The 144,179-nt window shown below is 40.6% G+C and overlaps 2 protein-coding genes across 5 annotated transcripts; one reads left to right on the top strand and one right to left on the bottom strand.

The window, feature by feature from the left end:
* Positions 1-490: 490 nt before the first annotated feature.
* On the bottom strand, positions 491-12,062 carry METTL18 (methyltransferase 18, RPL3 N3(tau)-histidine). 2 transcript variants are annotated; one of them, XM_089669993.1, is made up of 3 exons: positions 12,018-12,062; positions 8,967-9,256; positions 491-1,666 (listed from the first exon to the last, which is right to left on the bottom strand). In XM_089669993.1, the coding sequence occupies exon 3, from the start codon at positions 1,595-1,597 to the stop codon at positions 515-517; it is 1,083 nt and encodes a 360-aa protein (XP_089526119.1). In that variant the 5' UTR covers positions 1,598-1,666; positions 8,967-9,256; positions 12,018-12,062; the 3' UTR covers positions 491-514. The 2 variants fall into 2 exon arrangements, with proteins under 2 accessions (XP_089526119.1, XP_089526118.1); XM_089669992.1 differs by lacking the exon at positions 8,967-9,256 and having other exon boundaries at positions 12,018-12,056.
* Positions 12,063-32,306: 20,244 nt separating this feature from the next.
* Positions 32,307-134,681, top strand: UBA6 (ubiquitin like modifier activating enzyme 6). 3 transcript variants are annotated; one of them, XM_089669989.1, is made up of 33 exons: positions 32,307-32,414; positions 42,272-42,334; positions 45,687-45,781; positions 48,008-48,036; positions 48,119-48,213; positions 48,472-48,583; positions 48,671-48,751; positions 50,824-50,946; positions 56,326-56,449; positions 59,100-59,203; positions 59,316-59,378; positions 62,425-62,501; positions 62,756-62,822; positions 64,113-64,256; positions 67,521-67,588; positions 68,797-68,875; positions 69,192-69,272; positions 70,515-70,592; positions 74,052-74,233; positions 86,354-86,459; positions 88,580-88,669; positions 89,323-89,403; positions 91,202-91,330; positions 92,109-92,160; positions 92,908-92,971; positions 93,191-93,260; positions 98,913-98,984; positions 99,314-99,431; positions 101,440-101,633; positions 107,887-108,014; positions 109,847-109,934; positions 120,451-120,545; positions 129,500-134,681. In XM_089669989.1, exons 2-33 carry the CDS (start codon positions 42,294-42,296, stop codon positions 129,633-129,635), a joined length of 3,066 nt encoding a protein of 1,021 aa, XP_089526115.1. In that variant the 5' UTR covers positions 32,307-32,414; positions 42,272-42,293; the 3' UTR covers positions 129,636-134,681. The 3 variants fall into 3 exon arrangements, with proteins under 3 accessions (XP_089526115.1, XP_089526116.1, XP_089526117.1); XM_089669990.1 differs by having other exon boundaries at positions 32,340-32,414; positions 42,277-42,334; XM_089669991.1 differs by having other exon boundaries at positions 32,362-32,409.
* The last annotated feature ends 9,498 nt before the right edge of the window (positions 134,682-144,179 follow it).

The raw sequence follows: 144,179 nt of genomic DNA, 5'->3' as shown, positions 1-144,179 counted from the left end.
ATGTAAAAGTGACCCTGAAGTTCTTCAGCTGTTTGGATTGCTCTTGCATTTTAAAGCATCTCTGTCTGAAAACATTGATACCTGGGTCAACCCGAGGGCATATGGATGCGTCCCATAGGCAGAAGGTGGTTAAACCAGTATCTCTAAACTGGAGCTGTCACTTTTAGGAGTGGTAGTAATATCACCACTAAAAGTTTCCTTTCTTTTTTTTCTATATTGTTAAACAGCAAGTAGCAACTAGACCACACAAATTTATTTTTTATGTTGGGGAATCGACTGTTCAGCTCTAGCTATACTCACATTTATATTTTCTGCACGGTTTCAGTTTCTCAGTGATTTTATGCTGCCTATACTTTTAATGAATCCCATCCTATTGCTTTCTCCTGAAAACAGTTTCCAGGGAGAACACAGACCTGTGCCTTTACAATACAAACTGCTAATTTACAAATTCTGTATAAAAAAAAAAGGCATTTTATCACAGAAAGCCAACTGAGGCATCAAAATAGACTTTTTATTAATGGTCTTTAAATGTCAAACTTAGAAGCATTCTTTGAAGTCCATCATCATTTGTCTTCAGTGTATTAATGTTGAAAAGGCTGCCCTTTTTAATAAAAGTCTCAAATGGTAGGACACCCCCTCCTACACCAAAATAATGAGACTTGCTTGCTAGGCATATATTCCCATCATCAGCCAATAGATTCTGAAAGAGATCATGCAGAGCTTCATAGTAATTAGGATTATATATGGTCTCTGATGTAAGAATAATATCATATTTTACCAATGGCGTTTGATTTTGCATTAATATTGTAAAATTTGACCAATCGCCAGAGAAGAAGCGGCACTTGGATAGGAGCCCTGCATGGGTTTCTGACTTTTTGAGTCTTTTTTTACTTGGTTCTTCTGTAACATTTCCAGTTTCATCGGTACTGTCACAGTTGACCAATGCATTAGGTATAGTGATCTCTTCTATCACTGTGTTGTTGTAGTCCTGAAAATGCACTTCTCTGGCTTTTCGCCTTAGAGCCTCGATTCCCAACAAACCAGCCCCACAGCCAAGATCCAAAACTATTTTTTCATTGAAGCTGACATCTTCATCTTCAAAATATCTGAGAAGATCAAATGTGCACTCCCAAATTTTCATGCCGCCTTCATATACCCCAGAAATCAAATCAGAGTTAGCTGTAACAGTTTTACTCACTATATTTTCACCATGCAAATCTTCATTTGACAATGTCATTTCCACTACAGACACGTTTACGAATTGCAGATCTGAGCTTTGTTCAACAATTTTATTTTCCAGCACTTTGTTAACATCTTGTGGAATTTTATGTTCGATGGCTGGTTTACAGCAAACTTTTTTTTCTCCAGCTTTGCAATCCTTGCTCATACTGCTGCCATTTAATACATCATTATTACAGGAGAAATTCAGTTCTATTTCCTTCTCTTTGTTTTTAGTGGATAATTGTATCTGTACTTCTTTGTTTTCTGATAGGTGCATATCATGCTCTGCTTTCTCCCCTTTAAGGTCTGAAAGACCAGTACATCCCACCTTACCATCTTCTGTTTCTTCAATACTGAAATTAAACTGAAATGACATTTTCCACTTAACCAGCTTTATTGTAGAAAAATATAAAGACCTCAGTTGGAAGAAAAGTCTTTTACAACCCTAAAAAAAAAGAAAATATGTTATATACCCATACATATATCGTATTATCCACAAATGCAAACAGAATATGATAGAACATTAACAATCTAAGGCCCAGAGAACAAAACATTATGATACCTACAGACTCCTGATAAAAACATCCAACGAAACCTTTACTCACTGCAAGTAAAAACTAATGAATGTATATCCAAATTGGATGTTTCCAAAAAGGGCGAAAAAGCCTACTTTAGAGCATTAAATGGAGGCTTCATCTTGGCCAGTGATGCTACCACCTAAGAGTGCCCTTGTATGGACCTTTTGGAGGTGTGGTGCCGGGACAAGTGCTCAGCCCCCATTGACAGTGAATAACCATTTGTTTACTCCACTGTCCTAGACATTAATTGGCTTTATGGACTCACCTGCACAGCAGAGTTTGACAGTTACACAAGAACAGGTGCAACGACCCAGATACAAAGGCTTAGCATCTGGCTCCATGTGCCCATCCCTGTGTATATATATAAAACCTGGCTGTGCAGATGAGTCCATACAGCCGAACAAGTTCATTCACTAATATGAGCTGCCTATACACAGCTCTGCACTAGGGCAGAAAAATAAACAAATGTATGAATTAATCTCATCTCACTCTGCTCAAACTGTAAGAAAACCTTTTTAAGTAAAGTTTATAGCTTTCATTTACAAACAATAAAAGAAAGCAAATGCTTGGCAGTAACATTTAATACTAGAGTGAACTGTAAATAGCTTCAACAGTACAACTAGACATGTAGAAGCCTTGCATTGCTTCTGCAGTTTATCTGGATCAATGCCGCAATGTAATAATGTACTCTGGACGCATCCTTTTCACATAACTACTACCAGTGTCCAGGTTCAGGGCAGTATCAGTGCTGTGTCTGACAGGCTTCACACAGTTTTCTTAGGATAAAAAGCTGTTGTTACTACATGTAAATATTCCATTGCATATGGCAGTCCAAAAATGCATTGGCATACAGTATATATTCCTATAGGAAGATCACGGGACTCAAAGCCTCAATAACACTTTTCTAACAGTAGATCTCTTTAAAACTACCTGCGATTAATTCAGGTAAACATACGAGTCACTTTCCGTAACATTCATTCACACTACCTCCATTTTGAGAACCTGCTGCTGTGACAGTGACAGATTCTTACTGAACTACTGCCAGTTAATAGAATAGAAAACTGATGGTAATTAATACCAGCTAGGAACTAATGTACAGAGGTATGCCAGTACTTGAGAGTGGGGCATGTATGTGCTGGGAAGTTGACATTAAAGGGTAACTCCACTTTCTTGAAAAAATAAAAAAAATTATATATATACAGTTGTGTTCAAAATAATAGCAGTCAGACATCATTAACCTGATCAATCACTGTTTTTGGTAGAAATGATATTTCTGCATGGCAAATAATTTACTAGCAGGTGTAGTAGAGTAATAGAAACCCAACAGACCCAACAGTCATGACATGCTTGCTGCTGATTCTGTGTAATTGAATCACTAATTGAAAGGGGCATGTTCAAAATAATAGCAGTGTGGAGTTCTATTAGTGAGGTCATTCATTCTTTGAAAAACAGGTGGAAATTATTGCCCTATTTAAGGAAGGAAGGCAGCAAATGTACATGCTGGTTACAGTGCATTTCTCTCTGAAATTCTGAGGAAAATGGGTCGTTCCAGACATTGTTCAGAAGAACAGCGTACCTTGATTAAAAAGTTGATTGGAGAGGGGAAAACATATAAAGAAGTGCAGAAAATGATAGGCTGCTCAGCTAAAATGATCGCAAATGCTTTAAAATAGCAACCAAAACCTGAAAGACGTGGAAGAAAGCGAAAAACTACCATTCGAATGGATAGAATAGCCAAAATGGCAAGGACTCAGCCAACAATCAGCTCCAGGAAGATCAAAGAAGGTCTAAAGTTCCCTGTGAGTACTGTTACAATTAGAAGACGCCTATGTGAAGCCAAGCTATCTGCAAGAAGCCCCCGCAAAGTCCCACTGTTGAGAAAAAGATTTGTGCTGAAGAGGTTACAATTTGCCAAAGAGCACATTGACTGGCCTAAAGAGAAATGGTGCAACATTTTGTGGACTGATGAAAGTAAGATTGTTCTTTTTGGGTCTAGTGGCCGGAGACAGTTTGTCAGACGACCCCCAAACACTGAATTCAAGCCACAGTACACTGTGAAGACAGTGAAGCGTGGTTGCGCAAGCATCACGATATGGGGATGTTTCTCATACTACGGTGTTGGGCCTATTTATCGCATACCAGGGATCATGGATCAGTTTGAATACATCAGAATACTTGAAGAGGTCATGCTGCCTTATGCTGAAGAGGAAATGCCCTTGAAACGGGTGTTCCAACAAGACAACGACCCCAAACACACCAGTAAACGTGCAAAATCTTGGTTCCAGACCAACAAGATTGATGTTATGGAGTGGCCAGCCCAATCCCCGAATCTTAATCCAATAGAAAACTTGTGGGGTGACATCAAAAATGCAGTTTCTGAGGCAAAACCAAGAAATAGAGAAGAACTGTGGAATGTAGTCCAATCATCCTGGGCTGGAATACCTGTTCACAGGTGCCAGAAGTTGGTTGACTCCATGCAACACAGATGTACAGCAGTTCTCAGAAACAGTGCTTATACAACTAAATATTAATTAAGTGATTCAAAGGAAAGCAAAATCTTCAAACATTTTTCAGTTTATATAGTGAATGTTTGAGTTTGTAAAGAAGAATACAAACACTGCTATTTTTTTTGAACAGTCTAATATTCACTTTTCTTCAATTTTTTTAGAGGAACAACACAAATTTGATATATTTTTCTTCATGTTTTGATTTGGAATAGAATGTGTAGTGTTCCCAATGCATTTGTGTGTATGGAAATAAAAGCTATTAGAAGGATTTTGAGCTTTATTCACTTTTTTCAACACACTGCTATTATTTTGAACACAACAGTATATCATATACAATTGCTACACAAGTCATATTGTAAGTGAATGTTACAATTACAATTACCTTTCCTTTTCAATCTGCTGTGCTGCAATTTTCTGGGAAAATTCAGTGCAATATGACTACCTGGAGGCATTCTGTACACAGGTGGTGCACAGAACTTTCCCAGAAATGTAATTTCCCACTTGTGTGCTCTGCTCTATCCCTGGTCCCAATCAGCTATCAGCTGGTCACTGGGTGGGTGACAGTATGGACTCTCTGACCTCAGTGCTGGGCTGTGACAGGTGCACAAATTGAGCACAAGCACCAACAATTTTGGTGTGGCAGCCAAAGGAATTCTAAAGGATATCAGCAACACCCTTTATGAATTCCTCTATAAATGCTGACAATAACTTTCACTGTATTTGTTAATTTAAGCACAAGAGAATCCATTTTGTATAATGTCCATTTTACAAAGACTAACATTTTCCTAGAATGTTCTCTCTCATCCCCTCCTTTCTCAACGTTTTAGTTTCACAAAACTGGATAGCTGTTGACATATAACAAGTGACATTATTCACACGTCACTACCTGAATGGAGTCTGCATGTTCTTCCTGTGCCTATGTGGGTTTCCTCCAGGTACTCATTTCCTCCCACACTCCAAAGACATGCTTGGAGGTAAATTGGCTCTAGTATGTGTATGAATGAGAGTTAGGGACCTTAGATCACACCTTTTTTATCTCATGTATAAAATAGAACGTAATAATAAACCTCTTCAGAACAGAAGCTTTGACAGAATCCAGTGTCTAGTCTGGTTTTTTTTTCTGTTCTTTGCAATTGCAAGGCCCTCTGATTCCTCCTGTATTGAACTGTATTGTAACTGTACTGTCTTGCCCTCATGTTGTAAAGCGCTGCGCAAACTGTTGGCACTAGATAAGACCTGTATTATGATAATAACAACTGTATATTTTTGCCATTTGTAGAGCCTTTTGCCTTTTTTTTCTGCCTCTAAACGCCCCTCGATGTTACTCTACGCATCCATGTACATACATGTTTGCAGGTGTTTAGAGGCAGAAAAAAAAAAACAGGGCCAGTGCATTCAGGAGAGGAGCATTCTAGCATCAAAACATGTTTGACATGTCTAAACGTGCTTTAGTGCTAGATGTGTCATGCACTTGGGTGTTCATTCACTCCAATGGACAAATTCATATTCTGCCCAAAGGAATGAGCAAATGTCCAAGCGATTGGCTCGCCTAACTGGGCTTGCAAAACGTAACTTAAGACTTTTTAATGCTGCTTTTTCCCTCCCCTTGCACACAGGCATCCAAGGGAAGAAAAAACAGGATTTTATGTTACTCACCATAAAATCCCTTTCTCTGAGTTCATTGACAGACATAGCTGCCTTTTCATTACCCATGACCAAACAGGGTTTTATAGCCCCACCTGCAAGAGAAGGACACTAGGCAGAAAAAGTTTCAGCACCTCCTATGGGCAGTCCTCTCTGGTCATAAAACCCCCTCTCTGCTATAGGCTTACAGTTCGTTCCGATCCCAGGACTTTGCCTCAGCCCAAACAGGCTGACATCCGCAGTGACCAGAGTCACCCGAAGAGCAAGGGAGAACCTTCTGTTTCGCACAGGAAGTGACCAAAGCCACATGAGAGAGGCCCTTGTCGACTACCCCTGGTAAATTTGAATGTCCAAGCTAGTCCATTTGGATAAGATTGCCTTCTGCAGTAATCTCATATGGAACTGGACACACGGAAGTACTCTGAAGGTAGCCACCATCAGGCCTAGACTGCACGGAAAAACGCAGGGAGAGTCGAGTCCTGTTTGACCGCTGACCAAAGTTTCTGTAGCCTGTCCAATGGGCATAACACCTTGGCCAGCTCTGATTCAAGGATTAGCCCCAGATACTACAAGCATTTGGATGGGATCAACACCGACTTCTGGAGGTTCAGGATCTGAAGCCTTGTAGGGAACACATGGTGATCTCCACACTGCCCAGCAAGTACGAGTTAATCTCCCCCCATAGGAGCAAGTCATCAAGATAGCAAAGCACAGCAAGCCCTTGTCATCTCAGCAAGGCCAGAACTGTTGGTAAATACCAGGGGAGCAGAGTACAGGCTGAAGGGCAACACTACAAATTGGTAATGCAACAGAAAAGCAAAGGAAACACAGACATCCCTTGCATATGGGAAATGTGCAGGTAAACATCCTTGATGTCTACAGATGCCAGAAAATCCCCCTGAACTTTTGAGCCTTTACGAAGCCATTCAAGTCCCTGAGGTCCAGGATCGGGCGAACCCTGTCTGTTTTGGGAACTGCGAACAAGTAAGAAATCCCTGAACCGCTCTGACTCAGGCACTGGAATAATCACTCCTGAAAGGAGCTCTGTACAGGGCCCGCAGATGGTCAGCAAGAGCAACAAATTAGAGGGAAAGAACCTGTCCGGTGGAAATGAATGAAATTCCATTTTGTAGCATGAAAGAATGCATTCATGGCCCACTTGGCAGGAAGTCCACGGGCCCGGAAACCAGCGGCAGCAACCCCCCACCCTAGAACCGGTTGGAGGCAACCTGCAAGCCGAGGAGGATATACCATAGGGCCTTTGTCATGGACCCAGGGGAACGAAAAATCCGCTTAGGTCAGTTTCATCCTGCCATGTGGGCCTTTTTCCTTCTTGGACTGAGACAGAAAGGTAACCTTGCCACCATAAAGTTCTTGACAATATCGTCCAGCATAGTTCCAAACAGCCAATCTCCCCAGAAGGACAAGTTCACCAAACATATTTGAAGATCTGGTCAGCCAACCAATGCTTGAGCCACAAAACCTGCTGCAGCACTAATGCCAAAACAGAATAAGGAGGAGTGGAGCTGTGGCAAGGGACGCATCACAAATGTACTTTAGTCCCTGGACCAAATGGTCCGCCAACTTTACATACACTTGAGGCAACTATATAGAAGTCAAGGATTGTAGAGGAACCTTGGCCCAATTTGTTCGATTCTGGGATACCAGGGCCAGGACTGGCTGGAATGCAGACCCGGCAATGGTGAACAGGGAGCGGGCCACCACCTCCACCTGCAATATGCAGGATCCTTAGGTGGAAGATTCCTCACCAGGATCTCCAGAGCCTTGTTCAGCCAAGATATAGGAGGGTCCACCACAGTAGGCCCTCTTCTTCAGGAAGTCTCATCAAAGAGTTAACATACTTCAGAGAGCTTGGGAAGAACATACTGGTGCTTTGGAGGACCCCAGTCCTTACTGCAACCATGAAAGCAATGACTAACGCTGATCCCTGTGCAAATACAGTGGCAGAGGACCCATCCTCTTCCTCCAAGGGAGTGGCATCAGGATCCATGGTTAACCGCTCTGGAGCCCACCTGATCATGGGGAGTCCCACCCCTTAAACGGATCTCCGACGTTCGACCACAGTATCTCAGCCCAGAGGAGGTATTGCTCGGTCCCCTAAAACGCCTTCCCATACCGCCGAATGTCATAGGGCACAGAAACAGGGGCAAGGACAAGCCACACCCACCTGACCTACAGGCAGAAGCAGGGAGAACCTGATACCAGGGATCCCTGTGTGAGGCCCCAAGCTCCAGCAGGAGCATAATCATGTGCAGAGGGAACCACAGGCCACGCAGTTATCTGTCATTGCTCAGCTGTCACGGTCCTTGCTAGAAGGAATATAAAAATCTCATACAGAGCTACTGCTGACAGGACACCTGGAAAATAGTGCCACACAAAGATGGCCACCAGCTGCCGACTCATCCCTAGAGGCAGAAGTGGAGGAGGAGTGCCCACGGCAACTGAGACCTGCCCCAGGTAGAGACAGCCTTCCATTAAACCAAGGCAAGGAATGCCCACGACCAAAATGGCGGGTGTCATAGCCCACCCAGCAAGCTGCAAAGGATTTCTGGACAGCAGGGCCACATGGAGCGCCCACCCATGGGTGGGCACAGCAGAACACCAGCGCCTAGCCCCAAGCCTGCGGAAGAGCCCTGAGTTGTCATGCCCAGTTCTGCTCTTGCTATAGCAGCCACATGCCCTGCCAAACAGTAGCCCAGACTTCCCCAGCTCGTGCCTGGGACACACACCCAGAGCACTGGATTGGGCCCCACACCTCACCACCAAGCATTCCTCCTGGACCAACCGAAAGGGGATTCAGATGGAAGCAGCACCATCCAAAAACTTCAGCATACTTCAAAGGATAGCCCAGGGTCTGAGAGCCAGTTAGGTCAGATTGCAGGCAGGCGAGCCCCCTGTGTAGGAGGAGAACCAGCTACCACCAAAGTTTGGAAGAAGAGGGGGTGGAGGGGAATCTGCATCTGGGAAGTGAAGAAAGGGGGGCATTTCAACTTACCAGTCCTTAGCATGCAAGTAAGGCTCCTGTGACAGATCCTCCTATCCACCGAAGTGGGGGGGGGGTGCGGGCTGTCGGTTTAGAGGAACACTGTGACACAGACTATAGCCGCCCGGTCATATGTGTCCCTGTGAGACATGTAACCGCTGGCCGCCCTGGTCCATGGGGCATTGTTGCGGCCGACCGAGTGTGGAGCTAATGGTCTGTGTGCGCTCGCTGGCCAGATTGGGGTAACCACTGGATCCAGATTAACCAGCCCATCGCCCAACCTGACTGTTGATAGAAGATATCTGCAGGAAAAAAATCCCAGGAAAAAAAATTAAAAGCTATATGACCATGAGCACCAGCATGAAAAATATGTCCATACTCCTGAAGACACTAGACAGAATGACTGGTGGCTTATAGCAGGTTTTATGCCCAGAGAGGACTACCCATAGGAGGTGCTGACGTGGTCATAATTAAAAAAAGAGGCTGTGTTCATCAATGAACACAAGAGAAAAGTCTGTGTGTATGGGGCATTAGTTTTGTTTTCAGTGTCTCAGCCAGAAAAATCCATAACAATGTCTTACTGCACTTTCTGCTCTATGAGTGAGCATGCATGAGAGCTGCAATCGGGACGTGCTAAAAGGAATGACAGGATGGAATGGCCAAAGACTTTAACAGGGCGGTAAAATACTCAGACAATAATGGAACAGAAGGGAATACCTACAGAGAATGGGAAACAAAATATAAACTCATTTGCAGGCAAATCTAACGGCCACATCAATTTCTCCTTTCCAACAGGTGTTCCCCAAGCAGAGTAGTAGATTGTAAAATTTAAATTATTTGGGATTATAACTGCTTTCTATGGAATGACAGATGAATGACACAAAGGAATGCCCATAGAGTATCATAAGAAGCAAGATGTGACCTAGAGTCAGAACCATTCAACATATCAAAAAAAAAAAAAAAAACTTAGCTGATGTACTCACCAAGAAAACAATAATAATTCCACCTAATCTCAATTTTAAAGGATAAATTCACCTTTGGAACATGTTACATGTTCCACCCGTCTTTAGGGTGGATCATGTAACATGTTCCCATAGCCACAGCCTTTACAGGCTCCTTTGGACAAAAATATTAAATGCTCATTTTTTTACCTGCAATAAAATGTGTATTTATTATTTTTGTCCAAAAAGTGAATTTATCCTTTAAACAACACCACTGACTTGGAGAGTATGTCTGCTAAGGATTTATGTAATATGTCTAATGGTTCAGACTCCAGGTCACATCTTGATTCCCATTATACTCTATGGGCATTTGTTTGTGACATTCATCTGTCATTCCATAGAAAACAGCTATAATCCCAAATATTTTCAGTTTTACAATCTGCTACTCTACTTGGGGAACACCTGTGGGAAAGGTGAAATCGCTGTGTTTATCAGATTTGCCTGCAGATGAGTTTATGAGCTAGAAAACATGTGATCGCAAAAGCTTGCCATTTAGATTTTTCAATACAAATATATTCATTTAAATATCTCATATTCTTCAGGTCTGTGTACAGCAGTGTGATGTATTGCATTTTCGGACAGTAACACGTGGTGCCATACTATATGGTGCAGTGCAGAAAAATGCAAATGTGACGTTTTCCGCACTGCAACACACCGCACACTAGCAGTGTGGTGTGAACAGGGGGAACACATAGAAAACAATTGTTTTCTATGTATGCCAGCAGTGCCCTGTGTATATTCAAGGCAAAGAAACACAGGTCATAGTATATAGCAAGGCTGTTGTTAGAAACCACAGGGCCCCGTACAGCCAATGTAATAGGGCCCCAAATAAACACAGTTTATTATGCTTGTTATGAACACAGTGAGTGATCACTACCGATCACCATTGTGTTCATTCAGGAAAGGAAGGGGCTGGTAAATGTGACATATCTACTGACCCTTCCCACACTCTCCATCCCATTGTATTCTTGCATCTACCTGTGGGAAGGAGAGCAAAGAAGTCGGCAGCACTGCGGGCGGCACACAAGGGGGCTTGGACAGCATGGGGAAATGTATGATGCACTGGATGGGTGCTGCAGAGAGAGCCATACAAGCTATCAGTTCCAGTAATTGTCCCCCCCCCTGCTGTGCAGATCACCCTCCCTGCTCACACCTGTTTCACCTTGATGCCTGGGCCCCGTACAGGAGAACCAGTGGTACCTCCTTATCCACGGCTCTGGTATATAGTATGATTGAGCTCTTACTTTCACACTGCAGAGATTTTGAAGCGTTTTTGCGTTAAAAACTCCTGAAAAGCTCAAGAAAATCGCTTCCCTATGTATGTGAATGTATATCTATGTATGTTTTCACACTGAGGCGTTGCGCTTGCGATGCAGTGTAAAAGCTCCTGCTTGCAGCATCTTTAGGGCATGTTTGGCGAGTTAAAAAAACGCCCCAAAAATGCCTCTTCCCATTGAAATCAATAGAAACTGCCTAAAAAGCGCCTCTGAGAAGCGTTTTTGGTGCCGTTTTTAAGTCACATGTCCTTTAAAAATGTTCAGAAAGCGCAGAAAAAATGCCTATGCGTTTTTGTTGTGTTTTTTCTTTTCAGACCAGTGTTAAAAGTCACGCCAAAGACATGCTGGGAGGTTAATTGGCTCCTGTCTAAATTGTCCCTAGTGTGTGTATGTATGAATGTGAGTTAGAGACCTTAGATTGTACACCCCTTGAGGGTTAGGGACTGATGTGAATGTACTATATATATGTAAAGTGCTGCATAAATTGATTAGTTATTAGTACCTGAAATAAAGTAGCCTGTTTATAAAACATTTCCATAACCAACACCTGCAAGGCTAACAGACGTTGGATAGCTCAGCTTCTTATGTAATACTTCTCTGTGACTTGGTAAGGAATGCTTCTGTCAGTACATGAGGCCTGATCCCAATGAAACCTCTGTGCTGCCAATAAAGCATCTGCTCAATTTTGTGATCACGGAGACTACAGTGTGTGTGTAAAAAATAAACATCAGATTCTAACACCTAGTACAATGTAAATGCAACTTAGAAAACCCCAAATCACCTACAGAGGATAGAACTCTCAGCAGAAACAAGCATGTCCGGACTCCATGTTAAACCAACAATATGAACTAAAGAGCGATAAGCGCATGGGGGCATGTCAGAGTGCACAGCGCCATCTTGTGGATCCTCGATATACGACGTACCACAAACAAATGTATCTATATGCGTAATTAATGCAATATCGCCATCTTGTGTTCAAATACGAATACTGACAGGAAAAAAAATGTTTCAATTCAATACCGGCCACTTTCACCCCCCTCCTGCCCAGGACACTTTTCAGCTTTCACACTTTGAATGATAATTGCGCGCCATGCAACACTGTACTCATATGACATTTTTAGAATTTTGTTTCACACAAATAGAGCCTTTTGGTGGTAGTTAATCACCATTGAGTTTTTTAATTCTTAATTAAAAAAATGTAAAATGACCGAAAATTTTGAAAAAAAAAACCCACGGTTTTCACATAGAGCCTTTTGGTGGTAGCTAATTGCTACTGGGTTTTTAAAATTGTTTGTTAAAAAAATTGAAAATGACCGAAAATTTTGAAAAAAAAAAACAGTTTTTCACACAAATAGAGCTTTTTGTGATAGTTAATCACCACTGAGTTTTTTTAATTTTTTTGTTTAAAAAAATGTAAAATGATCGAACATTTTTGAAAAAAAACAAAATGTTATTTGTTTCTGTTATCAAATTTTGCAAATAAGTATTTTTTCTCCTTAACTGATGTGTGCTGATGAGGCTGCACTGATTAGGAGGCACTGATGAAGCTGTACTGATGGGCACCAATAGGTTGCACTGATCAGCAGCACTGATAGATGGCACTGATGGGCACTTACAAGCGGCACTAATGGGTACTGATTAGGCTGCACTGATGGGCACTAATGAGGGAGCACTGATGAGCTGGCACTGATTATTATTATTATACAGGATTTATATAGCGCCAACAGTTTGCTCAGCATTTTCCAATATAACGGGAGACAATACAGCAACAATACAGTTCAATACAAGAGGGTTAGGAGGGCCCTGCTCCTTGGAGCTTACAATCTAGGATTAGGAGGCACTGATGAAGCTGCACTGATGGGCACTGATGAGGTGGCATTGATTGGGAGGCACTGATGAAGCTGCACTGATGGGCTCGAATAGGTGGCACTGATGGGCACTCATAGGCAGCACTGATAGACGGCACTGATGGGCACTGACAAGCGGCAGTAATGGGTACTGATTAGACTGCACTGACGGGGACTGAAAAGCTGCACTGATGAGCACTGATGAGGTGGCACTGATGAAACTGCACTGATGGGCACCGATAGACTGCACTGATGGGTACTGACAAGTGTCACTAATGGGTACTGATTAGGCTGCAGTGATGGGGACTGATAGGTGGCACTGATGGGCACCACTAATGGGTAACGATGGACAGCACTGATGGGTACTGATGGGGCTGCACTGATCATCAGGATACTGATGATCAGTGCCCTGATTATCTGTGTACATGCCCCTAGCACACTTGCCGGCTACCTGCTCTCCTCACGCTGTGACAGCGCGTTAGGAAAGTACTGCTGATAACCGGCAAGTGTGTTTACATTGTGATCAGCTGTGAGTGGATACATCTGATCACATGGTAAAGGGCCACTGTGATTGACCCTTTACCACGATCTTTGATCAGCTGTGTTCACAGAGCATGCAGCGAGCACACCAAAGGGTGCGCATGGAGGGGTGTGGTTCCAGAAGGACATCCATGGACACCCTCCAAGAACAACAGAGCCACGCTGTAGCTGTCTTTCGTTATAGCATGGTAAGGAGGTGGTTAAACATTGCAACTCAAACATAAACAAAATGTTTAGGAAAAGAGGTTTTAGATGATAAAAAAAGAAAAAGTAGATGCACAATCCAATCTGGCCGATCCCATGAACATATCTTTTATTATAATTGAGACCATAAGAGTCTCTAGTGATAGACTATCACAATCATGACAGCTGTCCCCAGAGCAGAAGCAGTCTCTGTAATTAAACAAACAGGGGAGAAAGAAAGCACATACTAAGTGTAGCATAAGGTCAACAGGCTCATCAACAAAGAAGACCACTGTTCTGTGTGTGATGTCTCCGTCTCTCCATGCACTGGCTGCCTCTGTGCATCCGGATAGATGGTGGGAAGATGGCGTCTCAAACTTCTGACTTCTGGGAACGAAATTGGAATGCACACTAGCAAAAGTGATGTAATGACAGCAGGATGTAAATGGCTACACATTTCGGTCCTCTCTCATGCCAATGTGTTTGTCAGTGAAACTGCCATGTGACATCATTTCCACAAGTGTGCATTCCAACATGGTTCCTGGTAGCCAGAAGTTTGAAGCGCCATCTTTTCACCATCTGTCTGGATATGCAGAGCCAGATGGTGCACAGAGACATGGCATACAAAACAGCGGTCTTCTTTATTGATGAGCCCGTTGACCATTTTAACAACATGAGTTGCCAATTTTAAGTTTTTAATAAACAGTCCTTATTACACTTAGTAGGAGCTTTTCTCTCTCCCCTGTAGGTTTTTTAGATGATATGAATAACATGAATGCTGAGATAATGTTCAAGAATGATACTTTTCATCAAAATAAAATAGTTGAGGATAATACCTTTACTGGATCCCCAGGCCATTTCTGACCATTCCATTTTTCTCATATATGTAAACATCAGCATTCTTTTTGCTAGAACATTACTTAGAACCCCCAAACATATTTTATATATATATATATATATATATATATATACTATATTGACGAAAGTATTAGGACACCCCTCCAAATCATTGGATTCAGGTGTTCCAATCACCTCCATGGCCACAGGTGTATAAAATCAACCACCTAGGCATGCAGACTGCTTCTACAAACATTTGTGAAAGAATGGGTTGCTCTCAGGAGCTCAGTGAATTCAAGCATGGTACCATGATAGGTTGCTTGCTTGCTACTAAATATTACACGGTCAACTGTTAGTGGTATTATAACAAAGTGGAAGCAACTGGGAACAGCAACTCAACCACAAAGTGGTAGGCCACGTAAAATGACATAGTGGGGTTGCACATGCTGAAGCGCACAGTACCCAGAAATTGCCAACTGTCTGCAGAGTCAATAGATAAAGACCTCCAAACATCATGTGGCCTTCAGATTAGCACAACAACAGTGCATAGAGAGCTTCATGGAATGGGTTTCCATAGTCGAGCAGCTGCATCCAAGCCTAACATCACCAAGTGCAATGCAAAGCATCGGATGCAGTGGTGTAAAGCACACTGCCACTGGACTCTAGAGCACTGGAGATGTGTTCTCTGGAGTGAAGAATCACGCTTCTCTGTCTGGCAAATCCGTCGGACATTTCTGGGTTTGGTGGTTGCCACATCGGTACTTGCCTGACTGCATTGTGCCAAGTATAAAGTTTGGTGGAAGGGGGATTATGGTGTGGGGTTGTTTTTCAGGGGTTGGGCTTGGCCCCTTAGTTCCAGTGAAGGGAACTCTTATGGTGTCAGCATACAAGACATTTTGGACAATTTCATGCTCCCAACTTTGTGGGAACAGTTTGGGGATGGCCCCTTCCTGTTCCAACATGACTGCGCACCAGTGCACAAAGCAAGGTCTTAAAGACATGATGAGCAAGTTTGGGGTGGAGGAACTTGACTGGCCTGCACCTCACCCGATAGAACACCTTTGGGATGCATTAGAGCGGAGACTGTGAGCCAGGCCTTCTCGTCCGACATCAGTGCCTGACCTCACATATGCACTTCTGGAAGAATGGTCAAACATCCCCATAGACACACTCCTTAACCTTGTGGACAGCCTTCCCAGAAGAGTTGAAGCTGTTATAGCTGCAAAGGGTGGGCCAACTCAATATTGAACCCTACGGACTAAGACTGGGATGCCATTAAAGTTCATGTGCGTGTAAAGGCAGCGACCCAATACCTTTGGCAATATAGTGTATATATATTTTTAAGAGGCCCTAGAGAATAAAATGGTAGGCGTTGCAATTTTTAATTTCATAATATTTGAGCAGTGGTTTTTCAAATGCAAATTTTGGGGAGAAAATACAGTTTAATTAATTTTAATGCACACAAACACAATATCATACCCAATTGTTTGATAAAATATAAAAGAAGATGTTATGCCAAGTAAATTAATACCAATCATGTCATGCTTTAAAATTGCGCACACCCATGGAATGGCACAAAATTATGGTTTATTAAATTGTCCATAGGTGACACTTTAAAAATATTTACAGGTTACCAGTTTAGAGTTCCACAGGAGGTCTGGCACTAAAATGATTGCTCTCAATCTGACATTCACAGCAATACCTCACATATCTGGCTCAATCGCCATTTACATATGCGTGCAGGACCTACTTGAGCATTTGTATTTACTTGTGAGCAGAAAGGACGGGGTTGCTTTAATTTTTTGTTGTTGTTTTATTATTTATTTTATTTAAATTTATTTTTTTTACACTGTATCTTTATTTTTTATTTATTTATGTTTCTGATCAACTTTTTTGCTATTGCTGGCCATGAAAAACAATTGTAGGCTCAACCATAATCCTGATATAACCATCCCAACACAAGGCCGTATATATACATACAGTGGTATACAGGTGGTTAAAATAGAATTAAACCCACCCCACCTCTATTAATGAAATGGGAAGAAAAACACAAGCAAGGCGCTGGAGTTAGTAGAATCACAAAGAACACTATTTAGTGAAATAAGCACACTTACACGTCAAAAATGCAGCCTGGGATGGACTGAGGAAAAGCCAACAAACAGGTTGCATAAGAACAAAATACTGTCTATCAAACATCAGTGATGGTATCCGCAACACCGGAAAGAGCCGAGAAGGTGGGCTGACCAGCAACATCTATGGCCTCAAACAGGGACAGCCAGTTGTCAGAACAGACTGTTTGTGGCCTTTTTATTGCTCCACCCCAGGCTGGTTTTAAAGTTTTTGACATATAAGTGTTCTTATTTCAATAAATGATGTTGTTTCTGATTCTATTAACTCCAGTGTGCTGCTTGTATTTTTCTTCCAGTGATGTGAGTGGATCCTTCCCAGATCAATAACAGGAGCTGCAGGAGTCTTTTTGAAATCCACATCCACCCATCTCACTTCCTACTGGAATTGCCAATGGATAGTTCTATACATGGACTCAAGATCACTCTATGCACTGTGAGGAGCGCTGTGTAAGCAGTGCACAAGTAAATGTATTGGTCTGCTAATGAAATGCACAACCTTGCAGAGAAAACTAAAATAGTTCTTAATAATCAATAAATAAAATTCATTTGCACCTCTTCTTCTCCCAAAACCAACACCATTTTGGAAGCTTGTCAGTGCTTGCTTCCACTAACTGTGCTTCAGCCCACAATACATCTGTGAATCTTGCGATGGGGTTTGAGGAAAGAATGAGAGGAATTGCAAAAGCAGAGCACATTGCCAGAGTAGACTGTGATGTAAAACAAGCCAATACACTCTGCTAATCACAACACGGTCTGGGTGAAATACAAAGTACACAGTTATACCAATATCCATGGAAGGGGAGCGCTGTTCAGGATTTAATCCATGCCTACAGGATGTAAGTAATACAATCTTGATGATGGTTGAAAGTTAAAAAAAAAAGAGTATAATGCCACTTTAAAGCCTATGTTCAGTCAAGGTTTTTCCATTTTGAATAAAAAATGGAAGGGTTAGAGACTTTTTCTGGTTTCATTGCTGTCTGCTTTTTTATTGTGATTTTCCCTCACTCCCCATCCCAGTAACATAGTTTTGGATCAGAGGGACACGAAATGATAGAGGATCTCTCCAATGGGGATAACACCAGCAACAGAAACATTTTCATCTTAGTAGAGTGGTGAAAGGTTACAAGCTCTGTTAAATTTCTGCCTGTGCCTTCCTGTCCTGTAATCCCCATAATCTCATAAAGAAATAAATATCAAGGGGAGAATCTCCCCAAAGCAGTTACAAACATCAATAATAGTCTAACAAGAGTTGCATCTCTTCTTGACCCTATCAAAAAAAGACAAAATGTTTTTTGTTGGAGCTGGTCAACTGTAAATGTTTTTCCATTTTATAAATGCAGAAATTTTAACACACTTTCTGTCCCTGGTGGCACCACTAACTGTAACAACAAACAAGAGATCCCTGTGCTGAAATCCCAACAGCTAGTGCATGCATTTATCCATCAGGTGCTAAAGGGGTGTAACCACCTGTTAACACTAGAAATTCTGAAGGACCCTCTGCACACTGGTATATACTCTTTCAAGCAGACTATGCAATAAATAGGGATATTTAGTTCACACATATTGCAATACATGCTTAAGCTGGCCAACTGCGTCAAAGTAATCCCTCTATGGCCAGTCCTATTCTGCCTTGCTTACGCAAGTGCTACTTTTCCCCTATGCTAGCATTGTGTCCACAGCAGCACTTGCGTAGGCAGAGCAGAGTAGGACTGGCCATAGAGGGATTACTTTGCGCAGTTGGCCAGCTTAAGCATGTATTGCAATATGTGTGAACTAAATATCCCTATTTATTGCATAGTCTGTTTGAACGGGTATATACCAGTGTGCAGAAGGTGCTTCAGAATTTCTAGTGTTAATATGTGGTTACACCCCTTTAGCACCTGATGGATAAATGCATGCACTAGCTGTTGGGATTGGAGCACAGGGATCTCTTGTTTGTTGTATTGTTGGGTCAGTAGCCAGACCTGAACCTTGTAGCTCTCCCCATTGTGTCTTTTCCCCTATGCTAGCATTGTGTCCACAGTAGCACTTGCGTAGGCAGAGCAGAGTAGGACTGGCCATAGAGGGATTACTTTGACGCAGTTGGCCAGCTTAAGCATGTATTGCAATATGTGTGAACTAAATATCCCTATTTATTATATTGTCTGCTTGAAAGGGTATATACCAGTGTGCAGAGGGTCCTTCAGAATTACTAACTGTAACAAGACGTGAGATGAACCTCCTTATGAGTTCACAGACAGCAATATACCTGACCTAACACTTCATCATGCTGCCTGTTTATTTTTCCTTCACTTTCCATTGCACCAGTCATCAGAACAAGAAATATTCCCAATGGAGTCAACAGTCACAAAATCATGACTGAGTTTACATAGTTTGTCAGGTTAAAAATTCAACCAATAGAAAAAAAGAACAAATAGAGGACCTTCATATACATGTAGTACCCTCTAGGGCACCACTAGAATAGTGTAGTGTAGTGTATTGCAGGTAAAATCATTGTGTATGACTTATAGTAACTGTGTGAGTCTGTGAATGAGGTCACAGATGTAAAGAATGCCCCCTTGTCCTCTGCAATGACCTGAAAGTGAATGATTCTATATCAAGCTCAGTACATCGTTCGTCTATGTATTTATACATGGAGATCATATCCCAAAACCAAGCATTTTCTGGCATGTTTTGTTTACAAGTTTAAATCCTTATTTTTTGCTAGAAAATCACTTAGAACCCCCAAACATTAACTATGTTTAGCAAAAACCCTAGAGAATGAAATGGCAATTTTTTTATGTCACATATTATTTGCGCAGAGGTTTTTCAAACACGATATTTTTGGAAAAAATACACTTTAATGAATTTCACAAAACACAGTATACACCCCAATTTTTTTTTAATATATTAAAGAGGATGTTATGGCAAGTAAAGAGATACCTAACATGTCATGCTTTAAAATTGCGCACGCTTGTGGAATGGTGACCTACTGCAGTACTTAAAAATCTTCATAGGCAATTTTTAAAGGTTATTTGTTTAGAGTTAAAAAAGGGGACTGGTGCTAGAATTATTGCTTTTGCACTAAAGTTCAGGCAATGCCTCATATGTGTGCTGCGAACACCGTTTACATATGTTTGACTTCTGTATGTGTTCACTTCTGCGTGTGAGCATGGAGGAATGGGGCGCTTTAAATTTTTTTTCTTATTTATACACTGTCCCTTTATTTTTTTTAATCACTTTTTTCCTATTACAAGGAACATAAACATCTCTTGTAATAGAAATGAGCATGACAGGTCCTCTTTGAGGAGAGATCTGGAGTCAAAAAGACCCCAAATCTCTCCTTTAGCTTTAAAAGCAAAAGATCAAAAAAGAAAAGTGCTGATTGGCCCTGTGCAGATTGCATGCACCCTCCCAAAGGAAAAAAAAAAGAACTCTAGAAATACACACCTAACTGACCATGTGCAGAGTGACTCATAGAGCTCTGCTATCAGCCAATGGATTGGGGACAATAGAAGAAGGGGAGGATCAGGGAAGACAGGATCAAACAGCCTTTTTACACAATGCAGAAGATTAACCCCTTAGGTTCCATAGTGCGTATAACAAGGCATGATTTACTGCATATACAGTTGTGGCTTTAGTAACACTTTAATCACCTCTTCTCAAGCGAGAATACATTCAGTTTATCTAATATTTCCTCATAACTGAGCTTCTCCATGCCTCTTAGATTAAGTTCTAACTCTTCCCTGCTCTATGTAAAAGCAGTAATTTTAAAGGGTACCTTGACTGAAAAAAGGTTAAGAAACACTGCTCTACATAATTGCAAGTTTTTGTTACATTGTACTCAGTGTTAATTGTTATTATTCACCACGCATATGAACTTGTCCACTAGTTCACTATACTTACTACATTTCATCACCATCTGAGCGCTGGATATGCTTGTACATTTTATAAGGTGTTGTTTATGCTCCTAAAGCACCACAGGCTGAATCATGTGTTTATACGTGACTTTGCATGCAGCTGAAATCCTGCCACAGTAAATGTACTGTGGCGGGGCAGCAATTGGTTTAAATAGAAGGAACATGGGAAACACGGCATACACAGTATTTCAACAATCTCTTGTTGGTCTCATTGGTTAAACCAGATCCCTCATTTATTTTGGAAGAACAAAAAAGAATTTGCAGTTTATACTTTTCACATTAAAATAGAAGGAATATGGTACACGTTGGATATGGAGTACTGTGGGTTTCATTTGCTAAAGCACATTTATCATCACGCTTTGTAGGACAAAAAAAATGAAAGTTTAGATTTTTCATGTTAAAATAGGAATATGGCACACATGGCATATACCGTAAAATAACACTCTCTTTTAGGCCTCATTGATTAAACCACATCCCTCATTTAGCTTTGGAAACTTTTATTTTTCAGAAAATAATAGGGACTAAAGAACACGCTGCATTTGATTTATTTTCACAATCTCTTGTAGGCCTCACTGGTTAACCCGCATCCTCTTTTAGCTTTGTAGGAAAACAAAAAGCTGTTTAAAGTTTATGTTTTTCAGCCTGAAATAGATGATATATTGTATACATTGCATTAGCAGTATTTATTCAATCTCTTGTAGGCATCATTGGCTTAGCCACATCCCTCATTAAGCTTTGTAGGGAAAAAAACTATTTAAAGTTTATATTTTTTAGATTAAAATAGATGATATATTGTATGCATTGCATTAGTAGTATTTATACCATCTTTTGTAGGCCTCATTGGTTTAACCATATTTCTCTTTTAGCTTTGGAAAACAAAAAAAAATAATAAAGTTTATATTTTTGAGATTATAACAGAAAATCAAATACCATAGTTTTCCTTTCCTGATGGACTCCATGGCATCATATGTATGAGTTTAGACAGGCCCCCACCAATCCCATAGGATCTCACTCCCATAAATCTTTGCTCAGAGCCAAAGACTGTGTTCCATGACTAGCCTACTCATGACATTGGGAGGGTACTCCTGCTGCCATGGAGTCCATCAGGAAAGGCAAATTATGTTAAGTATTTGATAGGACATTTTTCCATTTTCCTGACAGACTCCATGGCAGCATACTCTGTGAGCCAATAAGGAGAGAGAGTCCCAGGATAACAAGACTCTAGTGCACATCACTGGATCTACAGGAGCCTGGGGGGAATGCTGCACAGAGAACGTTTTTTACCTTCATGCATAGAATTGATGAAGGTAAAAAACCTTGAGCATTTAGAACTACTTTAAGAAAGGATCCTTATGACCAATTGCTCTGATTTCCAAGGCTCTTTACACCAACAAGATGGCCACGAGAAAGGCAGACTTGATAGAGAAGTCTTAAACAGGGACAGAAATAGCACATTGCACTCCAATTCCTGAGAGGGAATTGAGGACAAGACAGAGGTCTCCTTTGGGAAACCTCAGCTTTCTCTGAGGTCTGAGCCTAGTTGCTCCCCTGAAGAATTATTAGACAAGAAGATGCCTAGCTCAAGATGCACCTGTGAAAGCCAAAAGGGGAGGGAATTGAGGGAACTGACAGATAGTGACAGACCTAAAACTGACTGGAGGAAGTCCAGAATATCTTGAACGTCTGGATCATTACATGACCAGTCAGCAGCAGACAAGTACTCCACAAACTTTGACCAGATTCAGCATTGTTTGTGCTCACTCTCCTAGTATTCATGAGAGCATGGATAGAGGAACAGCCGAGGGAATTTAATCTTCCTTCTCAAGAATCAAACCATCAGATGCAACCGTACTGGACATAGTTGAAGAATTTGCAACCTGCCACAGAAGGCCTGGCCTGAAGGGAAGGAGCTCTAGGTTCCGGTAGCTGAGCTATACTAGCAAGTCGAACGATGGCCTGTTTGGCCCATATGGCAACACCGCCACTACCTCTACATCTTCTGTTCTGAGTTTTTGTAGAAACCTGAGGATGACTTGAACTGGAGGAAATGCACAATGCTGAATTTCCAATGATCTGTCAGGGCATCTATCCCGAAGGCCTGGAGATACCGGCCCCTCGTACAATACTTCCTAAGCTTGTTGTTGCATCGGGAGGCAAACAGTTAAACTTCTAGACTGACTCCCAGGGACAGAATCCACCTAAAAACCTCCACATGGAGAGACCATTCGTAGTTGTCCAAATGGACTCTTGAAAGAAAGTCTGCTAGAATATTCTGGACTGTGGGGACATAGGCTGTTGAGATGTCGGCTTTACTTTTTTGAGCCCAAGACATAATTGGCTCCACTTCCTGTAATAGAGAAATGATGCAAGTCCCCCCTTATCTGTTTGTGTAGGAGACCTCCGTAGTGTTGTCTAGCCTAACAGCACTGATGCTCCCTTCATCGGATGGTGAAAGGCCTGTAGGGTGCAAAAGGCTGCTCGTAGCTGCATAATTTTCAACACAATCTTGTGAGAGTAAAAAGCCCCACCTGCCTTGAGCTGTCAGGCAGTAAGTCCCCCATCCCTTATTGCTGGCATCAGACATGATTGTAATCCAGGAAAAGGGGGCAATGGAATGGCAATTGAGTACATTTCTCCATTGTAGCCACCAGGAAAGACTGAGGTTATGTAGATGACCTGAATTCTACTTCCTGGCTCCCACTGCTGGAGAAACTCCTTCTGAATAGGCTGCTTCTCTAGACCTCCCACTTAACCATTGGAGCTGTAGACACCAAACTGCCAATAATTCTAGACACTGAGAGGCTTGCAGGTGGAAATAAAACAGGGCCAGGAGTACTCTGCTCTGGATCCATGTTTGATGTCTTTAAAGATGGATGGCTTGGTTGGGACGGTTCCCGCTCTTCCTGGCCGTCATTAGCGGGACAGCACGCCATAACAGTTGTCGGACTTTGTGTGTTGCTTGTACCCCACTCTTTAGGGATTCCTGCACCACGCGCCTCACCAGAGATTCCATTCGCTGGTTATCACCAACCCTTTCCCGGTCATAGCATGGCTCACACAGAGACTTGCCCTCTGGGACCTGAGTTCTGCATCCCCAGCAGGCTCCTTCCTCAGAGTGGCTGACTTGGTGGTGGGTGCAGTGCCTAAAGGAGGAATCAGAGCTTCTCCTGTGATGCCTGGACCTTGATGGTGACCTATGGCTTCTAAATCTGGAAGAAGAATGTCTATGCAGTGATCTAATGAGGTCTCTATTATCTTGTACTGTGTATTAATGATCCAACCTGGAAGGAATGACAAAAACAAAATATAGCAGAAAGGAAAGAGTTATAAGAGTGTCCAGACAAGCGAGGAAAGAAAAGGGTTAAACATATCCTCTCATACCTGCTATGCAAGGGTTGGCCACGGGTGGGGACGACAACACATCCATAGTGCGGAACTGCAGTCAGTCAACCTAAACAGGTGGCAGAGCCATTCAGCACAATTAGGATGCAACAGGATCACAGGCAGGCAGCACACAAGGGCAATAATGTAGAGCTGTTTATGATTATGTCACCACTGCCCGCAGTGCACATGCGCTGAATCCCTAGAGCCACTGTGCAGTAGCGATTACAGGACACCAGGCTGGAACAGAGAGCAGCGGCTTGGAACAAAGATACGCCATGAGAGGCCAGGAAGAACAAAACAAAACACAAACGGACAAACACACAGACAGCTGCCATGGAGAACATAGCAAAATATACATCACCATCATCATGGCACTCACGCGTCCCCACCTGGAGTAAGGAGACTGCTTTCTTTCAACAATGGCCTTCTTCTTGCCACTCTTCCATAAAGACCATATTTGTGGAGTGCACGACTAATAGTTGTCCTGTGGACAGATGCTCCCACCTGAACTGCGGATCTCTGCAGCTCCTCCAGAGTTACCATGGTCCTGTCAGTTCAGGTGGACGGCCATGTCTTGGTAGGTTTGCAGTTGTGCCATACTCTTACCATTTTCAGATAATCGATTCAAAAGTGCTCCGTGAGATGTTCAAAGTTTGGGATATTTTTTTTATAAGCTAACCCTGCTTTAAACTTCTCCACTACTTTATCCCTGACCTGTCTGGTGTGTTTCTTGGCCTTCATGATGCGGTTTGTTCACTAATGTTCTCTAAGAAACCTCTGAGGGCTTCACAGAACAGCTGTATTTATACTGAGATTAAATTACACACAGGTGGACTCTATTTACTAATTAGGTAACTTCTGAAGGCAATTGGTTCCACTAGATTTTAGTTAGAGGTACAGAGTAAAGGGGGCTGAATACAAGTGCACACTGCACTTTCACATATTTATTTGTAAAAAATGTTGAAAACCATTTATCATTTTCTTTCCACTTCACAATTATGTGCCACTTTGTGTTGGTCTATCACATAAAATCCCAATAAAATACATTTACGTTTTTGGTTGTAACATGACAAAATGTGGAAAATTTCAAGGGGTATGAATACTTTTTCAAGGCACTGTACAGGTGAAAAGTATGTACAAAATTTATTGTGCCACAAACTCAATAAAAATTTATTTTTTAAAAAAAAAACAATCAAATGTGGGCCTCACTGGCTAAATAACATGCCTCCTTTAACTGAATGACTAACAAACAATTTTAAGTTTATATTTTTTAGAAGAAAAATTTAAGGAATATGGTACATACTGCATATACATACGTTCAACAATCTCTTGGATGCCTCATTGGACAACCCACATAACTCAATTAACTTTGTAAGAAACAAAAAAAAATGATGTTGATATTTTTTAGATAAAAATAGGAGTATATTACAAATTCTATATACAGCACTGAAACAATCTCTTGTAGAGCTCACTGGCTAAACCATATCTCTCACTTAGCTATTTAGGAAAACGAAGTATATATGTTTCAGAATAAAATAGAAACAATGTGGTACACAATGCACACAGAGTACAGAGGCCGAAAAATAACCCTCACAAATTCCTCATTGATGCATATTTAACTACTTCAGCTCTCTGGACTTACGTAGCAAGTCCAGAGTCTAAAGTGTTTAACATCCATAAGGTTTTATCCCCTTCATGATCAGGGCACTTGTTGCTATTCAGCATTGTGCTACTTTAACTGCCAATTGCTTGGTCATGCAACACTGTACTCAAATTAATTTTTTATCATTTTATTTCAGACAGAGCTTTATTTTAGCAGCTTTTTATTTACCATAACGGAAGGGGTTTGGGGGGGGGGAGTGCATTTGTAACACGTTACATATTACACTCTGAATATGGTGAACTTCTCCTTTAATGTGCCCCTACTGATAATTTGGGAGACTCTACTTTTTTGCCATTTTGTGAGTGCATGTAGTTTTGAGTTTTGGAATCCAGTATGTGGTATCTATTTACATGACACATCTTCATCTTGTATTTTGTACAAATAAATTAGGGATTAAATTGTGTGCAATAAAATTAATTTTAGTGTTTTTTTCCCTGAAAGAATATAGTCGTCTTCCAAACTTCGAATTTCAAATAGAATAGAATAAAATAGAAAGAAAAATTGAAAACAATACAATATAATAAAGTAGAATAGAAAAGAATAGAATAGAGTAAATTAGAATAGAAAATAAAAGAATAGAAAAGAAAATAAAGGAATAGAATAGAAAAGAATAGAATAGACTAGAATAGAAAATAATGAAACAGAAAAAAATAGAATAGAATAAAATAGAAAGGAATAGAATGGAAAAGAATAGAATAGAGAATACAATAATAGAAACAAATAGAATACATTAGAATGAAATAGAAAGAATATAGCTGTCTTCCGAAATTTGAAAAGAAGAGAAGAGAAAAATAGAACAGCTTAGAATAGAATAAAACAGAAAGAATATAGCCGTCTTCCGAAATTCAAATAGAATAGAACCAGCTATTCTTCACAATGAATTCAGATCAGATATTTTCAATTCAAATTCAATTTGAATACTTTGAATCCACTGAAGATTTTGAATCCGGTCAAAAATTAATAAATGAAACCAACTGAAATGAATTTCGTTATGAATGCAACAAAACAAAATTAGTAACTTAACAAATCAACCCAAAATGAAACAAATGTTTTCTGAACATGTCTAGCATGTGCTACATTTAAAATTTTGTGGGTTTTGCTGACTTTTGAATATATGGATTTCAGATGGTAGCAGATAGGGAATGAAGCAGTTGTAAAAGGGTTATCCTACTACTCAGATCTGGAGATTAAAGTAACTATTATAAAATAATTTAAAATAAAATATATAAAAATTGATGGTGTCAAAATTATTTACATACAGAAAAAACTAAAACTATTGGTTCAAAATAAATTAACAAATTAAAGAGTTACTAAACCCAGGACCCTGCATTCACTATATTGGGTCTCCCACAGTACACAGAACATGGAAATGCAATTATTTTAGTAAATATAAACTGCTAAATACCTTTTCTCATCAGCAGTTAGAGCAGTCTTATGACTTCTAACAGTGTCCAGTCGGGCACTGGTTAAAGCTTATAGGAGGAGTTTTCTCTAGAATGTAGAACCCCTGACCTCTGTCTGGACACTGCTGATAGGCCCTGTGCTGATCACATGCACTCTCCCAAGAAAAAAAAAAACCTCTCTAGCAATACACACCAAATTGAGCATGTGCAGTGTCTCCACACTATATGTCTTACCAGAACATAAGAGGTAGACACTGGAAAAAGAGGAGGATTAGAGAAGTCAGGATCAAACAGTATTTTTACACAACACAGGGGATTAACCCCTTAGGTTCTATAGTGAGTATAACAAGCATGCTTTACTATATATACAGACAAATTTTACTGTTGTGGGTTTAATAACACTTTAAATAATGAGACCCCATGAATAACATAATCAGGGTCCATTTAGAAATGTTCCAAAATGAACAGATTATATCACATTATTATTTAATATTCCTCATTTTATTGTATCCTAATCATTTATAGCAATATAAGACAATAATGTAATTTTGAATCGTGCCACTATATTATAATTAAACTCAGTATTAATTCTATTAATTAATTAAAATTTTATGAGCTCATATTATTTTTAATCCATTTTATTTCATTCTGAAAATGTATCATTATTTTTTGAGTCTAAGCTATTTCATGTTATTTATAGGGTCAAACTACTTAACCAGTTCCCACTTGGCCAATAGCAAAATGACAGCCGAGTGGGACTTTCATCAATCCAGGTAGGCATCATATGATATCCTCCTGGATCTGTGTACCGGCCCTTTGCCGGTACCATATGACTGCTGTGACCAATCACAGAAGGTCACATGACAATTGTAAACAATGAATTGCTTCCTTTCATGCCATCCATTGTATACAATTGTGTTGCTAGCTGTGATTGGTCACAGTGATCACATGGTACAGACTGTGCCAATCACAGCCTGTTTCATGTGATTAGCTGTGGCCAATAACATATAACTCTGGTCACAGTGTTTTATAAAAAAAAAAATCCTAATAAAAAGAAAAAATGTAATAAAAAAATAAATTGAAAAAAATGTTTCTGTTTTTTTTTTCACCAGTGTCCTTCATCACAGCCACACCAGTTATATGATGTTGCTGTACTGCACTGGTGACAGTATGTAAAACAAAATAAAAAAAGTTGAAAAAAATGTAATTAATTTATTTTCCAAAAAATTATGACAAAAAATTACAACATCAAAAAACTTGCCATGCCTCTTATTAACCACTTGCCTACCGGGCACTTATACCCCCTCCTTACCAAGCCAATTTTCAGCTTTCAGTGCTGTCACAATTTAAATGACAATTGTGGGGTCATGCAACATTATACCCATATGAAATTTTTATAATATTTTTCTCACAAATAGAGCTTTCTTTTGGTGGTATTTACTCTCCGCTGGGTGTTTTACTTTTTGCGCTATAAACAAAAAAAGAGCAAAAAATTTAAATAAAAGTATCTTTGTTTCTATTATAAAATTTTGCAAACAGGTAATTTTTCTCCTTCTCCGGAGATCAGCGTGTCATTGGATACGGCTGATCACGTGGTAAAAGGCCGCTGTGATTGGCTTTTTACCACATCATGTGATCAGCTGTGTCCATAGGACACAGGAATCACGGAGATCGCTGGGGGCGCACAGGAGAGCACGTTCTGGGAGGACGTCATACGATGCCCTCCCAGAACTGGCCGGCCGCAGTGCATCCGTCATTCTATCTGTGGCTATCTGTGGTCGGCAACCAATTAAATACAGCAGACTGTCTACTTTTCAAAAAGGGGTAATTTGGGGGATATCTGTACTGTCCTGACATTTTTGGGCCTCGGGAAATGAGATAGGCCGCCAGTACAGAGGGATTGATTGATTTTCAGATATACAGTTGCAAGAAAAAGTATGTGAACCCCTTGAGATTACGTGGAGTTTTGCATGGATTGGGCATAAAATGTGCTCTGAACGTCATCTAAGTCACAACAATAGAAGAACACAGTCTGCTGAACATAATACTACACAAACATTAGATGTTGCCATGGTTTAATTGCACATAACATGTAAACATTCACAGTGCAGGGAGGAAAAAGTATGTGAACCTTTGGACTTAATAACTGGTTGACCCTCTTTTGGCAGCAATAACCTCAACCAAACGTTTCCTGTAGTTGCAGATCAGACCTGCACAATGATCTGGAGTAATTTTGGACCACTCCTCTTCACAAAACTGTTTCAGTGTAGCAATATTCTTGGGACGTCTGGTGTGAATCGCTCTCTTAAGGTCATGCCACAGCATTTCAATCGGGTTGAGGTCAGGACTCTGACTGGGCCACTTAAGAAGGTGTATCCTGTGCTGTTGCAGCCATTGTTTTGTTGAATTACTTGTATGCTTTGGGTCATTGTCCTGTTGCATCACCCATCCTCTGCGGAGCTCCAGTTGGCAGACAGATGGTCGTACGTTTCCTGCAAAATGTCTGGAATTCATTTTCCCATCAATGACAACAGTCCGTCCAGGCCCTGAGGCAGCAAAGCAGCCCCAAACCATGATGCTCCCTCCACCATGTTTTACAGTGGGGATGAGGTTTGGATGTTGGTGTGCTGTGCCTTTTTTTCTCCACACATAGTGTTGTGTGTTCTTCCCAAACAACTCAATCTTGGTTTCATCTGTCCACAGTATATTTTGCCAGTAGTGCTGTGGAACATTCAGGTGCTCTTTTGCACACTTCAAACGTGCTGCAATATTCTTTTTGGACAGCAATGGCTGCTTCCGTGGTGTCCTCCCATGTACTCCATTCTTGTTTAATGTTTTCCTTATTGTAGATGTGTCAACAAAAATGTTAGCATGTGCCAGAGATTTCTGTAGGTCTTTAGCTGACACTCTGGGATTCTTCTTTACCTCATGCAGCATTCTGCGCTGTGCTCTTGCAGTCATTTTTACAGGACGACCACGCCTAGGGAGAGTAGCAACAGTGCTAAACTTTCTCCATTTGTAGACAGTCTGTCTTACCGTGGACACATGAACATCAAGACTTTTGGAGATACTTTTAAAACCCTTTCCAGCTTCATGCAAGTCAACAATTCTTGATCGTAGGTCTTCTGAGAGCTCTTTTCTGCAAGGCATGGTTCACATCAGACAGTGCTTCTTGAAACCAGTAAACCCAAAACAGGTGTGTGTTTTTTAAGGGCAGAACAGCTGTCAGCAACACATCCAATATCATCACACTGATTGGAGTCAAGGTTGGCTCACTCCTGGCTCCAATTAGCTCTGGGAGAAGTCATTAAGCTAGGGCCTCACATACTTTTTCCTCCCTGCACTGTGAATGTTTACATGTTCTGTGAAATTAAACCATGGCAACATCTAATTTTTGTGTAGTATTATGTTCAGCAGACTGTGTTCTTCTATTGTTGTGACTTAGATGACGTTCAGAGCACATTTTATGCCCAATTCATGCAAAACTCCATGTAATCCCAAGGGGTTCACATACTTTTTCTTGCAACTGTATACAATAGTTTGTGGACTCTATAACTGTCCTACAGATTAAATAATACACACTGATTTGGGTTATTTTCACCAACAAATTGTAGCAGTTTACATTTTGGCCTACATTTATGAAGAACAATTATTTATTCACAAAATTTTAGAACAGAAATGAAGAAAAGCTTGTATTTTTTTCAAAATTTTCAGTCTTTTTTCATTTTTTTAACAAAAATTTTTTAAAAACCCAGTGGTGATTAAATACCACCAAAAGAAAGCTCTGGTTGTATGACAAAATGATAAAAATGTAATTTGGGTGCAGTGTTGCATGACTGCCTAATTGTCATTCAAACTGTGACTGCGCTGAAAGCTGAAAATTGGCCTGGGCAGGAAGGGGGTAAAAGTGCCCGCTATTGAAGTGGTTAATTTGATATTTTATCATGGACCAAAAGTTTTTATGTGTAATGATGGACACAGGGATTTGATTGTGCTTTTGCCTTTTGTGTCTGGGTGAATGAGACCAAAAACAGCCCTCACACAGGTGTACGCTCACGTGTGTCGGTGAATGAGACCAAAAACGCTCATGTGTCTGTGAATGTGGTAAAAAAACAACCCTCACACAGGTGTACGCTCACGTGTCTGTGAATGAGACCAAAAACAGCCCTCACACAGGTGTACGCTCACGTGTGTCTGTGAATGAGACCAAAAACGCTCACAAGTCTGTGAATGTGGTAAAAAAACAACCCTCACACAGGTGTACGCTCACGTGTGTCTGTGAATGAGACCAAAAACAGCCCTCACACAGGTGTACGCTCACGTGTGTCTGTGAATGAGACCAAAAACGCTCACGTGTCTGTGAATGTGGTAAAAAAACAACCCTCACACAGGTGTACGCTCACGTGTGTCTGTGAATGAGACCAAAAACAGCCCTCACACAGGTGTACGCTCACGTGTCTGTGTGAATATGGTAAAAAAACAACCCTCACACAGGTGTATGTTCATGTTCGTCCGTGTGAATGAGGCCAAAAACAGCCCTCACACAGGTGTACGTTCATGTTCGTCCGTGAATGAGGCCAAAAACAGCCCTCACACAGGTGTACGCTCACGTGTCTGTGTGAATATGGTAAAAAAACAACCCTCACACAGGTGTACGTTCATGTTCGTCCGTGTGAATGAGGCCAAAAACAGCCCTCACACAGGTGTACGTTCATGTTCGTCCGTGAATGAGGCCAAAAACAGCCCTCACACAGGTGTACGTTCATGTTTGTCCATGTGAATGAGGCCAAAAACAGCCCTCACACAGGTATACGTTCATGTTTGTCCGTGTGAATGAGGCCAAACACAGCACTCACCTGGGTGTACACTTCAGTATGCCTGTGTGAATGAGGCCTCAAAGTGTGTTATTGACTAAAAAGTTGGAAAAGGCTAAAGCTTCAAAGCAGAAAAGGTTCCTGGCTATACAATTCCCTTTTCTATTATAGAGCCTAAACTAATGTTAGGTCAAAGAAGAGCGAATGTGTCTAACATCATTACAGTCGCCTAATAACCTATAAAACAAAACGAAAAAGACAAGAACCCGCCAATCCTCTCCTAACGCGGGACTGAAGAAATAAAAAACCGTGTCTTATTGCTCGCTTGTAATAAAGCTGTGTTTGCCTTGGTCGTCTTCCGCTTCCTCCTCCCCGGTGAAAGGCACTGTGGGAGTTGTAGTTTGTCATCTTTCTCTCGCTCTCTTCGGAAGGGTTTTCTCTCCCGGCCGACAAGGAACTGCAGAAGCTGCAGTAGTAGGTCAGGTCAGTAGCCTGTAATTGTATGGGTCCTCGGGATGCTGCAGTGAGGGGGACATGTGTGACTGTGGAGGAGTGCCCTGTATGGACAGCAGCCTCTGATCACAGCTTTGTCAGTGCAGAGCAGCACAAACCTGCTGACACATTTCAATGGGGGGTGCATCTCCTTCACAAGAAAAGGAAGGAAATGGGACTGTGGGTGTGCTTCGGTGTCACTGGTGCGGGGATATATCACCCTCATTGGGGTGTATTGGGAGAGTTTTCACAAATCACAACTTCTCTTCCACTTCACTGACTTGGAACATTTAAACACACGAGGGTGACCTGTCATTCATATGGAGGAGCTCATTCACACGGAACCCTGCGTTTAAATACGTACAGCAGATTGTTTTGTGCGCATCTAAACGTGGCGTTGTAGTCATCAATGATCCCATACGCTCATCCACGTCTATATATGAAAATGGGCACTGCAATTAGTCAGGCACAAATAAAGTAGAACATGGCTGCAGGTTTTACGTATGTAGATCTGCAGATGGTACGCATGTACGCAAATAAAGGCGAGTACTTTAGGCACATATTTTAACCGCTTTCTTTCCACCCTACTACTTTCCACTTCTGCTACAGGAAGGTAGGGCTGCACAAAATCACGTATATATGCGTGATTTGCATTTCCAGCTAGGGGGCGGATGTGCCGCCCTACCCACTCCGCCATTGGTGGCTAGGGATGTCAATCACTGGGTCCCGGCTGGAGATTCCCCGTAGGCATCCGACGATCGTCAGGCAAAGTTGACGGGAGATACCTGTGTATAAACGGGCAGCACAGTGGCTAAATGGTTAGCACTTCCACCTGGCAGTACTAGGATCGTTGGTTCAAATCCCAGCCACGGTACCTCCTGCCTGGAGTTTGCATGTTCTCCCTGTGCCTGCGTGGGTTTCCTCCGGGTTCCTCCCACACTCCAAAGACATGCTGGTAGGTGAATTGGATCCTGTCTAAACTGGCCCTAGTATGTGTATGTATGAATGGGAGTTAGGGACCGTAGATTGTACACCCCTTGAGGGTTAGGGACTGATGTGAATGTACAATATATATGTAAAGTGTTGCATAAATCGACGGCGCTATATAAGTATCTGAAATAAATAATAAAAAAAAATAAACAACACACGTCTCTCCTACCAGCAAGGACATGCTGTTGTGTATTTTTCTGCCTAGAGAAATGCACAGCAACATGTCTCCCTGATAAAACACACACAGCATGCACAGTAAAACAGCACATAGTTAACCCTTTGATCACCACAGATGTCATTAGTAAGGTGTCTTTTTATTAGCACTGATCACTGTATTAGTGTCATTGGGATGTCAGTGGCGGTTAGTCAGTTCCCACCCAGTCAGAATGCCCGCTGATCGTCGCCATTACTAGTATAACATTCCAGTATCTATACTGACATTTGTAGATGCTATAACTTTCACATAAACCAATTAATTTACATGTATTGGGATTTTTTTTTTTTTAGCAAAGACATGCAGCAGAATACATTTTGGCATAAATTTATGATAGAATTTGATTTTTGAAATTTTTTTACTGGATATGTTTTATAGCAAAAAGTCAAAAATATTGTTTTTTTTTTCTCAAAATTGTTGGTCTTTTTTTGTTTATAGCGCAAAAAATAAAAAACACACAGGTGATCAAATACCACTGAAAGAATGCTCTATTTGTGTGGAAAAAGGACACCAATGTAATTTATGTACAGCGTTGCATGATCGTGCAATTGTTAGTTAAAGTAAAGCAGCGCCGTATTGCAAAAAATGCTCTGGTCAGGAAGGGGGGTAAATCCTCAGGAGGGCAAATGGTTAAAGCAGTTCTAAAGATTAAAGGTTTTTTTAACCATCATACATTCTATGCATGACGGTAACGAAGACCTGCAGTGTGCAGCTCCCCCCTAATACTTACCTGAGCTTGATGTGCACAAGAGCTGAAGCCCTTCCGGGTCTCCCTCCTCATTGGCTCAGACACAGTAGCGGGAGCCATTGGTTCCCACTGCTTTCAATCACAGAAGTGAGGGGGGGCAGCCATGCGCTGTGTGTCCCATAGACACACACAGGCAGCCCAGGAGCGAGCTCGCAAAATGCCCCCAGAGCAAGCAGCTTGCTCTGGGGGGGACTTGGCAAGGGGGAGATACCAGAAGCACTGGCAGGGAAACCAAGCAGGGGAGGATCAGAGCTTCTCTGTGCAATACCATTGGACAGAGCAGGTAAGTGTGATTATTATTATACAGGATTTATATAGCTCCAACAGTTTGCACAGCACTTTACAATATAAAGGGAGACAATATAGCTACAATACAATCAAAACAAGAAGATTAAGAGGGCCCTGCTTATAAGCGCTTACAATCTAATAGATGATGTGTTTATTATTTTAAAGAAGAAAAATTTGAGCCTTTAGTATCACTTCAAAATGTAATTCCACAGAAGACCTAAGTCTAAACCTGCCCCTACCCCCATTCTGAGCCGGGGGCCTCCGAAGTTTCTACACAAAGGGCTCGTTCACACTTGACTATTTTTCCAACTCTTAGGGCTCGTTCACACTTGGCTGTTTTACCAACGCTTGCCAAACGCCCCTATAGCGTTTGGCAAGCGTTGGTCCGGCGTTTGTGGGGCGTTATTAACGCTCGGCAAACGCTCCGCAAACGCTGCATGCGCGGTTTAGTGGCGGTTGCTAGGCGTTTGCCGAGCGTTAATAACGCCCCACAAACGCCTATAATACAGTTTGAGTGGTGTTACCGCTCCGCAAACGCCCCGCAAACGCGTCGCAACCGCACCGCAAACGCCGGCCGGGCGTTTGCGGAGCGGCACCATAGACGAGAATAGGAGGCTTCAAAGCCTCCTGACTCGACCAGAGGCGTCCGTTTTGCCGCGACGCGACGCAAACGCTCCCGTTAGAACAGCACCATGTGCTGTAATGTGCAGAATTGGCAGAGGCGTTTGGGAAGCGGTAAAAACGCTTCCCAAACGCCTCTCTGCCGCCTGCACACAAGGCTAGTGTGAACGTAGCCTTACTCTTGCCAAATGCCCCTATAGCATTTGACAAGTGTTGGTCCGGCGTTTGTGGAGCGTTTTTAACGCTCCGCAAACGCCACATGCACGGTTTAGCGGAAGTTGCTAGGCGTTTGCCAAGCGTTAAAAACGCCCCACAAACGCCTATAATGAAGTTTGAATGGTGTTAACGCTTCGCAAACACCCCGCAACCGCACCGCAAACGCCGGCCAGGCTTTTGCGGAGCGGCACCATAGGCTTGAAGAGGAGGCTTCATCTCCTCCTGACTCGACCAGAGGCATCTGTTTTGCTGCAACGCTAACGCTCCCGTTTGAACAGCACCATGTGCTGCAATGTGAAGAATTTTCCCAGACGTTTGGGAAACGGTAAAACCGCTTCCCAAATGCCTGTCTGGCGCTTGCTAACAAGGCTAGTGTGAACACAGCCAAAGAACCAGTTTACTGTCCTTCAGACTTTAGGGGGGCCGGACTGTGGACAGCAAGAATAGACATTTTTTTTTTCTGGCATCAGAGGGAGTAAACCGTGTCCCGTCTTTGGTATTAGGGGGAGGAATACTGCCCCATTGTTGATGTCAGTGACAGGAATCATTCCCCATTGTTGTATCCGTGGGCAGAATAGTGTTTCATATCAGTGGAATGAATAGTGCCTCAAGGGTCAGATAAATACAAGCAAAGGGACACATCTGACCCTTGGCCCGCAGTTTGGAGACCATTGTTCTAGGCCTATTCTTTCTACCCTGTAAAGGAAATATGCTTATACTTCTCTATTGTGAGGGTGCTGCTGTACAGTTACATGATCAGTTCCCAAGCCGACTTCAGTGTATAGGGAGGACAGCTGACAACAGATACCACATAGTTAGTCTATAGGTGATGTCGTGTCCCAGGCTCTGCAGCCATTGTCGCTGCCTCTCCTCTACCCTGAAGCTGGTGCTGGGGAGATCATGTGACCAGACTGCCCTCAGATTCGGTAAGTATAGACATCTTTCCTTTAAAGGGTAGATAGAATAGGGCTAGGCTTGGAATGGGGGTGGGAGTAGATTTAAGCTTAATTAGGTTTTGACTGGAAGTAAACCCAACATTTTCTATTCCTGATACAGTATGTGCCTGCTATACCATGTACTTGTATGGATAAGTATCCTGTTCTCTTTGTATTTCCTTTGTGTGAAATCACAGGTGTTCCTGCCAGTCCCTCTGCTTTCCTATTAAAAACTGAATACACTAGATAGCGTGGTCAGTTTCCTGGGATTTAAGTGTGTTAGAAGCCTTTGGGCACAGAGAGCTAAACTGTTAATGTCTTTATAGACCTTATCTCTGATGGTCCATCTGTGGTGATGCGTTGACCTTTATTTGGATACGTGTATCTTGCTCCTAGCCCAGGCTACTTGTGGGAGCCTGCGAGCCCCAATAATCCCTGTAGGACATGCAAATTGATAAATAAATAGAAAAAATCATTAAAAGCTAAGTTCACCTTTTTTAAAAAAAAAAAATATATATATATACCAAAAACATGTTCATATATTGCAATTTTTTTTGTTTTAGTTTTGCAAATGAGTCTGCATAGCATTGCAGCCATGATCAATAGATGAGGGGTGCAATGCCAGGCTGCTGCAGACTTTTCCTGCAGCATTCTTCCATACTAGCACCAGTCTGTGCTCGTATGGAAGAATGTTTTTTCAGTTGGAGAGCTGGAAGTAGGATCAGTTAACTATGAGTGCAGTGATCACCATACTTGTGTTCTATTGAGGACTGTAAGCCTACCTGCTGCAGTGGCGGACAGGATTTGTAGTTTGTTCATTCCCATATTTAACAGCTGCTGCATGAAGAAGCAACAGGAAGAAGGGTCAGCCGCACACCGGAGGATTGATAAATATAGGGTATATTTATTGATCCATAGGACACACAAAACATTAGGAAATGAATACAGGACCTGTTAACGCATTTCACATGGTCTTGTGCTTATTCATAACCAAATGCTGCGTGAAGAAGCCCTGAATATTAATGGGGGGGTCCACTGGGACACCAAGTTACATGTTATACCCTAAATGTACATAGAATTGACTAAATACTAGTATAAGCGTCTTTCCTGGCACCTGTCCATGGCAACATACTGATGATAGCGCTTCACTCCTATCCCCAACTAGAGGACCAATTTAGAGACATGGTTCACCTTTACAGAAACTGTCAGTGTCTGTAAGTGGTGTCTATAGATAAAAACAAACTGGACAACTATGACAAAGTTGAACAATGCCCTTGCTACAGTTGTAGGCCATTTACATATCTCACAAAGCCTGACTGAAAAACTCCCAGGGGGTCGTAGCATCTCATCCTGCTTTGTTGCTAGGATGTTGCTAAGAGACTCCTAGCTCTTACTGTTCACCTTCACTGTCATGGGAGAGAGCTCTCAAACATTGAGCTCAGAGCTACTGCATCATGGGAGTGAAAGCACATGTAATGGTGTTTGAATCAGAGCAAGAGCTTACTCCTGTGACAGTGAAGGTGAGTAGTAGCAGCTGGGAGTCTCTACTAGCAACAAGGCAGGATGGGGAGATACAGTCTCTGGTAGTTTTTCAGTCAGGTTTTGTAAAGTACACAAATGGTCAACACCTATAGCAAGGGCATTTTTCAATTTAAGGGATACTCATGCTTGTGAGGTAGGGTGAATATGAAATTTAGGTATGGTTTTTTTACAGCTTGGACCAATGTAATGCAGGCCATAGACCGGTCGTTTATCGGCCGAATGTTCGTCCGCACGAAAAATCAGCCGATATTCACGCCGTTAGTGGGGCCAGCCTGTCAGCCGCTTTTTGCGGATCTCATTTATTTTTATCGGTCATGCTGGAAAATCCACAAAAAACTGCCGTTTTTCGTAGACATTGGTGGCAGCATCGGCAACGGGGCTGACCGTTTTTTCATTTATCAGCCGACAATTTGGCCGATAAACGGCCCGTCTATGGTCTGCTTAAGTATGCATATGCTATACCTGCAGGATCCCTGTGGAAGGTGAAGATCACTTAAATAGGCTCTGCTGCTACATTGATCACTGCTATCTTCAAGGTCCTTCTCTAAGCGACTGCATAGTGTTGAGCTCAAGCTCAGCATGAGCTCCATTCACAGAGCACCTTGTATTTTTTCTTAACGAATGAAAAGCATTCTCTGATTAGATGAGGTGGAGATTGTGACCTGCCTTTCCACCTTGTGTGATCATAGAACACCATGCAAGGCGTTCTGTGAATGGTGCTTGTGCCAAGTAAGTGACCCTTTGTGTTCACAATGCAGCAGGGCAGCCACTCGGCATGGGACCTAGAAGATAATGGATTGCTTAAGTAGCAGTGTCTACTACAGTGTTTGCAGATTCTCCAGGGATCGCACAGGTATCACACTTTCATTGATCCAACCTGAGCCAATGTAACAATGCAAAAAAAAAACTACCCATACCTAAGCTTCAGGTTTAATATTATCTTCACAATAAACTGTCATACAAGTGTTTGATAATTGAGAATTGAAGGCCTGTTCACACTGTCTGCACAGTTTTAGCTCCAGTGAGGGGGCAGTAGGATGTGCTTTTCAGCGCATCACACAGTTGTGTTCTCTTTTTTTTTTTTTCTTTGTCAGCTTTATTTGAAATGCACAATGTGACACTTCATTCATGTGACCTCACAGCAGCGTTGTGCATTGTGCTGCTGTGTAGTGACATGCAGTACCTACGCTGTGATAAATTGTAGAATGTCTACATTTTATCACAGCTCATCACATCACAGTGCACAAAGTCTCTAAATTAGGTGTGAATGAGTCTTTGAAGTAGAACTTTAGTCAAAAAGCTAAGTCCTCCTAGGTAACTTTATGCTGCCCCATTTGCAGGTATAGCTATGTAAAACATTAAAAATAAGTGCCTATACTATTGAAAATCCAGTAATTCATTGTCTCACCCTGCTCTGCACATGCTCAGTTGCTTTCTAATTTTTGGCACTGTGCTGGAAATTCAGAAACCGATCTACTGAGAGCATAAAGATTTACTGTAGTTTAGGGCTGTGGGCTTCAGCAAAATGGCAGCCACCAGCAAGAAGAAACGGGAACAATGCCGGAAGCAATTTACAGCATAAACTAATTTTAGTAGCATAATTATTGTATGTTCTTTACTAAAGAACATTATTTTTTATCAAGTTGTTATGGGTGAAGTTCTACTTTAATGGCTAGTTCACACTAGATGCAGTCCGGTGCTTTTTTTTTTTGTCTGCATCAAAAATGCATGCACAGTGTTTTCCATGTATTCCAATGGCCCAAGTTCACACCAGTGCAGTCAGTTCCAGTCAGTTTCTGGTGCAGAAAAAGAAAGTACAACATGCTACATTTTTACTGCACAGAGCCATACTGGAACATGGCAAACTGCACCAGGACTGCGTGTGGTGTGAACTGTAAGCAAAAACGTATCCAGAATACTTCCGGGGTGCGTTTTTTGTGGTGTGAACTGGCCATTAAAGAAAAAAAATACTGTGGTGAGTAAACACTGTGCTGTGTTAATAGAAAGCTGTGTGTGGTCCTGCTACACAGAGATTTATTTTTTTTTTCAGTAACACCAAAAAGCAACCAGAAGTACGGCTAATCTTTCAATATGACTTTATAAAAGTGTAAGATGCTGCTTCAAAGGTCCCATCTGACTTCATTTTATTTAGGGCTGCTTTTATACTAATTCTTTATTATATAATATTTCACGATGTGAGTAGAATACTTACTTCCCCTCTGTGCGCTGTGGTTCCTCCTGCCAGGAGGACATACAAGCAACAGGAGAAATCATAGCATATGGCAGGGGTAACAGGTATTTGATTAATCTCAGTGGGCCAATACCTGCTGCGGTGGAGTTTTCCTTGTTATCTCTTGCTAATTGTCTGTCTCCCCTCTCTGCCAGTCCATCCTCTGGCTTTTGATTGCCCAACGAATTCAATTCAAAATACTAACAACAACATACAAAGCCATTCACAAATCTTCCCCCTAGCTACATCAGCAATCTTGTTTTATACATCATCCAAACCTTCCTTTCTGCTTTTCCCAAGACCTCCTGCTCTCAAGCTTTCTTGTCTCCCCCTCCCATGCTTGTCTCCAGGAATTCTCCAGATCTACTTTCCTCTGGAACTCCCTACCCCAATCTGTCTGGCTATCTCCTATTCTATCCATCTTTAGACAATCCCTGAAAACCTTTCTCTTTAAAGAAGCCTATCCTGCTTCTAACTAGTAAACTGCCTTTTACAGTTTTTCCTCCATCAGCTCATCCCCCACAGCTATTACCTTTTGTATCACTCAACCCTTCCTCCTAGATTGTAAGCTCTAACGAGCAGGACCCTCTGTTTCCTCTTGTACCAAATTGTATTGTAACTGTATTGTCTACCTTCATTTTGTAAAGCGCTGCGCAAACTGTTGGCGCTATATAAATCCTGTATAATAATAATAATGTCATAATGGACCATGATGTAGAGATATCCACCTTTTTAGATGTTTCCTGAAAACGCATCTCTTTAGGGAAGCCTATAGCGACTCCACCTAACAACTGAATCTTTCCATTCTTTCATCAGTTCATCCCTCACAGTTGTTATATTTTCTACTGCTTGCCCCACCCTAATAGAGTGTAAGCTCCCAGGAGCAGGGCCCTCTTTTTTTTTTTTTTTTTTTTTTTTTTAATTGTATTGTAACTGTAATACCTTCCTTTCAATTGTAAAGCGCTGCACAACTGTTGGCACTATATAAATCTTGTATAATAGGGCAGCCTATTCATTTCAATGGGCTGCCTCATGCAGAAGAAACTCAGAAAAATCCAAAAATGTTTCGCACCAAACCACATGGTACCGCAGCATGACATGTGTGAAAATGCATGCGATTACAGATGCGTGGGGGTGCCATTCACAATTAATGGCACTGCCACATGTCTGCTAAAGGGCAGTGCATGTAGGGAAAGTTTGCAGTTTTGCATGCGTACCCAACAAGCATATATGTGAGGCTAGCCTTATATGCTACATGTTGTGTTGGCAGTATTGCTTATCTCCAGCCCTGGATGCACACAGATGCCCACCTCACCATAATCTGATTGGTTATATAGTCTTCTTACTTCCCAAGTCCCATTCCATGGAAGCCATGGCTTGTACTGACAAAGGTTAACAAGCCTAAGGGTCACCATACACATTACAATCTGGCCATACAAGCTTTGTGAAATCAAATTAAGATTTCCCAAAACTGTGCAATATGAAGATCTACCTAATCTAGCTAATCCATTTATACCCAATCAGGCCTTACATTACATAGTTTTTGGTAAATATAAAGATTGTACTCACCACACAACACCATGTGTGGTGAGCTTTAGGTTGTTGTATGTAGATGTACGTTCCAAAAGGGCATTAGGAAATGATGTGCGTGATTTTACCTATTGTCTCCATTAAAGAAAAAAATGACTGATTTTTGATTTGCAATGAAACCTGATGACATGAATACATTTTTAAGAAGGCAGTGATGACTATTATTATTTATACTTATTGTTATTTCTTTTTAAAATCTGCATAATTGCTGTGAATTCATTCTGGCAAAATGATATATAGGAATGTTAGTTTTATATAAAAAAAATATTTTTCTCAAATAGTTAATATTTAAATAGAAGAATGATGTTATTTTGTGACACTTATGTCAGTGGCTTCTTATTAGGGTTGTTTAATATAACAAAATACATAGGTTGCAGTCAAAATTTGTTTCTAGATCTATGTTGGTAATAGAGGTTCAGGCCTCAGTATGACCATGCAGTTATCTCACTGCCTCTTAATGTCAATGTTTTGCAGAGCAGGGGTGTGAAAAGTCAGAATGGCTGCAGACTCAATGGAAATTGATGATGGGCTGTATAGGTGAGTACTACATTTTATGTGGTTAAGTAGTGTTCGGTGTAAATGCTAGGTTTGGAAGGAAATTATAGGTTAACAATTTTACAATTTTTTTTTTTTTTCTTTTGTGAAATACTCTAGAAAAATAAAAGTAGCATTTTTAGGATTGAAAAAAAAAAGTCACATTTATAAAAACTAAGCCAGCATTAAGACTGTGATAATTCACTTTTTTATTATGGATTGAAGAGTACATTTAGCAGCTGTTCAGATGGATAGAAAATACTTTTCTTTATTGTCTTGTTATCCACTGTCTGTGAAATCTATGGATCATTATTATTAAAGTGGAGTACAAGAATAATCATTTTGAGGTTCAGACTTAAGCCTAGTACACATGATGAGAAAATCGGAAGAAAAAAAAAGTTTTTCTGTGTGGTCGTCCAATGATCTGATTGTTAGTACACAGCTTTCGAGAGCCGATCACGACAGTTCATGCAAAATTATCTAAAGAGACAGGCATGACATTTTTTTTTCTTGTAAGATAACAGAATGATTGATTTTCATTTAATCATTACAGTCCATAAAAAATCAAGTGACCAAGATTGCTCATGCTTGGAAATGAAAGGATACATTATATCATTGCGGGAAGTTGTATTCTGTCTTACAAGAATTTTCGTAACTCTAGTAACCTCTTCATTTTCGATATGAGATTGCATCCAAAAAAAAGCCCCCCTAAAAAAACAGAAGGTCATTCATCCAACAATCTCATTGTGTGTACTAAGCTTTAGAGTGGGGAATAGAGCTTCCTTCCCCAACCCTCAGTTCACACTAGTGCCGTTTTGTTGGCTGCGGCAAACCTCACCTTTCCAGAAATCGCAGCCCACACTGGAAACCGCAGTACAGTGCGGTTCTCAGTGCGGGTGCGATTTCCCATGCAGGCAGTGTGCCATTAAGATTAATGGCACCCACCCGAGGGTCCCTTGTTTTGTGTGTGAGTGGTTACAGCAGCGGGACAAAGTGCGTGTCCTGCAACAGCTTTTATCTGCGCTAGTGTGAACCAAGCCTAAGACCGGTAGCAAAAAATGTCAGTCCTTGTCCTTCCCTATTCTACAAAAACAGCTCAGACTTCCCTGGTTGCATGCTTTTTGTCCTGGTGGCTCATTAATTGGAGGAACAAGGATGAAAATGACAACCTGCACCAGCACATCTAATAGAAAAAACCCATATATTACAACCTTTAAAATATTGCTTTGTAGCAGACCTATCATAGCAGAAGTATATGGACTTCCCCTTGCTGATATGCCCCTGAAAATGGTTATTGCCTGGTTGTCATGCTGATCTTCTGGCTTCAGTTCTGAGTCACTGAAGTGGTAATGTGTGCAAGAGTCTTGTTGACCTTTCCTCCATTTTTACTCTGGGCCAGTGCCTTTAAAAGTATTGAAGGCAGGGGATCTACATGACCGAAAAGCAGCAAGCATTTTTAGAGGATGTTTGCAATGAGCAATGCCTTATTACCTATTTCTCATAAAACAACTGTCCTTTAAAGCAACCTTGTCATTCACACTACTATTTAAATGCAATTTCCCTGCAAAAGCTGTTTTTCTCACCCCTCCAGCAGCCCTGCCTTTCTCCTCCCTCCCTCTGTTCCAGTGCTACAGCCCTCATCAGACTCATCAGTATTCGATTCTTACTGGAGCATCAAATGCCTATGTCCCCCGCTGTGCAATGTGGTTCTTTAAGTAATTTAAAGTGTAAGTTCACCTTTTCAGAAAAAAATTAAAAGGTGAATTTACTCTGTACACCCTTTCAGTTGTATATGTAACATTTGTTTCTTGTGTTATATTCTGGTGTAACGAGCTAGGCTTGCCCCACTTCATACTGCAGAGTATGGCTTGGCAATGGAGAGGATATGGAGCCCATTTTTCACCACAGATCCCTGTTTTTTGGTTATGAAATATTAGCAATCTGTTTTGTCTCGGGCCGTGGCTATATTCAGAACACTATCTTGTCAGGTATCTGCTCCTGAAACTTGCGTGCCTAAACATGCATTCACAGCACAGTGGCTAAGTGGTTAGCACTTCCACCTAGCAGCACTAGGGTGGTCAGTTTGATTCCCAGCCATGGTACTACCTGCATGGAGTTTGCAGGTTTTCCCTGTGCGTGTGTGGGTTTCCTTTGGGTCCTCTGGTTTCCTCTCACACTCCAAAGACATGCTGGTAGGTTAATTGGCTCCTGTCTAAATTGGCCCTAGTAGGTATGAATGCGATTAACCACTTACCGTCTGGTCGCCGTATATAAACGGCCAGATGGTGGCAGTCCAGGGGAGGGTTGCCGTTCATAAACGGCGCCTGCCATTTTGGACTGTGCGCACTCCCTGGGAATGGGCAGCACCGCGATCCGGTGCCCGCTGTGTCCTCTGATCGTCATATGGGATCTCTGTATGAGGTCCCAATCATGTGGTCACTGATTGGCCAATCAGTGATCACATGCAGAGTAGTAAGCAAGATGTCACTTCTGACATCATTGCTTATTACGTGTGAAATCTGTGAATGATCACAGAGGTCACATTGTACAAGGCTATTCACAACAGCCTTGTACCATGTGACAAGCTGTGACCAATCATAAAAATCCCAGTAGTGAATGAATACCACCAAAAATAAAGCTTTATCAGTCTCAAAGAAAATGCTAAAAAATTCATATGGGTACAGTGTTGCATGACTGCGCAATTGTCATTCAAAGTGTGATAGCGCTGAAAGCTGAAAATTGGCCTGGACAGGAAGGGGGTAAAAGTGTCCGAACTTGAAGTGGTTAAAGGAACTGATATTGTAAGTTCCTCAAAGGCAGGGATTGATGTGAATGTACAATATATGTAAACAGCTGCCTAAGTATACTGTATATGAAATAAATACATTTTGTAATATTAGGATTTTGTTTTTCTTCTTTCTGCCAATATCTGGTAGACCAAATGCTGCTTATTTTCATAAGCCCATATACATGAGGCATAATATAAAACAAGGAAGTAATCTATTTACAGGCTGCCTGTGAATATTCAAATATGGCTGCTTTATATTTCCTTTTACAAAAGAATAAATTGGACAACTACTCAAACCAATTTTATTATTATATATAATTATATTTTTTTAGGAAATTATTTGCAAATGTTTTTTTTTTTTTTTTTTTTTTGCTATATGATTATTGTGTAAGGAATTCTGCAGCACACCTGCTTTTTTATCCTCTGTGTTTCAGTATGTCATTTTTAATAAGCTCAATGCATTAAGGTATCTTGTGTTTTAATATGCTTGTAAGTTTTTTTTTTTTTTTTTTTTTTTAATTTTAAATGTTTTGGGACTTTTTTTTTTTTCCATATTTGTCATTTCAGCCGTCAGAGGTATGTCTTGGGAGACACAGCCATGCAGAAAATGGCCCAGTCCCATGTTTTTCTGTGTGGGATGGGAGGACTTGGTGTTGAGATAGGTAAGGTGTTTTTATAATTATTTTATTTTTTTCTTCCCCACTTAGCCCTGGTTCACGTCAGTGCAGCTTTTTACACGTGATTTCAAAGCCACAGATCATTGCAATTTGGATGTTCAATTTCATTGTGGCTTTCAACTTCACTTAACAGAAGTCATTGCAAGGGAGGAAATCACAGAAAATTAGTGCAGGAACCTTTTTCAAAGTCGCTGCAACTTGAGTCGCAGCAATTTGAACAGTTCCAAATGGGGTGTTACTTGTCATGCGATTTTGAACAGTCAAATCGCATGACAAATAGCAGTGGTGTGAACCAGGGCTTAATCAGTAGCAATGTTGTAAATAATAATAATAAAGTGCAAGGATGTTGATGGGGGGTTTGATTTCCCTGGGTGACCAGGTTCCCTGAACTGCAAGATATTGGAACACTCCTCCCCAGCCTGGGAGGCTGGCATCTGCTGTTATCACCCTGCATGGGTGTGGTAGGAATGACTTCCCCATTGTCAAGGCTGGATTGGAAATTCACCAAGCTAAGAATTTTCTTGGGATGTCAAAAGAAGGAGCTGTGGAGTGTTATTGATGGTTGTAAAGTTTCAAGTTTTAGGCTCCATGCACACTGGTCATTTTAATAACGCAGGTAACGTTAGCTGTGTAAAGTAATGCTAAAAACTTGAGTTTTTTTGCATTAGGATTTAGCCACGTTTTTTTTGGGGTTTTTTTTACAGAAAAAAATTTTATTTTGTTTTTGGTAAAAAAAAGTCCAAAAATGCCTTTTTGCCACATTGTTCAGTGTTAAAGCGTTTTTACAGCTAAAAAACTCATCTAGAAACCCACTAGTCCTGGAAGTTTTTTCCAGCCAAAAAACGCCCCTGCCAAAAGACGTTGATTAGTATGTGTGCATGAACACATAGGATAACATGCTGGGGGGTTTACTGACTGTAGTAAAAAAAAGTCAAAAGACAAAAACAGCAGCTGTAAAAATGTCCAGTGTGCATGAGGACTTAGAAGTGTGTCCGAGTATGGGCTCTTGTGTACAGCACCAAAAACACAACATTGCTCAGGCTTTTTTTTTTTTTTTTTTTTTTCTTTTAATGACCATTGTTTTTTATGGGTCAGGACACATAGTTGCATCAATGTGTGTAAACTAGCACAACTTTCAGATCAGTAAAAATATAAAAATATCTGGACAGTATTTTATGCATATACAATCAGAAATCACTCTCTTCAAATCTGGGAGCTAGGGGAAGCATTGTGGAATATTTACGCACCTGTATGCATGTAAATGCAAGCACTATATGGACCATATTCACATTTTATACTTGGAAACTTTCCTGTGCAAGGAGGCTTAATGCATAAAGTGTTTGGTAAATCAGATTGTAAGCTCTAATGAGCAGGGCCCTCTGACTCCTCCTGTATTAATTTGTATTGTAATTGTACTATCTGCCCTTATGTTGTAAAGCACTGCGTGAAGCGCTATTTAAATCCTGTTTAATGATAATAATATATCAAAACAGTGTTAACTAGGATAACTAAACTGTACTTTCTTCGTTGTTTATGCTTCCCAAGTAATGTATGTATTTTGCTCAGACTGGTTTTCCTCTAGAGATAAATGCGTAAAACCTTAAAAATCCTTACTGTAATGAGCTCCTCAGCCAGAATAAATCCGTTTAATGGGGTTATCAAAGTCCATTTTGGAATCTCGATTTTGAACAGCTAATTTGCATTTTCAAGGCTAGAATTTGAAACAAGACCAGCTCTTAAGCAAGCCATACATTATACAATGTTCTTTCCTTCCACCACGGGTAGAAAGAAAGTAAATAGCTTGATTCCCCCATCAACACAGTCATTGTTGATGGGGAAACCTTCCCGCAGCACTTTTGTATTCTGCTGGTGGGGAACCTTCCCTTCCAGCAGAACACAGTGATCACTGCCAGCAGCTATAGACACAGTGATCGCATGCAAAAAAATACAACAGGCTGGTTGTATTAAAGTTGATTGATTGGATAAACTTCAGTTCGACCAGCCTGCCCATAGATGAACTGAATCTCTGGCACTCCCTTTCTGAACCTGCTGAGATTCAGTCCATCTCAGTCCAGCTTAAGTGTGCTAAATTTGGGAGCCTCCTGACCACCTGTTTGACTCTGCATTAGTTCTTAGTATTTTGTAATACTGACATTTCTGGGCTTCATTGTAGCTGCTAAGTCAAATAACTGATTTTCTTTCTTATTGTAGCCAAGAACATTGTTTTAGCTGGGATAAAGGTAAGCTGTTACATCTACCTTCTTGCATTTTAATGAAAAGGATTGGGTGATAGTGGTTATAATGGAATGTTTATTTTATCAGGCGTTGACAATCCATGACACCAAACATTGTGAACCATGGGATCTTGGAACAAATTTTTTTATTAAAGAAGAGGATGTCAAGAATCAAAAAACTAGGTAAGAAAAAATTATCTTGAACATTTGTTAAAAGTATGAGCTTAGAACAGTCTTAAATACAGACTTCATGACGTAGTATCTTAATATCGCTGTGCTTAGCTGGCTTTCTATAATGAAGTTATAAAGCCTTTTATTATTCAAATCAGTTGCACAGCATGTCTTGGCTTGGCTTTCTTATAACTCTATGAATGCTCCATAGAATATATTTGTATTGTGAACGAAGTCATCTTGAAACCTAGTGACAATCTTTTATTGCAGAGCCGAAGCATGCCTTCACCATATTTCAGAGCTTAACCCTTATGTCCAAGTAAGATCATCTACAGTGCCACTGGATGAATCCACTGATCTTTCATTTCTGAGGCAGTACCAGGTATTACCTAGCAGTCTATTAGCTTTCAGTTTCTATAGATGAGTGACATGCACTTGATAATTCTGTATTTTATACTTTTTATCCTAGTGTGTCATACTGACTGAAACAAGGCTTTCCTTAAGAAAAAAGATCAATAACTTTTGTCATGATCATCAACCACCTATAAAGGTAATGCTTTCAATATAAAAAATGCTAGCTAATGTAAAAAAAAAACTCTTCCTAAAGTGAACCTGTGCTAAGCAACAGGTTTCATCTTTTCTTTTCTTCACTGTTCCATCCAGCCACCTGGAACAGATCATAAGAATCCCCTCCCCGTCTCCCCCCCCACCAGCCCTTTCCCCAAGTGGTAAATTGCCAGGTCCCACCATTGTCTTGTGTGGGCAGGGAGAGTCTCTGTGTAACCTCTGACTGGAGCAAATTGCAGCTTCCACAGGGATTTTTCTTGAGTTTCTGGGGTTGAGCAAGAAAACTGCAGTGAACAGAGGATAAGTATCTGGGGGAACATGGCACTTGCGAGAACCTGGTTCTCTGCTTTGCATGGGCATAGCACAGCTTTATGGTAAAGCTGTACTTCTGTATACAACAATCAATGAGATGGGGAATGAAAAGGTCAGTTTTTTTTTTATTTTATTTTTTTTTCCAAGCTCTGGTGCAGTGAATGTGTTTTACAGTAGGAGAAAACAGATTGAGCAGAAGGATGACTTTGTGAGCATTCTGCTGCTTCTTTTCTGTCCAGTCAGCAGATGCTACAGGGGTTTTTTATGGACTTGCCTGTGATGTCTGGCAGGGTGTATAGATGTAAAAGTTTGGATTAACCAAAACTATAGATCTTTTGAATTCAGCCTCAAAACCACATAATTGTACAAGCAATGGTATATTTGAAGGAAAGGTTTTATGTTGTAGAGTGTGGCTGTGTCCAACCTGTGACGCAGGTTGAAAAAACATGGTGTAGGGTTTTTTGTGTGTACTTTTTTGTTGCTCGGATAACTTTACATGGTTAGTTGTTGTGTTTTATTGTTTGTTTATATTTTGTTTTTTTTTTCCTGTTTGTTTTTGGTTCTATTTTTTTATCAAATCTGTCTAAACAGAAAAATGTCAGTGTACTGAAGTGCCAAATTTAGTATAGCAGTAATATTCATAACTATGTTCGGTTTACAAATGAAGTAAACAAGTTGACTCTCATGTTATAGTCTGTACTCTGCTTTAGGAAAGCCTGTAGTAAGGGAATCCAGAGGCTGGTACTGGTGTATCTCTGTCTAAGAACAGTAGTTCCCTGGCTATCTCTGGCTTCTTTGCTTTGTCACTAACACAGAACACACTGATAATACTAAGAAACTAAAACAGAAGGATAGCCAGGCAGCTAACGTCTTCAAGAGACGAGGTCAGCATTGGTATTCTCTGTATATTCTCATTGCAGGTTTCTAGTATTATCCCTCAATTCATTTACAGCTATAGTTACAAGTGTAAGTAATGCCGCTCATGTGAAATAATGATCTACACCTTTATTGTCAGTCTGCAACACCCACAACTATTTTCAGGAAAGAGCTGCTAATTTAAACTCTGGTCAGAGTAAGAGGACAAATAATCAACACTTTTTTAAGCATCCGTTAAACTGCTCATAAGTTTATATACTTCCCTTATTGTCACATCTGCAGAGAAAATTTGACAGTATATGGCCAGCTGTATAGATCTTGTAGACAGACATTGTTTTAAAGAATGTTGACCTTGTCAACCAAACCTCTCTAAAACATGTGTACAGAGGTGAGTTTAGAATGCATTTGACTTGAGTTTGCGATGCCTTTGAATTTGATTGGCAGTGGTTACATGTAGAAATAAAACGTTGGATCTTACAAGGTCATAGAGATGGAAACATATCAAGAACACTGTAAATGTATGATCTGTATTTTCTGTATATTTTCAATGCCTTCCTGTTGATATGAAAAGAAATGTTTCCAGTTGCAGGACTGTCATAATCCTGGGTAGAAAACCGATTGATTATGATGGTCATTAATCCAGGGGGGAAGTTTGTGCAAGCTTTATCATGCACTTTACAAGCCTGCAAGGTCCTGATATTACTAAGGAGCTGTTTGCTTGTCATCAGCAAAAAAGTGATATATTTTTCATATAATTATATGCAGCATTGGACTTTCTTTAGCTTGTAGACAGAGATTTGTCTAATTACATGAAAACGGCTAATGTCACTTTTTTTTTTTTTTTGTTTTTTTGTTTTTTTTCTTCAGTTTATTTCTTCAGATGCCTATGGTATATGTTCCTATTTGTTCTGTGATTTTGGAGAAGAATTTGAGGTGATGGATACTACAGGTGAAGAGCCAAAAGAGATCTTTATTTCCAATATAACACAGGTAAAGCGTAATAATTTTATTCTAAAGTTATTTCATTGTATGGTTTTTATAGTATGATAATCCTGTTTTACAGAATAAGAATACCTCCCTTGGTATGCTTTAAAGATGTTTTGTCCTATTATCGTTTGTTTCTGTTCTATAAAAAGTCCACCCAAAAATGATAATTATGTACTAAATGGACTACTGTAACCTACAGGCTGAAATCCTCTTCTCCTGCAGTCCTTATAATAATGTAGACTTTTGTCTGGATTCCTTTTATTTAGCACAAACGGAGTATAGCGATGTAGGGGTTGTGCTGGAACTCCATTGAAAAGAGTTCACCAATACTTTCCCAAATATAATATATACAATCTGTCATCCTGTGGATGGTATGATTCCTCAAAACAGATTACTGAGGTATATTCTGAAATAAGAACTCTAGGAAGCAGTGTTTTGTTTAATATGCCCCCTTAATAGAATCCCACAGTAGACTGGTAAACATCCCATTCTGTGTGAAAACTCTTAAGCCCTGGTGCACATACAGTTGTGTTCAAAATAATAGCAGTCAGACATCACTAACCTGATCAATCACTGTTTTTGGTAGAAATGATATTTCTACATGGCAAATAATTTACTAGCAGGTGTAGTAGAGTAATAGAAATCCAACAGACCCAACAGTCATGACATGCATGCTGCTGATTCTGTGTAATTGAATCACTAATTGAAAGGGGCGTGTTCAAAATAATAGCAGTGTGGAGTTCTATTAGTGAGGTCATTCATTCTTTGAAAAACAGGTGGCAATTATTGCCCTTATTTAAGGAAGGAAGGCAGCAAATGTTGTACATGCTGGTTACAGTACTTTTCTCTCTGAAATTCTGAGGAAAATGGGTAGTTCCAGACATTGTTCAGAAGAACAGCGTACCTTGATTAAAAAGTTGATTGGAGAGCGGAAAACATATAAAGAAGTGCAGAATATGATAGGCTGCTCAGCTAAAATGATTGAAAATGCTTTAAAATGGCAACCAAAACCTGAAAGATGTGGAAGAAAGCGAAAAACTACCATTCGAATGGATAGAAGAATAGCCAAAATGGCAAGGAATCAGTTTTTTTTTTTTTTTCAAGCTCACCACAATGCACAGGTTGTTGACATATTTGTGCTGTTGTGTATTAAAACACAGGTCTGTTTTGTTACCATTAAAAAAATCAATAGCACAGCAAAAAGGGATAAAACACACCTATTACCGCAGTGCAAATTTGTGAACCCACCCTAACTGTTTTTTAGAGCTATATGATTCTTACACTTCCTGAAATGCAGTAAGACAAAAAATTCCAACACGTTCATGTGTGTGCACCAGATAGTGCTGTGAATTTAAAAAGTATATGATCTGCAGCACTGATTAAGAAAAAAACATGTTGGACAAATTATGATGCTGGAATTCCATTAACTCATATTCTGACATCATGCAGATCTCAGTAGGTACAAAAAAACTGTACAAAACATAATATATTTTTCATCAAAAACATGCACATTATTTGTAATCACAATCTGGTGCTTTAACAAAGAGTGGTGTAGGACTTTAGAAAAGTGCACAACATTGAGGCTGCGTTCACACTTGAGTGTTTTGTAGCTTGAAGCTCCAAAGAGGCTCAGACTTAAAAAAATCAATTGTTCTGTATGTTGCCTGTTCGCACGATCAAGTGTGGACATGCACCATAGTGAACAATTGATTTTTTACTTTTGAGCTTTTTTGGAGCTTCGAGCCTCAAGCTACAAAATGCTCAAGTGTGCATGCAGCCTTATAGGCTGAGAAAATGGAGCCAATGCTGCTCCTAATTAATTAACACATTGGTGCAAGCTCGCAATGGAGATGGGAGAAGGGTTGGTAAAGTGGTATAAAACCCAAAATCAATAATTCATTGAATTGCAGCTTACCATTTCTTAGATGTGAACAAAATAACAAATCAACCTGCGCACCCACAAACAAAAGACTAAAATATTATAAATAATAGCAGGCTTACACTAAAAGTGATAATACTGCATCTTTAAAACAAAAATCTAATAGCCAAACTGATTACTCATTAGGTAGACGTGTGGAAAATGCATTAAATAAATCAACAAAACAAAGCACATATACAGTGCATGCACTCTATGAAAAAACACAGGTATATTAATATATACAAGCATGAAAAATCCCAAATCCTCAAAGGGTGAATATCACACCAACATTGGTATTGTGGTAACACACAAAATTTAAAGTCTCAATCCAGATGTAGACAGTGATGAGAACTCTTTTTGCAATAATTCCACAGTGTAGTGTTCAGTCTTCACCCTGTGGCACTCCTAACTGCTCACATTACAGAAATGACCTTGCAATTATAATGAGGTTAGAAGTGCGTGTATCCCCATGTGGGATTAGAATGGAGGTCTGGCCTCTTCCACAAACTTCCAGATGTCACGTAGCTTTTAAGACAAGTTGCTAAGGCACATATAGAGACAAAACCTCTCCTAGTGCTCACTGATGACTTTATTATATACAGTGCTCAGCATAAATGAGTATACTGCTTTTGAAAAGTAAGATTTTAATCAATATCTCAATGAACACAAGAAAAGTTTCCAACATTTTGACAAAACTGAGTTTTATAGAACATTTGTTTAGCTCATTACATGAAAGTAAGGTTAACTAGAAAAGCTACAATTTCTGCGGAAATTGTGTGAAGTGTTCTTGCCTCCACCAGTAGTCTACAACTGGAGTGGTCGCAGTTTAGAAATTGCCCTTCAAATCTGAGGTGGCTAGAGTGCAGTTTCAATGAATGTCAATGGCCGGCATGAGTTTCAAACAAATGGTCATATTGTGAAAACTATCAGGACTATGGCTTAGCCGTGGACATTTTTAGTGGCAGCAGGGATAGCTGAACATTTTGATATAAGATTTGTGTAGGTGGGCTTGAAAATGAAGGAGTGATGGCAGTTTAGAAATCCATGTCCTGATTTTTTCAGCTCACACTCTAGCTTTTGTCAGCTCCCACTCTAGTTTTGAACATTCCGCCATTCATGGGACCAATTTCACCACAAAAACGCTGATATTTCGTGAACCATTCGGCAAAACGTTCCACAAAGTAATAGCACACTAATCGGGAACAATCCGCATGTTTCGGTATATTACTGTCTATGTAGTGTAAAAACTGTGGGAGGAGTTAGGGTGGTAAATTTGGCTATAATAATAAGAATATGTATGTGAGATAACAGTAAGTGGTCTGGCCATGCAAGAACACCTAATAATATAACTTGATTTACAAAATCTTCAGTTTTACTCAAATTAGTTGATGCAGAAATGAATACACCCCACAACAAAAACTACTCCATCTAGTCTTTTGTATGACCTCCATGATTTGTAAGGACAGCACAAAGTCTTCTAGGCATGGATTGAACAAGTTGGCGACATATTGCAACATCTTTCTTTTTCCATTCTTCAAGAACGACCTCTTTTAGAGCCTGGAACCTGGATGGAGAGTGATGCTCAGCTTGTCTCTTCAGAATTCCCCCATAGGTGTTCGATTGGGTACAGATCAGGAGACACACTTGGCCATTGAATCACTTTCACCCTGTTATTCTTCAGAAATGCAACATTGGCCTTAGATGTGGTTTGGATCATTGTCATGTTGGAAAAGTGCAGGATGACGAAAGGCATGGAGTGATGGTAGCATCTTCTCTTTCAATATAGAGCAGTACATCTGTGAATTCATGATACCATCAATGAAATGCAGCTCCCCAGTATCAGCAGCACTCATGCAGCCCCACAGAGACACTGCCACCACCATGTTTCACTGTAGGAACCATGCATTTTTCTTTGTACTTCTCACCTTTTGCGAGGCCATACAGTTTTAAAGCCATCAGTTCCAAAAACATTTTATCTTGGTCTCATCACTCCAGAGTACAGAGTCCCAGTAGTCTTCTTTGGCATCTCCTGGCAAATTCTAGGTAGGCTTTTTTGTGCATGGGTTTTGGGAGAGGCTTCCTTCGTGGACAAAACAAATGCATGCCATTCTTCTGAAGTGTATGCCGTATTGTGTCACGGGAAACCATCACTTCAGTTTGGCTTTCTACGACTTTAGCTAACTGCAGTGAACTTGCATGGTGATTTTCTTCGACCTTTCTTATCAGAAGACGCTCCTGTCGAGGTGTTAACTTCCATGGACGGCCTGGATGTCTTTGTCAGATGGTGCAGTTCCATTGTTGTTAAATTTTTGTATCACTTTTGCTACAGTATTCTGACTGATAAGTAAAGCTTTGCTGATCTTGTAACCTTCACCTTTCTTGTGTAAAAACATTATTTTCTTGTGACATTTCTCCTCCATGTGGTGTCATTGCTGACAGCATGTCATGTTCTTTAAGTAACACCATTTTATAGTTCACTGTCTGCTGGACACCTGTTTAATGAATAATTAGACTCACCTGTAGTTGAAGGATGTTGTCTAAAATTTAGCTTTGCTCCTAGGACTTTCATTGGGGTTTATTCATTTTTGCAATATGGTCTTGAATGAATTTGTTAGGAAAAATACTTTTTTGTGTGTGCAAATTAACAAATCTTGTTTGCAATCAATGGCCTGCATTTGTGGGAGTATTTTGTAGTATAGCGTCCCATAGAAAATGTTGATTCTGAAAGGAAAGTAAAGGTTTTCTGACAAATTCGTTGGGGTGTACTCATTTATACTGAGCATTGTAAAATCAAGATTAAAACCACTCAAATGATCAACATGATATCCGTACATAAAGTAAAACCTTCAATCCACCCACAGGGATAGAAATGAATGGCGTACTTCTCACTACACTTGTCAGAGACTCTATTCCACTGTGATGATGTAATCGACCAAAAGGCCCCTGGCCCTTTCACATATCGTCCAATCACGGACATTCTCATTCATTGATAAACTGCAAAGCGATCTCTCTCTTAATGGTGCCCGTGCCAAGCGGATGACCTCCTGTGTTCAGAATGCAGCAGTGCAGCCAGTTTGCAAGGGATCCGGAAGCTAGTTTGAGATCACTGGAATACCAATGTCCACTACATTGATTTCCAGCTTCTAGAGATATCCCAAAAGTATGGCACATACATAATTGCATCTGTCCAAGCTGTACCAATGTAACTATATTCAAAATGCCATACCTGAATTTCAGGTTTAAGATGTGTGTTAAAATTCCCAAGATGGAACTGAGGAGTTTTTTAAGGACTTTAGCACTGCTGCTTGAAGCATGTTGAAAGCTTTGTAAATTCTTTGAAAAAAACTGCTGAAAACTTTGTAGCAGCTACACACTGTAGTTATACTGAAGACTGTGTGAACAAGGCCTAATGATTGTTTTTCAGTTTGCTGAAAAGTTTTACTAACATTCATTATTGTTGACAGTCAAATCCTGGAGTGGTTACGTGTTTTGAGAACCGGTCTCACAATCTTGAATGTGGACAATACGTGACATTCCGTGAAGTGAATGGAATGGCTGCTTTAAATGGGTCCACACATCAGGTTTCAGGTAAATCGCATGAACATGCAAAAGCTTATGCAGGCCATACATAGGTTGAACTCCGAATGCTTTTTCTAGAGAAAATCAGAAATTTTGTGCATTTTGTAATCCAATGGTGCCACCATTGATTTCTTGCACAATTCTCCTATCCTTGATTAGAAATTCGTTTAAAAAAAATTTCCAACATGCTGATCACTCAGATTCAATGGTCGTTCGAAAATCTGCCATTGCTATGGCCCACTAATGGAGCAAAATTTGAATGAAAACTGTTTAAAAAGATTTTCGAAAGAAAATTCTTTCGGAATTCGATTCATGTATGGCCGGCTTTAGTATACGTTTTATTTACACCATGACTGTTCTGCACATGTAACTAAGCCCTTTTTTCTATAATGCTTAATAATATATACTTTATACCAGTTATAGTATATTTTGGGTAACAAAGATTTATTATTATTATTATTATTATACAGTATTTATATAGCGCCAAAGGGTATGCTCAGCGCTGTACAGTAGCAAGGGGGACAGAACATGAGACAAGACAGTAACAATACACTACACGAGGGGTTCGAGGGCCCTGCTCTTTCGAGCTTACTATCTTGGAGATATGCTTCATGTTAAAGCAGACCGTTTCAATGGAAAAATCCTGTTTTGACCATCGCATTTCTTGTGTTTCATAAGGACTGGCAGCTCCAATTAAAAATGTATCTTTCATCCACAACCCAGCCTACTGTAAAAATGTAGTATTTGCTAGGCTACATTTACATGGCTGGAAGGGTGTGGATAGTTTGCTTTGTTCAGAGGCCGAGCAGCTGTGGCCAGAATGCAGCAGGAACACTGACTCTGGAGGAGAGGGTGCTTTTAACCACTTGACCGCCAAAAGGTTTTACCCCCACCATGACCAGGGCATTTTTTGCTTTTCAAAATAGATCTTTCTTTTGTTGGTATTTAATCACCACTAGGTTTTTTATTATATAAGCAAAAAAAAACCGCTATATTTTCTACTTTTTTGTTAATTAAAATAAAACATATCCAATAAAATCTAAATTCTTCATAAATATAGGCCAAAATGTATTCTGCTACATGTCTGTGGTAAAAAAAAAAAAAAAACAATTAGTGTATATTCATTGGTTTCTGTGAAAGTTATAGCATCTACAAAGTGTGTGTGCTGGAATTTTATAGATGTTATACTTGTAGTGAGCAGTGCCTTACAGTGTGACTGTGATAGTATGGCTGGCAATCTGGAGCTAACAGACACAGGCTGGGAGGGACACTAACAATGACATCACTAGTGACACTAATATTTAGCAATGCACCGAAATATCGGCAGCCGAAATGTATCGGGTGAAATTGGTGTTATTGGCATTTTGGTGATAATGGCCGCCGAAAACGCGCAATTTTGCAGAGATTTTACCGTGATTTATTGCCTAGCTTGGCTATGCCTCTCAGCAGCAAGCAGTTACAATTGATCTTATTCAAATTTATTGTTTTACACTTTTTTTTTTTTTTTTTTTCCAATTTAACCTAATTGTTCTCACAAGGGGATAACAAGCTGCCTATGTGATGGCTTTGGGCAGTGGCAGGTGGTCTTTATAGAGACATCGGGGGTCTGTTAGATTGCCCTCCAAAGCAGCTGATCAAGCACAGATCATGCTTTCCTAGCTGAAACCAGCTGAAAGTGATTAAATCGGTCACTTCTTGCATCATTCCTCACAAAAGAGATCAGGGAACCAATCGTCCTCCCCTCTCCTCTGTGTAAAGAGATCTCGGCCCCTCCCGAGGTGGTCTATGACCTCCTAATAATCACTTGCTAACGGGACAATTTTATATATACAGCAATCAACAAGTGATTAGAAAGTGTCCCCTGCAGGGTCAAAACAGAAAGCAGAATTACCTGCAAAAGAAGAATGCAGGAGTTTTGTACGCTTTCAGACAGTACACCACACTGGCACGATATAATAGAAGTCTATGGCAAAGAGCAGCTAACCCGCAGGAAAGTCTCCGGTGCACTGTGCTGCACCTGCAGTGCGGGTAAACCCAGCGCATCAGTGTGAAAGCAGCATTATAGGGGGCTCAGGGCAGTAAGTATTTGTTTACATTTGCAGTTTGGGGGGCAATAAAGCCCCACCGTTGAGATGTTGTTTTACCACACTCACCGACCACTGGTGTAGCGTGAGGGGTGGAAATGGCGATCCTGCCCCATGCTCCATGGAGCCAATGTGATCTCCCAGTCACATTCTGTTTTGCACTTGTAAAGGAGGGGTGGCGGAACTGATCCTCCCCATTTTCCTCCTGCACCTGCTGAAAGCCGGATTCTTCTCCTCTCCCTTCCTCTAGCATTCAGCGGCTGTAGGAGGAAGCTGTTAATTATGCTATTTAAAATAAAAAATTATATTCTGAACCATTTCATCTCATTGTGACCCCAACCGGTTACAAAATCACTTAAGTGGCCCTCACTCTTCAAAAGGTTGAGCCTCCTTTGCCTTAAATAAAGTTGGCTTAGAGCCACATACAGTTTGACAGCCGACTGCACAGTGATAAAATGTAAATTGATGGCCTCATTTACAGTGTTTTTTTTTTTTTTTTTTTTTTTTTTTTTCTTCTTGATGAAAATCTATGTTCTTGAGAACTAACTCCACCCCCCCTGTTTATTGATTTTTAGTTACATCACCTTATTCCTTTAGCATTGGAGATACATCAAGCATGGAACCATACCAACATGGGGGAATAGCTATGCAGATTAAAATGCCAAAGTCTTTCTGCTTTGTAAGTAGCAATGTTTTAAATGTATGTGGCAAGCTGTTTGCCAACTATCTCTGTTAGGGTTTTCTGCCTAGGTCTGTACAGCAGAGATAAGGTGTAAATTTTTCTTTTATAGGAAAGACTAGAAAAGCAATTGGTTGATCCACAGTTTCTCTCTGCTGACTTCAGTAAGCCAGAGGTAGGAAAACATTGTATCAGACTGTTGTATAGATCAGCTCATCTGTGTTTAGCAGAATGTATTGTTTCAATGGTGATAACCACTATCCTCTTTCAGTGCTATCCCATGCAGGGTACAGCAACAGGTTTACTTAAAAGCTTTGTCCCCAAACAGCACATACCCTTCTTTCCCTTAACACGCCATTTAGCCACCAGGAGTGATGAAAACCCCCCGGTACAAGCATGTGACTCAGTTCATATGGGGATGTTGGTGATTGGTCCTGTGCTGTCAGATGGGGACATAGGGACAACCAGTCCTGTGTAAGCAATGGAAATCTGGCTTCAGCTTTCACAAAGCTATTTTTACTTGTTCCCAGTGGCTGAAGGAAAGGGCAGACAAAAGGGAAAGGAAGAAAGTATACACTGCTGGAGAGGTGTCAGTAAAGTAAACCTGTTACTATTCCCTGCATTTAACTAGGTGTAGTCTGTTTCAGTTTCATCACCATTTCGCACAACTGGACCACACTATGGAAGACCTCAATATCTTAGTTCTTTAAGGAAATTTCAAAACCATCCAGGAAAGGAAAACTTTTGAGCTAAGAATATTTCTATTTGATACAAAAGATAATGGCCTTAATTTGGACATGGAATTCCTCACTCATTATCCAACAGTTTTACGACCCCCTCTGTGACTGTTGTCTCAACCCCTCCACAGTCTTTTTTTCTTTTGCTCTCTTATCTCTAGTCTAATCCTAGTTTTATAACCATTGCTATGTATATTTGTTTCTGTGTGTTCCCCCCCCCCCCCCCCCCCGCAGATTATTATTATTATTATTCAGGATTTATATAGCGCCAACAGTTTGCTCAGCGCTTTACAAAATAAAGGGAGACAATACAGCAACAATACAGTTCAATACAAGAGGGTTAGGAGGGCCCTGCTCCTTGGAGCTTACAATCTAAGAGGAAGGGGCTGGTGGTACAAAAGGTAATAACTGTGGGGGATGGACTGGTAGAAGGAATAGAAGATTCCATTATTGGCTGAAGACAGGATAGGCTTCCCTGAAGCGATAGGTTTTCAGAGATCACCTAAAAGTGGGCAGAGTGGGCAATAGTCTTATAGATTGGGGTAGAGAGTTCCAGAGGATGGGGGAGGCTCTGGAGACGAGCATGGGAGGAGGAGACAAAGGAGCTAGAGAGCAGGAGGTCGTGGGAGGATTGGAGAAGACAGTTTGGGTGATATTTGGAGACAAGATTGGTGATGTAATTTGGGGCAGAGCTATAAATGGTTTTAGATGTGATTTGTTAATGTTTGAATTTTATTCGTTGGGCAGTTGGAAGCCAGTGGAGGGATTGGCATAGAGGGATGGTAGATATGGAACGGTTAATAAGGTGGATGAGTCTGGCAGCAGCAGCATTCATGATAGACTGAAGAGGGGATAGCCTGCGATGAGGTAGGCCAATGAGGAGGGAGTTACAATACTCAAGGCGTGAGATAACCAGTGAGTGAATAAGTTGCTTAGTGGTTTCCGAGGTTAAGAACTGGCGTATCTTGGAGATGTTGCGGAGGTGAAGTCTACAAGATTCGGACAGTGATTGGATTTGGGGCTGAAAGGACAGATGGGAGTCTAGGATTACACCTAGTACCCTGGCATGAGGGGAGGGACTGATGGTTGTATTATTGATCTTGAAGGAGAAGTCAGGGGAGGGGGCACGGGCTGGGGGGAATACTAAGAGCTCCGTTTTAGAAAGATTGAGTTTGAGGAAGTGGATTGAAATCCATGCCGATATGTCAATTAGTAAGTTAGTAATGCGAGAGTAGACTGAAGGGGTGAAGTGAGGGTTAGAAAGATAGATTTGTATGTCATCAGCATAGAGATGGTACTTAAAGCCATGAGAGTTTATCAAGTGACCAAGGGAGGAGGTGTAGATGGAGAAGAGAAGGGGTCCAAGGACGGAACCTTGAGGGACCCCTACAGAGAGAGGAAGTGGAGAGGAGGAGATGGAGTTATAGGTAATGCTGAAGGAGCGCTGCGATAGGTAGGAGGAGAGCCAGGAGAAAGCAGAGTCTCCCAGGCCCTGTCTCCCTGCAAAGTACTGACTTTTTGCAACTTAGGGTAAATGCTGTTCTGTGATCTCAGCCTTAACGAAGTTGCAGAAAGTCAGTGCTTTGAAGGAAGAGAGTTTAAGGTGGAATCACAGAACGGCATTTACCCTAAGTAATGCATTGAATTGTTTCTTTTAACATTCTGCTAAAACTTTGTGAAGTAGTACTGCTTGGACCTTGAAGGGAACATACCCCGAAAACTTGTCCTGAAAATTGTATGTTAGTGCAAATAAAAAAAAAAGTATCACGGACAGTACTCAGTTGTAACTGTGTGACTGAAATTGAATTACTAAGCGTGCAGATGCTGCCTTTTTTACCAGATTCTTGCTCCATGTTACAAGTTCCATGGGGCCCCAAGCAGTGAAATCTACCACCATGTACAACACAGCTGTCATGGTCTTCATTTGGCATCTTTAGCTATACATCCAATATGAGGAGCGTCTTGCAAGGTTCCAAAATTATGCACTTTCACAGCTGTGATGTGATCTCTTTAATAAATATTTTGACTTTATTTTGAAGATGCATGATGTGCTGACAATTTGTTTGTTGTCGCCATAGTGCCTCACACAGCCCTCATACAATTTCCTGCTTCCTTTACTGTTGATTTACAGTATGTCTCATTTGGCTAGCGTTCTCCGTTTTTTGGGTTTTTTTTATTTTTTATTTTTTATTTTTTTTAATTTGAAAGTTTTAAATGAAGAAAAGTAACTTGCTGTTATCCAAACATAAATATGTGTGGCTTTTCCTTTTACATGTCTCCCAATTTGTAGTGCCATTTCAAACATTTCGTTTCAATTATAATTAGTGTTGTATTTCTAATGTTTGGTACCCTCTGTAAAGCCCTGTCTGTAATTTGTAGAATAGTAAAAAGTCAGTGATGTAGGGTGTACTAAACTGAAAAGCATACTAAAATTTATAGGTGTATGAATGAGATTATGAAAACCTATTCTCTCTGACTTCTAAGGCACCATTGAACATTCACACAGCTGTGTTGGCATTGGATCATTTTCAAGAGATGCACAGTCGTCTGCCTAACATAAGGTATTATTATTCTCACTTCTTCAGTGGAAACACTGTTAAAGTGGTATTTACAAAGATGTGCTGTCATTTTCTATTTTTTTTTTTTTTTTTTTTTATCTTTTACTTATATATTTCTTTCAGCGGTGTTAGGTAGAAAATGAAAAACTCACTTCTAAATGTCCAGCTAACATCTTGAATACCATATAATGAGTACATCTAAATAACACTGTCAATATATTTAGATTTTGTAACTTTGATAACCCTTGTTTCTATAGGTGTCTTCAGGATGCTGAGGAGATGCAGAAATTAGCAGCATCAGTAACTGAAACTCTGCAGAGTAAAGTAGGTTTCACAGCCTAAAGACTGCCTCCCAGGTTAAAGGCTTTATTGTTTTGATTTTTAATCCCTTCACTAAGGCCCCATGCACATGGAACATTTTCTTAACTCTGCTAGAATCCTTGCCTCCTGATAGCAGCATTTGGCAACAAAAGCCTGACGCTTGTAAAAGTGTGTAACGCGTTTAGCCGCGTCATGCATTTGGGCGTTAATTTATTTCATTACCGCGTCATGCATTTGGGCATTGATTTATTTCATTGACCACAATAAATAGTTCTGGCCATTGACCTGAATCATCGCTCAAGTGCTAAACGTACCTAGTGTTAACTCTGTTAAAAGCTCTAATGCACCTGGATGTACTGGCAGTGTTTTTAGTTTTTTTTTCCTGCCTCTAAACACTTCTAAAATTTTATGAGTGCATGGACACATAGGCTAACATGCAGAGGAGTTTAGAGGCAGGACAAAAATGCCAAAGGCCCCTAGGAGCAGCTGTAAAAACATATCCAGTGTGCATGAGGCCTTTTAAGTGATACATTTTTTTTTTTTTTTTGCATTTACAAAATAATAAGTGAAAACTTGTTGTTGGGATGCACTTTTTTAAATGACTATATGATTATGATTATTTTTAATGATTATGATTTAAAGGCATAGATGCTCCTATGTTTGCAATGCAGTCAGCATTTCTAGTATTCTGCTTGGCGAAAACTCTGTTTTGGCAGCATGAAGAGATAGAGAAGGTAGGCACAGGCAGAATTGTTGGGGGTGTCGATGCTTTAGTGCAAATTACCAGTTCACCCTTGGCAAGTAAAGTTGAAATGCATTGAAATGGATCTCTACAGGTTACTGTAAGTTGTAAATCTTGCTGGAATGGATAAAGTGCAGTTAAAGGGATGAAATGCTAACCATTTCACTGGCGGAAACCTGGAGCAGCATTTTCTTCAAGTATTACTTTCTTGTTCACTCATGCCAATAAGACTGTCAGCAAAGCTTTATGTAAATATTAGAATAAAGATGATTGACTCTTAGGCCTGGTTCACGTATGTGCCTGGAGGTTTGTGTGGACATGTCGCTGGTAGAGCAGCCCATTCATTTTAATGGGCTGCCCTACCATCGAGAAATGCAGGGAAAGAATTCCCCAACCCTTTTTTTTTTTTTTTAATTGTGCCGCACCGAACTGCAGTATGTTTCTATGCTGATTGGAAACGCAAACCATTTTGCATGCGTTCCCCAGCCGCAGAGGTGCGAACACAGCCTTAAAAGCATATAAACTTTTAATGTGTGCATTCTGTCTTTCAGCCTGTGTTGGATGAGCAGTTTGTTAAATGGTTGTCCTGGACATCTAGAGGTTTCTTGACTCCCCTTGCAGCTGCCACGGGAGGAATTGCCAGTCAAGAAGTCTTGAAGGCAGTAACAGGAAAGTTTTCACCTTTGCAACAGTGGGTAAGTTTTTCTAGGTTTTGGCTGGGTTTAATTTGTATTCTATTGGTACTGTAATCTTCATATAAAACTCATAAACCCTTTTATAGTAGGTATTGAAATGTTTGGTGCACTTTAGTATGATATTGCATGAATGCATGCTTCCCCTACCATATATGGTCCCCGAGGTACTTCAGGTTCCTCTTTTCTGGTGTAAAAGTAAGTGTACTCAACAACTGAAAGTGTATGTTAACTCTAACAATACATTTTTATTATTTGCACCCTTTAAATATACAATTGAAAGCATTTTGTTATATCCCAATAAACGCATAAACTAAGAACTGATCATGCAAACATGAATAAATGAATAAATATATAAAGTCCCGTGAGGTGTAAAACACCTGATAATATACAAAAAAACATATATAAAGTCCATAGCAATTCTTGAAGAGAAAAAAAAAAAAAGTGCTGATAAATGTGCAGAGATATTAAAAAATGGATGAATTGCCCGCTCCCCTCCCTCTTGCGACCCGCACAGGGTCAAAAGGCCTTCAGGATCACTAACACATGGACCCTTAATAGTGGTAATCCTCCACAGCTCTCCACACTGACCTCCCCTCATGTACAGATTCAAGCACAGGCTCACAGGGCAGCAGATCTCCTCTTCAGGCACATAAGGTGGCTGCAGCCACTTGATCCCTCAGAAAATAGAAGTGAATGCTTGCATAGTGTAAAACTATTTATTCACCAAACAAAGTATATATCGAATATGCTCACATTTAAAATCATCTTGTACATCACATGTAAATCACACCTCAGATCAGATGTACTTGCATGGGTGTCCAATGTAAATAAAGAAGGCATCCGACCAGAAGTGTGTCACCACCAACGCGTATCGTCACGCTTAATCTGTACATGAGGGGAGGTCAGTGTGGAGAGCTGTGGAGGATTACCTACTATTAAGGGTCCGTGTTAGTGATCCTGAAGGCCTTTTGACCCTGTGCGGGTCGCAAGAGGGGGGGGGGGGGCGGGCAATTCAGCCATTTTTGAATATCTCTGCACATTTATCAGCACTTTTTTTTTTTTTTTTTCTTTTTTTTCTTCAAGAATTGCTGTGGACTTTATATATGGTTTTTTGTATATTGTCAGGTGTTTTACACCTCACGGGACTTTATATATTCATGTTTGTTTGCATGATCAGTTCTTAGTTTATGCGTTTTATTGGGATGCACGTGTGTTTTGTGTTATATGGTGGGAACTGATTTTTAGTTCCGGTGGGAGGTTTTTTAGCACATTGAGTCCTGTTGTGACTTACTTGTTTGATTTGGAGCACTATTGGATCCCATTGGATTACTTGGGGCACCATTTATGTTATTTAGTCCTTTTAGGACCTCGTATTGACACTTGTCACACGTGATTATTTGAGTTTTTTGGCACTATTTAATATTGTGTTATTTGTGTCACTAATTTTGCACTGTTTCACTTATTCATTTATGTGTGAAGAATTTTTATGGTAGTATCGCTGCATCATTTGTGTTTCATTTATATTTTTTGTCTATGGGTATATGACTGTATATAGCAGCTTTACCTTTGTTGGTAGGTATTAGTTTTTAGGTAGGAGCGCAGGAGTTTGTCACATTTTGTTCTATCCTTTTAGCTTTATATCCAGCCAGAAATCTTGTGAATTCCTGGTTTTGTTTCCCTTTTGTGTGTACATATGCTGCCATGGTAGTAAGCGGTATATGCAGAACAATGAATACATTTACAAAATCTTGCAGGATTTTGTTTATTTATTCATCCATCACCATGTAACTGCCCTCTTTCTCACTTGACACATCCTATTTGATGAAAACTAAGTCTAACTGCGAGATTTAGCAAAATCTCACAAGATCTCACATCCTTGAAATGAGATCTGCCTAGCCCTAGGGGAACCTTGAAGTGTTAGAAAAAGAATAGGTAGGAAAATAACATACTTTAAAAAATGTGGTGGATGAATGCAGAACAGTGTGCTTAGTAGCGAGCAACATCAGATTATGTAATTGGAAGGAAATGTCCACTTTTAATGCATTCAAGTATGCCATATGGATGTAGATGTTCTTTGGTTTCACTAAAAGATTAGCATTCTGTTAAGACATTTAAGTTAGATTGTGTTGAAGCAATCTGTTTATTGGGTTGATGCATAAGATAAAAAAGTTAAACATACATACATGTGAGAAATGCTTCCTGCAAAAAAGACATAAAGCCCAACCTTGGAGGCCCCTAACATGTTTTGATTTTTTTTTTTTTTTCCTTTTTCATGCTTACTTTTGAAGTCTTGAGGCCTGTTACATGGCTGGGTACTGTACCTGTACTATACCTTTTTGGGTCTTCTCCTGGCAGTGAGCAATCCTTGATGATGCAGAGAGCAGCTGCTTTATTACACAGTGAATGGAGGGCATTCACATCCATTAGAGACCAGGCTTTTGATGCTGTACATTCACATAAACATAGTCATTATATTCTGCATTCTGGTAAAGAGCAGATGCATTGAACCGTACTGTTTATTTTTAGCATGCTGACCAAGATCTATAAGATCTTACTGTCCTTCAAACTTTAGGGGGGCTGGACTGGGAGTAGTCAATGCCCCAGCATCAGCGGCAGTAGACATTGTTGGTGGTCAATGAGAGTAAATAAATTTACATTGTACCCGTGGTCCGTGAGAGGAGGAATAGAAACTCATTGTGGAGTTGGTGTCAGTGGGAGGAATAGTGACCTACTGTTATTGTCAGTGGAAGGAATGGTGTCCCATTATTGGTTTCAGTAGGGGGAATAGTGCCCCATCATTGGTGTCAGTGAAAGGAATAATTTTCCACTGTTAGTGTCAGTGGAAGGAATAGTTTCCCATCATCCGTGTCAATGGTAGGAACAGTGCTCTAATTTTGGTGTCAGTGGAAGGAAAAATGCCCTATCATTGGGGTCAGTGGGAGGAATAGTGCTCCATCGTTGCTGTCAGTGAGAGGAAGAGTGCCTCAAGGGCCAGATAAAGTCAAGTAATGGACCTCATCTGGCCCGGGGACTGCAGTTTTAAGACTACTCTTTTAGAGCATGTACGTTGCAATTACAGCGAGGGTTTAGGCTGCATAAAAAACTGTACTTAAAACCAAGTACCAGTTTTTGAATGAGTAGCAGAGGTTTGTGTTTTCATCTTGTTTGCTTTCCATGTATTCACATGTTCACTCACATACATTTCCTGTAACTTTAGTTTATAGTACTTGGTTTATTTAGATGCATTGCTTGGTATTTCTCCAGCTATTTCTGGATGTCCTGGATATTGTCAAACCACTGGAACAAATCAGCAGAGAAGAATTCCTTCCAAGGTGCCATTCTTTATTTCATTTATGTGCTGGATTGTAGGCGCTTGTGTACATGGGCGTTACTTGCTTTTACATTTTGAATGGGCTAGCAGGGGCTGTGACCTCTTCTTCTTCCTTCTTCCTTCTTCCTTCTTTCTTCTTTCTTTTCCACCTTATGGAGCATACCATAATACATGGCATGTGCATTGTCACGTGTTGCAATATGGTATGCTGCACACTACAATATTGGTTTTGAGCAGCATTCAAACTCTAAAACCGTTTGTGTGGCAAAATTCTGTTTCAGATTGATGTCACTGCAATGTGGTATCACATGGTAAAACACAAGTGATGCCCCAGTACCCTAATACAAATATCTGAATGGGGTCTTACAATTTTCTCAAGGATGAAGTGTCTTTTGGCCCCATGTCACAGTGATTGGTACTTGAGAAGCCAATTTCCAGTGAGCTAGATATGCACATTTACATTTTGAAGTGCCCTATTCTTTAAAATGAATTTTTTATGGTTTTGAAAGGCTATGCAAAACTGTTTTTCAGCATGGATTTTCACAAAATGCAAAGTCTGCATCCATAAAATGAGGCCAGTTTAATAATAAAAACAATATGGATAATTTGGGGTTGATTTACTAAAGGCAAATAAACTGTGCAGTTGCGCTTTGCAAGTGCAGTTGCACCAGAGCTTAATAAATGAGCAGACACTTTGCTGACTTCCATCATCCAATCATGTGCTAGCAAAAATGATTTTTTTCTCTATTTTCCTTGCACATGATTGGGTATTCTTTGCAGAGTGAATCTTTACCTCATTCACTAAGCTCTGGAGCAATTGCACTTGCAGAGTGCAACTGCACTTTGCAAAGTGAACAGTTCATTTGCCTTTAGTAAATCAACACCTTTTGTGTATAGCTTCAACAGTATGCATGTGAACTGTGGAAGACTGCAGAACAATCATTGCACAAATCCTATTAGTAAGGCAGTATCTGAGAAAGCACAAATATTTTGTTTTACCAGACTGCCACTTACTTGAAATATATGAGATGATAAATCTGCTAGTTGTGTTGATTAAGCTGGGCTGAAAGAAAAATGGGAATTGTAAATATTGGGTGGGGCATTACTTCAAAATCTCTTGCCTAGGGCAGAAATCTTCATAGTAATAACCTTTTGAAATACATTTCCATGATTGTTGATATTGGAATAATATTTATATTGTTAATTTAGGGGAGATCGATATGATGCTCTCAGAGCTTGCATTGGAGACACTTTTTGTAAGAAGATTCACAACTTGAATGTTTTCATGGTATGTATTTTATCTAAATCTTGAATTCACATATAGATTTCATGTACAAGAAATAACCTCATGACCTTATGGCTAAAAGGGACAATGCAAATGTTGATTATGCAAAAAGCACTTCATGTTGTTGTACAGATAAGTAAATTAATGTGAAGAGAACAAAATTGTATTCTATTATGGCCTGTGTAATTAAAAAGCCAAAATTAGTTTGGGCTGTACTTCTCCTTTTTAATGGTTATTACTTCTTAATGGTTGTTGGCTTAAAAAATAAAGTCTGTTTTAAGAAGATTTTGCATCTAAATTTTTTTTGTTTGTTTTACAGGTTGGATGTGGTGCTATTGGTTGTGAAATGCTGAAAAATTTTGCACTTCTTGGGGTTGGCTGTGGCTCAGAGAGAGGATTGGTAAGCATTTGACCCTATAGAGGGTATTTTTGTATTGGTCTTTAGGCTTAGTCGGCCCATTGTGCCATTTTTGTGTGTTTTTTTTTTTTTTGTTTTTTTAAATAAGGATTTCCACTAAACTGAATTTTTTCATGCACTTTTTTTTTTTTCCTCCTGTAGTATCGGGAAGTTTCTCTTTTGCAAAACACTCTCTTAAGGATTCTTCATCTTGATGTTTCCTTTGCTCATTGATCCAAAGTCCAATCCTACAGATTAGTGACACTAGGCATCTTTATATTTGGAGTACTTCTTTACTTTGGGGCACATTGGGGTTGATTTACAAAAGGCAAATACTGTTCACTCTTCAAGGGAATTATCCCCAGACTCAAGTGGATGAGGTGAAGCTTGATTTCCATCATCCAGTCTTGTGCAAGCAAAAATGCTTTTTTTGTTTTTTTTTTTTTGTTTTTTTACACGATTGTGTATTCTTAGCAAAGTGAAACTTCACTTTCACTAAGCACTTCACTTTCAATAAGATCGGGGGGGGAATTCCCTTGCAAAGTGCAATTTCACTTGTAAAGGGACCAATGTATATACCTTTTAGTAAATGGACTCCGTTATCTCTACATTTTACCACTTTTTTTGTCCTTTTGGGGCTATGTTGAGATCAATGAATTGGTGTGATGCAAATTGTAGTATTTCATTTACCACTGTTGTTATATGTAATATGATATAGCAGTGGATGATTTAAAGGGGGCTTAGAGTTTGGTAGGACATGATCTTTTGAGCTTCCTGTAGCTGTCATATGGTAGTGATGTTGTGGAGGATTCCCAGAAACTGTAGCACCAGTACCTGTAATGTTCAGTTTCCTGTTCACTAAGGAGTGAATGCAAACACTCACTGAAGTAGATTGTGTTTCAGCTTTGTAGCTATTATGCATCTACAAACAATATCTTTTGTTACCCGGTGGCACCATTTCACTACCAAAACACTAGCTTATACAGAAGGCAGCTTTTGATTGTTGTCTGCCTTGGTGATATGAGAAGCTAATGTATAAATTGTAAATTTACATGTTACTTAGTAGCTGATATTTGTCTTTGTATTTTCTAATGTGCCTAAAACACATAAGTGAGCAGTACATCTATTTGGGTATTTGCTCAACACATATTTTCAGATGTTCCCTAAATTTCTCCATTTCTTTTTTGTACCAGTAATAAACAGTAAAACAAAATGTTATATTCAGTTATTTTGTTTTGCTTTTAGGTCACAGTCACTGACCCCGACTTGATTGAAAAATCAAACTTGAACAGGCAGTTTCTCTTCCGACCTCACCACATTCAGGTATATTTACTTGGCCTACTTCTGGTGGAGCTATGTTGCCACATTTACCATTGATGCCATACCAATGTTTTCCATGGCTGTTTTCATGCTGGATGTACTGAACTCAAGGCAAACCGATAAATACACTTTACAGCTTGATTATATGGATTTACTGACAATGTACAATGCATTCATAAAGTGTTCAAATCCCTTCACTTTTTTTCAGTTTTATTCTGTTACATCCTGATACTATAGTTTTAAATTCACTATATTCTCATTAATCTACACTCTGTACCCCTTAATGACAAAGTGACAACAGAAGTTTTGTAATGTTTGTAAATTTATGAAAAAGGAAAAACTGAAATATCCCAATGGCATAAGTATTCTGGCCCTTTGCAGCAACACTTGAAATTTAGCTTGGGTGCCCCCCATTTCTCTTGATCATTGCTGAGATGTTTCTACACCATGATTGGAGTCCACCTATAGTAAATTAAATTGATTGGACATGATCTTGAAAGGCGCACTCCTCTTTACAAAATTCCGCACAAGTGACAATCTACTGTATCAGAGCAAAGGCCATGAGGTCAAAGGAACTGTCTGCAGAGTTCAAAGACAGGATTATTGCAAGGCACAGATCTGGGGAAGGCTGTGATAAAAATTCTGCTGCACTGAAGATTCCCAAGAGCATAGTTGTCTCCATAATTCTCAAATGGAAGAAGTTTATCAACACTGGGACTCTTCCTAGAGCTGGTCACCTGGCCAAACTGCGCTATCGAGGAAGAAGGGCCTTCGTAAGAGAGGTGACCAAGAACCCAATGGTCACTCTGACTGAGCTCCAGAAATCCTATGTGAAGATGGAACAAAGTTCCAGAAGGACAACCATCACTGCAGCCCTCCACCGATCAAGGCTTTTTGACAGAGTGGTTAGACGGAAGCCTCTCCTCCAGTGGAAAACACATCCGCTTGGAGTTTGCACTGAGGAGAGGCTTCCTTTTCGTCACTCTGCCATTGAGTCCAGATCAGTGGAGGGCTGAAGTGATGGCTGTCCTTCTGGAATTTTGTCCCATCTCCTCACAGGATCTCTGGAGCTTAGTCAGAGTGGCCATCGGATTCTTGGTCACCTCCCTTACGAAGTCCCTTCTCCCCAGATTGCTCAGTTTGGTCAGATGACCCGCTCTTGGAAGAGTCCTGGTTGTGCCAAACGTCTTCCATTTGAGAATTATGAAGGCCACTGTGCTCTTGCAAACATTCAGTGCAGCAGAATTTTTTTATTTTTTTTTGCTTTCCCCAGATCTGTGCCTTACAATAATCCTGTCTTTGAGTTCTGCAGGCAGTTCCTTTTGACCTCATGGCTTTCTCTCTGATATGCATTGCCAGTTGTGAGGTCTTTTTTTTAGAGGTGTGTACTTTTCCAAATAATGTTTAATCAGTTTAATTTACCACCGGTAGACTCCAGTCAAAGCGTAGAAACACCTAAGCAACGATCAAGAGAAATGGGAGGCACCTGAGCTAAGTTTCAAGTGTTGTTGCAAAGGTTCGGGATACTTATGCCAGTGTGATATTTCAGTTTTTTTTCCTTTTTCCATAAATTTGCAAACTTGTCTAAAATTCTGTTTTCACTTTGTCATTATGGGATACTGAGTGTAGACTAATGAGAAAAAAAATGTATTTAAACAACAATAGTATCAGGCTGCAACATAACAAAATTGATACAAGTGAAGAGGGTCAGAATACTTTCAGTATTTCCTGACAATTTTGCACTTTTTATCTCTTCATGACCAGGTATTTTGTGCCTTTTTGAGGCTGTTGAGTGTCCAATCAGAAGGCTTTAGCTAATTTTTAATTGGTTTATTTTCCTTTTCCCAGCAGCCAGTTCTTCTGTAGGCAATCGCTCTTTAGTTCTTTGCAGTCAAGGGTAATCCAAAGATTACATAGCAATAAAACCACTTTTCAGAATGAAGAATAGTTAGAACTTCTGTTAGGATGGTGTGTGTACCAGGTTGGCTAGAATTACTTCTCTTCTGTCCCAGCAATAGCTGCTATGAGGACAGAAAATGATGGAAATCTCTCCTACAGGGTCCAGATATTCTATACAAAAAAGAAATTGGGTAGGAAAATTTATGCAGAGATCTTGTCAAGTTAACCAATTCCTATGTAAACTACTAAATATGATGTGGGTGTCTAGGCTTCAGTGACCTCTGGCCACCAAAGGGTTATTGGGAATGTAAGATAAATTTAGTTAATGGCTATTGCTGTCCTAAAAATAAGTTCTGTTTGTAGAAGAATTTTGCATCTAGTATGGCTACTTGCTTTGGAACTTCCATGTTTTGCTTATATTATTATTGACATAGGGGTTGATTTACTAAAGGTGAATAAACTGTGAACTTTGCAGTTGCAAGAGCAGTTGCTCCAGAGCTTAGTAAATGAACAGATGTTTTACTGACTTCCAGCTGCAACTTTGCAAAGTGCACAGTCTGTTTGCTTTTAGTAAATCAACCCCATAGTTGTTATATTGTGGCCTGCTTCTTTTATCTGCACTATTATGCTGAACGTTAAAGTAGGGGCTGCCCTTGATGCACGTTACTGCGCAAGCAGTAGAAGATGGAAAATGGTGGAAGGTATAAATCGTGCTGTGATGGAGCGTCTTAGCTTTTTAGTCTTGATAGAGGCATTGTTGTTGTCTTTTTAAATACTCACATGGGTATTTTTCAGAGTCAGTGTCACTCAACAAAGAAAATTAAAAAGATTTAGGAGATAAAATAAATGCAGGGCGATATGGCCATATCACCCCCCCTTGGGTGAAGGCATGCCCCTTTATTAACAGAATAATGATGCATTATCTAGGATTGCCCACCTCAGGGGCACATTTTAAGAAAAAAAGGACCCTGTATATTACATGACTATCCTAAAGGCCCCAGTCACACCTGAGCGCTTGAGAAACGAGCATCACACTTCTAGCACTATTAAATCTTTAATGGTATCCCAAATGCAGCTAGCAGACATGTAACACCATACAAAAAAGATGCAAGGGCTACTTCAGTATGTTTTGTTTCGTGTAGGGCAGCCCATCCAAGTAAATGGGCTGCCCTGTGCTGTCGCACAACAAACACTCAGAGTGTGAAAAAAAAAAAAACATATGCACAATGTGCAGGTGTGAATGCAGCCTAAGACTTCACAAAAAGAGAAGTATTAAAAAATCGTTGGTTCGAATCCCTGTGCCTGCGTGGTTTTCTTCCGGGTACACACTCCAAAGACATGCTGGTTGGTCAATTGGATCCTGTCTAAATTGGCCCTAGTATGTGTATACATGAATGGGAGTTAGAGAACTTGAGGGTAGGGACTGATGTGACTCCTTAAGGGTAGGGACTGATGTGAATGCAGAATATATAATGTAAAGAGCTGCGCCACCTTCTATAAAATAGATTTTGCGCATAGTAACTGAATATAAAATCTTTGTTATATTTTTTCCCACCTTACTAGAAACCTAAAAGTTGTACTGCTGCTGCTGCAACCATAAACATCAACCCTGAGTTGAAAATAGATCCGCGACTGGATAAGGTGTGTCCTGCCACAGAGAATACCTATAGAGATGAGTTTTACCTCAGACAAGACGTCATTGTGAATGCACTGGACAATGTGGAGGCCAGAAGATATGTAGACAGGTAGATATTGTAGATTTTTCATTTATTAGATGACTAATTCATTCTTCTGTGTAATTTATGTTTTTAATATTTTTCATAATGTATTGATATTTGTATCTATAGCTTGTATCATATTTTTATTACATTTTCCACAATCATTTTTGGAGAGATTTGTAGCAATTGTAGTTTGCATTCTTTCTGAACTAGTACAGTGAAAGTATATATAGTCCCCAATAGTCCTGATTTAGAATTGAACCAGAAGGCCTTGATCTTGTTAAAAAGAGCCATGGTCTATCAAAGTAAAAACACATTTGAGAAGATATTAGTTGTATCATGTTTTTTGGCTTACTGCATCCCTTGATGGAAGAGTCAGGAATTAGTGACCTGGATAGTGTATTATACTGTAGGCTGTTTGTAAATCACACTAGAATGTATTATTTTATTGGCACTCCCATAGTTTTCGTGAAATTCTGGTTTCCAAATCATTAGCCTATTTCCACCTAGCAGCTGCCAGACATTGTATTTGTCTTTTTATAGTAAACACATTGTATGCAATGTGCATATACCACTGATCTTCCGTCACTAATCAGAACTATAGATAGCGTATTTAGTGCTCCACCACCCCAGTTGTTATTCCTTGTATACACCTGCCCTGACTGTCATGGTTAATCCACTTCCACCATCTGTCTATTTATTTAAGAAAAACTTCTCTCTAGTTTGTTTGCTGACATTGGAAACAGAAATGTACAAATTGTTGTGAACAATTTGCTTTTACTTCGGCTGTTATTATTCACATACTTTATAGGAGAAAGCACAAATAGAAAAACTAAGTGCACTAGTGGCTTGGAAAAACCTTTTTGTGACTGTAGGGCCTCATTCACACTGACTCCGTAAAAAAAATCTGCGTTTTTATATGCATTTAGACGTCATTGCTGAACACACATAAATGCACATGATTTTTCAATGGCACCATTCATACTGGGCATTTACCTGAGATTAGGTGTGGTCAGTTTAGCTACGTTTTTAGAGGCTTTAGAATTTTGTGCATCCAGGCTCCAACTAGAAACACCGCTAATACTCAGGCATGTGCACATGACTAAACCAATCAAAACTTGCTGTAAACCAGGGAGATCCTGATCTAAATGCAGGAAAAGGTGATCTGGGAGGTATAAAAGTTGTTTACACTTCCCAGATAGCTTATCCTACATTTGGAAAACCTAATTGCTGGAGTACCAATGTGAATGAGGCCTAAATCTCCCTTACTAAAGTGGAGCTCCACCCAAAAAGGGAAGCTCTAAATAAGGCCTCCATCTCCCCTCCTCTTTATGTAATGGCACTTTTTGAGGGGGTGGGGGGTGGAGCGGGTACTTGGTTTTGCCATGTACCCACTCCCACTTCAGCTCCAACCACCTAGACCACATGTGTCAAATACAAGGCCCACAGGCTGAATCTGGCCCTCCAGGCCATTTCATGTGGCTCTTGCACCACTCCTGCAGGTACCCTTTTGTCTCCGCCCCCACCTTGTCTCTGCAGTCAGCAGCAGATAGGAGAATAAAACGCATCTGCCGAATCCTGCGCTTCTCAGTGCAGCTGTAGCACCCCCTCATCTCTGCCTCCCTGGTCTCAGCATTCAGTAGACTCTGGTAACTGACTCCTGGTCCTCCTCCAGACCCTGCACTTTCTGCTTTGCAGCTCTGCCTCCAAAGGGGGTGCATGTTGATGTTAGGAAGGATGTGGAATTCTTGACATCTAATGGGGGGGATGGGGTGCTGTGGACATCTAGCCTCTCAGATGCAACTGGCCCTTTGAGGGCAACCATAATGCTGATACGGCCCGCGATGAAATGTAGTTTGACACCACTGACCACCACTGACCTAGACGATCCACCCATCCTCTCTCTTCCACAATTTACTGGAATCCAGTATATGTACGTGTCTCTATATGTGGCAGCACTTTGTCAGCACTGTGTCTGTCCTGGAGTTGAAGAACCAGTTGTTGGAAGAGTCACAGCATAAACTTCCAGTCATAGGGGCTGAATCACACAGTCAGGTTTCATGAAGAATGTGATTGTTTACCATGGATAAAGGCATCATTGTTGCATCAGTTTTTTTTTTTTTTTTGTTTTTTTTTGCTTTTCTTTTGTAACGCCTGAAAAGGTGCTGAAATCTGTAGTTTCACTACAAACAATAGAGAGCAACGGTTTACAATAAAATTCTTTCCAGCTGCGTAAGTACAAGCCTTAGAATGTATAAAGAGGCAAAGTTTTTCTGGGATTTTCAGGCATTTTGCCAGAAGCTATAGAGCAAAAACTTGCAAAGAACAACGTATGCAAAATCCACAGAGCCTAAATATTTTAATGTCATTGTGCTTTGGTCATTTGGTACTTTCGTGCTTGTAATAGTTTGTCAGGGAAAATCCTAAGCTTGCCATAGATGGATTGAAATTCTGGCTGGTTTAGCAGGGAGTAGTCAAATTTTGATCCTTCTATTTCCACTCAGACTAAGTCAATCTAATGATCAACTGAACATGACTGTTAGAAAATTTCACTCAGTCAACACCTGCAGCCAGTCAGCTACAGCAATGGTCAGTGTATTTGAATGTGAAGGAGTCCCTACTGTCAGAATACAATGGCAGAGCGACGTGTTGCGTGGATGGGGTAATCTATTCTTGCAAATCAAAGTAAGGAAAATCCCAGGCCCTTATTACCCCCCCCCCCCTTACGACTACAAGACCTTTGCAGGCATCCTTCTACTGTAATTCATAGCAGCATTTGACCTGCCTATACACTCCTCACCCTGCCAGACACTTATTGTTAGCTCACATCTCAGGTTTACTAAAAGAAGACAAAGTTCTTACTCTCTGTTTAAGATATTGACCAATTTGTTTATTAAACGAGGAAGTGAAACGCCTTGCCAAGATTCTAGACAATGTACTGTTACATCTCGATCAATTCAAGCAAAGAAAAGTCAGCACTCTGGTGTATGCTGTGCAATCTTGTATAAGTTACATACAGGTGACTTCTGAAAGCAATTGGTTCCATAAAATTTTAGTTAGGGGTATCAGACTAAAGGGGGCTGAATACAAATGCACGCCATACTTTTAAGATATTTATTTGTAAAAAAATTTGAAAACCATTTATCATTTTCCTTCCACTTCACTATTGTGCCACTTTTTGTGTTTGGTCTATCACATAAAATCCCAATAATATACATTTACGTTTTTGGTTGTAACATGACAAAATGTGGAAAATTTCAAGCAGTATGAATACTTTTCTAAGGTAATGTAAATACAAGATTTCAGAACATACACTGGAGTGCCGGCTTTTCTTTGCTTGAATTGATCGTGTGAATGAGGAGTCAGCTGCCTCAGCCAGAGCACCTGTGATTAAGCCATCTATTTGTTGTATGTTTTAGACTGTTACCTCTGCTCCAGCCAAAAGGATCTCTCAACCAAGTTCACTTTGTCCCAAGTTGGGAGTAAAGGGATAGTATTAGTAAGACTATTAATCTTACTTACCGGGCTTCCACCAAGGGCATACCCATCTTTTTCCTCTCTATTGGTGCAGAGAAGGCGTTCAATAGATTAGACTTTACAACATTTAGATTTGCAAGCCAAAATGCTCACATATTGGCATTCTGCACACAAACCCAACAACCAGGGTATGAATTAATGTCCATCTATCAGATGCCTTCTCCGTACTCTGTGTCATCAGGCAGGGGTGCCCCTTGTCCCCTGACATCCATTGCATTCCATCTCCAGCCAAAGAAATATGGAGATGATTTAAGCTAGCATCCGATCAGCGTTTGCAGCCAATGGCGGGGGCAGTTAAAACACAGTAGCCCAACAGGGGAGATCGCTGCACTAACATCACATAGAATGGCAACCTCCTCAGATTTTTTCGTTCAGCCTTCTAGGTTGAACAAAAAAAAACCCCAAAACTTTACATGTGTTTCTAGCATTATTTTCAGTACCCAACCCTTAATCTCTATTTACAACTTGCACAAAGCCTTGGAAGAATTCTATTATATTGCTAACTACTCAACTTCCCATTTACTTGGGCCTCAAGGTCTATTAAGTACCTCATGATTTATCTACCTCAATTTCTGCTCAATTTCTCCCCCATTCATTTTTTCCTGAGCTCATCTTTAAAGACCTGGGAAAAAATTAATTCTCCTGGTTCAGTAGAACAGCTATAATAAAAATTAATATTCTACCAAAGCTGGTAAATACAGTGCCTTGAAAAAGTATTCATACCGCATGACAAAATGTGGAAAATTTCACTCACCTCTGCACCCTCCACAACCTCACAAACACCCCTTTCCCTCTCTCTGACCACAACCTCATTACGTTCTCCATCTCCCCGTCCTCTATCACCTCCCCCCCCCAAACGTCAAACCATCACCAGCCGTAACCTCCGCAACCTGAACCCGGCCCCTCTCCACTCTGCAGCTGACCGTCTGTACGACAGTATCCTTCCACTGTCATGCCGTGACCTGGCCACTACTGCGTATAACGACTCGCTGTCAGCTGCCTTAGACTCCTTAGCACCCCTAACCACACGCAGCATTAGACCTCAACCCCTTCAACCCTGGCAGAACGACCACACTAAAAATCTTAAATGACGCAGTCGCGCGCTGGAGCAATTATGGCGCAAAACCAGATCCCCACGAGCATTCTCTCTCTACAAATCCACCTTCCTCACCTACATCTCCTCCCTCCACGCCGTCAAACAAGCCTACCTCGTAACCCTCATCAACACCCTCTCCACCTGTCCTTGCCGGCTCTTCTCCACTTTCAACTCCCTACTCTCTCCCCCCCACCTCCACCTAGTACCTCACTCACCGCCCACGAGATTGCCAATCATTTCCAAAACAAGATCGACCAATCCGTAAAGACATCGCCAATGCTCAATCTACCTCCCCGCCTAGCCTCACTCCCACGATAACTCCCTCAACTCTTCCCTCCTCTGACCTCGCAACCGCCCTGCCTCCCACCACACCTAGCATCCTGCACACTATAACCTCCCCAACACTCCGCTCCTTCAGCCTTGCTACCACTGAGGAGATCACCATGGTCTTCTCAGAAGCCCGCCTCACCACTTGCCCCCTTGACCCTGTCCCCACACAACTACTCCGGTCACCCTCCTCCTCCATCCTACACTTCCTCACCCACATCTTCAATCTCTCCCTCTCTACTGGCGCATTCCCCTCCCCTCCCCCCTAAAGCAAACGCACATCACCCCCATACTCAAAAAACCCTCCCTGGACCCCACCGACCTGAACAACCTTAGACCCATCTCCCTGCTGCCATTTTACATCCAAGCTCCTTGAGCGCTTAGTCTACAATCGCCTAAGCTCCCACCTCACTGACAACAACCTCCTCGATCCACTACAGTCTGGCTTCTGTCCCCTACACTCCACTGAAACCGCCCTACTCAAAATCATTAATGACCTGCTAACCGCCAAAGCTAATGGCCACTACTCAGTCCTCCTACTCCTTGACCTCTCCGGTCTTCGACACAGTTGACCACTCCTTCCTCCTTAATAAACCTACACTCCCTTGGCATCAGAGACTACGTTTTCTCCTGGCTCTCCTCCTATCTATCCCAACGCTCCTTCAGCGTTACCTATAACGCTACCACCTCCCCCTCTCTGTTGGGGTCCCCCAAGGCTCTGTCCTCGGGCCCCTTCTCTTCTCCATCTACACCTCCTCCCTCGGCAAACTGATACACTCCCACGGCTTCAACTATCACCTCTATGCCGATGACATGCAAATTTTACCTCTCCACCCCTCACCTCACCCCTTCAGTCTCCGCCCATATCACTCACCTACTGAACAACATATCAGACCGGATGTTGCCCCATTTCCTCAAATTTTAAAAACCTTTCCAAAACCGAGCTCCTAATTTTCCCCCCAGACCGCGCGCCCCCCCCCCATTCTCTCCATCACGACCAACAACGCCACCATCAGTCCCACCCCACAAGCCAAAGTCCTAGGTGTCACTCTAGACTCTGTCCTTCCAACCCCATGTCCAATCGCTGGCAAACTCGTGCAAGCTCCACCTCCGCAACATCTCCAAAATACGTACTTTCCTAACCCCAGACACTACTAAACAACTCGTTCACTCCCTTATTATCTCACGTCTGGACTACTGCAACTCCCTTCTCACCGGCCTATCCCCGCTTCAGTCTATCCTGAGTTCAGCGGCCAGACTCCTCCACCTTACCAACCGCTCCGCTTCTGCCACCCCCCTCTGTCATTCCCTCCACTGGCTTCTGATTGCCCAACGCATTAAATTCAAACTACTAACATTGACATACAAAGCCATTCATAAAGCTGCCCCAAACTACCTCACCTACCTGATACCCAAATACTACCCAACCCGTACTCTTCTCTCCTCACAAGACCTCTTACTTTCTAGCTCCCTGGTCTCCTCCTCCCACGCCCGACTGCAGGACTTCTCCAGGACTTCCCCCATCCTCTGGAACTCACTACCCCAATCCATCAGACTGTCATCTACCCTCCTCACCTTTTTAGGCGCACCTTGAAAACCCATCTCTTCAGGGAAGCCTAGCCCACTCTCACCTAATAGCCGATCTCCTCCACTCCTCCTACCACTCCATCCCCCACAGCCACTTCCTCCTGTACCACTATCCCCTCCCTCCTAGATTGTAAGCTTGAAAGAGCAGGGCCCTCGAACCCCTCGTGTATTGTTTTGTTACTGTATTGTCTCATGTACTGTCCCCCACTATAATGTACAGCGCTGAGCAAACCTTTTGGCGCTATATAGATACTGTATAATAATAATGTGATAACCAAAAACGTAAATGCGCTTTATTGGGATTTTATGTGATAGACCAACACAAAATGGCACATAATTGTGAAGTAGAAGGAAAATGATAAATGGTTTTTAAAATTTTTAACAAATATCTGATAAGTGTGGCGTGCATTTGTATTCAGCCCCCTTTACTCTGTTACCTCTAACTAAAATCTAGTGGAACCAATTTCCTTTAGAAGTCACCTAATTAGTAAATAGAGTCCACCTGCATGTAATTTAATCTCAGTATAAATACAGCTGTTCTGTGAATCCCTCAGAGGTTTGCTAGAGAACATTAGTGAACAAACAGCATCATAAAGGCCAAGGAACACACCAGACAGGTCAGGGATAAAGTTGTAGAGAAGTTTTAAAGCAGGGTTAGGTTATAAAAAATATCTTAAGCTTTGATTGTCTCACGGAGCACTGTTCAATCCATCATCCGAAAATGGAAAGAGTATGGCACAACTACAAACCTAACAAGACATGGCTGTCCACCTAAACTGACAAGCTGGGGAAAGAGAGCATTAATCAGAGCAGCAGCCAAGAGACCCATGGTAACTCTGAAGGAACTGCAGAGATCCACAGCTCAGGTGGGAGAATCTGTCCACAGGACAACTATTAGTCGTGCACTCCACAAATATGGCCTTGATGGAGGAGTGGCAAGAAGAAAGCCATTGTTGAAAGAAAGCTATAAGAATTCCCGTTCGGAGTTTGCGAGAAGCCATGTGGGGGACACAGCAAACATGTGGAAGAAGGAGCTCTGGTCAGATGAGACCAAAATTGAAATTTTTGGCCTAAACGCAAAGCGCTATGTGTGGCAGAAAATTAATACTGCACATCACCCTGAACACACCGTGAAACATGGTGGTGGCAGTATCCTGTTGTGGGGATGCTTTTCTTCAGCAGCAACAGGGAAGCTTGTCAGAGTTGATGGGAAGATGGATGGCGCCAAATACAGGGCAATCTTAGAGGAAATCTTGTTAGAGTCTGCAAAAGGGCAATGGCCCTAAACATACAGCTAAAGCTACAATGGAATGGTTTAGATCAAAGCATATTCATGTGTTAGAATGGTCCAGTCAAAGTCCAGACCTAAATCCAATTGAGAATCTGTGGCAGGACTTGAAAATTGCTGTTCAAAGGCGCTCTCCATCCAAGCTGACAGAGCTTGAGCTATTTTGCAAAGAAGAATGGGCAAAAATGTTACTCTCTAGATGTGCAAAGCTGGTAGAGACATCCCTAAAAAGACTTGCAGCTGTAATTGCAGCGAAAGGTGGCTCTACAAATAATTGACTCGGGGGATGAATACAAATGCACGCCACACTTTTCAGATATTTATTTGTAAAAAATGTTGAAAACCATTTCTCATTTTCCTTCCACTTCACAATTGTGTTCCACTTTGTGTTTGTCTATCACATAAAATCCCAATGAAATACATTTACATTTTTGGTTGTAACAGGACAAAATGTAGAAAATTTTAAGGGGTATGAATACTTTTTTAAGGCACTGTATTTTCCAAACTATTCGTATACTGCTACCCTTCAGCAGAGATTACACTCCTTCCTCTGGAATAACAAGCACCCAAGAATATGAAATTAGACTCCTCCCAAATCTTACAGACATATAGGTCTTCCTGATATCCAGAAATATTACTAGGCCCTTCATCTGTCTTGAGATTGGTCCTGTCATTTTTTTGTTGAAAGTCTGGACAGACCTTGAACAGACCTTCTCTTCATACCAGGCCCTGGCTATGAAAGATCAACATACCCCTGACCTTGATTTACACCCTCTGATTAGAGCCACCCTTCACACCTTTAAAGGATAAATTCACCTTTTAACAAAAAATGATTGCACATTTTTTTGCAAGTAAAAAAATGTTTCATTTATTTTTTGTTTGTGGAGCCTCTAAAGTGTTGCATCAGCGATCAACAGAATGCTGGTGCCATGCAGGTCTCTCCCTGGCCTGTCAGTATATCTGCATGCTCATACATTCCGTACGGGCAAGCAGATACTTACCGTCAGGAAGGCCCAATGAACTAGTTCATTGAAAACTACAAACTGACCACCGCAAAGGTTGTTGAAACTTGTAGGTTTCTCATTCACAGAATACTGTGAATGAGTGACAAGGCTGGACGGGCAGAGCCCCACACAGTCACATTTTAAAAAAAATTGTGACGCTACTGGGGAGGAGAAGATCTCTCACTAGCTGTCACAACGGGGAATGGATCTAAATCTGACACTCTCAGAAGATAACTTGGAGAGCATAAGCACAAACCTTCTCAAGGGATCCATGAATATTAATGAGCTTCAAAGTAGATGGTATCACACTCATGACACGTCCACAGAACACTTTACCTACTACTCCAGACCAGTGTGGGAGGTGCCTACAGGATAGGGGTACCCTCCTACATATTTGGTGGTCCTTCCCACAAATTCGCCCTTCCTGGGCCCAGGTCCATAACCTGATTAAGAACATCTCAGAGCTCACATTTAATCCTACCTCATTCCTGCTTCACCACATGGGCATGTCACACTAAACACTCTCTTCATCTAAATTTACTAAATGCTGCAAAAATGCTCATATCCAGACAAATTTGACTAAAACACCTGAACTCTCAGACTGGTTTTGTAGAATAGACCAGGTAGTTGAAATGGAGGAACTGGTGCACATGAGCAAGGAGAACATATCCTCATGTGCAAAAATCTGAACGGATGCTTGCTTTTCAAAGACCCTGATCTATACAAGCAGCACATGCCTCACCTGCCTGCTTGACTTTACTTCTGTCACCCAGGGAATTAACCAGTTCCATCCATGATTCAAAGAGACCCACATTTCTAGATGCCTCTCCTCTTTCCCCTGTCCCTCACCAGCCCTTATCCCCTCTTCTTCTCTCAACCCCCCACACACTTTTTTTTTTTTTTTCTCCTCTCACCCTTTTTTCCTCTCATTCTATCTTCTTTCTCCTTTTACAAGACTTCCCTGCGCTGATTTTCCATTTTTAGCTTAGCATTCAGATAGCATGAACACCTATCATTTACACAGGCTTAAAGTGGAACTTCACTCTTTGTCATCATGGACTATTTATAATCCTTATGGTCCTTTTGGCATTAGTAATTTGATAGGAAGGTATATTATTTTTACTTGTTATAAACTTTTTTTTACATTTCTTCAGTTACTTCCTGGTTTCCATGTCTAGGAAAATGATGTCATACATCTCAGGAGTCTTCAAGAGAAGAGGGAGGGTTCTCAGCAAATCCTATGTCTGAGCTAAGGGCAGGTGGATTCCAGGAAGTAAATGATACATGAATTGTCTGCCCTTACTCAAGATGGCTATTGCCAGAAACACCAGGGGGTGTTTTTCAAAATGGGGGGTGTTTGAAAATAAAGCATGGAGAAATGGATGGATGGGGGAGTTTCCCTTGAATATTAAAATTTAATTAAATTGTATTTTTGGTTTGTGGTGCTTAGATGCAGTGCAGTTCACCTTTTAAAGACGGGACATGGTTCCCTGATTTACACTACCTTGATCACTCACCTACCCTCAATGATATTAATCCCAAATGTACACACACACACTTTTTTTTTTTTTTCTCTCTATCCCTGTTCCCACTACCTTACTCATAACATAGTACTACCTCTGCCTGGTCCTGGCTGCTGCTTTGCTTTTACCTGCCAACTGTTCATATGGTCTTTCGGGGTACCTCCCCCAGAATGCCTGCTCAAGCAGCCACATACGCGTCACCTCCACATTGTATTTTATGCTAAAATGTGTATCTTCTTGCAAAACTAAGTATCAGACTCAAGTTGTTATGTTTCTTAGTTCTATGTAATCCAATTTTCCAGCTCATACATGTGCTGAAAATATGGAAATAGGATGCATTTATTAACTTTCTGTACTGGACTCCAGTGTGAATGCTATATGCTCAGCACTGTAAGAAGTTTTTCTATAAAGAAATTTTTTTTTTTTTTTAAATGAGGCTTTCGTTGTACCCACCCATCTGTTGTCTAATTGCTCTGCACAAATTTGTATATAATATCGAGATGCAGTACCTTTTTTCGCTCTTCTTTTTTGTGTTCAAAATTAACAGGCATTCCTAAAAGGATTGTAATAGTTTCCCTCTGATATTCTCAATAAAATTATATGCAATAAAAAAGATTAAACTGTGTCCGTTTAAATAGAAAAACAATATCACTAGGCTGAACATTGTGTTCGTTTACTAACCGGCAAAAAACAAAGACACAAAAAATTGTAAGGCCTTTCACATTGCTGCTGCCTAAAAACCAAATTTTTAGGCACACAGGCATTTTTGTTTTTTTGAGTGCTCTGAATGCAACACATTGTTTTCAATAGGCCTGGACGCAAAGGTGCGTAAACATGTGCAGCGTATAGATGAGTAAAAAAAGAAATGTGAGTTGACGATCAGTATTTTAAACGTGTACACTCATATGCTCACAACTACATGAATAAAATGTTCTTTTAAAGACGTAAAATTCTATTCAGAGAGCTGGAATTCATTTTACTCTAATATATGTGTGCACACAAACACGTATTAAATAAACATTAGCAATTTTGACCAGGAATACTCATGTTCAAACATCAGTAACCATGGAAAGCACCCTAAATGGGCAACACATTTGGAGCCCTGAAATATTTTTTTTTTCTACCTCCTGGCATGTGTGGGAATGTATAAGTGGTTTATCTATGTGTGTCCTGACTTGCAATGCTTGTATGTATGTGAGGAAGGGTTAGTAGTAGTTGTTTTGTGGTGGTGGTGTTTTTTTGTTTTTTTTTAATTATTTATATAATATACAATATATGCACATTTTCATATTTTGCTACTATCACAAGGGGACTGATAAGTCCTCTACGTGATAGAAATGACATGTTCTCTTTATGAAGATTCCTGACATCTTCCCTGTTATTGGTTGATGCAGATTGTGAGCTCCCACAGCATGCTGTGAATGCATGAGCTGTGCTGCACCCCATGGTGTCTGTTGACGTATGTCAAGGGGCTGCAGGGAGAAGTTTGGGGGCTCAAACTTTCGATCGCCTAGGCAGTCAGAGTGGAAATTGTAGCAGGTACTTGTCAAAATCAAGTATTCCCCCCCCCCCCCCAAAAAAAAATATATTCCAGATCTGGAAGAAGAAGAGGGAGGACTAGGAAGAGAGGAACTTCCACCTTCTGCTTTAACTTATACGAGGCCTTTTAATAATGCTGGGTTTAGCACAAGACATTTTGTTATCTAGGTGTCCCCTCATACTTCCAGGTTTTGTTAATACACACAGTTATGTGGTATAAACTATGGACTTTTTTTTTTCTTACAGTCGGGCAGTGTCCAACATTCGTCCACTTCTCGACTCAGGAACAATGGGGACGAAGGGACACACAGAAGTGATTGTGCCTCAATTAACAGAATCCTACAACAGTTATGTAAGTAGTAAAGCATTTAATTAAAGTTTTATAGTAATTTGAATCCCTTGTTGATTTTTCATATTTTTAGGTTCTCGTGTAGTACAATGTCCCGACAAGGGCAATATTCTTCTTACTCATTCTACAGGGAGTCTCTGTATGTTTCATATTGAAAAATTTTTTTTTTTTTTCCCGAGATAAACTTTTACACAGACGTTCTATGTGCTCCTTTTTTTTCAACCTTTGGGCTGGTTAATTGACACCCTCTAAATGCTGAGTTTGAAAAAACACCTCTAGACTACCTAATGTGCAAAATATCATTAGTTGTTTCTACTGGCAAAACGCTAAACTCCTCCTCCTGTAGGAGCAGCGTTTTTTTTTTGTTTTTTTACCAATGTGCATGGAGCCTGAAAAAGGACAGGAGGTGGTGGTAGCTAGCAAATTATTTGCAGACAATTAAAGATTTGGGATTGGGAGAGTTAGCTGCACATCAAGAAAGTAATACTGACTACTTAGAGCTAGTACTGTAATATGTCTACAGTTCACCTCCATCTGTATTATCTGTCTGCAGAGATTATGTAAACATTTGCACAGGCTTGCATATTTAAGTCTTGAAGGTGACTTTTGAGATGTTTATACAATAGAGAAACTTTGACACATTTATGGTGAACTCTCTTTTTGAATGACCAAAGTGACTTCTACACACAGCTTTTTTTTTTTTTGTTTTTTTTGTATTTTTTTTGTTTTTGCAGATTTACCATCAGGAAATAGCCCCCTCCCCCAAAAATAAATAGATAAATCATCAAAATTCTTACTATTTTGAAACATCTATTTAGCATTGTGGTAGCTCCTCCGTGATTGAGCAATGATAGCAAATATTTGTGCTGTCTAAATATATGATATTGGGTAGCAAAGACCATGAAATATGCAGTGTTACCATGTTGCAAGTATGTGTACCGAACAGCTGATACCGCTTTGCTGACAGAAGGAAGCAGAGAATCCTATATTTTATTTTTTTTTTTTTTTCAGCAGGAGAAAAGGACATTGTATACCAATGCAAAATAGGAGTTCTAATAATTTCCCATACAGAATAAAGAACTAACCCAATGAGCATGGTACATGAATTAGAAGTGTATAAGGGAGCAAATCAGCAGAAGACCTAATGAAGCTTAGACAAATTTAAAGTGTAAATCGAGACTCCCCTGTAAACATAGAGCATGTCAACAACAATTCTTTTCCTGTTGATAATCAGTTTCATGAAGGCAAAAAGTTGGGAGAAACAACATAAGAAAGAAAGAATAGGATGTAAATAGCATAGTGGAAGAAAAGATTAGACCTAGAGATCTCCACCACATCCTCTGCTATTGAGCTTTTTGCAGACCAGTTTTTTTTTTATTCAGTAGAATTCATCTGAAGTTATTTACCACATTCCATAGATTGTTTGATTGCCATCGAATCCTGTTTACATGCCAGATATTAGGCAACTGGTGTCCTTCTTTTTTTTTTTTTTTTTTTGTATATGCGCCAAGCATGTTATGGCAAACTTCTAAAAAATCATATGTGGTACATCTGTGAACATTTCCCCATGTTTATCTCCTGAAGACCCCATTCACACTTGTGCAACTTTTTGTGCAACTTTGGACACTGAAGTTGCTGTAACTTGTCATGCAACTTCGAAGTTGTTCATGCACTTACTTTGGTCCAACGTTCATGCAACCTAAGGTCCATAGACTTCAATGTTAACTCTCAAAAGCTGCATGAAAGGTGTACCTGTCGTGTAACTGTGGGTCCAATTTTGGGACAGGTCACATCCAAAGTTGCGTCAAAATTGCACCCCAAAGTCACACAACTTTGGAGTCGTACAAATGTGAATGGAGCCTAAGGCTTCATTCATACAGCCATAAAAGCATATAGAGGTGTTTTTTAATTACGGATCTAAATGCAGGCTCATTGTATACAAGCCAATCAATAGTGCGACTTGTCAACAATCAGGGTGCCCATAAATGGATCAAAATGTTTCCATATTTGTAGCTGTGTGTCAAACAATACTGAAATATTTACACAGCCAGAAGGTGTACAGTCACAGGTTAGATCTTTATCTTGGTTCCATGTTAAACAATTTTACTGATTTTCCAATGTAGCGGGATCCTCCTGATGAAGAAATTCCGTTTTGCACTTTAAAGTCATTTCCAGCAACCATTGAGCACACAATTCAGTGGGCAAGAGACAAGGTATTGTGATAATGAGTAATGATTACTTTTTTTTTTTTTCTTTTTAATAAATTGTTTTCTTAAAGTATGTAAGATATATGTATGTAACATCCTTCCCAGAGGACTTTAACTCTGGGGGTATATTAGTTCCTCCCTTCAGTAGTATTATGGTTTTCTGAATGGGGAGATCCCCATATTTCCATGTGTGCCATTACAGGCCCGAGGGTATATTCAGTAATCTAACATTAGCTGATATTATTAGAAAATATACTGTATAGAGGTGATATCATTGGTGGTTGGTGGGATTAGGCTAATTTAAGTTTGTTTCTGGGGACAAGTTGTCTGGACATGCTGCCCAAATTGAAGTGAATTTAGAGGTGCAGTCTGTTTATTTTTAGAAGTTTTTTGTATAACGATAGGCTGGCAATGATTAATTTTTCCAAAAAAAGAGCACCTTACTATTTATGATGGATTTTTTTTTTACTCCATAGGAATATTGTAAAATTGTATAACTGCAAGACCGCACCCTTGTCTAGCAGCGTGATCATTCTTTTCCTTTAAAAGCTCCCTCATTCTCTTGAGACCAAAAAGTTTTAAAGCATACCAGTTTTACAGATTGTCTAAACTATTTATTTTGTTTTTGTTTTGTTTTTTTCTGCTTTTCCGATTTTTAGTTTGAGAGTTCTTTTTCACATAAGCCTTCATTGTACAACAAATTCTGGCAGACACATGCATCTGTAGAAGACGTTTTACAGGTATGTACAGAAAATAGTATTTACATGCACATTTATCACTCCCGGAAGGTAATGAAAAGTTACTTAACCTTAAACCTAAACTGCTACTTAAAGTGGTTGTGAAGGTTCAAGGTTTTTACCTTCATGCATTATTTGCATGAAGATGAAAACCCTTCTGTGTACAGCAGCCCCCCTAATATTTACCTGAGCCCCATCACGATCCAGCGATGTGCACGAGAGCCTTGGCTGTCTAGGGACTTTCTCTCCTCATTGGCTAAGACATTGGTTTCCGCTCCTGTCATTCACAGCCAGTGAGCCAATGAGGAGAGAGAGAATGGGCAGGACCGACCTGCTGCTGTCTGTGCTTAGGACTGAGCCTGTTTGGGTTCCACCATAGCAAGCTGCTTGCTCTGGGGGCACTCTGCAGGAAGGAGGGGCCAGGAGCACCAGCGTGGGACCCAAGAAGAGGAGGATCAGGGCTGCTGTGTGTAAAACCATTACACACACACACACACACACACACACACACAGCAGGTAAGTATAACATGTTTGTTTGTTTGTTTTTTTTATTGCCTTTTTAATATCACTTTAAATGAAACCTGTAATAATAGGTTTATGGGGAATGCTAGAAAATGAGAAACAAAAAGGGTGCAAATGCCTAGCACATTATCCACAACACTTTAATAAGATGTGACAGACTACACATATATACTAAAAAGCCAAATAGAAAAGAAGGCATGACAGAAACACAGTTCCAAAAGGTCAGCTCTCCAAAAGCCACAAGTGTATAGATGACAATGTCAGCTTACGCATTCTGGGGAACAGGCACCTTTCCTCAGAGCAAGGGAAAAAAAATGCCATGAAGAATAATGCGATGTATGACTTGATTTTGGTCCATGCCAGGAACCAGGAAGCAACTGAGGAAATGTATAAAAACAAAAGTTTAAAGTGTTACTAAGCCCACAACAGTAAAACTAGTCTTAATATGCAGTAAAGCATGCATGTTATACTCCCTGTGGAATCTAAGGGGTAATCCTCTGCATTGTGTAAAAACGCTATTTGATCCTGACTTCTCTGATCCTCCCCTTCCTCCAGTGCCCCCCTCTTATCTCTTGATAAGACCTATCCTGTGGAGACACACTTCACATGTTCAGTTTGGTGTGTATTGCTAGAGAGGTTTTGCTTTTGTTTTTTTTCTCTTGGGAGAGTTCATGTTATCAGCATGAGATCATGATCACTCCAGTATCAAATGTGACAAACTGTAGTGCTTCAAAACAGAGTGCTCGAAAAAAGACATTCCTCCAAAGAAAGACGGCTCACATGGATTCACACCAAACTCACAAAATTGAGTTGACCCCTTGTTTTTAGCAAGCAAGTCAAATAGGCTTGTGTACATAAGACCAGGGATGTGCATCTTTCATTTCTTCCGCAGATCCTCCTTCGCCTCTTTAGCATTCATATACCATCTCCCCAAAACTGCATCTCATGCCAGATGTTTTCCACATAAACCATATAAAGAAAGGTGAAAGTATGTTTATTAAGTAAAAAAACTGATTGTGCTGTACTTGCAAGAAAAAAAAATGTCAGCCTGGCTTCTGAGGATGTCAACTTTTGATGCCGAAACGTGTAGGGAGGTACTTCCGGAGGCTATCTTGGGTGAGGGCGCCTTCCGAATTTATTACTTTATATATTTACATTATTAGATTTTTATAGTATCATTTATATAGGTGCATGAAAAGATGATTTTTTATTTTTTATTTTAGTGTTACTGTCAGTTCTATGTAATAATGGCATCCTTATTTCCTATTCTTTATTGCAGAGAATACAAACTGGTGAAAGCTTAGAAGGCTGCTTCCATATTGTTAAGCTACTGAGCAGGAAACCCAGGAATTGGTCTCAGTGTGTAGAATTGGCAAGGTTAAAGTTTGAAAAATATTTTAATCACAAGGTTGGTGAGCAGTATAGATGTACAGTATATCCCTTCCTAAGAGTCCATCTAGAATTTATTTGTGTGTGCCTGTCAGTGTGTGCGTGTATATGTGTGTGCACATATATATTTAATTGTATTTGTTTTCATGTGAACATCCCTTCAATATACTCTTTGAGAAAACATACCCCTTATGCAGCTGACATCATTATGGTTATTCCTGTGATGATGGAGTTTTTAGGCTGTTTAATGTAAAATAACTATTTTTTTGTACAGTGTTTTAAAAGTCTTTAATGCAGTTTGACTTTTTTCTAAAAATTAGGTGTTTTGATATGCACACGCTTCATAGTAACACTCTACACTCTTGAGAGTAAGCATCCAGTAAAATGTCTTCTCTAAAATAGGTATACATAAAAAACACAGTAGTCTGCTGTATAAATCACTTTTAAATCTCTTGTGCTGATGGTAATTGATGCTAGAGCAAACACAATCTCCTAGAAGCTTGTCCTGCATAGCATTGCATTGCCAATTATTCGATGAAGTACCACCATTGCTACACATACTCACTATGGGAAGCACTAAATTATTCTTTTTATGGTTTATGAATGTCATGTACTGCTTTGCTTTTATAAAAAAAAAAAAGAAAGAAAAGGATATGAAAAACTACCTGTGCCTTTATTGTGTCTCTTATTTAGGTCTCTTTTGATTTTTATTATAGGGCTTTGACTTCTTGTGTTGGTATTGTAACCTTCATATATTTGATCAAACCTTTCACTTTATTTCTTTGTTTTTACCTTAGGCTCAGCAACTATTGCATTCATTCCCACTGGATACGCGGTTAAAAGATGGAAGTAAGTAGTGGAAATGGGAACAGTGGCACTATGAACATATTGGGGTTGATTTACTAAAACTGGAGAGTGCAAAATCTGGTTCAGCTGTGCAGATCAGCTGCCAGTTTTTTTGTTTTTTTTTTTGTCAAAGCTTAATTGAACAAGTTGAAGTTAGAAGCTGATTGGCTACCATGCACAGCTGTACCAGATTTTGCACTCTCCGTAATTAGTAAATCAACCCCCATTGTTTTCTTTTCCTTTGTGGTGTTTTATTTTCGATTTGCCAAAGATCTCCGGAGTGGGGTGGGGGATGTGCATAATCCTTCCTATGAATAAACTTTATTAATTGCAGAAGTAATTTTACCAGTTAATGATACCTTGTCTCTTGCTATCAGTTGAGCAACATGCCTACTTCTTCTTCTTAAATACATGCTTTTTGCTAAAACTACAATTGAATTATACATTTTCTGAGCTGTATAAATTTTGTAAAGTGTGCCTTCATCTGGTGAGTGTACCTTGTCTCTTGCTATCAGTTGAGCAACATGCCCACTTTTCCTTTTCAATACATACTTATATGCTACAACTACAATTGAGTTCTACATTTCCTGAGCTGTATAAATAGGTTTTGTAAAGTGTGCCTTCAGCTGGTGAGTGTAAATGTGTAGGTTTACAATATATCTGTATGTCACATTGGAATATGAATAGTGTTATAGTAATACATTGTAGTTATAACATTTTTTGGATGTCTTTATACTTTGCTTTATCTAGGTTTATTTTGGCAATCTCCAAAGCGACCCCCTACTCCAGTACAGTTTGACATAACAGACCCATTGTAAGTATAGGATTTTTGCTATTAATGGTTTCTAAACTGTAAGAATAAGGGATATCATAAAGTAGTGAATGTGACATTCACCAAACATTCACTGAGTGTTTTAGTGAATGTCACATTCACAGCTTTACAGATATGCCCCTATTTATTTAAATTCAGACAGTGGTTAGTAATATAGTTAGTAAAATATGTGTTCTGATGCCATGTGTTTCTTATTTCTAGACATGTCAGCTTTATAGTTAGCGCTGCCAAACTGTATGCAGAAGTCCATGAAATCCAGCTCAGTGAAAAGGTAAATGTACAGAATGGAGTGAGAATGCTTTTTGCTGCAAGGCAGGATTGGAATTATAGTAATTTACCCAACAGCAGAAGTAGTTTTGCAATTACCAGGTTAGGTGAGGTCAGTATATTCTATGTTACTTGGAATTCTTACCCACAAGAAATCATGAAGGCTATAGGTGGCCATACATTATACAATTTTCTTGAGAATTTTGCTTTAGATTTACCAAACACCATATAATATGAAATCAAACCTAAACAACACCTTCAATTGTATCCACTTAGGCAGGCCCTTGCACTACATAGTTGAAGGTATATCTAAAGGAAAATGGACAGAAATTTGTAAGAAAACTGTATAGTGTATGGTCTGCCTAATTCAAGGACCAGAACTGAAACCACTGGTATAACAGGGATCACAGTTGCTCCATGGGGCCCTGGGGACTGCCTGTCAACTCCTGTTCTTTAAAGCAGAAGCAGATTTCTCCTGTGTATCACAATGTGCTGTTCGCTTCTACTTTGCTGAAAGAGTTAATATACACCCCTTAGTCATCCTGTCAAGACATATATTATCTCCCTCTGCACAACCCCCCCCCCCCCCCACACACACACATGCCCTGTGATCTCTTATGTAGAACTGGACACAAGATGAAAAGAGAACAGGAAGTGTTGTGGCTGTTCTGAGGCTGAGAGCCCATCTCCTTGTGTCAGTGCTCAGTGTAGGGCAGACAAGGAATCACCCTCAGCAGGCTCTGTAATCCAAACTGTACAGGTCAAATGTGTTAATGTGCCATTCACTAGACAGCAGCATTAACTTTCACATTGTGGATACTACAGTCTGGCCTGCAAAGTGCACTGGGAATGGTTATTATTATTTGAGCATATGTAATGGAAATGTCCTTCAGTGTGCAGTAAGCCAAACTTTTATTTATTTATTTGTTTGTTTTTTGCATACAGACAAAAGCGAGATGAACACCTAAAGAAACCAAGGCTGGTTCACACCATGCTTGGAGAGGAATCGCACGGGAACGTGCTATGCGTTCCTGTGCAATTCAGACTGCATGCAAAACACACTCCATTTGCGATCTGCAGTGGGTGTAAGTAAGAAGTTAATGACACCCCAAACACAGGTCACAAGCACAGTGTGTTTTTACACACCAGATCGCATGGTACTTTTTGTTGCAGTGCATTTTAAAAAGTAGTGCATGCAATACTTTGCGGTGGTGCAGTGCAATTTCTGTCCATTCAAAATGAATGGGCTGAGATCACATTGCGCAGAACTGCATGTGAATTCACAGGAACTGCAGGGTGTCACTGTGCATATCGCATGCAGTTTCTTGTGTGAACCGACACTGGACTAATGGAGTGAGATTAAATGAAGGCAAAAAAAGAGGGAAAGAGAAGGGGAGAGATGGGGGAGAGAGACTGAAAGAGAGAATGAGATGGAAGTAAAGTTTGAAAATTTAAGAGACAGAGACAGCAAGAGAGGAGTATACAGCAAGAAGGGGAAAGTGAATAGGAGAGGAGAAGAGAGAAAGTTTAATGATTTCACTAGGGGGATGGATATAAAAGGATATAATAAATTCTTGCAAACGTTTTACATTCTAAACTGGAGTCTGCTTATAAGTATTCAAAATAATTGGAGAGGTATATCTAAATGTGGACAGCTTCTAAAAAATCTTTTGAAAATACCCTCTCAATATGTAAATAAAGATCTGAAATAACTTCGAGCATACTGTGCGTAGTGGAAGCAGCATGTGGTGGTTGGGGGCCCCAGGTTAACTTTTGCATCCGGGCCCACAAGCTTCAAGATACACCTTTCAAAAAACGTATTCTTTTGAACATAAGGAATTGATATTAATGTTTCTGGGTTTAAATAATGATTATGAGGTTTCTGTTGCCTTTTTACTTTATCAAAGCATATTAGAAATGCTAATTCAGGCACACAATCCAAACATTCAGACATCTGCACATTTTACTATGCGCACTACCACATGCAAACTCATTCACACGCTGACTCGCACAATGGTCTCCATATTTCCTGATTTTCAGGTCTTCTCCCACCTAAAAACATTGGGCTTGGTACTGAGACATAAGTGATCTTTCTCACCTTTGCCTCCCCCATGTCTGTCATGTCACCAAAGTCTCAGCAACCGCTAATTAACTTTTGACCTTTGGGTATTGAATTATTTAACTTTGTGATGTGTGTATTCTGAAGGTACCCCAAGATACCTGGGGAAGATGCACCAAGAACTATGTATTGCATAAATAAAATTATGACATACTATGAATAATAAAAGATGAGAGTACTGTCAAGGTGTGATAAAGTAGGTTGTTTGGTACCTGAGGCATTTCTTAGACCACTTTCCAATTTGCTCAGCTCCCACATATGCCTACCCTGTGCCGCTCACATGGTAGTAGCTGGACTCTACCATAGAAGGCAGTTGTGAATATAAGGATAGTTCTCTGTTGTTATACGAATGGACCCCAATCAAATCTTAATAGACACAACCAGAGAGGAAATCTCCATAAATTGGAGGACACTACCCTTTTAGACATCTGTGACTGAATAAATCTCCATTGGAATATCTACCCTCATTTCTTTGATGACAATTACTAAATATTATGACTTTTTGGTTACTTTTGGTCTCATTGTTAATGGCCTACCTAGCAGGGGCACAGGTGGCAGAAAAAACCCAGTTATGTCAAGTCATACAAGTTTTGTCTGTACATACACTTTAAACAATATGCAATGAACTAAAGGTATGGTTGCAAAACTTGGTGATGAGTACTGATACATGCTGCTTGGTGTTTACAATTTTTGTTTTGTTGCATGCACTATTCAAATTAAGACAAAGTTCAGGCATTCCTTGGAATAGCAGCACCTTGGTAATCCAATGAGAACTGCATACTGTGCAATACAGGTTAAGGGGCTCCTTGGTCATGCAGGAATGGCCAGTTTCCCAAGCCAGCGGTATGCATCACTATTTTGTAGTGGTTACTAGCCCTTTTTCATTTCTATAGCTGTAGAGGATGAAGTAACCTGTAACAGTCAGGATTCCATTTTCTGTAATCTTCCTTCACTAAAATAAATATAGATTTTGTGAGTTTTTGCATTTTGCTCTTAACCCTACTGTCAAGCATACACATACAGTGAGGAACAGAAGTATTTGAACACCCTGCGATTTTGCAAGTTCTCCCAATTCGAAATCATGGAGGGGTCTGAAATTCACATTGTAGATGCATTCCCACTCTGCGAGACAGAATTAAAAAAAAAAAAAAAAATTCAGGAAATCACATTGTATGGTTTTTGAAGAATTTGTTTGTCTTGCACTGCTGAACATAAGTATTTGAACACCTAAGAAACAGCAAGAACTCTGGCTCTCAAAGACCTGTTACTGTGCCTTTAATAAGTCCACCTCTACTCCACTCATTAATCTAACTTAGTAGCACTTGTCTGAGCTCTTTAAAGACACCTGTCCACCCCACAGTCAGTCAGACGCCAACTACTACTATGGGCAAGACAAAAGAGCTGTCAAAAGACACCAGAGACAAAATTGTGGACCTCCACAAGGCTAGAAAGGGCTACGGGGCAATTGCCAAGCAGCTTGGTGAAAATAGATCAACTGTTGCAGCAATTGTTAGAAAATGGAAGAGGCTAAAGACAACTGTCAGTCTCCCTCGGACTGGGGCTCCATGCAAGATCTCGCCTCGTGGGGTATCACTGATGATAAGACAGGTGAGGAATCAGCCCAGAACTACAAGGGAAGAGCTGGTCAATTACATGAAGAGAGCTGGGACCACAGTTTCAAAGGTTGGTAGAACACTACGCTGTCATGGTTTCAAATCATGCATTGCACAGAAGGTTCCCCTGCTCAAGTCATCACATGTCCAGGCCTGTCTGAAGTTTGCCAATGACCATCTGGATGATCCAGAGGAGGCATGGGAGAAAGTCATGTGGTCAGATGAGACCAAAGTAGAACTTTTTGGTCTAAATTTCACTCGTAGTGTTAGGAGGAAAAAGAAGGATGCGTTGCATCCCAAGAACACCATCCCTACTGTGAAGCATGGGGGTGGTAACATCATGTTTTGGGGGTGCTTTTCTGCGAAGGAGACAAGACAACTGCACTGTATTAAGGAGAGGATGAATGGGGCTATTTATTGTGAGATTTTGAGCAACAACCTCCTTCCCTCAGTCAGAGCATTGAAGATGGGTTGTGGCTGGGTCTTCCAACATGACAACGACCCGAAGCACACAGCCAGGATAACCAAGGAGTGGCTCCGTAAGAAGCATATCAAGGTTCTGGAGTGGCCCAGCCAGTCTCCAGACCTAAATCCAATAGAACATCTTTGGAGGGAGCTGAAACTCCGTGTTGATCAGCGACAGCCCCGAAACCTGACAGATCTAGAGGAGATCTGTGTGGAGGAGTGGGCCAAAATCCCTGTTGCAGTGTGTGCAAACCTGGTCAAGAACTACAGGAAACGTTTGACCTCTGTAATTGCAAACAAAGGCTTCTGTACCAAATATTAACACTGATTTTCTCAGGTGTTCAAATACTTATGCTCAGCAGTGCAAGACAAATCCATTCTTTAAAAATCATACAATGTGATTTCCTGAATTTTTTTTAAAATTCTGTCACTCAGAGTGGGAATGCACCTACAATGTGAATTTCAGACCCCTCCATGACTTCTAAGTGGGAGAATTTGCAAAATCGCAGGGTGTTCAAATACTTCTGTTCCTCGCTGTATATGTGGCATCATGCACCTGGGTCTTTATCCATGAATTTTACGTGCTACTGTGTTTATGCTGAGAGTAGGATGCACAGCATTTTCCCAGCACAGACTGAGCTGTCACCAACACTTATGGGTTTTGTACCAACAGCTGATAACTTGGGAGGACCAGTTGTCTGCCACCTGATCCATGATAGCCTGTAGCATTAGGTTTGTATCTTCTTCACCTTGCTGTAGGAGAACATTATAAACAAAAATAAACATATTTAAAAATGCAGATAAATTAGCTAGATCAGGGTTTGATCTAGGTCAAAGTCAGGATCAAAGGTCATGTTCAGAATCAAAGTCATGGTCATCGTATTTTAGGTAGGAACAAAAAAAAAACTTTTTTTAAATTTGGGGTCAGTGACAGTGTGTTTCAGGTAGGATGAAAAAAGCAAAATGTGCACATTGTTTCTGGGCCCTACTATGGGTACACATAACAATTAATATACGCATATGTGATATCGCTGTGATAATCAGGAGTAGGTGAATTTGTTTTAGTTTGTTCTTTATTGGTAGATCATGGTAATAGCAAAAAGTATACAGCTAATTTAAAAAAAAAATGTTTTACTATTTTGTGCTAGTTTTACTTTGATGATGCTAATAATAAAAACTTACCTGGATAAACTAAATAGCTTATAATATGTAAAATTTTAATAATACAAGTCAAAGTTGTGAAACTGTATTCAGGCATTAGGATTTGTTTTATCATTGTAATGAATAGGCTGGACTTAGTGACATAGACTTAGTTCAGATTTTCTGGCATGTTACAATAGCTATTGTCTTTGCACAGTTTATCTTAAACATGGGAAAGCTGTATTTTGTTTCAGACATAATTAACAAAGTTCCTTAATATTTCAAAGTTGGTTATTTCTATTTTTTTCTGTACTTGCAGGATTTGGCTCATGATGTCGTCCAGAAAATTATAACAGGGATGACCATCAAAGAATTCACACCTTCCAACAAGGTATCTATATTTTTTTTCCCTGTAAGACAAGATCAGGAAAAAGGGTGGACCAAGCTAATATTGTTTCTAAAACCATTTTCTTTCCATTAAGGGGCACAGGATAACCCTTCCTACAACCAGCATGTCTTAGTTTTTTTGCTTGTGTCCTGGGAAGATGGATGGAAATATTAAAAAAACGCCAAGTAACAGAGAGCAGCCAATTAGAAATCATGTATACATAAAGTATGCATTAACATTGTTACATTCGCAGAACTGACCCTGAACTGTTTTTATTGTTTATAAAAGTATTAACATTGCACTTAGAATAGAAGGTTTTTTTTGTTTTTTAGGTTGTTGAAACAGATGAAACTGCAAAGAAGCCTGACCAGATTCAAATAAGTAGTGAAGATGAGAGGATTGCAGTTTTGCAACTTGAAAAGGTCCTTGCAGAAGGCCGGGCATCAAAAGGTAATTTCTACTTTTTGATTTTGTGTGAAATAAGAAATCTCTGCAACAAATGGCAGTATGTTTAGGCACTAGAGATGACTATGGTGTACCATCTTCTTGTCACAGGAAGGCACGCAGCACAACTAAAGACTAAACCTTGTTTTAACTGTCTTTTCTCTGTTGGCTTAGATACACCCATGTTCCATCATAGCAACTGTATACTTTGAGCCTCAGTTCACGCACCACATCACAATTGCACCCTGTTCATGCGAACCGCTGCGGGTGTGTATGTTAAGTTAACAACACCTCAAAATCGGTCCGCAAACGCGTTGCGATGTGCAGAATCGGATCACATGGGTGTGAATACCCATGCAATCTGATTCTAGTTTGGACCAAAAAAGAAGGTGCGGATGCGGTGCGATTTGAGCCATACAAAATGTATGACTCAAATCACATCTCACATGATTCCCATGTGATTTGCACAAGAATGCGATGTGGTTCCTGTGCGAATCAAATGCGATATACCGCACAAGTGTGAACCCAGGCTCCGTGTTGAGAATTGAAAATATATTCGGGGGTAAAATAACTCAATCCCTTCTAGTAAAACATTACATTACAAGTGTCCATTTATAAACCATTTTCTTTTTTTTTTTTTTTTTTTTTTTTTTTTTTTTTTTACTTTTCACATTTGGACAGCCTTCGTTGACAGATACTGTATATCTGCAGATTTTATATTTTGCGTGTATTCTAACAAATATTATGCTATAGATGAAAAATTGGAGTACTTTATCAGTAGGTACTGCCAGCTGCAATTGCTGCAATTCTCAGAAACGCCCTTTGTTTTTTGGACTTGCTGTGGAAATGTTGATGGAATAAGACTAGAGATTGAGCACCAGGAATGTTTTTCATGTATTATTTAATTGATGCTACTTCCAGGAGCAGGACAGACTGTAAAACTGAAAATGTCACTTGGAGTGTTGGAAATTCATAAATTTACAGTAAAGAAGATATCTTCTGCCTTCTGGTTTGCATAAACCCATCAGGATTTTAACTTGCACTTATAGTTAATAATTATGTTCAGTTATGATCAAATGTCACAATAAAGCTTGTAAACTGCTGCTCTTAAAACGTGTAACTTGGTGGTTTTCAAATTATGGACTATTGGGGGGGCCTCACATAATGTTTTATGTAATATATGTTTGTAATTATATAGTAAATATATGTAATGCTTGAGAGGACTGTCAGGGACTGCAAACCTAGAAGAGTAAATGGTGGTCAGAGACTGTGGACATGCTACATTTGTGGCTTGAGATATGTTGCAGAAGATAATACGAAACTGGGGATATATTGAACCGAGCTAGTAGACATCACTGCTATTACCCCTAATCAATGTTTCCGCAACAGTTTACTGAGGTAAAAGGGCCGCACATCATATGCCAAAGGGACGCAGGTTGGTCACTAAGGATGTAACCCCTTGGTATCCCTAATTAAGCCCAATTAACTCTTCTCTCTAATAGGACACAAACCATAAAACTATTTTGAAAAGCACAATTGAAAATACCTTTGCCAAATTTGTACCAAATAACCATATATTTAAAGCAGACCTTGCACTCCAATCAAAGTCTGCTTATTTAGTAATGGCCCCTTCCCCCTTTGCTAGAACACTGCACAAAAATGAAAATCTGGGGTTGAAAAATATTAGTTAATATATTTACCATTTAGAGGCCAATAGCCAAGATGTGAAAAATGGCTCTGGACTGTACCTGCTTAAAGTCCACATATGGCCATACCATTTTACTTAACCAAATTTGGTATTATTCATGATACTTTCAATCAGTGATTTCTGGTGATCGGCGTTGTGACCTTACTAGAACATATATAGTTTCTAGGAACAAGCAAACCTATACTGTGTTGTTGATTTTTGTTGCGTGTAAGTGCAGGGTATTTGGAACTCTACCAATAGAGGGTGTTGTTAACTGATTGTTCCTTTTTACATCTCTATTGTTTTGTTTTTTTTTTTCTTTGCTAGATGACCTCCATATGAAGCTCTTATCATTTGAGAAAGATGATGACGGCAATGAACATATCAACTTCATCACAGCAGCTTCCAACTTGAGAGGAAAAATGTATAACATTGAGCCAGCTGACCGACTGAAGACCAAGCGTATTGCCGGAAAGATAATCCCTGCTATTGCTACAGCCACAGCTGCTGTCTCTGGCCTGGTTAGTGGTAATATGCTTGTAACCTAACATGAAGACTGTTGGAACTTTTACTGATTTCTATAAAAGCTAATAAAAAAACACATACTTGCCAATAGCAACCATGCAGGTAGACAATAGACAGCAATTTGATGTTTTGGCACAGGCTGACCCAAGAATGATCTTTTTAATTGTACATCACAGGACACAGGGCTTCTTCATGTTTATGACTGTTTAGGCTATGCTGCCCCCTTCAGATGAGTGGATTGGCCACTGGCCAAATCAGGTGTCTTGGTTCTTACCAGACACTCCTGTCCAGCTGGGTGACCTTTCCAATGCTGTTTTGTACAGATCTAGTACTTCAGCAAGAAAGGTCAGCTTACTTCTAAATCTCTAACCTTATCTGGTATTTCCACAGTTTCAGGAGCACATTCATCCAATTCCTTTCTATCTGGGTAAGAAACCTCAGGGGCTCTTTCTGGTTTATGTGAATAGCTGTCAGGGGGTCTCAGTAGGTTGGAAATCCTGGGACAAAACCATGGGTGCTTTCCACCCCACCCCCTTTTTTCAGGAGGATGAGGTGTCAGCAACATCTTTTCAACAAGGATGAGGGGGACGTGAAAGTTGGTGAGTATCAGGAATCATCTTTGGAGAGTCATTTCAGGGATTTCTCGGTCTCAAAGGACCACGGTGGGCTTGTGGTACATACAGATTCAAAGTTGTTGCTGCTAGCGGCTGCCGAAGAACCCCAAATCTTTTCCTGTGCATTTTCATTTGCAGGAATTGATGTATGCCATTTTGATCTCACCCAGAGATGGTGTTCTTTCCACCCAAGCTGTTTGCTCAGCAGTACCCCATGAAGGATGAATTCTACAAAAATAGGGGTTCTCCAGCTGTTGACCTGGCCATTTCCTACTAATGGTCCTGGTCTTCAAAAACTCTACAGATAAGATGTTTCATGCCCTCAGGCAACACTGCGACCAACAGTTCCTAAACGTTTTCCGAGCCCTTAAAGTTTGAGCAAAGCATATGCTTTGTTCCAGAGTAGAGAACCCAGGGGAAGCTGCCATGTGGCAATACCTGGGGGATTTCCTGAGGTTTTGAGTTAACTTCTGGAGTATTTGAGCTTAGTCCTGGACATGGCACAAGCCAAGGTAATTCTGCAGTTTAATTCTCCTTCCCTACTCTCTTACTTTGAGTCCCTGAGGTCAGTTGGGAGTCCCTCGATTTGTGTCTGTGTGAGGGTATTGGGGAAAATGGTGGCCATCTTCAAAGCAGTTTCATGTGCCCAGTTTCACTCTATGGCATTACAACTCAATTGCCTATAATTTTGGCAAAAGATCAACACTTTTTATTTACCCATGCACCTGACACTCAAGGCAAGATCAGCTCTAGAATGGAATTCCATGCAGATGCTTGATGCTGAAAAATCTTTCCTTTCGATGACTTCAAAGGTTTTGAAGGTGGATGCAAACTTGCTGAGCTGGGAAGATGTTCTGGAGAACTGCTTGGTTCAGGGAACATTGTCAGCGAAGGAAGAGTTTACTGATCAACAATTTGCAAGTTCAGTCAATTCAGCTGGCTTTTTTGGCATTGGTCTGGCTGGCTTCTTGGTGTTTCCATCAGGATGCAGTCAGACAATGTCAGAGCTGTGGTATATGTCAAACATCAAGGGGGGACATGAGGACATGCTGCTCAAGAGGAAGTGGACCTGATCTTGGCCTGAATGGAGCTTCATGTTCACGCTCTCTCTGCCATTCACATTCCCAGTGTGGAAAAATTGTCATGCAGACTTTCTCAGCCATCAGCAATTGAATCCAAACAAGTGGACCTTTTACCCAGAGGTGTTCCCAGTGATTTAGGTGCAGTGGGGGACATCGGATGTTGATCTCCTGGCATTCAGATTCGGCAACAAGCTGAACAGGTGTGTGTTCTGGACCAGGGATCCTCAGGAACTTGTGATGGATGTCCTGGTGACTTCTTGGTATCAGTTCTCCCTGATCTAAATTATGCTGCAACGTCTTTCTCGCTTGTTGCGCAAGATAAAGTTGCAGGGCAGTCTGAGAATTTTGATTGCACCAGCTTGGCCAAGGTGAATGGGGTATTAAGACATTGTAATTCTTCTGCCAGACAAGCCAAAGGCTCTTCCAGATCAGCCAGACTTGTTTATGCTGGGTCCAATCTTCCATCCTGATTTACAATTGCTGGCTTCAACGGCATGGCAGATGAGGCCCACACCCTGAGGTACAGTGGTGTTTTATGACTCTGTAATTCTTATCCTTTTCAGGGCAAGGAAGTCTACCTCCAGGAAGGTGTACTATTGTACACAGAAGGCTTATTTTGCCTGGGGCTCGCAAGCTGCATCTATGACAATATGTATCTATGACAATATGTCACATGGCCCCCTTTGTTTCCGTGGGACCTTAATTTGGTGTTGTCTTTTCTACAGACTTCTCTGTTTGAGCCTATCAGAAAGATTGCTTTGTCGCTTATCAGGTGCCAGGGTTTTTTTTTGGGTGCCATTACATCTGTTCATATGGTTTGGAGTTGGAATCTTCACTAATTCTATACTAGGAGAAGTGATGCACTGATATATCGGCCACCGAAATCTATTGGCTGAAAATAGGGCTATCAGCGTTTTTCCGAAAAAAAAAAAAAAAAAAAAGAAAAAAAAAGAAAAAAGGTGCCTATAATGTCATTGACTTCAATGCAAAATTGCGTCCTATTGACACCAATGCAAAATTGCCCCTTATTGACTTCAATGCAAAGTTGCGTCCTATTGACTCCAATGCAAAATCGCATCCCATTGACTCTACTGTAAAAACACCTCCCTATCAACTTCAATGCAAAATTGCGTCCCATTGATTCCAATGGAGAAACGCCCCCCAATTGACCCCACAACAAAATTGTGTCCCATTGACTCCAGTGCAAAAGCACCCCCTATTGACAATGCAGTAACGCCTTAAATATATATATATTTCATTTTATTTTCATCCCAAATTTTTGTGTTACTTTCAATAAGTTATTTTACGTTACTGGGTGGTATTTTTTTAAATTCATATTCATTTAAATTCATGATATTAATTAAAAAGATGAATATAATCCAATTATATATAAAAAATATATTTTTTACAAAAATTTTCCATTTCAGTTTTCGACCAAGTGCATCCTACATTTTTGGTTTTGGTCCAGAATTTTCATTTCAGGCCATCGAGATGCAGGCCCCAATACCACTAAAAAGGTGTTTTAGCCTGCATCTTGATTTGCTATTTCTAGGTGGATTTGTCATTTCTCAGGCCTATGATATCAAAGGCAAGGTTCCTTCTTTCCCAACTAGGAGTGTCAGTACTTCTTGAGCTATTCAGCGTCAACTTTCTGTTTTTCACTTTCTAAGGCTGCTACATGGTCTTATCTTCACATGTTTTCTAAGTTTTACAAGGATGATGTTCATGTGTTTTGGGACACCAGTTTTGGACAAAAGGTCCTGTATGCTGCTATGTAATAGTGGTTTCCCAGTTCTGGGGTTTTAAGCTTGTTGTTGGTACTATGTTGCCCACTCCTCATGTTCAGTGCTTTGTGCCTTCCCAAGCAGTCATGAATGAGTGGAAGAAACCCTATATCCTGTGATGTAAAATAATTTAAGATTTTTGGTTTACCAGTAAAATCCCTTTCTTGCTGTACAGCAGAGCACACAAATCTCTTCCAACTTTTGTCTGTGCGCCTCATTGTTTGGTGAGCTGGGAGGAGTTATTCCTAGGCAGGGTTCCCTGCTTTTTTTTTTTTAGTCTGTATACCTTGTGCTGCTGCTGGTAAGTACAAGGTCTGGAGGAGGACCAGAGAAGGGCTGAAGTCAGCTGCCAGAGTCTGCTGATTGCTGAGACCAGAAAAGGCAGAGACGGGGGGGGGGGGGGGTGCTGCGGCTACACAGAAAGGTGCAGTATCTGTAGAAGGAGTTCTATCCTCCTTTCTGCTGCTGAATACTGAGACAGGGAAGAGGGGGCGGGCAGAGACTAGCCTCTCAGTGGCTTCACAGAGAAGTGCTGGATCTGTAGGAGGAGTTCTGTCCTCACTGCTGCCAACTGCTGAGGGTGGAGACGAAGGGGGTGTTGCGGTTGCAGAAGAGGTACGAGGGTCACATGAAATGGCCAGATCCACGTGCCTTGTGTTTGACGTGTTCTAGAAAAAAGGACAGTCAACAGCATTCATAATAAAAATTGTATTGTAAACCAGATCAGAGGAGTGTAGCTGCAGTAAAATGGGTAACTGTGAGAAATTGATCTAACTACACAGCAGAGAAACAAATGGTGTGATGTATGAGAGCAGCTAGACAGAAACACCTAAATGCAGATTACAAAACAAACCTAAACTCAAAATGTACTTCTGTTGTAAAAACAAAAAAAAAAATAATAGGAATACATGTTAAGGGTTCAACATAAACCTCTCTGCTATAACAAGGCAACTATGGTGCTCTGGTTCCAATTTATGACCTAATAATTTAATGGCTATGAGCTAGGGAACTGAAGTCAGCATAGTCTTCAAAGAGAAAAAGGCTAGATTCACATCTATGCAGTTGTGATTTGATGTGGTTTTTCAGCTCATTTTGCAGTGCATTTTGCATTTTTTTATGCGTTTTGACGTTTTGGTTGTTAAATGGGTTGCCGCCGCGCCCTTAACATCGGATGACTCATTAGCTCTCAGTGGGATTTCCCGATGACAACTGAATGCAAACAAAAGAATGCTGGCATTAAAAAAAAATAAATAAAAAAATAAAAAACTGTGTGCCCCCAATCCTTACCAGGCCCTTCGGGTCTGGTATTGATTTTGACGGGATCCCCACACCACAATTTATAAACAGAAAGGAGTGGGTAAGGTCAAGAAAGCAGGGGGACGAGGAATGGGGGAAGCCGATGAGAGTCCCAGAAGAGCCTCGGCTCTTGTGCACATCTTGGGGGGGGATCAAACTCAGGTAAGTATTGGGGGGGGGCTGGGGCTGCGGAAGGAAGGAACTGCATCCTGAAGGTTTTTTTTATCTTAATGCATAGGGGGTCATTGTGATTAACGCTGGATCTTCTTTGGGGAACATTTTTTTTTTTTTTTAAATAGAGGACTTGTCAAAAACTGCCTCCTGTTTTTATTTACACTACACTTCTTTTTTTGGCTGAATGAGTAGTGGTACTATGTATCCCATACTTATTCACATGGGTGGGGGGAATCATTGAAGGGGACTTATTAAAGGGGACTTCCAGATTTCGATATGCCCATCCGCCCGCAGACCCCCAAAACCACTCACCAGGGTTGTGGGGAAGAGGCCATTGTCAACATGGCAACAGGGTGCTTTGGGAGGGGGCACATGTTGGGGAAGAGGGGGTTAGATTTTGAGGCATACCCCACACCCTTTTTAAAAAAAAAATTTGGTGTGGGATTACTCCTACTGTTTTTTTCAAATTTCTTTTGTTCACACTCCGTTGTTAGCAGGGAAGCTCTCAGCAAAAAAAATTTTTTTTTTTTTTTTTGGTGCGGGTCCATTAAGTCTATTGAACCAACCGTGCACCGTGTTGCAGTTAAAAAAAAAAGGCCCTGACTCTTTCCAAAAACGCAGCAGCAGAAAAACGCATAGATTTGAACGTGTCCCATAGGAAACCATGTTAAATGAACCGTAGTGCATCTAAATGTGAACCAAGCCTAAAGACTGCTGGTGTAGGCACCCACATTTAAAGCTTATGCAGGCCTTTTGAGCTAAAGCAAGGTTGGAGTCCGGTGAACTGGAGTATCGCAAGATGTCCTTTAACACGTACATCTGTTACACTTACCCATTCTTCCTAATGTCTCTATGATTGTTCAAATCATTACTACTACTCTTACTATAATTTTTTAAATGAGGAAATGCTTTATTTGCTCTTTAGCTTCCACAGCCCTCCTGAAAACAATAGAGGACTAAAGTAGCATAGTATGGTTAAGTTGTAGCTCAGATCTTGACTTTATGTTAATGTTTGTTGGGATTATATATCTTATTGTAAAACCATTGCTGGTCTATACACTTTATGCTTATTGTGCAGTGCCTGGTTTCACCAGTAGGTAGGTTTACAAATAAAATCAGTGGTGGGATGTCTTGAAAAAACCTAGTTGCTGGAAGTGATGTGGACTCAGCTGTGTTACTACCCAAAGAAGTCCAGTAAACGGGTTTCCAGTTTTTCTTCAGTCCACAAGAAAGTATGATTACTCAGCAAATGCAAATCATCAATTCTTACTGAACTTACTTGCCTAACTTCCATCCTAGGTTGCCCTGGAGTTGATTAAAGTGGTTGGTGGGCATCCATTTGAAGCTTACAAGAACTGTTTCTTTAACCTTGCAATTCCAATCATTGTGTTCACGGAAACAGCAGAAGTAAAAAGAACACATATCAGGTAATGTAACGACGGAATGTCATAAAGGAATATCCTTTGTTTTTCCCATATTAGGCATTTTATATGAAATCTCATTTATATTTCCAGATCAGATCTTGTAAGAGAAATTGAAACTAGTGCTTATGTGAAGCTATGGAATCCATTTGTTTAATTACTATTGTAGTTTTAAAGGCACTCTAGGTAAATTAAAAATCCACCCTTGCAGTAGACTTTCCCACCCTGCAAGGGTTAAAGTGGTTATAAAGCCTTGTGTTTTTTTTTTTTGTTTTTGTTTTTTTTTTTATAAATAATAATTACATCATACTTCACTGTTCTGTGCAATGGTTTTGCACAGAACAGCCCCGTTCCTCCTCTTCTCTGGGCCCCTTCTCCTTGCCCAGTGCTCCCAGAGCAAGCAAGCTGCTTGTAGGGGGCACTCGGGCATGCTTGCTCCTGAGCCATTTGTGTGTCCATAAGACACTTCAAGTGTGGCTCAGCCCTGCCCCCCAGTCAGTCTTCGCTGGCAATTGCTTGCGCTGATGTGTCTCAGCCAATAAGGAGAGAGAGTCCTGGAAGAGCCTCAGCTCTCGTGCACATCTCCGGATCGGACTCGGGTAAGTATTAGGGGAAGCTATGGAGGGAGCTGCACCCTGAAGGTTTTTTATATTCATACATAGAATGCATGAAGGTGAAAATCCTTCAGCCCTTACAACCACTTTAAGTGCTCATGTCTAGGGAGCTTTACCAGAGGCTTTATCACTTACCTCATTCACTCCAGCCGGCAACAACACTCCCCTGCTATGCCTGAAACTTCAGCCTGTGGGCAAGAACCTCAGCGTCATCACGTACAATACAGGAACATTAACCCTACATGGTGCGCTATGGAGACTGAAGTGCAACCAGAGCCAGTTGCAGCTTAAGCTGGCCATAGATTTAGTTTTTTGTTGTTCAGAAAAGTCAAAGACTGTAACCCCAATCCCCCCCCCCCCCTCCACACATTTGAGGTAGCATAGGGCAATGAAGGAATCCTCCCGCTATGTCATTGTAATCTGATGTCTGGGAGGTTTCCCCACCATCTGAATACACTGTTTTTAGGACAAATGCTGAACAAGGAGGGTATTTTCTAGCAGGGAGATTTATGCAGGTCGATTGGTAGACCACAGTGCCTATACATGGATCGAATTTCGTCCAGTTCCTGCTAAACTGGCCGAATTTCTATTCATCAATGAGCAGCTTTATAGGATGGGCCGCAGGCAAATGGTCACAGGGCCAAAGGGAGCCTGCTGGAGCGAGGAGTAAGGTAAGCATTTACTCCTTAATCCTCTGCCCCTAGACTAAATGAGCAAATAACCTTTGGAGAGTGGGGAGTCCCATTGCAAGGGTGATTTTTTTTTTTTTTTTTTATCTGGATTTGGGATTTAAAGAGCAACTCTACTTGAAAGATAGGGTAGAAGAAAGTTACATGTTCATTATGTATGCTAGGGATCCTTGGTACTGCTTGTCTCCGATGTACAATAATTCCACTCCCTGTGTAATGACAATGTTTATTTGCTGTTTTGGCTTTAACACCCAGTAAGTAAGGGCCTGCCTCTCTCGGTGTTTCACCTTTTGTGACTAAGACGTCTCCAGGTGAGAATCTGCAGAATGTACTGTTTGGCTCAGTCATTTTTTTTTCAGAAAGACATCATCAGTGTGCAGTCTAATTTTCACATTTCACAATCTCCCTTGGTCAGCCCCTAGTGTTCCCCACAGTGGAGGGAAGTGATTGGGGCCTTTGCAGTAGTGAGCTTTTTGTGGATTTGAATCTGAATGATTCAGAGAATCTGAATGTTTGGTTATGATTTGTGTCACAGAAATGGAATTTCATTCACGATCTGGGACAGGTGGACAATCTTTGGCAAGGAAGACTTCACTCTATTGGACTTCATTAATGCCGTCAGGGTAAGATTGTGTTTCCTTATTCTGCAGGTAAACTTTGCCTCTTACCAGATTTTCTATATAATTGATTCAAAGATTACTAGAAATCCTAAGGTAAGCCCAGCACACAACAGAGTCTGTGTTAGTCTGTCTTCCTCTGAGATGGTATAAAAATTGTCTCCTCTTCTGTTTAGAGTAGAAGACCTTTGTATATACACTGTGTGCACAATTATTAGGCAAGTTGTACTTTTGAGGAATCATTTCATTATTGAACAACTGCAGTGCTCAATCCAAAATATTAATAAACCTCAAACCTGAATATTCAAAAAAGTAAAGGTGAGGTTTAGGAGAATATCTGTGTATACAATTATTGGGCAACTGTTAGTGTGCAGAATTTTTATGCAACTAAATGAAAAACAAACATTTTCCCATCTCATTTGTTTATTTTCATCTGTTAATGTAAGAATAATAAACCAACTCAAAATTTACAAATAACCATTTCTGACATGTCAAAAAAAAAAAATCGGTGACCAATATAGCCGCCCTTCTTTTCAATAAGTCATAAACCTTCCATTCATGGGGTCTGTCAGCTTCTTGATCTGTTGACAATCAACTTTTTGTGCAGCAGCATCCAATGCCTCCCAGGCACTGTTCAGAGAGGTTTACAGTTTTCCTTTCACCGTACATCTCCCATTTAAGAAGGGCCCACAAGTTCTCAATAGGGTTTAGGTCAGGTAAGGAAGGGGGCCCTGTCATCATTCTTTTATCTGTAAGGCCTTTACTGGCTAACCACGCAGTGGAGTACTTCGATGCATGCGATGGAGCATTATCCTGCATAAATATGAAAGATGCAGACATTTTCCTCTACCACTGCTTGGAGAAATAGTTTTCTAAAAATTTGGCAGTAGGTTTGGGAGTTGATTTTGAGTCCATCTTCCACCCAAAATGTCCAACTAGCTAATTTCTAATAATACCAATACATTGTACTATTCTGATAAAAGTATTTAAAAAAAAAAGAAAACATGTTAAAAAAATAAAATGAATACCATTTTGAGAATTATAAAAAAAGCCTTAAAATGTTGTTTTTTTTTTTGTTTTTTTTTTATAACTACTTGCCGACTGCTTACCTGCAGGTGAGCAGCGGCTCTGGGCAAAGCGCATAATCTTACATTGCTTCCTATTTCGGGGTGTGAACGCGCCTGTGCCCCCACTGCATTTTTTGACTGGAAATAAAAATCCAGAACTGGCGGGTTTTTAGGGGAATTTTTTAGCTGTAAAAATGCTGTAACACTGAAAAACGCAGCAAAATGCGGTAAATTGTGGCAAACCAGCGTTTTTTTTTACTTTTTTTGACAAATAATTTTTTTGGTAAAAAAAACGCAGCTAAAAGCTAATACAAAAATGCTGAAAAAAATCAAGTTTTTAACGTGACTTTACACAGCTAACATTACCAGTGTTATTAAAACGCCCGATGTGCATGGAGCCCAAACATCCTAAAGAGACTTGTGGTTCGCCCTGTTTGAGTTTATCATCAGTCTGACTTTCTCTTGGAGGGGACAGCCTGCTTCTCATTCCACTTTTTCTAGGTGGATTCTTCAGCTCCTTATTCAAGATTATAACCTCAGGGGCAAAGTTCCCCCTTTCCCATTCAAAGTTCACTCCATTTAGATCAGTTAGTGCTTTTGGGGCTTTTTTAACATCAGGCATCTTTTGCTCGGATTTGCAAAGCTGCTGCCTGATGTCCAGTTTACACATTTTGTCAAGTTTTACCAGGTGAATGTTCACTCTGATGCTTGCTTTGATCATGAGGTTTTTCAGGCAGAGATGTGGGATCCCTCACTCCACCCTTGTTAACAGAATATTGGTTTGATTCTTGTCTCATTTGCTGTTACCCACCCCTCAGTCAGATTGCTTTTGGAGATCGCAGTGTTTTAGAACCCATAGTGTACTCCAAGAAAAGGATTTACAGGTATGACAAAAGCTACTGCTGTTTTTAATCCCTTGCCTATTGAACACTGTTTAGCTTTAACTTTCAGCTGTAATAGTATGCTGGAAGCTTCCTGTCTTATCACTCACGTGTTCCTCCTATCTTGGCTTGTGCATAGGGCACTTTGACTAAAGTGCTTGGCTGTGGAATCTTTGTGCAAGAAACATTTGATCAGCATGGCCTATTAGATTCAACATCCCAGAGCGCCGCTTGATAATATCAAGGATGCTATTGCCAGCAAGAGAACCCATTCTCCACAGTGGAAGAAGCCTATGAAGCAGGTGGCAAAGTCATCCCTTTAGTTTCTTCACTTCCTTAACTTCAGCATTGTGGCTCTCTCAAGCTTTGCTCTCCATCCACATGCAAGGTTTGGCACTCCAAGGTTGCCAAATCCTCAGACAAGCCTTACTCTGCATGAAAGTGCATCCTCACTTTTCAGTGTGGGTTGAGGTCTGTTGACCTTTGCAAATGTTTAGGCAGCTTGCATTCTAGATACTTACAAGCTCGAGTTTTGTTCCCTGCCCCTTCTTTTTCCTCACTTCAAAGCTTCTGCATAGACTATAAGAAAAAAAAGTGCAACATTCTTTTATCTTAGGACAAATCAGTCCTGTCTCTGGCAGGCTGGTTCAGTTAAAGCCAGGGACCAAGCTGTCCCTGGCTTGGAGGCTCAGGAATCCGAGTGTCAAGTCAGGAAAGTCCTTTCTTTCCACCTTTTGGATGGAAGGAGGAGGATTGTGAGGAGCCCTGGGCACTGGGTCTTAGGAGGAATCTCCTCTTCTAATAAACATCCTAAAGCTTCAGGCAATTTGGCTGTTGTGACGGACGTGGCATCAGACCCCTAGCCCTTTTCACAAACTCGTGACCGAAGGACTAGCCAATCTAAAACCACGCTGTCACATGCGTAACAATACCACGCTCAGCTGCACAAAGATTTTCCAGCTAATGGACCACAATCCATGTACTGCAGCCTGAGAGCCATTGTTACTGGGTCAGGTTAATTATGCAATTAACCCTTCACACTGCCACCACCTCCTTTTTGTACAGAGAAAACTCCCCAATCTTAGCAGTAACACTATGATGTTTGCATAAGCGTCTGTATACACACTGTTACTGCAGGCAGATGTATTCAGAAGTTTAAAACACACAGTAGCACTCTTCAGAGACAGGGATTCTTAGTTTGCATTAAAGAGCTTTAGAAACAGTTCAACACTTTTCAGATAATAGGATTTATTAATAAAAAGGTCAAAATGGTGCAAATAAAATATTTACAGAAAAGATGTAGCATATACATACATACATACATACATACATACATACATACATACATACATACACAAAGAGCAATAACACAACCGAGAGATAACAAAGAGGTTTAGAGAGGCAGAATACTTGCCGTCAGGCTTGATTTAAGCAGCTTCAAGGGTCCTGAACAAAAGGGTGCCTTATCTCCCAAAGTTGGTTCCTGATGTTAAAAGGGAGGTCTCTTCAACTTACTGCTCCAAGCATAACAGACTTTTTCTAGGAACCCAGCAGGGTGTCTCCTCAAAGCAGAGAACCAATCGCCTCATTTGGGGAGCGGTGTTTTGGGCGGGGAACTCAGGCTATGACCAAATCCCTCCCAGTTTAAATCATGGTCAATAACCTTCCCTAGGTACATGTAGCAGCCTAGCCACTAGTAGATTAATATGCAGAATGATATCCTGAATGTCCAGACATCAAATATGCCATATCTTACTATTTCAGCTAGAACTATATGGCTTCTTACTCTCCTGTAGACTTTAACTAGGGGTGTAATATATCAGGCGACTTGCATTAAACTGAGCTATCTGAATATTTGCTTTGTTCGATTGTATGTATTCCCTATTTTAAGTTATGAAAAGTGTTTTTTTTAAATGGGATGTATGTTTTACGGCTATTCTGGAATGTGTTTCATGTCCAGTGAAGGGCTGGTTTATAACTTTACGATGAGCTTCAGAGCAAGAGTTTGCCAAACACCCTGGCATCAGCTAATTGGGTTTACAACCATGAAGGATATCCAACTGTGTCCTGTGCACTTCTGAACCCAGCACACAGGGGCCACGTGTCACTCAACAGAGAGGGAGGGGGGAGCTGATTTGGAGTGAGAAATTATACAAGATGGAGGGTCTTTGGCAAAATGGAGGTTCGCATCCATATTTGTACGTACAATTGCTACAGCTGTCCCTTCAGTGTTGGACCAAATTGTGGGGCCCTCTCATCTGGATATAATCTAACAATGCCACATACATCAGCCATTTGGAAGAAACTAGAGGTCTTGCATAAGAGGTAGAGGGGATTCTGTCCTGGGCAGGACTACATGTTGCAGCTTTGTCAGCCATGTACATTTTTGGTGTAGGCAACTAGCAAGCATATTGCGCCTGCAGCTCCTGGACCCGGTAAAGTGATCCTACACCTGGAGATGTTCAGGATCTGTGTTACAGGTGTGGGGACACTGAATGTGGACCTTTCAGCCTCCAGGTCCAACCGCAGACTGGACAGATTTGTATCCAGGTGCAGGGAATAGGTGGAAGCATTGGATACATAGGATAAGCACACCATGATCTTTCCCTTTTTCTATTTTTCTATTCTGAAACTTCTTCCTTGTCTGCTCCACGGCATTGAGATGGAAAACATTTAGTTAATCTTCATTTCCGAGGCCCAGATGGATTTACTCTGCCAACCTGGTAAGACCTTTGGCAGATACACTGTGGGCCCCACTATTAAATCTGGATTTATTGTCCCAAGGGCCAGTTTGCCACCCTACTCTCTGTATTTTGATTCCTCTAATGTAACAGTGTGGTTCCTACAAAGGCTAGGAAGTCTTCTTTCCATTAGGTCTAGCTTTAGACATGGAAGGCTTAGTTTACTTGGTGTCAGTCTGGGGGCTTTGACCCCAGGAGCTTCTCCCTGGTTTTGATCTCTTCCTTTCCTACAGCTGAGTCTGGACCAGTGCCTGGCTCTTAGTACTATCAAAGGTTAGGTTTCTGCCCTTTTTATATTCTATTTCACAGACCTTTGGCCTCTCACTCTGATTAAGACATTTGTACAGGGGGTATCCCATGTGACTCCCCCTGTTCGCTCCTCATTGATTTTTATCTGAATCTGCTGTTTTCTGTGCTTCAGAAACTACTTTTAATACATTAAAAATATTTCACTCTAATCTCTCCCATAAGATGGTTTTTCTTGTAGCCATCACCTCTGCGAGGCGAGTATCTGCACTGGTGGCCGTATTTTACAAAGAAGCCTTTTTTGGTCTTGCACAAGGGGGTGTTTAGGCCCAGAATTTCCTTCAGGCCTAGGTAGTGTTTGTCTATCACCTCAGCCAAGACATTGTTCTCTCATCCCTTTTGTCTGGCTCCAGTTCTTCAAAAAGAAATCTCCCTCCATTGCTTGGATTTAGTTTGAGCTATGCACATCTATCTCTCAGCCTCTGCTTCTTTCAGACAGACATATTCCCGTTTTGTCCATTTGGATAAGTCCCAGAAGGGTGCCCCAGCTTCTCATTCTACCATTTCTAGGTGGCTCAGGCAGACATTCATTCAAACCTATAGTCTCAAAGATTGAGTTTTTCCTCATAGCCTTATAAGGCTCACTCAATTAGGTCTTTTAGTGTCTCTTGGTCTTTGCAGCATCAGGCAGCCTATTAAGGCTGCCACCTGGTATTCTGTTAACACGTTCTCTAAATTCTAGTAGGTGGACAGTTTGGCCTCATCGGATGGCAGCCTTTGGTGTAACGCCCTTCAGACAGATTTTTGATCTGCAATCCGTCCCAATTTTGTGTTGCTTATGGTGGACCCATTAGCAATCGTTTGCTGGGTTGTCCAGCTATCATTTGGATTGCTTTTGGATTTCCCAAAGGTTTAAGACTTCCTGTGCCACTCAAAGGATGAAAAAGAAAATGGGATAATTGTGCTTGCCATAAAATCATCATCTTGGAATCCTTTGAGGCCTCACCCTTCTGTCTTTTATAATTGTGCTCTCGGTACTCCTTTGCCATAAAATGAGACATGCTAGTATTAAGGGTTTATAGGACTTCATGTGTCTCTCAGTGGACTCCAAAAAGGAATTTACAGTATAAAAATCCTATTATATTGCCGTTTACCTGTTTCCTTTGTTATTCACAAGATTACCAGGTGAAAGCAGACTTCCTGTCCTAGAGTAGGTACTTTCACTTCTTCACTGTATCTCTGGAGGGAACCATGGTTGCTACACAGGCTGGACTTGGGTGTCCTCCCTTCATTCTATTACTTGATACAAGGGGATAAGTAGTTTACAAAAGAAACATTGGATTATTTTTGCTTTACAGTGCTCAGCATAAATAAATACACCCCTTTTGAAAAGTAAGATTTTAATCAATGTCTCAATAAACACATGAACAATGTCCAAGTTTTATTTGTTTTATTTGTTTAGCTCATAACGTGAAAGTAAGGTTAATAATATAACTTAGATTACAAAATCTTCCGTTTTTACTCAAATTAGTTGATGCAAAAATGAATACACCCCACAACAAAAACTACCCCATCTAGTATTTTGTATGACCTCCATGATTTGTAAGGACAGCACCAAGTCTTTTAGGCATGGAATGAACAAGTTGGCTACATATTGCAACATCTATCTTTTTCTATTCTTCAAGCATGACCTCTTTTAGAGCTTGGATGCTTGGATGCTGGATGGAGAGTGATGCTCAGCTTGTCTCTTCAGAATTCCCCATAGGTGTTCAATTAGGTTCAGATCAGGAGACATACTTGGCCACTGAATCACCTTCACCCTGTTCTTCAGACAACCAAGGGCAATGTGTGTTGGTAGCATCTTCTTTCAATATAGAGCAGTACATCTGTGAATTCATGATACCATTAATGAAATGCAGCTCCCCGGCATCAGCAACACTCATGCAGCCCCATAGAAGGACACTGCCACTGCCATGTTTCACTGTAGGCACCATGCATTTTTCTTTTGTATACCTCACCTTTTTGTACGCCATACAGTTTTGAAGCCATCAGTTCCAGAAACATTTATCTTGTGCTCATCACTCCAGAGTACAGAGTCCCAGTAGTCTTCTTCTTTTTCAACAAATTCTAGGTGGGCTTTTTTGTGCACGGGCATTAGGAGAGGCTTCCTACGTGGACGACACCCATACATGCCATTCCTCTTCATTGTACATCGGATTGTGTCACGGGACAGGATAACCCCAGTTTTGCTTTAGTTCTTTAACTAACTGCAGTGAACTTGCATGGTGATTTTCTTCAACCCTTATCAGAAGATACTCCTGTTGAGGTGTTAACTTGCATGGACGGCGTGGATGTCTCTGTGAGATGGTTGCAGTTCCATCTTTGTTAAATTTTAGTAACACTTTTGCTAGAGTATTCTGACTGATAAGTAAAGCTTTGCTGATCTTCTTGCAGCCTTCACCTTTCCTGTGTAAATAAATAATTTTCTTTCTCCGCTCTTATGACATTTATCTTTCATGTGGTGCCATTGCTGACAGCAGGAAATGGGAAGGGGCTTTCTTTAAGTAACCCCCTTTTATATTCAGCTCTCTGCTGGACACCTATTTAATGAATAATTAGACTCACCTGTAGTTTAATTCTTGCTAATTAGGATTTTGTTATCTAAAATGTAGCTTTGCTCCTAAAACTGGCCATACATAAGTCGAATTCCAAAAGAATTTTCTTCCAAAAATCTTTTCTAAGAATTTTCATTCAAATTACCCACCATTAGTGGGCCACAGCAACAGCCAATTTTCGAGTGATCGGCATGTTGAAGATTTTTTGAGAAACTATCTAATTTCTAATCTATGATGGGAGAAATGTACAGTGGATATAAAAATTCTACACACCCCTGTTTAAAAAGTCAGGTTTCTGTGATGTAAAAAAATGAGACAAAGATAAATCATTTCAGAACTTTTTTTCCACCTTTTAATGTGACCTAAAACTGTATAACTCAATTGAAAAACAAACTGAAATCTTTTAGGGGGAGGGAGTAAACATAGAAAACTAAAATAATGTGGTTGCATAAGTGTGCACACCCTCTTATAACTGGGGATGTAGCTTTGTTCAGAATTAAGCAATCACATTCAAAATCATTTTAAATAGGAGTAAGTACATACCTGCCATCATTTTAAAGTGCCTCTGATTAACCCCAAAGAAAGTTCAGCTGTTTAAGTAGGTCTTTCCTGAAATTTTTCTTAGTTGCATCCTATAGCAAAAGCCAATGTCTGCAGAGAGCTTTCTAAGCACCAGAGGGATCTCATTGTTAAAAGGTATCAGTCATGAGAAGGGTACAAAATAATTTCCAATATACCATGGAACACAGTGAAGACAGTCATCATCAAGTGGAGAAAATATGGTGCAACAGTCACATGACCAAGAACTGTATGTCCCTCCAAAATTGATGAAAAGACAAGAAGAATACTGGTCTGGGAGGCTGCCAAGAGTCCTATAGCAGCATTAAAGGAGCTGCAGGAAAATCTGGCAAGTACTGGCTGTGTGGTACATGTGACAACAATCTCCTGTATTCTTCATATGTCTGGGCTATGGGGTAGAGTGGCTAAACGGAAGCCTTTTCTTACAAAAAAAACATCCACACCAACGACCCAAAGCATACAATCAAATCAACAAAGGAATGGCTTCACCAGAAGATTAAGGTTTTGGAATGGCCCAGCCAGAGTCCAGACCTGAATCCGATCGAAAATCTGTGGGGTGATCGAAGAGGGCTGTGCACAAAAGATGCCCTCACAATCTGACAGATTTGGAATGTTTTTGCAAGGAAGAGTGGGCAAATATTGCCAAGTCAAGATGTGCCATGCTGATAGACTCATACCCAAAAAGACTGAGTTCTGGAATAAAATTAAAAGGTGCTTTAACAAAGTATTCGTTTAAGGGTGTGCACATTTATGCAACAATATTAATGTAGTTTTTTATTTTTACTTCCCTTCACTCCACCTAAAAGATTTCCATTTGTTGTTCAACTGAGTTGTACAGTTTATAGGTTACATTTAAGGTGGAAAAGGTTCTGAAATTATTTATCTTTTGTCTTTTTTTTTTTTACATCACAGAAACCTGACATTTTAACAGGGGTGTTTAGACTTTTTATAGCCACTGTAATAAAAAAAGAAATGAGCTTCAGCTTTGACCTGCAAAGAAAAGAAAATTCTTGGACACAAAAATTAATTTCTGTTGCAACATGAGGTAAAATTAAAGACTTGATTGGTAAAATTTCAAAATCAATAGTGGCACCATCAGAATACGAAATGCACAAAATTTCAGGTTTTCTAAAGAAAATTTGTTTGGAATTTGACCCATGTGTGGCCTGCATAAGACTTTCATTGGGGTGTATTCATTTTTGCAACATGGTCTTGAATGAATTTGTTAGGAAAAACTTTTTTTGTGCGGGCAAATGAACAAATCGTGTTTGTAATCAATGGCACGCATTTGTGGGAGCATTTTGTAGTATAGTGACTCATAGAAAATGTTGATTCTGAAAGGAAAGTAAAGGTTTTCTGACAAATCTGTTGGGATGTACTCATTTATGCTGAGCACTGTAGGTTCACCTCTTGGAAAATGACAGACACCATATTTCTGGCAGGGCCAGATGTATTTTCTGCACTTGCTGAAAATGTTGGACGACTGAAAAATAAAAGCAGCCTCTACATCTAAGGAATGACAAACTGCTACATATTCGATGTTTATTCTTGGGTTTCGTTATCTTTTAAGCTATTTTGAGATTGGATTTTTGATAACATCCATGGTGTGTACTGCTATGCACTCATAAATAAATGGCAGTTAAATATAATAGTTTGTCTCAAGCTTTCAGCTTAGCAATTTTATTAGACAACAATTTTGCAGGGGGGTCCAAAATGCAGCTACAAGGACTGCTTGAAATGCAGGCATATCTAAACAAACTGACCACAAGTCCTGCAACACATCTGTTTGTGGACATCACTATACTATTGAAAGCAGCTGATGATATAATTGTATAACATTGTTTTAGAATAATCTCTAGCTATGGCAATAAAGCTCCTTGTTTCTGATACTGAAAAACATTTTTCTCTTCCTGTATAGCTCTAATGTTCACTATATGATGGTTTTGAAATATCTGCAGAACTTTACTGGTACTTTTAGAAGGAAACTCTTTTTATCTGTAGAGTTTACCAGGGAATTTCTTTTGAAAAGTCTTTGCTTGCCCAATTACTGTTTACCAACAGCCTCTACAATATTTTTCTTCTTTCCTGTATAAAGAAATCGAATAATAGATTTGTTGATACAGAAGATATCGGTTCTTATATTCAGAAATGGTTAAAATGTACTAGTATAGTTCATAATGGAGTTATGCTAGGTCTGAACCTAAGACTTAATAATGAAAAGTAAGACTGACAGCAAGGGTAAATCTATTTTATCCAAGATCTTAAAATTGAAAATCCATGATCCTAATTTTATCATGAATTAACCAGCTTGGTTCAGCATAATCATTGTTCTGCATAAAAGAGTTAATATAAAATAATAGATATGAAATGACCATATCCCATGCATTTTATAGGAACAGTATGGAATAGAACCAACAATGGTTGTGCAAGGTGTGAAAATGCTTTACGTCCCTGTTATGCCTGGTCATGCAAAGAGACTGAAACTTACGTAAGTATATTACCAACTAGTAGTCTTGGTGTGATAAATTTTACTTCACATATTGTAACTGAATATACTTTCCTGTCCACCCCTAGCTGCAGTGTACAAATTTCTTTATAGACATAGGGGTTGATTTGCTAAAGGAAAATAGGCTGTGCACTCCAGGTGCACTGAAAGTGCAGTTGCTCTAGATCTAAAGGGCACATGCAAAGAAAATTTAAACAGCATTTTTGCTTGCACATGATTGGATGAAAGAAATCAGCAGAGCTTTGCCTTATTTCAGAGCTTCCCCACGGATCTAAAGCAACTGTACTTGCAGTGCACAGTATATTTACCTTTAGTAAATCAACCCCATTGTCAGGAATGGACTCAGCACTGGTGGTGGGACTCATCTGCCGTGTGGGCTGCAGTACCAGAGCTGACCAGCGGGTGCTCTCAGCAGCCAGAAGCTCACACGTGCAATCAGCCAAACCTGGGGCTGATTGCAGACAGGTGTATTTAAGGCATGACCAGGCCTGTGATCTGGGCCTTGGTGTATGTTTTCCCATGAGCCTCTGTACCTGGAATCTTGTGTTCCTGCTTCGTTGCTGACCCGGCTTGATCCTGACCTCTGCTGACCGTCTCCTGTTGAACCCCTGGCTTGCCTGACCATCCTTCTGCCTGATCCCCTGTACCGCGCTGCCCGTGAGTTACTGAACCCGGCTTGTGACCTTGACCATTCTCTGCCTGCTCCTTTGGTACCTTGCTGCCCGCACGTTGCTGACTTGGCCCGTCTGACCACGCTAACTACTCTGCCATCCATCCATCCTGCACGGATCCAGCCGTACCTGCACATACCTCTGGTGGATCCCTCTACCACTAGCGGGTGTACTCAGGGGCCGCGACCTGGTTCCTGTCTGCTCCAAGTCCATCCCCACCATCAGGGGCCCTGGTGAATAAGCAGACTGGGACTTAGACTCCGCGCCCTGGGGAATCCTGTCCTGGGGACCACTAGAGGTACCACCAAACGGTCATTACAGAACCCTACGGCCGGCCTGACCATTCCACCTCTCCAGCCCTGACTACGCCTGTGTTCCTGCACCTACTAAGATTAGTGGAAGGTTGGTTTGTTCACTGTGCGTATGTGTGTGTGTGTATATATATATATATATGTGTATATGTATGTGTGTGTGTGTGTGTATATATATATATATATATATATATATATATATATATATATATATATATATGTGTGTGTGTGTATATATATATATATATATATATATATATATATATATATGGCTAATAATAAACTGTATTATACTATACCTGAAACCTGCGTTTCCCTGTGTCAGTCCACACCTTTCTGGTCATTCCTAGATTCCTGACATCCATAGTGTCTCCTTATCATATCCAGATTAGTCATCAGTTTTAATAATTTATTTTTTTTCAATTTCATCTAGCAAGTTAACACTTTATGAGGAGTAATGCTACGTTGTCGCTGGGGAGATGGTCATCTTCAGTAGTCAAGTCTTGTCTCCTGGATTCATTGGGTTTCTGAGACTAAAGATGCTTAATGCTATGTAAAAAAAACAAACCTAGGCAGGTGTAAGGACCTTGTTGTCATAGATGCTTAAGCAGTCCCTGCTCCTCAACATCACTTTTTTTGCAAAATAGTTCCTCATGTATTAACATAAAATTATAAAGGTGAAATCCTTTAAAGTTGAACTTCAGCCTTACCTTCAGTCTTCTGCAGCTGTGTAGTCTTCTCTCCTGTACTGATGGTGCTTAGTCTGATTTCACAGCACACTGTGAGGGTCTCAGTGTGTGTTAGAAGCTACGGAAATTCATGTAAAGCCCATCATCCCGTTTTCTGGGTGTAAGAGGTCCAGTATCCTCTGTCCTTTCCTCCCCATTCTTACTGTTACTGGCTCACTCTTTTCATGAATTGGATTTCAATTATTTAAAGGATAAGTGCACCTTATAAAAAAATAAATAAATGCACATCTTTTTGCAGGTAAAATATGTGCATTTATTATTTTTTTACTTGGAGCCTAGAAAGCATTGCACCTGTGATCAGCATATCACGGGTGCCATGCAAGAGTCCTGCAGACTTGTCAGTGTGTCTGCCTGCCCATATCTTGTACAGGCAGGCAGATACACACTGACAGGAGGAGACAATGAGCTTCCAGAGTGCTCAACAGCGCTTTGGTAGTTCATTGAGAACTACAAGCCGAAAGCTGTAAAAGTCGGTACTTGTAGTTTTTCATTCACAGAATTCTGTGAATGAATGGAGCAGTCTGGTGGCAGGAGCCCCGCACAACTGCATTTTTTTTGTAAATGGTGACAGCTGGGGGAGAAGATCCCTCACTAGTTGTCACTAGATACGGCGGAGTGGACAGCAACTCCAGGTGTGGGAACATGTTACATGTTCCACCTGTTTTTAGGGTGGAACATGTAATATGTTCCCAAAGGTGAACTTATCCTTTTAAGGCTCAGAAACAAGAGCCAGCCCAATGCTCTCATCATAGCTAAGGGCTCTTGAGATGAGTACTGAGATAAGGTGCTGTAATATTTCTAGGTAGCTATGCACTGCTCCCTGCTGGTGCATCCCACCAGCTCGGATCTGCTTAAATAGCACATAGACGCAGAGAGGGTCTAAGATAAGGTATGTAAGGAAAATGGAGCGGTTGTATTTAAAAATGTCATAGTGGTTATACAACCTTACATCCTGTACTCCCAGTGAAGTAACTATCCTCAGGTGACGCACAGAGATTAAACTAATTTTCCTATCTTAAGTTGTACCTGTTTGTCTGCCGCCATTTCTAATACACAGCCTCCTATAACACATAGCGGTGGATTTACTGAAGCTGGTTCACTCAGAATCTTGTGCAGCTGTGCATGGTAGTCAATCAACTTTTAACCTGAGCTTATTCAATTAAGCTTTAGCAATAAAACGTGGAAGCTGATTGGCTTCCATGCAGAGCTGCACAAGATTCTGAGTGAACCAGCTTTAGTAAATAAACCCCATAGTTAACACAGCATATCAGAGCTCCAGAAGGCAGAGAGGGTTCTGTTGTCACACACTGCACAGCCCAGAGAGGACATGCACAGCTGGAACGGTCAATCACCTGCTCTGTGCTGGAGGGTGGCCATCTCTGGGGATTCTGTGGTGTAGAGTTAGACTGTCAGAAACCACATTAAGTGCTATAGATTGAGGCTAGTACACACTTTAGAAGGATATGTTTTTTGTTTCAGAGGTTTACAACCAAGTTACCAAAACACAATATAGGTTGAAAGTATGCTGGGACTTTTCAGGTGCTACATAGATGCATTGCACATAGATCGTATGTTGTACAGTATATTAAAAATATTTAAAAGTCCTCATTAAAAAAAAAAAAAAGAGATTTATTTTGGAGACCAACAAGGTTTTGGTACATCAACAAACACTAATCTCAAGTATCGTATGCCATAATGTTTGGATAGTCTAAAGATTGGACAATATGGCACCACCCCAATTAGCAAAATTAGACAACCACAAAGAAAATAATTCTTTGAAAATAGGATTCTAGGTTTTGCTCTCAGATATCACTGTGTAATTAGATATTTCCATGATCTCTGTCAGGTCTTGGTCAATAGCATTGAGAAGTACACCCAGGCCCTATGGTTACAATCATAATTTGAATATTCCACGCTGTTTCTTTGTCATATAGAAAGATCTGATGGATTGGGCAATCAGGGTACAATGTGTAAACCTGTCCTGTGGAATACTTGACATTGGTGTTCATTGAGGTACCAAGACCTTGTGGGCCTCACAAAGAAATGTATCTTCTTTTTAACCCCTTCCCCCTGCCACCTACCAGCCCTTTGAGGGTCTAAATACCGGGAGTCACAGTGGTCACATGGTCAGAAAGCTCCCGATCACAAGTATGCATTGGGAGCTTTATGGTACCCACCAGGTACTGTGCCGGAAGAGCGCTCTCAAACGACATGCTTACATAGTAACACATTTATGCGGCCGCTTAATATTAAAGCCCACCCGCCAAGAGGCTACATATGTGCATACGGCCAGTAGGAAGTGGTTAATGATGGCTTTAAAATGTATAACTATTCTAATAAAAGTAAGACAATTTTAATATACAACATACAGTATATAGCATGGTTCCAACCTAGAGAATATGGTGTTTTGGTTATTGTAAACAGGGATGTGGTGCTCCTACTCAGTAGGCCAGCCAAAATACAGTGCCTTGAAAAAGTATTCATACCTCGTGAAATTTTCCACATGTCATATTAAAATTCCAATAACAAATACATTTATGTTTTTTGTTTTATGTGATAGACCAACACAAAGTGGCACATCATTGTGAAGTGGAAGGAAAATGATAAATGGTTTTCAAAAATGTTTACGTGCACGTGTGGCATGCATTTGTATTCAGCCATCCTGGGTTAATACTTTGTAGAACCACCTTTCGCTGAAATTACATCTGCAAATCTTTTTGGGATGTCTTTATGAGCTTTGCACATCTAGAGAGTGAATTTTTTGCCCATTCTTCAAAATTGCTTAAGCTCTGCCAGATTGGATGGAGAGTGTCTGTGAACAGCAATTTTCAAGTCTTGCCACAGATTCTCAATTGGATTTAGGTCTGGACTTTGACTGGGCCATTCTAACACATGAATATGCTTTGATCTAAACCAGTGGTTCTCAACCTTTCTAATGCCGCGACCCCTTAATACAGTTCCTCATGTTGTGGTGACCCCCAACCATAAAATTATTTTCGTTGCTACTTCATAACCGTAATTTTGCAGTAGGAGGAGTAGTGCCACGTCATTGGTGTCAGTGAGAGGAATAGTGTCCCATCATTGGTGTCAGTGGGAGGAATAGTGCCCCATCATAGGTGTCAGTGGGAGGAATAGTGCCCCATCATTGGTGTCAGTGGGAGGAATAGTGCCCCATCATTGGTGTCAGTGGGAGGAATAGTGCCCCATCATTGGTGTCAGTGGGGGGAATAGTGCCCCATCATTGGTGTCAGTGGGAGGAATAGTGCCCCATCATTGGTGTCAGTGGGAGCAATAGTGCCCCATCGTTGGTGTCAGTGGGGGGAGCAATAGTGCCCCATCGTTGGTGTCAGTGGGGGGAGCAATAGTGCCCCATCGTTGGTGTCAGTGGGGGGAGCAATAGTGCCCCATCGTTGGTGTCAGTGGGGGGAGCAATAGTGCCCCATCGTTGGTGTCAGTGGGGGGAGCAATAGTGCCCCATCGTTGGTGTCAGTGGGGGGAGGAATAGTGCCCCATCGTTGGTGTCAGTGGGGGGAGGAATAGTGCCTCATCGTTGGTGTCAGTGGGGGGAGGAATAGTGCCCCATCGTTGGTATTAGTGACACCAATAATCGGGCACTATTCCTCCCACTGACACCAATGATACTTACCTTGCTGACCCGTTCTAGCCTGGGCTAGCTCGCTCCCTCCCTCTCCTATGGTACAGACACTTACTGGTCAGATGTCTTCCTTCTCCGGCCGCTCTCCTCCTCTTCACTCGCTCGATCTTCGCGGTTCCGCTCGGCTCCTCCTCTCCAAGCTCCACCTCCTCGCCGGTGATTGGCCGCCTGTGTGCCTCTCCTGAGCTACAGTTCCAGCGGCCAATCACCGGCGAAGGATTGATCCCGGGGGTGTGTCTAGATGACAGGGACGGCATGTCATCCCGCCCACACCTGGAGACGGATAGAGGAGCGGTGTCTCGGTTCCTAAGGCCATCGGAAATATGTGTTTTCCGATGGTCTTAGGCGACCCCTGTGAAAGTGTCGTTCGACCCCCAAAGGGGTCGCGACCCCCAGGTTGAGAACCGCTGATCTAAACCATTCCATTGTAGCTCTGGCTGTATGTTTAGATTCGTTGTCCTGCTGGAAGGTGAACCTCTGTCCCAGTCTCAAGTTTTTTGCAGACTCTTTACAGGTTTTCTTCTAATATTGCCCTGTATTTGGCTCCATCCATCTTCCTTTCTTTCAACAATGGCTCTCTTGTTGCCAATCTTCCATAAAGGCCAGATTTTCTGGAGTGCACTGTTGACAGATTCTCCCACCTGAGCTGTGCTCCTGTGGACAGATTCTCCCACCTGAGCTGTGGATCTCTGCAGCTCCTCCAGAGTTACCATGGGCCTCTTGGCTGCTTCTCTGATTAATGCTCTCCTTGCCTGGCCTGTCAGTTTAGATGGACAGCCATGTCCTAGTAGTTTTCCAGTTGTGCCAAACTCTTTCCATTTTCGGATGATGGATTGAACAGTGCTCTGTGAGATGTTCAAAGCTTGGGATATTTTTTTGTAACCTAACCCTTCTTTAAACAACTTCATCCCTGACCTGTCTGATGTGTTCCTTGGCCTTCATGATGCTGTTTGCTCACTAATGTTCTCTAACAAACATCTTAGGGCTTCACAGAACAGCATTTATACTGAGATTAATTTATACACAGGTGGACTCTATTTACTAATTAAGTGACTTCTAACTAAAATCTAGTAGAACCAATTGACTTCAGGAGTATCAGAGTAAAGGGGGCTGATATTTATTTGTAAAAAACTGTGAAAACCCTTTATTATTTTCCTTCCACTTAACAATTATGTGCCACTTTGTGTTGGTCTATCACATAAAATCCCAATAAAATACATTTACATTTTTGGTTATAACTTGACAAAATGGAAAATTTCAAGGGGTATGACTACTTTTTTTCAAAGCACTGTACATAATGAGTAATTAAAAATGTCATTAGCATGTTGATGAGGGGGAAAGGAGGAACTGGGGAAGGCAAATATACAGTCATGGCCGAAATTGTTGGCACCCTTGATATTTCTCCAGGAAATCATGTATTTCTCACGAAACGTATTGCATTAACACATGTTTTGCTATACACATGTTTATTCCCTTTGTGTGTATTGGGACAAAACAAAAAAAGGGAGGAAAGAAAGCAAATTCGACATAATGTCACACAAACCTCCAAAAATGGGCTGGACAAAAGTATTGGCACCCTTTCACAACTGCGGATAAATAAGAATGTTACAAGCATGTGATGCTCCTGTAAACTCACCTGGGGCAAGTAACAGGTGTGGGCAATATAGAAATCACACCTGAAAGCAGATAAAAAGGAGAGACGTTCACTTAACCTTTGCATTGTGTGTCTGTCTGTGCCACACTAAGCATGGACAACAGAAAGAGGAGACGAGAACTGTCTGAGGACCTGAGAACCAAAATTGTGGCAAAATATCAACAATCTCAAGGTTACAAGTCCATCTCCAGAGAACTAGATTTGCCTTTGTCCACAGTGCGCAACATTATCAAGAAGTTTGCAACCCATGGCACTGTAGCTAATCTCCCTGGTCGTGGACGGATGAGGAAAATTGATGAAAGATTGCAACGCAGAATAGTCCGGATGGTGGATAAGCAGCCCCAAACATGTTCCAAAGACATTCAAGCTGTCCTGCAGGCTCAGGGAGCATCAGTGTCAGCGCGAACTATCCGTCGACATTTAAATGAAATGAAACGCTATGGCAGGAGACCCAGGAGGACCCCACTGCTGACACAGAGACATAAAAAAGCAAGACTACAGTTTGCCAAAATGTACTTGAGTAAGCCAAAAGCCTTCTGGGAAAACGTCTTGTGGACAGATGAGACCAAGATAGAGCTTTTTGGTAAAGCACATCATTCTACTGTTTACCGAAAACGGAATGAGGCCTACAAAGAACAAAACACAGTACCTACGGTAAAATATGGTGGAGGTTCAATGATGTTTTGGGGTTGTTTTGCTGCCTCTGGCACTGGGTGCCTTGACTGTGTGCAAGGCATCATGAAATCTGAGGATTACCAAAGGATTTTGGGTCGCACTGTAGGGCCCAGTGTCAGAAAGCTGGGTTTGCGTCCAAGATCCTGGGTCTTCCAGCAGGACAATGACCCCAAACATACGTCAAAAAGCACTCAGAAATGGATGGCAAAGAAGCGCTGGAGAGTTCTGAAGTGGCCAGCAATGAGCCCAGATCTAAATCCCATTGAACACCTGTGGAGAGATCTTAAAATTGCTGTTGGGAAAAGGTGTCCTTCCAATAAGAGAGACCTGGAGCTGTTTGCAAAGGAAGAGTGGTCCAAAATTCCGGGTGAGAGGTGTCAGAAGCTTATTGATGGTTATAGGAAGCGACTGATTTCAGTTATGTTTTCCAAAGGGTGTGCAACCAAATATTAAGTTAAGGGTGCCAATACTTTTGTCCAGCCCATTTTTGGGGTTTTGTGTGACATTATGTCATATTTGCTTTTCTGCCTCTGTTTTATATTTGTTCCAATACATACAAAGGGAATAAACATGTGTATAGCAAAACATGTGTTAATGCAATACCTTTTTTGTGTGAAATACTTGATTTTCAGGAAAAATATCAAGGGTGCCAACAATTTCGGCCATGACTGTAGATAGATTACATTTCACCATGGGCAGCCAAAAATGACACTGTTTCATGGAGTCAGAAGCATTCAGGAAGGGGTGGACACATTAAAAAACATTTCTAAATGAAACCCTTTGTATAAAACAATTTTCAAAGATGGAGTTCCTCAAAATCTGGGAGAAATGTTTCTCTTCTGAAAATGTCAAAATGCTTCCTGAGTCACTTGTTTGGAACAAGGATGTAGCTTGTGAAGTCAGAGGGAAGTGATAACATTCGATTTGCATGTTTGTGCACTTGCCCACTTGAAGGCAATTAAATCTTCCCTATTTTCCCAGTAGAAGTTTGTGAAGGGACCCCACCTCCCAAAGCTCCCTTGTTAACCAAAGCATCTACTGTCATTTCATTACTTGGCAAGTTGTACGCCATCATTGATATTATATGTATCTTCTATTGAGCTATAGCATTTTATACTGCAGCATGATATTTAGATGGCACCTGCAAGTCTAATAAAAACATTTATTTTTTTTTTTTTCAAATGTATTTATTTTATTGTTTTTGTTTCACTCCCTGTATAGAATGCACAAGCTTGTGAAACCAGGAGTCGATAAAAAATATGTTGATTTGACGGTGTCTTTTGCCCCTGAATCAAATGAAGATGAGGATTTACCTGGGCCTCCTGTTAGATACTACTTTAACCAAGAGAGCAATTAATGGCACAAGTGCGGGTGTTATCTCCTATGTGTTGGTACTACTTGTCACATCTAGGTGAAGCCTTAATGAAGAGAAACAAGTGGAAGTAGTGATTTGCACTAATATTTTGCATAACAAAGACTGCATATATATAGTGTCTCCTTCATACTTTCTTGTACTTTTTTTTCTTTGTTACCAGTGGACTGGAATACAAAATTGTTTGGATGCAATACTCCATGCTATAACCCCAAAAAGATAAATGAATAAAAAAAAAAGCAAACGAATGGAGGACCAAGAAGACTATTTTCAAGTTCACCTTATTGTACCTCCTTTTCTGCAATGATAAGTGGAAGAATATTGTATATATTAGTACTATTAAGTCTGTGTGCCTTGCAGTAGGTTTATCTAAGTATGCACACACGAGAGCTCTCTGCTTTGTATGTATGTGTGTGTATGTATATGTGATCACTTAAACTAATATGTATCTATTTCATATGTACTCTGTTTCCTGAATGTAAAATGTAAGCCCCTCTTATTTCGATATTGCTACCTTTTTGGGGTAATTTTTTCAAACAGGAAACAGAGTGAGCAAGTGAGATAATGTAACCTTTGCTATTTATTATAAGCAGAGTTACTGATCTATACAATGCCTTAGTATTTTAAGATGTGAGCAAGTGATGTAATGTAGGTGTGTAAGTCTGATTGTTAAGTATGTTTCTGCATAACATGCACCCTTTATTCTATTTTTTTTTTCAGTGTTTTTGATAAATGCTTAAATGGTTTCAGTACAACTTCAATTTGCATAGATAACATGCACTTGCTGGTTAGTCCATTGGTGTCAGAATACATTGCACCTTCAGCTGGCTGCTTATATATCATGGGAGCTGTGCTGCATCAGCCCACAAGCATTTGCTGCCTTTAGCTATGTTGATGTTAGGTCTTTGTTCCGTGTTGTTCAGCATTGGTACATACTGTAATCATTTCAGTCGAAATTTCAAACTTCCTTTCGTGGTTCGTACAAGTCTTACTTTTAGGAAGGCTGTGGTTTTATTAAAATGTCACATTTTATTCCCCTATTACAGGGCCAGTACACCTAAACTGCAGAGTGGATTGAGCAAAAGAACAATATTTCATTGTGTAATATTCATAGATTTACATGGAGATGTTTTAGGTGCTTTACAGGTATTGAGTGAATCTGTAGTAAAAACACACTTGTGTTATTCTGACTACCCTACTCCTTGTTTTAGAAAATTATTTGAAAGATGAACTTCAGGAATTTAGCAACTTTGTAAAAAATACTGGCATACTATGAGTTACGTCCAGTGAGCTGCATGCCCCCTCCTGGACTTAACTCCTTAATTTATACCCAGCATGATTATGGTGCTCCAGGCAGATAGCTTCCAGAGCTCCGACGCTGGATGCTGTGGTCTCAGCTCCTTCAAGTGCAGGGTCAATGCAGTTACTATGCCCACCTCTCCCCTCCTTCTGCCCAATCACAGAAGCCTGTTTATTATGTGAACTCATTTAAAAAATACAAAGGCTTCTGTAAATGGGCAGCAGTGTCTTCTCCAAGAGTGTGATACACTTGTCAGATGTAAATAATAGAGAAAGGTCCAGGAGGTGGCATGCACCTCCTTGGACTCAACTCCTAGTATGCCAGCAAATTTATCAAAGTGGCTGAATTTCTGAATCTCAGATTTAAAATGGGGCCTTGATATATGTTCATGTCCTGCAGGAAACTATTTTTCAAGCTTTCACATGGCTGGTCACATGGTCTTCACCAAAAAGCCTAGAGAATCGATACCGATTCTCATCCAGCCTGAACTTTGATTGTCTCTATTAGTAAAGTTCACCGAACATTTATGTGCATAATTATATGACCAGCCACCATGGTAACCTAGAGCAGCACTGTGTGTACAGCCCAAGTGTTCTTTTTTTTATTGTTTATTATAACAGAGTAGTCATGTTGGGGAGAGAATTTGGTTTTCAGGAATAGGTCTGCTTTAAACCTAGATTATACAGTTGAATATAGCTGTGCCTAAGTAAAGTGGTAAGTATACCTTCGAAACATCTCGGCAACTAACAAAATAGTTGTACCCCTGCAAAACACGCAAAGAGCAACGCTGCCAATTTACACTTTATTACCTGCTTTACACCTGTTGGGGAGGGATATCCCACCAAAACCTCAATTCCCCCCCAGGCTTTCTTTGGTTTCTTACCTTTACCACAGTTCCCCTCTAAAGTCAGTGGCAGTGGTTAGTGACACCTAGTGTTGTTGATAGATGCATATTCCCTTGCACCCTCCCTGCCTTCATCCAATGCTGGGTCTTGAGCAATCAGTGAACATTGTGGGGACACTAATGTTGGTAGACATGTTCCTCCATACTTAGAAGTAGTAGGATTTGTACAGAGCAACAACAGGGATCAGCAAAGGGTGGTAATAAGGTTTGTATAGTCCTCAGATGGTGTCTAGTATAAGGGTCGAGCGTGGGTGGATCAAGCACATATTGTTTTCTGATAGATATGCTTTAAGGTAACTATATTTTGCTGTCCATCTATTCTGCTGACTGGCACTGCAGGCGACCTGTGGTTAGCCCTTTTTTAAGCAAGACATACAAACACCCTGTGAACATTGACATAGGAACAATTTGTTCTTTGAAAATTCATTTTAAATAAAATATACATATCTATTGTTTGCCCTTGTCGTTGGAGTTGACCTTACATGTAAGCTAGCCATACATGGTGAGATTTCTCTCATTCAGCCCCACTGAAATCACTTGATTCATAATAAACACTGGGAAAGAGGAATATCCACTTGATGGGTATTTTATTTAGATAACTAAGGCACATGTGTGCACCATATGTACTCCTTACCACTTGCAGAGAATTTCAGAGAAATATTAAGTATGTCTGGATCCTAATCGCAACCATTCCATTTTCTTCATAGGAAAGGAAACAGGCTATTCCTTCTGCATCCCCTGCAGTAAGGTCAGGTCAGGGGGTGGGCAGAAGAGGTGTTTGCCTTGGGCACTTCAGCAGCAGGGGGGCACAAAAGGGGCAGAACTTGCAATCTGTGCTGCTAAAGTAGTTTAGTACCCAAGGCAAAAAGACCAAAAAGCTTCTCTACCATGAGCTGTAAAGGACTTTGCCTTGCAGTTAGAAGTCAGGGTCTGATGTTGTGGTAGATTCCTCAGTGCAGCTAGTTTTATAAATAGGCAGCTCTTCCATCTTAATGACATTTTGCTAACGTACTGTATGATCAGCCATAAAGGAAATTTGTACCAAGAGGCATGGAAGCTGAGCTGCTGCTGAACATGATAGTTGTTTTGCTGTCTCTGAGTTCCACACTTTGAGTGGCTGGCGTGCATGAAGTATGAAGATAGTGAAATCAGAATGAAGTGCATATTTTCTGGGTGAGTGTACTGATGGCATTGTGCTAGTATGGCAGCCAAGAACTAGTGTTTTTTTTCAGATGCAGATGTCAATAAGTGCAGCTACCGCATTTCTTCAGGACAGGTTTCCTTAGACGTAGACCTGTCAAAAACCTGGGCAATGGAAACTATACAGTGAAGAATATGCAGCAACACAGGTCAAAAATCTCAGTTGCTCTAAAGATGTAGGCATGATCTCAGGTGCACATCTTAACATTTAATGCAAAAGATGAGGTAGACCCCATCCCTCCCACTCACCAAGCCTCCCTTTTGATGCTTTCATATATTGGGTGGCTTCACTAAACATTAGTACGTTTCTTGACACAGAAGGGTTGGGGGCAAGCATTAAAATTTACAACAAAGCCAAAACTTTCATATAATCTCAGCTGACTATAAATTGACATGGTTTTGACAAGTGGTAGACTCCGATTTTGCATTATTCATATGTTCAGATTGAATTACTTATGCCTGCAGGTTTATAGAAAGCAGGCCATAGACAGCTAATGACATTTGTCCAATTCAGTCTCCTTATAAAGAATCCTAAAGTAAGGTTTAAAAGCATTTAGATAAAGTAAAAAGTACCTGTTCGATAGAAAAGGTGAGCCATTACGTATATATTTTTGCTTGATTTGAGTAGTATAAAAGAAACATGCATTTTAGGATTACTGGTTCTTTAATTTAAAGCAGAACTAAACCCTCCTGTCCTTTTTAAAACCAAGGAAGCTGACATCTTAGCCTCTGTTTGATCTGCAACTGCCATGGTGCTGCTCATGTGATCATTTATGACACCAGCCATAACTTCACTTCCCGAGCAAATGTGACAGTTATATTCACGGCATGCCTGGAATGTAACTGTTTTTTCAAACCATTAAATCGGTGGGTTTAGTTTCGCTTTAAATATACGAATCAATACAAGAACAGTAGAGAGTCCAGGGTTGTTCATCTCCTTTTAAAATGCTGGCTTCTGTATGTTATGCAGGCACTCTATTTCCAGTGCTTTCACAGTCACAGAAAGTATTTAAGCAACAGGGTCAACATGACAACCAGCCAAATAGTATTTTAGAAATAGAAATCCTAAGTGGCAACCTCCATGTTTCTCTTATAAGCTCAGTCCTTGACAGCTGTATTTAATGGACAGTTCTGTGTAGACAACGGACAGATTCCCATGGTTTACCTGAATGCAACTGAACTAAATTATGGCATCTCTTTGCTAATTTAAAGACAATGACAGCTGGTATCATATTACTTTTTGCCTAGTATTTAAATTGTACTCTTTTTAACTATCACATTGAGGTTTCTGTTTAATTAATGCTATCTTGCTTGTGACTTGAACTGAATCAATCTTTTCACTACTGGAACAGTCCAGGGATTCAGCATGGAAAGCAGATACATGAGCCAGAGACTATCATTTAATATCTGTGTTCCTTGTATCATTTTTATTGTTGTTTTTTATTTCCTTTGTGCTCAGGGGTGTCCGTTGCCATATGCAAGCAAGACCATTGCAACAATGACAAGTCTGCAGCTAAAAAAAAAAAAACAAAAGTGTTTTAAATATGTAATATTTTGGTTGACTGCCTTTTTCAGTACATAGTACAACTAAGGTAGTCCATATTTGAATAAAAGAACAGTAAATATATTCTAACTGTTCAGAGTAGTTCTTGCATATTTGCTTTTCTCTGCATTAAAATGTATATACACTATATTGAAAGAAGGAGTGGGACACTCCTCCAAATCATTGGATTCGGGTGTTCCAATCACCTCCATGGCCACAGTTGTATAAAATCAAGCACGTAGGCATGCAGACTGTTTCTATAAACATTTGCGATAGAATGGGTCACTTTCAGGAGCTCAGTGAATTCAGCCATGGTACCAGGATAGGTTGCCACCTGTACAACAAGTTTAACCATGAAATTTCCTTGCTACTAAATATTCCACGTTCAACTGTTCGTGGTATATAACAAAGTGGAAGCAACTGGGAACAGCAACTCAACCACGAAGTGGTAGGCCACATAAAATTACAGAGCAGGGTCAGCGCATGCTGAAGCACATAGTGTGCAAAAGTCGCCAGCTGTCGGCAGAGTGAATAGCTAAAGACTTCCAAACTTTGTGTGGCCTTCAGATTAGCACACAGTGCGTAGAGAGCTTCAAGGAATGGGCTTCTATGGCCAAGCAGCTGCATCCAAGCCTTACATCACCAAGTCCAATACAAAGCGTCAGATGCAGTGGTGTAAAGCACGCTGCCCCTGGACTCTAGAGCAGTGGAGACGTGTTCTCTGGAGTGATGAATCATGCTTCTCTGTCTGGCAATCCGATGGACATGTCTGGGTTTGGTGGTTGCCAGGAGAACAGTACTTGCCTGACTACATTGCCAAGTGTAAAGTTTGGTGGGGGGATTATGATACGGGGTTGTTTTTCAGGGGTTGGGCTTGGCCCCTTAGTTCCAGTGAAGGGAACTCTTAAGACGTCGGCAAACCAAGACATTTTGGACAATTACATGCTCCCAACAGTGTGGGGACAGTTTGGGGATGGCCCCTTCCTGTTCCAATATGACTTCACACCAGTGCACAAAGCAAGGTCCCTACAGACTAAGAAGAGTGAGTTTGGGGTGGAGGAACTTGACTGACCTGCACCCAATAGAACACCTTTGGGATGAATTAGAGCGGAGACTGTGAGCCAGACCTTCTCATCCGACATCAGTTCCTGACCTCACAAATGTGCTTCTGGAAGAATGGTCAAACATTCCCATAGACACACTCCTAACCCTTGTGGACAGTCTTCCCAGAAGAGTTGAAACTGTTGTAGCTGCAAAGGGTGGGCCAACTCAATATTGAACCTTACGGACTACGAATACTGGGATGCCTTTAAAGTTCATGTGCGTGTAAAGGCAGGCGTCCCAATATTTTTTTGCAACATAGTGTATTTATGGTATTTGTAGCTAAAAATGTTGTGAAGTGCATTGCTGTGTGTTGCTACACATGTTAAGGTGTGTTTATATTAAAGCCCAACTATGCACTTTTTGTTTTTTTTAAGGTCATTCATCAGCTAAAGCATAAAAAGCAGCTGTACCATTCTCACCTTCTCTGTGCTGTTGTCCCTCCTAATATTCCTTTTCAGCATGTGTCCCACATCCTTCACCCAGAAGTGTGTGGTGCATCTTGAAATTGAGGTGATGTCACAAAAGCACCCTGAATGTGTAATGTAATAATGCTAGAGATCGGCCGTGACATCATCACATCAGTGCTTCCTTCTGCATTGAGAACAACCCACTGCTGGGAATAATCTGAACAGGACCCTGCACACCACACCACGCCTGAAAATATATGTAATAGTTAAGTATAAATTCTAGGCCAAAAATAGACACTGTGGAGACCTCCAAGGGAAGATGGGCAGTGGGGATAGGGGGCACCTGGAGATACAACACACCTAAAACCAGACATATATTTTTTTTTTTTCTTCAAAACATCACAACCATCTGTGCACTTTAATGCACTGCAATGCACATTTTTGGGTTAACAAATCCAAACATTGCTATGAACAATTGGATAATTACTTGTGAGCCACTGGGGGTTATTTTCTGTATACAAACTATAATACCAATTGTTTGCGTGCATAAAAAGAAAAAGAAAATAATTATTTAATTTGTGTACTTAAAAAATTGATTTGATATTAGATCGCAAGGTACTTCATACACCCTCTCTAGGTGTGTAAGTGTTAACCATATAATCCAATATTGTACCGCGCTCTAATAGGTTCTACCTCTTGTGATATATTGAATACCTGTGTTTGCCACCAATTGCCAAACAATTTCATCAATCAGAAATACTTAAATCCATAATTTGTGTAAATATAAAATTACATTTCTATGAATGTGAAAAAACAAAAACAAAAAATAAAGTGGGAATGAAAGTTCTCCTTTAAATGAATAGAGATGGTATTATTCTGACTGGGCTGTATTAAGGATCTGTGTCCACTGCGTGAACCTCTCTCTCCTCCGCTCAGCCTTCTCAGTCAATCTTCCTCCGCTGGCTGCTTGATTTAATCCTCCATATATGAGACATGAAAAGAAGGGAAAAGAAACAGTGTCTTATCCGGGATTTCAGTTGTTTAATGTGCTTTGATTTCTCACTCACATTGCGAAAGATAAAGTAGCGCTTTACATAAAATGTATCCAAATCGTATTTTGGTCAGCCTTATAGGTGTGTCTGCCTTCAGTGTGTATACTCGCCGTTCCTCTGTGGATGCGTGATGATGTCACCGCCCCTCCCCTACGCGTTACGCTACAGGGACTCGTAGCTTCCTCTGGGGGATGTAGTTTGATTTAATGATGTACATCCCCCAGAGGAAGCTACGAGTCCCTGTAGCGTAACGCGTAGGGGAGGGGCGGTGACGTCATCACGCATCCACAGAGGAACGGCGAGTATACACACTGAAGGCAGCCACACCTATAAGGCTGACCAAAATACGATTTGGATACATTTTATGTAAAGCGCTACTTTATCTTTCGCAATGTGAGTGAGAAATCAAAGCACATTAAACAACTGAAATCCCGGATAAGACACTATGTTTCTTTTCCCTTCTTTTCATGTCTCATATATGGAGGATTAAATCAAGCAGCCAGCGGAGGAAGATTGACTGAGAAGGCTGAGCTGAGGAGAGAGAGGTTCACGCAGTGGACACAGATCCTTAATACAGCCCAGTCAGAATAATACCATCTCTATTCATTTAAAGGAGAACTTTCATTCCCACTTTATTTTTTGTTTTTTCACATTCATAGAAATTTAATTTTATAAAGTGGGAATGAAAGTTCTCCTTTAAATGAATAGAGATGGTATTATTCTGAGCGCGGTACAATATTGGATTATATTGCTATGAACAATACACCAGAAACTGACTGGCATGGTTACCAGCCCTAGTGGATTTTCCAAACTAGTTTATGGAGTATGGAAAATACCAGGATGTTCCCTCCAGAGTAATGCAATCTTACTTGTGAATTTTAGTGTAGCTGTACAAACCAAAACCATACATACCCAATTTTATGGTTATACAAATGAGCTTTATTACAAATAAAAAAATGGAACAGTACTTTGGTAAAAAGTATCATACTCTTAATTTAGTAGTTTCATAATTCATCTATTTAACCCGCCTAATAAACAAAAATATGGAAAATTGTTTCAATTTTCCTTTCCTGGCACTAACCAATGGTAGCATACATGTACTAGTACCCATACCACTTGTATGCTAGGTATATGGAAATTGTTTCAGTGGTTAATATCATTTTCCTTTCTTGGCACCAGTTAATGGCAGCATACATGTGTTATTGCTACTACAACATGCTGTATATGTTGCTATTGGTTGGTGCCAGAAAAATAACTATATTGCATGCATTAGTGTGACAATGCCCTAAAACTAACCATGTTCCAAAAATCAGACTTTGGAATAAATAATACTATCTCTGCAGACAGCTAGAGGTTGGTGCATGAGTTGTGCTGTAAAGAACAAAAAAAAGTTATTTTAACTGGTAACTCTATTTCCTGGACAGCATGAGAGAAAAGCTCCTCCCACTTACGATAGGAAACACAAGGCTCACAAGTAAAAAAAAAAAAATGGTCCCCCAACATAACCTGGAAAGTCCAGGTTAACTAAAGTTAACCTGGACTTTCCTGCCAAAAGCTTGGATGGAAAGAGTGTCCAGGTGGTAGCGTTTGACAAAAGTGAGAAAATTATCCACTTCACCCCTTGTAGATAATAATAATAAACTTTATTTTGTATAACGCCTTTGAAGGTAGCTTCTCAAAGAGCTTTACAAAGAAAACATAAGAAATACACAGGATAAAACAAAAAAAAAAGGAACAATTATGTGAAAATGTGTCTAAAGAAAAAAGTTTTTAGATGTGAATTCCAGAGTTTTGGAGCTTAGCAGAAGGCTCTGTCTCCTATCGAGTGTAGGTGAGTAGTGGACACACACGCACAAGACCAGAATTTTAGGAGCAGAGGTTACGAGTTGGGGAGTAAGTTGATAAAAATTCAGACAGATAATGGGATGCCAAGCGATAAAGAGCCCCATAGTTGAGCAAGAGGATCTTAACGTCTGTGCAAAATCTGGCAGGTAGCCAGTGCAAGACTCCAGGATAGGGGTAATATGGTCATTTGTACACAATCTAGTTAGGATTGTGGCTGCAGAATTTTGAACATATTCTAATCAAATAATAGTGGATTTAGGTACACCAGGGAGTAGAGCATTGCAATAGTCAAGTCAGGAGGACACAAATGTATGGATCAGCATTTCAGCTACAGTGTATGATAGCATAGGATGCAGATGAGCAATATTTCTCAAGTGGAGAAAAGATGTTCTGACAACATTTTGTACATGTGGATCAAAGGTTAAGCTAGCATAAAATATCACCCCTAGATTTTTTAAATTAGACTGGAGCTCACGTACAGTGCCATCTATAGATAGGCTATCAAAGTCTTACATAATTGATGGGGGGTGCCAATAAGCATGACTTCAGTCTTGCCACAATTTAATTGAAGGAAACTATGCACCATCCATGTTTTTATATCACCTATACAGTTAGATAGGAGAGTAGCAGCCAATGTAGAATCCAGTTTAGTGTGGATGTATATCTGAGTGTCGGCAGCATAGAAGTGATAATTGAGCCCATGTGATCTAACCAGCTGGCCAAGTGGAAATATGTAAATTATAAAAAGTAAGGGACCCAAGATTGAGCTTTGAGGAACATCCAACTTGACTGGACCAACTTCAGATTGGAATCCGCCAAGAGAAACAAAGTGACAAGGATGTGTAAAGCCCCATATACACACAGACAATATTGGATGAATGATCGTCTGTTCTTTATTTTTTTTTGTATACTAGTCTCATATCGATAATAAAAAGGTTACTAAAACTACAAAAATTATCGTAGGACAGAAAAAACTGGTGATGTCATGTATTTGTATTTTCAGACAAAAACTGTATTGATTAAATGAAAATTGTATGATTTGGTATCATACAAGAAAAATTTTAATGCTTGTCCCTTCTAATAATATCCGACGAAAGCTGTGTACTAATGATCAGATTATCGTACGATCACTTTGAAAGCCGTATTTTTTGTACGATTTTTTTGATCATGTATACTAGGCTTAAGTTGTGACTTAATCCATTTCAGAGCCAATTCTGAGGCTCTAAATATGGTTTCAAGGTGAGAGAGTAAAAGATTGTGGTCTACAGTATCAAAGGCAGAACTAAGATTTGGCAGAATAAGAATAGTTAGTGAGCCAGAATCGAGAGCTAACAGAAGGTCGTTAGTGACTTTGACCAAGGCTGTGCAGTTGTCGAAAACCAGAATGGAGGGGTTCAAATAGGTTATTTAAAGTCAGGTGGATATGTAACTGAGATATTACAGCCTGGTTGAGGATCTTGGTAAGGAAAGATATATTAGATATTGGGTGAAAGTTACTTAAATTGTCCAGAGCTATGTTGGGTTTTTTGGTACCGGGGTGATCGCCGCAGTTTTGAGGATTGTTAGTATCATACATTACTTCTTTAGCACTGGTTTTGTACAGAGAGGAATGGGGCATAGAGAACTAAAACAGGATTTAATGAAATGTGTGGGAATGGGATTGAGTATGCAGGTGGAGGATTTCATATTAGAGACCAATTTAACTGGGTGGGTCACGAAGTGATGTGAAAGAAATATATGGGGTGGTAAAAATGTGATAATGAACAGTCAGGTCAGAACAGTACCACCTATGCTCAAGTCTCTGAGACTGCCTTCATTGATCGAAGGTGGTAATTATACCACAGAGCCCTATGGGAGAAAGAGATGGTTTGATCTTTTAATGAGGCAAAGGTGTCAAGGGAAGATGAAAGCGTATGTTTAAGGGTATCTATTTTGTTAACAAGGGTGTCCGAGAAGGAGATGCATGATAGGGAGGAAGCAACAGAATTTGCTAATTTGGGCTGATCAATAGAAGCCCAGTTTCAAAAATGTACAGATTGAGACAAGGGAGGTGTTAGAAACACCTAATCCAGATTGCATTGAATAGCTAGCAACACACATACACAATACCATGGGCCAAATATTGGGCGTTATTGGCTGGTTCAACAGAAACCAGCTGACATTCTGCTCATGTGTACGGCAGCCAGCCAAGCTTCTGTTGAAAGGGATTGGCCTAAAAAGGTCTGCTGATCAGCTTCCGATCAGCGCTCTGGCTGAGCGTGCTGATCAGTGTGTTCTGGCAGAGGGGGGGCAGTCCCCCTGTAAGAACACAAGAGTTAGTGCACCAACCTGTCAGATTTTTTTTGTTCAGCCTGCTGGGTTGAACAAAAAAATATCTGACTGTGTAAGGGGCATTAGTCAAGGGAAGAGCAGTCAGAGACAAAAGAGCCATTCCTAATGATAAGGCCCAGGGTGTATCTTTTGATATGCAGGGGGGGAAGAGGGAGGTGCAAACAAATCTGAGTTAGGTCAAAGCATCCCAGTAAAGCCAAAAAATATTTAGCTAAACTAGAAGACTGAGTCAGCGTGTATATTAAAATCCCCAAGGATAAGGATTCTATTAAAACGAAGGCACAAAAATAAAAGCAAGTCAGCAAATTCACCTAAGAAAGCTCCACAGGACATGGGTGGTCGATAAACAGTAACAATAGCAGATGAATGGGGAACGTAGACCTTGACAACAAGGCATTCAAAGGAAAAGAAAGAGGGTACATTAACAGGGGAAAAAGTGTGCAGCAAGCTGCAAATGACAATCATGCCTCCACCTTAGCCAGAGAGACGTGGGAGGTCAAACAATCCGTAGCCGGGAGGGGTGAGTTGGTTGAAAAGGATGCCATCATTTTTTTTGTGCCAGGTATCAGTTAAGCACAGAAAGTCCAACTTATATCTACAATGAAGTTCAAAAAAAGTAGTGCCTTGTTATTAGCAGATCGGGCTGATCTGGCTTTCCTTGGAGGATCCATGGTAATCAGAGTGGAGTCAGGGCATGTTAGTGAAAATAGGCTTTTGAGGTCAGCGCCAGTGTAGGATGGTCTAGCAGCCTTATGTTGATAAGCAGGGATAGAGACAGCACAGGTACTTGAAGGGAGGAGACAGTGTTCAGTGCCACAATGCATCCATCTGGCAGTAGGGTTTTTTACACTTTAATGTCTTGCTGTGGACCTTTTAAATAAATACAAAATGTCTGTTAAAAAGATTTTGTTGTTTTTAGATTTCTAGAAGCACCTTTTGATTCCAACGGAATTAAATGATCCTTCAGTGTTAGAAGGACTAGGGGAAAAGCATTGGAAGACAATGCCCTGTGCTTGGTGAACTCTAGATGCTACCTTGGGTAAAAACGTTTTGTATACTCTATGGGCAGAGATTTGATTTTGCTGACTTTCTGACCCTAGCACCATTAAAGTGGCTGTGTTTAATGATATTTTTCCGTGGCTTCTGTAATTGGGTTAAATGGTTTCTTGGACATCTTGGGGTGGAGCCTGGACATGGCGGCTGTGGGGAGCGAGCGGCACTAGCTCTCGGCTAGGTCCCGCTTCCCGACCTCCCTAGTGACCCTCAGAGAACGACTCACCGTAGTCTGGAAGGCTTGGAATGGAGCCCGGAGAGACGGAGGTGGGAGCTGGACGGAGGCTGCAGTGACGCGCCGGCTCCTCCGGCGCTTTGTGAGAGAGGGATCCGGACGGCCGGGAGGCGAGGTGACGCGGCGGGGGTGTGTGATCAGCCGCGGAGGATCTCTGGGAGAAGCTGGCCGGCAGCCTGATGAGACAGGGAGACGCCGGCTCACTGTTACCGGCTCTCTGTCGCCCACAACCCCCGGCTTATTGCTGCCTACAACCTCCGGCTTGTTACTGGCTGTAGCTCCTGGTGTGCTGTTGCCTGTGGCCCCTGGCCAGTAGACTGTTCAATCCGGGGAGACCCGGGAGTATTAGGAGACCCACCCTGCATCCCTGGGACGAAGCCCAGAGAGGAAAAACGAGGCATAGCATTGGAAGACCAGAGGAATCCCCCCCCCAGGACAGAGCTGCTGTGAAGGCCCTCCACTCATGCTTGGAGCCACTGTCTTGGGAAGAGAAGGGTGAGTGAGAGCTGTTGGGGGTCTATTGTGTAGTGGACTCCTGAGTGACATTGGGGATCAAGGGGTAAAGGAGGAGAGAGGAGGATTCACTGGGTTTAGAAGAGAAGAGCCTTAGGTGTCCCAGGAGAGCAAAACATAAGGAAAATCTGCAAACCTTTCTGGAGCATAAACCATAAAGGAGAGGTACATCCCCATCTAGAGCATATAGAAGACAAAAGATATATAGAGGATATGAAGAATAAAGGTCCTAAGGGAGCAGGGCTCAAAGGGTCTCAATCAGGCACGAAATTGAAAGGAAATTTACGTTCATACGGAAATATTACCCCAGAAAGGTCCCAAGGCGACAGTGCTAAAGGGGAAATGGACACTAGTTCAGGAAATAGTCCTAGATTGTCATTGGGTATGAACAGCAGTAGTAGCCAACAAATAGAGGATGGCTTGGGAAAAAAAGAGCTTGATGGTGAACTACAAGTACCGAATAAGAAGGAGATGACAGAAATGTTTCAAAGTTTGGAGAAAATGATAAAACATGAAATGACAGTTATTCGAAACGTTTGCTGTCGAGAATGGAAGAAACAGAGGAGAAAGTTAAAACCCAGGCCCAAACCATAGATAATCTAAGGAAAAAAACAACCCATTTGGAGAAAACTCAGAAAAAATTGCTCTATAGGATGAAAATTCAAGAAAATAAAGAAAGAAGGTGTAACCTCAGGGTGCGAGGAATCCCAGAGTCTGTAAAAGGGGAAACATTATATGAACTAGTTAATAAAATATTAAACTCCATAAGAGACAGACCTGAAACAGATGTGATTGAACTGGATGGAGTGTTCAGAATAGGAAAGTTCAAACAAGAGACTGAGAGGGAAAGATCGAGAGATATAGTTGTCCAGTTCCAGAAATTTGGGGTCAAAAATGAGATATGGAAGAAGATCAAGGGAAGATCATTAATTAAGTATGGAGATTTGACTATTCAAATTTTTGCGGACTTAACATCAGAGACTATATGGAGAAGGAGATCCCTGAGACCCCTGTTGGAGCAAATGAGAAAACAGTGCAATAT

This window comes from Staurois parvus, unplaced genomic scaffold, assembly GCF_062004578.1.
Source record: "Staurois parvus isolate SC_StPar_1 unplaced genomic scaffold, SC_StPar_1.0 ptg000086l, whole genome shotgun sequence".
Lineage (NCBI taxonomy): Eukaryota > Metazoa > Chordata > Amphibia > Anura > Ranidae > Staurois > Staurois parvus.
The sequence above is the reverse complement of the archived record's forward strand: the minus strand, read 5'-3'. Positions and strand labels throughout refer to the sequence as shown.

Excerpts from the sequence above, each read along its gene's own strand:
- METTL18 (XM_089669993.1), bottom strand. The coding sequence starts at position 1,597 with ATGTCATTTCAGTTTAATTTCAGTATTGAAGAAACAGAAGATGGTAAG.
- UBA6 (XM_089669989.1), top strand. The coding sequence starts at position 42,294 with ATGGCTGCAGACTCAATGGAAATTGATGATGGGCTGTATAG. Across the intron at positions 48,752-50,823 it reads ATCATCAACCACCTATAAAG|TTTATTTCTTCAGATGCCTA; the intron begins GTAATGCTTTCA and ends TTTTTTCTTCAG. Across the intron at positions 50,947-56,325 it reads TTATTTCCAATATAACACAG|TCAAATCCTGGAGTGGTTAC; the intron begins GTAAAGCGTAAT and ends TATTGTTGACAG.